General features: G+C 37.2%; 2 protein-coding genes, 1 long non-coding RNA gene and 2 pseudogenes across 9 annotated transcripts in view; 3 read left to right on the top strand and 2 right to left on the bottom strand.

The window, feature by feature from the left end:
• The first annotated feature begins 15,003 nt into the window (after positions 1-15,003).
• On the top strand, positions 15,004-66,564 carry SLC38A11 (solute carrier family 38 member 11). The gene is made up of 11 exons (XM_039242004.1): positions 15,004-15,098; positions 16,876-16,950; positions 24,838-24,972; positions 26,157-26,222; positions 30,119-30,225; positions 32,622-32,701; positions 49,355-49,425; positions 50,121-50,282; positions 53,527-53,639; positions 56,236-56,367; positions 66,271-66,564. Exons 2-11 carry the CDS (start codon positions 16,890-16,892, stop codon positions 66,562-66,564), a joined length of 1,221 nt encoding a protein of 406 aa, XP_039097935.1. The 5' UTR covers positions 15,004-15,098; positions 16,876-16,889.
• LOC120238324 lies at positions 20,846-23,595 on the top strand (annotated as a pseudogene).
• A 349-nt stretch (positions 66,565-66,913) lies between the features above and the next one.
• LOC120238323 lies at positions 66,914-72,647 on the bottom strand. Of its 2 annotated transcripts, none has more exons than XR_005530180.1 (3): positions 72,579-72,647; positions 71,493-71,602; positions 66,914-66,935 (listed from the first exon to the last, which is right to left on the bottom strand). It is a non-coding gene; the product is annotated as an uncharacterized LOC120238323 (long non-coding RNA). The 2 variants fall into 2 exon arrangements; XR_005530181.1 differs by lacking the exon at positions 66,914-66,935 and adding an exon at positions 68,132-68,212.
• Positions 72,648-124,533: 51,886 nt separating this feature from the next.
• Positions 124,534-125,244, bottom strand: LOC120238314 (annotated as a pseudogene).
• An 8,542-nt stretch (positions 125,245-133,786) lies between these two features.
• The window catches only part of COBLL1 (cordon-bleu WH2 repeat protein like 1), a 167,822-nt gene continuing 157,429 nt past the window's right edge, over positions 133,787-144,179 (top strand). For 3 of the 6 annotated variants that reach the window (XM_039241990.1, XM_039241992.1, XM_039241991.1), the window contains exons 1-3: positions 134,028-134,085; positions 134,209-134,352; positions 135,004-135,097. In XM_039241990.1, coding sequence (XP_039097921.1) covers positions 134,265-134,352; positions 135,004-135,097 — 182 coding nt within the window. In that variant the 5' untranslated portion in view covers positions 134,028-134,085; positions 134,209-134,264. Of the gene's footprint in view, positions 133,897-133,965; positions 134,086-134,208; positions 134,353-134,497; positions 134,542-135,003; positions 135,098-144,179 lie in introns of those variants that run through there. The other 3 variants (XM_039241996.1, XM_039241994.1, XM_039241993.1) reach the window with 3 other exon arrangements.

Below are 144,179 nucleotides of genomic sequence, written 5' to 3' on the forward strand. Positions count from 1 at the left end.
GGAGGGGGGAAATGGTGGGGGAAAGGGGGAGAGGCAAACCATGAGAGACTCTTGAATGCTGACAAAAACTGAGGACTGATGGATGTGGGGGGGAGGGGGGAGATGGGCATGGAGGAGGGCACTTGTGGGGATGAGCACAGGGTGTTACATGGAAACCAATTTGACAATAAACTATTTGAAGAAAGAAGGAAAGAAAGAAAGAAAGAAAGAAAGAAAGGAAGGAAGGAAGGAAGGAAGGAAGGAAGGAAGGAAGGAAGAAGAAAGAAATGGGAATCCTCTTGCACTGTTGGTGGGAATGCAAACTGCTGCAGCTCCTCTGGAAAAACAGTGTGGAGGTTCCTCAAAAAATTAAAAATAGAACTACCCTGTGACCCAGCAATAGCACTACTAGGAATTTATCCAAATGATACAGGAGTGCTGATGCATAGGGGCACATGTAACCCAATGTTTATAACAGTGCTTTTAACAATAGCCAAAAGATGGAAAGACTCTAAATGTCCATCAACTGGTGAATGGATAAAGAAGATGTAGTTTACATATACAACGGAATACTACTTGGCAATGAGAAAGAATAAACTCATGCCATTTGCAGCAATGTGGATGGAACTAGAAGGTGTTATGCTGAGTGAAATAAGTCAGTCAGAGAAGACAGATATCATATGTTTTCACTCATGTGTGGATCTCAAGAAACTTAACAGAAGACCATGGGGGAAGGGAAAGAGGTAAAAAAAATAGTTACAGAGAGGGAGCGGGGCAAACCATGGGAGACTCTTGAATACAGAGAACAATTTGAGGGTTGATGGGGGTGGGGAAGAAGGGAAAATGGGTGATGGGCATTGAGGAGGGCCCTTGTTGGAATGAGCACTGGGTGTTGTATGTAAGCGATGAACCACGGGAATCTATCCCAAAAATCAAGAGCACACTTTATACACTGTATGTTAGCCAATTTGACAATAAATTATATTTAAAAAAAAAAGAAGAAAAGCATATAAAAAAGCTGGAATAAGCCATTCCATCTTAAAAACAAGTAAAAGCCTGAACAAACTGAAAAATCAACAACTCTTCTTAAATCCTTCAGAAAAGTGAGTTCATAGGACAAACTGCCCCCCCAAAATTAGACAGACCAACAGACAAATACAGAGAATCACTAACCTCCATGGGAACAAGTGTCAAGGTAGGGAAACCTAACCTTAATTGATGAATTACTAGAGGCTTAGCATCTAGTAATTATCTCTGAGAGATAAAAAGGCAACCCAGTCATCAGGGTTCCCTATACTTTTGTGACTTTTACCTCCAGGAGCTCAACCAGGTTCTCACAGTAAAAACTGGAGAAAAATCGCCTTGTTTATTGCAGGAGTGGGGAAAAGGAATCATTCTTAAATACTTGAAAGAATTCTGTTCTTCTTAACAAGGTCTGCCCTCAGGAAAAGCTATTTATTCAGAGCCTATCCTGCTGTGGTTTTATCTGAGCCTAACTGACCTGGAGGAAATAAAATAAATATCTCTACCTCCTCTAACCATTCCATCCCACCTAAGAGGTTGGGGTGGGGGAGGGGGGGAGTACTGAGAAACTCATGTGGAGTTTACACTACAGAGGTACAGGCTCAGTAAGGACATAGACCCACTCACAGAATTATAGAATGCTTTGCCTGCCCCTCTTCACCATCACATCACTAAAGGCCTATTTATAGCAGTTCCTTTTATCCAGAAAATCATATCCAGCTATCAAGCCAAAAATGATAAGACATACCAAAAGGCAAAAAACACAGTCTCAAGAGACAGAGAAAGCATCAAAATCAGACTGATATAGGAGGGATGTTGGGGTTCTAAGATAAGGAATTTAAAACAACTGTAATTAAAATACTAATGATTCTAGTGGATCAAGTAGATAACATGCAAGAATCAATGGGCAATGTAAGCAGAGAAATGGAACCAAAATGAAATGTTAGTATCAAAAAGAAAACCCTCTGTAACAGAAAGGAATACTTTTAATAAGCTTATCAGTAGACCAGGAAATAATGTCTGACCTTGAGGATATCTAAATAGAAACCTCCAAAATTGAAAAGCAAACAGAAAAAAAGACAAAAAGAATCCAGAACACAATATCTAAGAACTATGGGACAACTATGAAAGATGTAACATACACATACCAGTAATACCAGAACGAAAAGAAGAGAGGAATGGAAGAAATACTGAAACAAGAATGACTGAGAATTACCCCAAATTAATATCTGACATCAAACCACAGATCCAGCAAGCACAGAGAACACCAAGCAGGATAAATGCAAAAGAAAAAAAAAATTACAACTAGGAATATCATTTACATATTATAGAAAATCAAAGATAAAGAAAAAGTTCTGAAAAAAGCCAAGGGGACAGAATACCTGATCTATAGAGGACAAAAGAGAAGAACCATACCAAACTTGTCCTTAGAAACTACATAAGCAAGAAGAAAGTGGAGTGAAATCTTTAAAGCATTGAGAGAAAAAAAACCTCACCAACTTCAAATTCTGTACCCTGCAAAAATATCCTTCAAAAGTGAAAGAGAAATACAAAATTGAGAGAATTTGTTATCAGTAGACCTGCTTTGCAAGAAATGTTAAAATAGGGCCGCTTGGGTGGCTCAGTTGGTTAAGTGTCTGACTTCGGCTCAGGTCATGATCTCATGGTTCGTGGGTTCGAGCCCCACGTCGGGCTCTGTGCTGATAGCCAGCTCGGAGCCTTTAGCCTATTTCGGATTCTGTGTCTCCCTCTCTCTCTGACCCTCCCCTGCTCATGCTGTCTCTCTCTCTCTCAGAAATAAATAAAACATTTAAAAAAAAGAAATGTTAAAATAGGCTATTTAGAGAGAAGAAAATGATATGTCAGAAACTTGGATCTACATAAACAAGAGAAGGATGTCAGAAAAGAAGTAATGTAAAAGTAAAATGAAAACTTATTTTTCTGGGCACCTGGGTGGTTCAGTTGGTTAAGCATCTGACTCTTGATTTCAGCTCAGGTCATGATCTCACAGGTTCAAATAAGAGCAACAATGTACCCAATCAAATATGCTGATATGTGTAATATATGTATGTATGCTAATGTATATATAAGTTAATGAAACACAGAAATAATACAAAAGATGGGACAGAAAAATTAGGATTTTAAGTTATTATAAGGTATTTGCACTACCTATAAATCAATCAATATAGTGTTTTTTAAAGTGGACTTGGATTTACATTTAAGTGTATTTTGTAAATTCTATGGTAACCACTTAAAATGTAAAAACAATAAGTATAACTGATATGCTAAGAAAGGAGACAACAGGGAATCACACAAAATGCTCAAATAAACCATAAAAGACAGAAAAAGTGTGGCAGACAAAAATAACAGCAAAGAACAGGAGCAACAAACAGAAAACAGTAAATAAATGTGGTAGATATTAAAACAACTCTATCACTGATCACTTTGAAAGTCAGTGAAAAGACAGAGATTGTCAGAGTGAATTAAAAAAAAAGACTCGATTATATTTTGTATACAAGAAACTCATTTTATATATAAATACATGTATAGATCAAAAGTAAATGAATGGCTTGGCTGCCTGGGTGGCTCAGTCTGTTAAGCGCCTAGCTTTGCCTTAGATCATGATCTCATGTTCACAAGTTGAAGCCCCAAGTTGAGCTCTGTGCTGACTCCTCAGAGCCTAGAGCCTGCTTTGGATTCTGTGTCTCCTTCTCTCTGCCCCTCTCCCACTCATGCTCTGTCTCTCTCTGTCTCAAAAGTAAAAAATAAATGTTAAAAAAACAAATTTAAAACAAGTAAATGAATGGCATTATACTATACTAACGTTAATCAAAAGATAGCAGGAGTAGCTATATTAATTTCCAACAGAGTAGACTTCAGAATAAGGAAACTTATCTGGGATAGCAGAGAATTGCATAATAATAAAGGGGGTCTCCTCTCCAAGAACTCATAACAATCTTTAACATGTATTTGCCTACAATGGAGCATTAGAATATTTGAGGCAAAGTAGATAAAACTACAAGGAAATATAGATAAATATACTATTATAGTTGAAGATTTTAACTATATCAGAAATTGATACATCCATCAGGCAAAAAAACAGTAAGTACATAGTTGAATTAAAAAAAAATACAATCAACTGAATATTGTTGACATCTATAGACTACATCCAACATCAGCAGAAGACATATTCCTCTCGAGCACACATGGAACATTCATCAAGACAGATGACCTTCTGGGCTGCAAAACACACCTGAACAACTTTAAAAGAACAGAAATCATACAAGGTCTGTTTACAGACCCAAAGAGAATTAAACTAGAAATCAATGACAGATGAATAGCTAGAACATCCCAAATATTTGGAGATTGAACAACACACATCTAAATAACACATCAAACATCTAAGTTTCTACCTTAGAAAACTAGAAAAACAAATGCAAATTAAATCCAAAGTTGGCAAAAAATAGTTAAAAAATTAAAACAGAAATGAATGGAATTGAAATAGAAAATCAGTAGAGAAAAACAAAAACCAAAAGCTGGTTCCTAACAACAGTGATAAAATCAATAAGCCTATATATAGATGGGCCAACTGAGAAAAGAGAGAGGGCACAAATTAGTAATTTCAGAAATGAAACTAGTAATTTCAGACATCACTATAAATCCCATTGACATTAAAATGATAATAAATGAGTACTATGAACAACTCAATGCCCGCAAATTTAATAACCTAAATGAGATGGACCAATTCCTTGAAAAATACAATCTGCCAAAAGTTACAGATGAAATAGACAATGTGAATAGGCCTGTATCAATTAAATAAATTGAATCAATAATTAATATGTTTCCCAAGCAGAAACCACCAAGCCCAGGTGGATTCACTGGTAAATTTTACCAAGGATTTAGGGTGGGAATTATACCTGTTCTCTACAATAGCTTTCAAAAAATAGAATCAAAGGAACTGCTTCCTAACTCATTCAAAGCCAGCACTGACCTACTATCAAACCAGACAAAGACATAACAAGACAAGAAAACTACAGACCAATAGCCCTCAGGAACATAGATTCAAAATTCCTCAACAAAAGAACCAATCATTTCAATATTGTTCGATTAAATATTATTCAATTTTAATCAAACTGAATCCAATATGTACAAAAAGAATTATATACCAAGGCCAAGTGGGATTTATCCCAGGTATGCCAGGCTAGTTCAAAATTCAAAAATCAATTAATGTAAGCCATCACATCAACAGGCTTGCTATGATGTGATGGCTTACATCCTTTCATACTTGGGATATACCCAGCTTGGTCATGATATTGTTAATTTTTCATACACTGTTGGTATCAATTTGCTAATATTTTATTGGGAATTTTTGAATCTATATTTTTTTAGTAAAATAATGCTGGAATTTTCTTCCTCTTAATGAATCGTATTAGGATTGAGATTACTAATTTTCAGTATGTCAAAATTACAAATTTTGCTTAATAAAAAAATGCCACAGACAGTTTTCAAAAAGAGGCTGGGAGAAGATATGTGCAAAATATGTAACTGACAGAAATTGGCAAGCCAAATACATAAGTAACTCAAACAAATCAATAAGAACAAAAGATTAACAATCAAAATCAAAAGAGCAGAAGAAAAAAAATGATATTCACAAAGAGGATAACCTAAATATTTAATTACATTCATCAAATATGATAAAAAGATTCTCAACTGCACTATAGACTTGGACAATACGAATTTATACAATAATTATATACCATTTTAAAACCCATCCGAACAATAAAACTTAAAAAAAGAAAACAACAAAGTCCTGGTGTTGTAGACAGTGCAGAAAAATAGGATTTCCATTTCTGTTGGTAGAAGTGTAATTGGTACAACCAATTTGTAGAGAAATTTGGGAATATTTCATGAAGTTAAAATATGCATGACTTAGTTTCTAACAATTCTACTGCTAGAAAATCTGTCATTTAATATTGCACCAGAACGGTGTAAAATTAGAATTTTAATTAATTATAACAACTTTAACATCTGTCTTTCAGTAGGAGCATAGCTAACTGAACTCTGAGAGAAAATAACAACTATACCTGTTCATATTGACATAATACATCTTGAAAACTGTGTATTGGGTGAACAAACACTAATGCTAGTGGGGAAATAACATGTACAATAAGGGACCATCTTTGGTAAATCTTGAAAAAACACATTCAATGTCATGTATTATTTATGGCTACAAATGAATGAATTAAAATACAAAGCATGCATAGGAAGATACACACCAATTTCATGAATTAGATGACATCAGTGATTAAGAGGAAAGGAATAGGGAAGAGTGAAGGGATTTCTATCGCAATACTAAATGTTTATTTTTGTAGTAGAAGAACATAGGACAAAATGTTTACATTTCATGTGATATAGAATTTATTTTATACTTCTCTTTAGTTTTTTCATGTTTTGAAAATTGTTGCACATGAATTTAGCCTCAGTCCTTCCATCTTGACCCAGAGTTTACCTTCTGGGCCTGCCCTCGGAGGGCTACGTAGTAAGTAGTAGTAAGTAGTAAGTAGTAACGTAGTAACGAGCCTCAGGTGCAAAGAAAAACACAAATAAGAAGACAAGGGTTAATGTTCCCTGATAACGGTTATTTATGACACAGTTTGCATACTTTGTTCTTGAGATAATGGCTCTTCCCTTGAAACCCCGCAAAACCCTAAACCTTGCCTTCAAAACAACAATGTTTTCCTACACACCAGGGTAAGGGCCACTCTCTTTATCACTTTGTAGCCTTTTTACAATAACTGCTCAATTCTGCTTCTGTACTGCCCACTGGCCTGCTTGCTCATTAAAAAACACCCTAAGTCCTTGGACTCAGGGTCACACATTTAGAGTTCTGTGTTAACTCTGTGCGGTCCCGGCCTGCCAGTAATAAAGACTCCCTTAATTCGGCTTCAGTGTTCTTGGTTGGTCTCTGTGTCTCTCGCAATAACATTTTGGAGGCCCAAGCGAGATTACGGAGACCCCAGACCTCCAAATTCCTGTCTGTTTTTAGGGCAAAACAGGAGATGCCTGCACCCTCCCTGGCTCCTGAAGATGTCCCAGGACCTGGGGAAACACTTCTTGTTTTCCCCACCACCCTGAAAACGGCCCCAGTTAATCTGTGGGAGTCACCTGTCTGAGCCTCTGGAGGAAGTCAGTTTATCATGTGAACTATGAATGCGCTTGTGCTTCTGTCTGGGGGATTAAGTGGAAGGCTGGACGCAGCACTACTTCCCACCCCGGGGCGCACCGAGATGTCTGATGGGCCCTTCAGTAAACCTGTAAACCTGTTTTGTGGCCATTTCTGTAACCTGTAAACCCGTTTTGTGACCACTTCTTTACCTGTTTTGTCCTGTTGTCATTGTCATTATCTGTAGGAATTCTGTGGGAGGGAATGTAATAACCTCTGGTGTGTGAGTGTTAATATGCAATTCAATCTGGCTTGCCTGCCAGGTTCAATTCTGTGGCTCCACCGGTGGGTACCCTTAAGGTCCCCAAATGCCTATGGAGTCTGAGTGGGCCCGTCTGCGATTCTGTGGTGAACGGCATACAGTCTATGGCGGCATAGGAATAGTTTCTGATCTTTAAGTCACAAAGCCAAGACTGTTATGGCTAAGCATCACCTAAGTTCCTTTGGAACACAGCCAGATGAGCATCTGACTGGTCTCCTCATTAGAGGGGGCACCCCTACCCCTTCGTCTATCTTTGTGACACCGCCTCAGGGGACATTATGGGATTAGGAAGGTGCAAAGAAGGGGTTTTTGGTAGACTACAAAATTACGTAAGTTAAAATGACCCACTTTTGGTGTAGGATGGCATTTAGAGTGAACCTGAGGTGTCCCAACCATCTGTCTCGTCTGGCATGTTGTAGCCAGATTCCCAGATTACTCTGATCAGTTCCTGTATCAAATCCTGGTTAGAGATTGCCCAAACCCTTCTCCCTTGGGTGTCATCTACCTGCAACAAAGAGGGATACTGGAAAAATGAGCGCCTGAGTTAGAAAGCTCCCCCACCCCAAACCCAGCCAATATCAGGAGGAACCTCGAGAAGGGACCTTATTGGTCTGGCTGAGATAAAATCAGACTGAAGGGGACGCTAACTCTCTGTTCCTCTGCCTAGTAGATGTGAGGGTTTCTCCCTTATTCATTTCCCAGGTTAACAGCTATAATTGGAGCCAACTGTGGTTAGTCTACTAAGGACTTTAAGGAATATTCCCAAACAGCTGCAGAAACTCCTTTTGTTTCGGGAAATTCCTTGTCTTCTCTGGACTGACATGGACTGCCTAATTGTACTGGTTAAAACAAAACAAAAGAAACCTGAAGACTGCTCCTCTGTCTGAGCTGACAAAATGTAAAACTGGGAATTCTCTTTACCCACCTTCTGTTGGCACCTCTCCTCTTTTGCCCTCCCTTTCCCCACTCCTTTTCTGCACCACCTGGGGGCAGGGGGACGAGATGGGGACGGCCTGCATAACTGACTCCTCAAGGCGTCAGGCACCATCAGCTCCTCCTCCTCCCCTAGATATTGAGGAGCAAAGACCACTAAAGTCAGATTTTCCCACCAACTTTCCAGGTCAAAATTAACTATGGGAAACAAAGTGCCTTATACAGACTCAAGTAAAACATTTTCAGTGTTTAAGTTTGTTGCTTTGAGATGAACAATATTTATCAACATTAAAAAAAACATAAACAAACTTGTATTCTTCTTAGATTTGCTGAAGGTCAAATAAACTCCTCTTACCTCTGTTCTAATTTGTTAACAAAAGGATGACTTAAAGCGATGGTTAATTGTGTCTGTCTCATAGTTTTCATGGGTAATTGTTAAGATAGCTTTCAAAGTCCTTGGTAACGTAAAATGTTAAAGTTTTTCTTGCACGAAATCGAAACTGAATTCATTGACTATCTAACGAGATAAGAAGCTAAAGCACTAATTACTAGATGTAGGTTTGTGCTTTTGACTTGTTGCAAAAAAATAAGGATATTTGGAACTGTTAAAAAAAACGTGCTTTGTGCTTACTGGATTCATCTAAAAAATTCTGATATAACAGAGTTTACAATTGATTACTACTTAGTTTTCACTGGAGACTAAGGTTTCTAGCAGTTAAAATTCTGCTAAGTGTATTTTAGACTGTTGGAAATAAGGAAAGCAACCCTGTATGTAGGAAGATAGGAGATATATAAATATATATATAAAAAATGAAAATACAGGTTTGTTGAGAGTAAAAAAAAAGTAATTTTGTCCTAAATGAGACTGGTTGTTTAGAGAGAAATGGCTTTGGGACAAAGTTTAAAACAAAGTTGTAAAAGGTTCTTTAGAAAAAAATTTTATGTATGCTCAGAATGGACTAAGGTTAAGATAAATAGAATTTTAAAATTACTGGTATAAGGTTAAAACTCTGCTTTTCTCTCTGTTCAAAAGACAAAGTTTTCTTGGATTGCTGATCGGCTCTTGATAAGACAATGTAAACAAAGGTTTTCTCTTTTGTCTGCCAAGAAAACCAAAGCTTTAGGTTTCATCTTTATCAGGTCTTTGATTGCTTAGTTAAAACTTCTCAATGTTAAAGGAGCTAGGTTTTGCTAATGACTATATAATGCTCTACATTCACCTTTAGGATCTTTTATTGCCACTTTGGTTAAATAAATAACGTTTTTAGATTTGTAATCATCTGTAATCCTATTTAGGATGTGCTTTATAACTTCCCAAGGTTTTAACAAACTTCCCAGGATTCAAATGGTAGAAAAGTCTTTTGACCAATTAGGCCCTTTCATTTGGGATGCTAAGTTATTTGGAAAAGCACTGTCGTATAATGGGTAACCTTAGGTTGTACTGCACAGTAAATGCTGTAACTGCCCAAATATATATGCAATTCCTAGAGTTTTAATGTTTTGGTATAAGGTTATCACTTAATTTTCTGATTACTTGAAATGTTATATGTTGCAGAAATAACTGAATTTGTCAATTGCATCATGAGGAACTCTCATCAGATCTTTAACAATGTCCATTTCTGAGATTTTGTAAGAAATCATTGTTCTTATTCTCTTAAAAAACATGTTTCTTCTTCAAAGGGATTTGTTCCTTTTGGAACAAATACAGGTATTTGACATCTTTAAGATTAATACTAAAATGGGTAAGAATTTCCAGAGCTAAAAAGCTGCATTCAAAGTGCACAAGAATTAGAAACATGGGACTGAATAAGCTGAGGGAAAATTATAGTTTTGTGACTCTTGTTGGAAATATTGCTGGTTCTTTAATGTTTGCATATCTGGATTAAGGAAACTTATTCTTAAGAGATCTATGATATACAGAAATGTCACAAAGTATTAATTTGTAAACTGAAGCATTTACCTTTTCTCTCTACCTAAACCTTCTAAAATTCAAAAACTCCCAATGAGTATTCTTTCTTTTATGGCAATTACAATTGTGTGCACAAGTTTGATAAGAATCTGTTCATCTTGTAACAGGACACCATTGGAAATACTGGTTATTTTACCAAGGCTTTGACTGGAATGCCATATTTGAGAGTCATGCATAGACTCAGATATGACCAGACAGCTTTAAGGAACTAAGGTTGACTTTATGAAACATGGAGCCATAAAGCCTCTTGGAAACGTTGGCCGGATACCTTGCTTACAGAGTTCCCGCCTCCCCAGCTCAGTAAAGAAGGCCACTTTCTGGCAGGTGCACAAACCTCAGGATATCTTGGGGACCTCGTAAAGAAGAATTTGCCCAATTCAACAGGTATTGCAGGCCTGTCTGATGGCAAGAACTTGGCTTGGCTTCTGGCCTGGAGAGGCTACTAAAAGTTCAACCTGGAGATTCCTTATAAAAGGTTCCAGCAAAGTAAACTTTGAAAGTTCCTCAGGTGAAAAAACAATCACTATTCTCGCTGAGCTTATGTAAATAATTAGGCCAGGGTTGTTAAGACTGGACTTGTTCTACAAATGCATTGGTCTCAATTTGGCTATCTCTGGAAATGGGGGTTTTTAGAGAAAAAAAACTATGTTTCAACAACGCACCATTATAGATGTTAAATTCTAGTTCTGATTGTCTTTAAATGTTTGTTGTTTGCCTAAATTAGACAACTTGAGGTAACCTTCAGAAAACTTGTCACAGTATTTCATGTACACACAATCTTCTGTAGAGATAATAAGACCCCATGGGCATATGATTATTTAAACAACAGCAAAACAGGGTAGATCTCTAAATATGCAAACCATATCCTCCCTAAACCTGACCTGACATTTACTAAACCCAGGTGATATGGTTTATTCAAAGGATGGGGGTCACCTCTTCCAAATACTTGGACGTGGACTTCACAGATATACAACCAAGCAAAGGACTCAGCCCTTAAAGTTTCAGGTATCACCCCATGGGTCCATCACTCCAGAGTTAAGTGGGCTAACTCAGAAGAGCCCTCAACCTCGCAAAGTGATCTAGATCCAGTCAATCTGCTTAAACTGACCCTCAAAAAGACACTGGCCCCTGAGATCTCCAGCCCTGCTCCAGCCATACCCTGGAAACTGGCTGGTCTATGCATGGCAGAAGCTTGAGGAATTGCCATTCTGATAAGATAGACTGTCTTTACTCTTTGCCATCGAATTGGCAGAGGTTACCCCAGAAAGCTGGGAAAACAGCGTGAGAGGTTCCTGTTCACACTCACTTTATGTTCTGTTGGTACTGACTGCCTCTAATCTGGGCCCCATTTGTAAGAGCAGGGGCAGCAGTAGTTGATCATCAAGGAAGAGTAGTCTGGGCCCAGCCACTAGGGCGTGGGAGCTCAGCACAAAAAGCTGAACTCATTGCCCTAACTCAGGTGCTAAGGCTGGCGAAAGGAAAACTGTCAACATCTATACGGACAGCCAGTATGCCTTTGCCACAGCACATGTGCATGGGCCCCTATGCGAAGAGCGAGGGCTCCTAACCTTGGCAGGAAAAGATATTAAAAATAAAAAAGAGATCTTAAGCTTGCTAAAATCCATCTAGCTGCCAACTAAAGTGTCAATAATCCACTGCAAAGGACATCAGAAAGGCTCCTCTCCGGAGGCAGTCGGGAATCAACAAGCTGACACGGCCGCTCGAGAGGCCGCCCAAAAGCCAGTGGAGAAGAAGGACGAGTTCATTTTGGAATGACCCCTGGCCTTAGAGCAAAACGTGTCGCCCCTATTCTAGTACCCATTTTAGGGGGCTGGCATTGCTGGCTCTATGGCTCTTGGGACAGCTTCCTTAATAGTTGGACAGGAAAATTTTAAAACCCTCGGCAGACAGGTGGACAAGGACCTCAGTCTCATAAAAGCTTCTATTACTAAGCTTGAGACACAGGTTGTCCTCCAGCACCGGCGAGGGCTAGACGTCCTATTTTTATTTATTTTTTTTTCTTTTTATTTATTTCTAGGAGAGAGAGAGAGAGAGAGACACAGCGTGAACAGGGGAGGGTCAGAGAGAGAGGGAGTCACAGACTGAAACAGGCTCCGGGCTCTGAGCTGGCAGTCAGCACAGGGCCCGACGCGGGGCTCGAACCCACGAACCGCGAGATCATGACCTAAGCGAAAGTCGGACGCTTAACCGACTGAGCCACCCAGGCGCCCCTAGATGTCCTATTTTTAAAACAAGGAGGCCTGTGTGCCACACTGGGAAGAGCCTGATGTTTTTATACAAACTATTCTGGAGTAATCAGAGAGAGCTTGGCCCTGGTCAGACATAACATAAAAGAAAGAAAAAAATGAAGATACCAGGTGAGCTGGTATCAATCTCTATTCTCATGGGCCCCCTGGTTAACAACTCTTTCAGCTGTTGCAGGTCTCTTAGTGCTCTTGCTACTGTGCCTCCAATTCGGCCCATGTCTCGTAAATTGGCTACTCAACTTTATAAGAGAAAAGATAAACTTAATAAAGATAATGGTCTTAAGATCTTCCTACAACAGGCTCAGCCAAGATGATGAGTCCATGATTTGACTCATACACCTAAAGCCAGTGGGGAATGTTACACATGAATTTAGCCTCGGTCCTTCCTGCTTGACCCAGAGTGTACCTTCTGGGCCGGCCCTCGGAGGGCTACGTAGTAACGAGCTTCAGGTGCAAGGAAAAACACAAATAAGAAGACAAGGGTTAATGTTCCCTGATAACGGTTATTTATGACACAGTTTGCATACTTTGTCCTTGAGATAATGGCTCTTCCCTTGAAACCCCCCAAAACCCTAAACCTTGCCTTCAAAACAACGTTTTCCTACACACCAGGGTAAGGGCCGCTCTCTTTATCACTTTGTAGCCTTTTTACAATAACTGCTCAATTCTGCTTCTGTACTGCCCACTGGCCTGCTTGCTCATTAAAAAACACCCTAAGTCCTTGGACTCGGGGCCACACATGTAGAGCTCTGTGTTAACTCTGTGCGGTCCCGGCCGGCCGCGATCAAGACTCCCTCCATTCGGCTTCAGTGGTCTCGGTGGGTCTCTCTCTGTGTCTCTCGGCATAACAAAAGTGTTTCATAATTTTAAGTAAAAGAACTTGTTTAATAAGCATTTGATAAGTACTTGTATTATATTACCACTCTTAGTGTCTCTCAAACCTTTCTATTTGATTCTTTTTGTGACTGATTATTCCCTGGGCCAGTTTCCTCATCTGTAATGTAACAGTGAACAAGTGATCGTGAGGATGGTCTCTACCTCATATATTCTAAGTGCTTTTTCTTTCCCATCCTCCTTGCACCTCGCACCTCCCTGTTTTAAGATTCACTACCTGAATCCATCACGAATCTATCTTTTCCACTCTTTAAGCCTCCTTTTCCTAAAAGTCGGCAGGAGACATTTGACCAAAGCATGCTCAGTAATCCAGAAACGTTTTTTTTGGTTGGTTGGTTGGTTTCCATTTAAAATAAAAGTCCTACATTTTCACATCATCTCTAACAACAGAAGATGCGTAAGGAGGAGGAGGTCGAGGTAATAGAAAAGATGCTCCAGGGGATCAGGGGTGCTCCTGCGCTCTTACCTGGGCATCAGACTCAGCGAAGAGCAGCTAACTTTGGAGCGGACTAAAATGAAGCCGTCGTAACAATCCGGGCAGGGCAGCGCGGGGCGGAACAAACTACTTTCCAACTGGAGGTGGGGCGCGGCTGGGGAGAAGAAGACCGTGAGGGGAGAGAGGGCTGCCAGATCAGAGACGTCGTGGAGCATCCCGCCTGAGAAGGGAGGTGCGCTGGCGGGGCGAGCCCCGGGCGGAAGCCGAGGGCGCTCCGGGCCGCAGCCCGCGCACCCGCTGAGCCGCGGAGGTGGGGCCAGGGGCGGCCGCGGGACCGCTCGCTCCCTCCGGCGCCGCGCGGGACCCCGGATGTGCGAGGTCGCGGGGGTGGGGGGGCTGGGGGGGCTGGGCGGGCGAGAGCGGCCTTCCCCTGCCCTCAAACCTTCCGCGGGCAGAGGACTCGGTTGCAGCCATGAGCTACCAGGCGCAGGGGCGCGTCATCCTGCCTCAGGTAAAGCTGGGGACCCGGGCAGCTTCTGAAGCCACGTCCCTTCCAGTTTCACTCACCCTGCAACAGAGGTCGGCTGCCTTGGTTTCGCACTGCAGAAAGTCCTCCAGGAGAAAAAGTTTTGCCTTCATCTGACTTTTTTTTTTTTTCTTGGCAGGCACTTTTCAATATACCCCTTTAGTCTCACGAAATCGCATCATTGGCTCCTAACTGAGCCTGTATTTTGAGATTCCATGCAGCAGTCCGTGAACTTGATGCAGATGTAATTGGGACGTTTAAAGATGGAATCTGTTTCTCTGTTTCTAGCTGTTATTGTTGCTCTTTATTATTATTATTTTATTATTTTGCTAATCATTTTCTTATCGTCAATGAAATTACTAATTATTACTACTAATGTGTTAGTATCCTACGTGGCATGTTTATCTGACACTTTTCTAATATTTTGACCTAGTAAATACTTCATTGCCATTTTATATATTAAAATAGAGCAATGTAGATGACAGAGAAACCCTCGTTTCTGAACATCAGCACAAAGGGAAAACGTGTCGTCAGTCCACAGCTGTTTTTAATGTTGTCAACTCGATTATAGGATCTGGCATAATAGGTAAGTGTTGTTTTATTTTGTTCTCAAATTTCAGTGAAAAGACAGAATTTAAGACTCTTAATCTATTGATAGTATTCATTGATTATTTTTAAGGAAAAATATTAATACAATTAGTAATTTTTTTCCCCCATAAAAATTTTTTCCCAAGAAATCCCCTACTTTTTTCCAGTGTAACAATGTGCACTTTTATGCTGAAGAAGAGGTTGTGTTCACACTCTTTCCTCATTTGAAAGCATCTTTCACATGTGGTAGATAAAGGTGGAGCTGCATATGCAGTCTGCTGAATTTATTTTTACGGCTGAATGGTCAATTGATAATGCTACGCAATAATCTCTTTCCATCTTCCTGAAGTGTTCACCATTACTTGAACCACCTTTCTGTAACCTTCTAGAATGTAAGTCTCCAGATATTTCGAGATATCAGAGGTACATAAGTTTGATGTGAAAACATAATAATTTTGTGAATAATTAAATCATACAGTATGTCATTGCCTCTCTATATAATGTTAATTTTAAAGTACAAACTTATATCTTAATTTTAAGTATCCTTTAATCAATAATAGATATTGCTTAAATGAAAATACATAGATTTTTTTAACAAAGGAGCCAAATAATCAGAATTAAAAGAAATGAGCAGCTCATATTTTCCCAATTTGAAGAAAGGGGAAAATTCCGACAAAATTAAGTGTGTTGTATTATAGTAATTAAGGCAATTATTTTTTCAGTGCTTATTATTCTATTTGTTCTTTAAAAACATCCAATTTAAGAAAAAGCAAGGACAAAACAAAATTCTACAAAATTCTTTGAGACTACTTTTTCCTGTAAAGTTTTGACCTTTAAGTTATGGTCATCATTGAACCTTTATCTGGATTGAGTTACTTTTTTCACCTGTTGCAAGCTGATGTGTCTCTTGGCTTTACTCGTTTCCATATATAGACAATTCTTTTTGATGATACATAGAGTAGAGGTACATGAGGCAAAATAATCAAGTAGGGGCAAAGATTTGTTTGAAATTCTGCTCCCATGAACCAGAGAGGTGTGGGCAGCTCGGCCCGGCAGAATTCCAGAGTTAATTCCTGATGTGAACACTTTAAGCTGATTTATGTCAGCAACGTTGAAAAGAGCCTCTTAATGATGCACAGCAGATTTTTTAAAGAAAAAAATTTTTCAGAGAAAAGAAATTCTTGATGGAAATATTTTAAATACACTTTATCTCAAATAGTTATTGCCCATAATCTAAAATTGATCATTTCCCCCCAAAATCATACTTTTATATTACCCTTCAGCTTTATAGAAAATATTTTTGCCTTCTCATTTTTCTCTCCTTTTCCTACATGGTTACCCATTTTGATTCTGCCATCAGTCTGTCCTCATATCCCATAGTCCTTCTGTACCCTTGTTACCTTCTCTGCGTTCCCAGGTAGCACGTAAGGAAAGCCTTAGGTCATTACTTTCCACGTATTCAAGGTCATATTCCCCTCACCCTGAAGTGAACATTATTTGTGTGAACAGTCATCTGTTTTTTTATTTGCTGCTTTCTTATTCTTATTCCATCACCTCATAAATTTGCTCTCTTGACGTGCCCTAAACTTGCATTTTATTCTGAAATAGTATTAAGATACTAACATTTAATTTGAGTAGCCTTATGCACTGTTTACAACCATATCCTATAAATATGTCACTTTACTGAGCTTGTTACATACAGGATTTGGGGGGAAAGTTCTAAATTTCTGTATGTTTTATTAATGTGATGTGTGGGGCATTTTATATTTTTCCAGGATTACCTTATTCAATGAAGCAAGCTGGCTTTCCTCTGGGAATATTGCTTTTATTCTGGGTTTCATACGTTACAGGTAAAATCGTTTTTCTTGCAATTTAAGTTGTGCAATGATGATTACACACACACACACACACACACACAATAATTGAATTTCCTAATTAAGAAGTGCATCAAATAATCCTAAAGAATTTAGACATTTATGTCTGAAGAGATTTACTTTGCCTACTAATCCTCTGAACAGATTAGAAAAGCATTATATATTACCAGGCCTAAATCCTTTTCATGTGCCTTTTTTCACCTTATGCAGAGAGCGGTAGATGGGGACATCATTTTAAAGGCTGGTAAGACTGGGAGAGACTGCTCTGAAAGTGTAGACATCAGGCCTTCCTCTCCCACAAACACCTTAAGCAGATGCACGTGAATGAGCAATATTTTCTAGCTATTTTTGTACAGGTAAGACTGAAAGACTTGGTGCTCAACAAGCACCTTTTGGGGTGTTCACCACCCCCTCCCCACCTTACCCCTGCCTGCCCAATCTCCCTGCCTACCACTGTCTTAGAGGGCAGCAATAGGTGCTTCTATTACCACTTCTCTGCTGCTTCCCCCTTTTCACGTAACATCTTCATTCACACTCACATTTTGCCATTCTTCTGAGTGCAGGCTTTACAACGCATACTCACCTCCTCCCGTTTTTCTCATCCCTGCCCATTTTCCACCCCGCCCCCCCAACTCACCTCATGACAACCACAGGGGCCTTCCTCTACCTTAGGATCGCTATGAAAGAGGCAGTGATCAAAAACAGATACCACCTGCAGCGGTTGTTGGCATGGTGCCTGCTGTGCGCGGTCACTTGGATGCCTTTTACGAGGGAATGCAGAACACCAGCTGTTTCTTCAGTTGGCCTGGCTCTCCATGGCGCCACCTTCCCATGAGGTGACGAGGCCCAGCCACCATCTCCCCGCAGCCTTCAGCCAATGACTGACTGGTAGGAACACAAAAGCTGACCTCCTGGCCCCCAGGAGAGACCAGTGTGTGTTGCAGGTGTAGCTCCAGAGGGCCTCCACCACAGGGCTGGGCTCCAGCTAGGCTTCACCTGCGACCACGCCCTGGCTGAGCCGTTTCCCCTTCCCTATGCTGTCCCTCCCCTTCTCTTGAGAGCAGTCCCTCAAATCCCGTGCCCAAGAATCTCTGAGGCAGCTCTGCTTCTGGAGACCCTAACCAAGATGCCATCCTCTCACAAAATCTCAGGTTTCTGAGACCAGCCTTGAAGTCTGCTGTTTTTTCACTCAGGCTGAGGAAGAGAGAGTAATGCATGCGGTAGATACCACAGTCAGAGCTGCAGGAGCACGGGGCTGCTTTCCTCCCTGCTTCCTTCTCACCACCTGCTCTCCCCAAACCCAAGCTGCTTTGAGCTTTGAGCTTTTTTTTTTTTTTTTTAACGTGTCTTCCTCGTGTTTATTTGTTTAAATAAATCTCTTTTTTTCCGCTCTGGAGCTCCCCCGCCCCCCCCCAGCCCCCCACACTCCCCCACCATCCAGGAGGGTTGGCCCGGTGGCTTGGGGAGCTGGCCTGGACCCCGGGCCGTGGCCTCAGGCTACGGCCAGGCCTGCAGCTGCCGCTGGTCGTACTTGGCAATGTGCCTCTTGATGTGCGCCAGCTTGCTGTGCAGGTACTCGCAGCGGTGCTTCTCCTGGCTGTAGTTGGTGTTGGTCTTTTTGATTTTTCGATATTCCTGCAAAATCTGCCCACGAGTAGTCTCGTACTCCTCAGAGCCCTGGGACAGCTGCCGGAGCTGGGCGTCCAGCTGCGTGAAGCGCCGCGTGATCTGCTCGATGCGCGCATGCAGGTCGCGGTACTCGCTGTACTCGGCGTTAAAGTCGTTCTTGTAGCTCTGGCCCTGCTCCGAGGACGAAATGGTGGCATATTTCAGCAAGTAGTTTTTTGTTGCTTCAGACTCATAACTTAGTAACATGGGACCCATAACGTAGTGCTTATTCAGAGTTGCTGTGTTTAAAAATTGCATTCTATTCATGAGAACATTCATCACACTAAAAAATCCCATTCAAGGATTACCCTTGTCGTTTTTAATTTCCTGTTTCCCAGTCAGTCAGCACTGACCATTAATTTCCACCCAGGCATAATAACCATGGATTATTTAAGTGCACTGTAAACATTTACACACATTGTAAGCCAGTAGATAGAAAAAATTAAAAGATATATATCACCTAAGAATTAAATACTTGAGGAGAATTAACAGTTTACCCAAGCCAAATCTCATTATACATAAATAAATCATAATGTGAATAACTTTCTCACCCAATGCCATGCTTAAACTGGTAGCAATGACTGTGAACAGCCCTTTGCGAAGCATTTATTTCAAAGTTATTAATCATTAGAAATTACTCTTGTTCATTCAGTTGCATGATCAAAATATTTAAATAACCCTGATGAATAAAGGATGACCACACAAAAGCAAAAAAAATGTATAGACTGTGATTCATTTTGTTTCTTAATTATGCCTTAAAGAGTACAATCTACAAGTAGGTATAATAATGAATTTTTCTTTAAATTGACACTGTAGGGGCCCCTGGGTGGCTCAGTCAGTTAAGCATCCGACTTCAGCTCAGGTCATAATGTCGCAGTTTGTGGGTTCGAGCCCCACATCGGTCTCTGTGCTGACAGCTGAGAGCCTGGAGCCCGCTTCAGATTCTGTGTCTCCCTCTATCTCTGCCCCTTCCCCACTTGTTCTCCCTCTCTCTCTCTCTCTCAAAAATAAATAAACTTAAAATAAATAAATTAAAAAAACAAATTAACACTAATTACACAACTGTTTTTCTCTATAATTTTTCTTTTGTCTTTTCAAGTCCTCTAATGAGATATATCCAGCTTAGCAAGTAGTTCTTCTGTTTTTATGTTTGTGAAATGTTGGGGAATAAGAACAAATTGTAAATACTTAAACATTTTATTTTAATTTGCTTTAAGATTTTTATATTTGTTGATTAGAGTGTAATAATATTTATTTTACAGACATACATGCTGACGTAAAAGAAAATTTTTATATTGGGTAACAGACTCATTCATGGGTTTATCTAAAATTTGCATGCAGTATATTTAAAGTGAGATCACAATGTTATGGTGATTGATACTTAAGATTCCCAAAGCTTTTAAGATATAATTTATAATTTGTATTTTACAGGTAGATAAACACATTTTTTATTGACTAAATTCTTAGCAAATTGTTAACTTTTAGCAATATATTTTGAACTTTGATAAAACTCAGCATTCTCATCCCAAGCATACAGTTCTTCACCGAAACTTCACAACATCTATGAAACATTACCCCCTCTCTGTTACTGAGGTCCTCATTCATTCTCTTCCTTGGTCAATCAGTTGCCGTTGAGTGTTCATGCCTTTTCCTGATCAGTCTTCCATATTGCTGCAGAATTACCTCTATAAAACCTCAGCCTGGTCTCTTCTATTTCCCCAGTCAAGACATTCCAAGGCTGCATAATGACAACAGAAAAAAAAATTACTGCATTCAGATTCCTTCATAGCTCTGCCACAATCTGAATTTTTAGTTTCATCTCCAGCTAATCTAATGTCTCTTTCACATCATCACAAACCTTGCCATTTTTGGAAGTTATGTTTTAGCCATTCTGGACTAGTCCATTCTCTGCAGAATGTGCTCTCATGCTGCCTTCCAATGGATAGTCTCCCTGCTTGACATTCTTTTTCTTCTCTACCTGGTGAAACCCTGTATATCCTCCAAGGCTTCCTCAGCTCCTCTGTGAAGCTTTTCCTGGTTTCAAACGAAGGCAATATAATTAATTGCTATGTCTTTTGTGCTTGTAGAATATTTTTAAATATAGTCTTTAGGCCAGTTACATTGGATTTCAATCGGTTACATAGACATCTAGCAATCCTGTTATATTAATTAATTCAACAAATATTTAGTGACAACTGCTGCCATGATAGCAATGAAGAACATTATTCCTGCCTGTATGAAGCTCACAGTGTTGTGTCTGGCAGACAGAAACAGAGTTATAATACTTTATGAAAAAAGCCATAATAAAAAGGAGTCTCAAAGGAGCAGGCATATTTTGGGAATGAAGAGACACCTCCACTGACTGTTTATGAGTGAGCAAAGAAAATGGAAGGGTCCTCTAAGCAGATGGAAATGTGGAAGTGCCAGAGGAAACTGTGTAAGTGATTCCATCTGGCTAAAGTATAGGGTTGATGTTCGAAGTGGAGAGAGATGAAGTGAGAGGTTTGCAGAGGCGTTTATGAGGGCACCCATGTAATGATCATCATTCCTGCTTCGTGAGGACTAGCTTGATGCTAAACATAATACAGCCACTTTTCTAATCCTTCGCAAGTAAATATTCTACTTCAGGGAATATATTCTACTCTTCTAGAGAAGGAAATTGAGCCTTTGGTAGGTTAAAAGCCTTGCCCAAGGTTAGCAGTTATAGACCTCAAATTTTAACTTTGACCATGTGCATGGATTCTGAAGCCAAACTACCAAGATCTGAGTCCTGACTCTTCCTTTCTAACCCTGTGAAGTTCAGCAGTTTGCTCAACCTTCTGTGGCTCATTTTTTTTCATCTGTTACAGTGGGGTGGGCAATAATTGCACCTACTTAGAGTTGTTGTGAGGGTTAAACAAGTTAATATGCGTAAAGCACTTAGGAAAAAGTCTGGAATGGAAAGAAGTGCTGTGAAAGAATTTGCTAGTATCTTTGTGGTTGTTATCATTGTTATCAGACTCCAAATACAGAGCTTTTTTTCCACCATCACATTCAACCTATAGAAAATAACCAAAAGTTGCACAAGTTCTCATTCATTTAGCTTGTAGAGCATGCTAGTCATTGTGGTAGATGTTTAAATATCATAATTCTCACAGACTCTTCAAGGTCTGGTGTATTGTGTCTTACTTTACAGCAGAGACTCAAGAAAATCAAATCTTTCACCCAAGATCACACAGCTAATATGTAACTTTTTCTCCCTCATGAAAAGAATTTTTTCATCCAAAAGCATTAGAGGATTCCCCTGGAGGATTTTAAGCAGAAAACATCATCAGATTTATGCTGTGGTCAGATCCATCTGGTAGAGGAGGGATGTCAAAAAAATCTTGGAAGAGAAGGCATGTCAAAACTATCTTGAAGAGGGGCCAGGTTGTTGGATGGGCAAACTATTAGAGGAGTTTTTGCAGTAATCAAGGCAAGAAATGATAAAAGCCTACGCCCTCAAATAAAGCAGATTAGAGATGAGAAATGAGGGATACTGTTGAATAATGTAGAATGCAGTAGTTAATGGACTTGAAGACCAAAAGAACGTAGCAGGTAATGGGTAATGAGAAGTCTACAGTGATTCTCAAATTTCTGTTGTTATTGTTAACAATTTGGAGAAATATGGATGGAGAAGCAAGTTCCAGAACAAATCTATAAATTAGTATTTGGACATTTAAAACAAAAAAGATGCCGGGGCGCCTGGATGGCTCAGTTGGTTAAGCGGACGACTTCGGCTCAGGTCATGATCTCACGGTTAGTGGGTTCAAGCCCCATGTCTGGCTCTGTGCTGACAGCTAGCCCAGAGCCTGGAGCCTGCTTCAGATTCTGTGTCTCCCTCTCTCTCTGGCCCTCCCCTGTTCATCTTGTGTGTGTGTCTCTCTCTCTCTCTCAGAAATAAAAAATAAATAAAATTTTTTAAAAAAGATGCCTATGAGATGTCCAAGGTAAAATATTTTTTAGACAGCTATATATAGAAAGGGGGACTGGTTTGGAGATACAATAATGGTGATTAATAACATCTGTAGGAAAACTAAGGCCACAGACATGAATAAGATCACAGTAGAACATTTTGAGGAGTGAGAAAGAAGTCTCAAGAATCCAGGTTTTAAACAGAGTATGAGAAACTGGGAAAACAATAACAAAGAAACAAAAAACAAACTACCCATATGATTGGTCAAAAGGTAGGAGGAAGTACGCTCTTTTGCAGCTAGTACTGACAGCAGTGGGCATCACTGGGGACAAGTGGCACAAGCGCCAGAAGATGGGGGGCAAGAGGAAGCCCTACAGGAAGCTCAAGTATTAGCTGGGATGTCCGCTGCAAACCCTAAGACTGGCCCTGCCACATACACACAGTCCGCGCTCACGAAGGTAATACTGTGCCTTGAGGCTGGCTGTGGGAAACTTCTTCTGAGGCTCCGAGTGTTGTACATGCAAAACAAGAATTACTGATTTGTCTATAATGCATCCAACCACCAACTGGTCTGCACCAAAGCCCTGGTGAATGCCTGTATCGTGCCCCTTGACAGCACACACTACCGACAGTGGTACGAGTCCCACTATGCGCTGCCCATGTGCTGCACCAAGGGGGCCAACCGACACCTGAGGAGGAAGATTTTAAACATAAAACAATCAAAGAACATTCAGAAGAAATATGATGTAAAGAAAAAGAATGCCCAAATCAGCAGTCTTCTGAAGGTGCGGTTCCAGCAGGGCAAGCTTCTTGCATGCGTGGCTTCAAGACGGGACCAGTGTGGTGGAGCAGGTGGCTATGTGCTAGGGGACAAGGAGCTAGAGTTTGACCTGAGGAAAATCAAAGCTCAAAAAGTCAAATACATCTCCCTCCTTCCTATCTTTGGTCATGTTTATTGTTCTGTTCAAAAAAAAAAAAATCCAAAAGAAAATGAGGTCACAAAGGCCAAGAGAGGATGATTGAGGAAGAGGAAAATGGTAAACAGAAAAAAATTGCTGGGACACCTGGGTGGCTCAGTTAAGTGTCTAACCTTAGGTCAGCTTATGATATCACAGTTCATGAGTTTGAGACCTGTGTCCCGCTCTGTCCTGACGCCTCAGAGCTTGGAGCCTGCTTCAGATTCTATGGCTCCCTTTCTCTCTGCCTCACCCAACTCGTGCTTGGTCTCTCTCTTTCTCTCAAAATAAATAAACATTAAATATTAAAAGAAAAAATTGCTACTGAAATAATAGGTTAAGATTTAGCACATGTCAGTTAGGTTTATCAACTTGGAATTCATTGGTGAACTTGTTGAAAGAAGATTCAAGGATGTTGGAGCATATTGCAGTGATTCAAGGTGGAAAGCATATTGCAGTGATTTCTGTCTTCTTTGTATTTTAAAGCATTTCCAAATTGCATAAAGAAAAAAATCACCTGTGATGGAAGCATGAGCCAGAGAAGAGAAAAAGCAAGAATCACCCTCTGTGCATAGCTGTGTCCCCAATACAACTGCAGTGTCGTTCACTTAGTGTTCAATAAACATTGATTTCAGTGGGAGAAAAAAGACAAGAGAGATTAACTTTTAATTATATAGTTTCTATACATTTGTATCTTCAATTCCAACTCTAAATTGGGAATTCAATCTTTAAACTATAAATTACAAAAAATAATTCTTGGAGTTCTGTCTTAACCATAATAACTATAAAATAAAGTTACCAGTTTAAATTATAAAATAAAGTTACCATAATAAAACAAATGATCTGATTCTCCTCAATCTATTTTTTTCCTGCATGCTTGCATCATTTTTCATTCTTGGTTTTCACACATTGAATGTCTATGAAATATTTGATTACTTACATTCTGTTGCTTGGACAGTGGGGCTGCATCCTGTTAATAGTCGTTACATTGGTTAGGTTAGAAAAGTGAAATGGAAAATGGATGCTTTGTCTCTAGTCTGCATAGTCTCATCTGTCCAATTCATTGCTCAGATATGTTAAGTGTATTTGCATCTCAATTGAAAAATATATGACTGGAAATAGTGCTGTTTCATGAAAGGTAATGTTTTATGAGAAAAAAGTGAGCCTTGCCATGCCAATCTACTGTAGCATTAAATTAAGCTCTTCAAAGACTTTCTTTGAAGTCTTGAAGACAAAATGTTAAAAAAAAAACCTTTTTGTAATAAATATAATCTGAGATTTGTTTAATTGCTATTTTTGCCACAGACTTTTCCCTTGTTTTATTGATAAAAGGAGGGGCCCTCTCTGGAACAGACACTTACCAGTCTTTGGTCAATAAAACCTTTGGCTTTCCGGGATATCTCATCCTCTCTGTTCTTCAGTTTTTGTATCCTTTTATAGGTAAGTTGTATCCTTTTATAGGTATGTCCTTATAGGTAAGGTGACAATGAATATTGGAAGTATTTCATAAACATGCAACTATTTCTGAAGAAGGTCGCTTTAATAGTAGATTAAAAGTGAATAGATGAGGGAGACCTGGCTCAATCAGTTAAGTGTCCAGCTTCAACTCAGGTCATGATCTCACGGTTCATGAATTCAAGCCCTGTGGTTCATGAGTTCGAGCCCCATGTCAGGCTCTCTGCTGTCAGCATAGAGCCTGCTTCAGATCCTTTGCCCCCCTCACTCTGTGCCTCTCCCCCTCTTTCAAAAATCAATAACCATTTAACAAAAGAATTTTTAAAAAGTGAATAGGTGAAATAAGATTTCTTCTAAAGCTGAAATGTGTTTTTTGAAAGCCTAAGGGTTTGTGAAAGCCATGTACAGACAAGACCAACATGCGGTTTAAAATTTGTGCCATAATGGTGAACATGTCACTTAGCACTTCTTAGGTGCATTGTGAACATTTACCAATGGTTGAATTGACTTCTTTTTTAAAATCAGTAATATAGAAGCTATTGTTCAGACCAGTAGTTCCTTATGTCTCCACAGAAGGCTAAGATGATTATTTCCCCCAAATCTTACTTTTTCAAATGAGCAGGAATTTGGGTGTCTTCACAATTTTCTATTATATGATTGTTCCTCTCTTTGAGCAATGTGTTCCAGAAAACATGTTTGGAAACTGAACTTCAGTAACAAATCACATTTTAAATGACTACCAAAACTCACTATTATTTAAAGGTGTTCTGTCTGGAAAAGAATCAATTCGTAAGGTGAAAATGTTTTTGTAATATCAATTTATATTCTCCCATAAATCTGTTATCTAGTTATTTTTTGAAGTTGTACATATTTGTAATCACAATATATATTTGAAAGAAGTAGGATTATGCCAATATTTAGGAATAACTGATTACTTTCAAAATCGGTGATGGGTATTAAAGAAGGCACTTGTGGTGATGGGTGCCTAGTGTCGTATATAAATGATGAATCACTAAATTCTATACCTGAAACTAATATTACACTGTACATCAACTAACTGGAATTTAAATAACTTAGGAAAAAGGTGTTTAATGCAGAAAAATTAAAATATTCAAGATGAAATATGTGACGGCTTATCAGTAACTGTATTATTTTAATTATGTTTTTAGCTATGATAAGTTACAACATAATAACTGGAGATACTTTGAGTAAAGTTTTCCAAAGAATCCCAGGAGGTGAGTCAATATATTTATTTACGTATTATTCAGTTAATATGGTTCATAATAATTTATAAGCAAAATATTTGCATGTGGAAGAGTTGGGTGACTTCAAATAGCTGGCAATATCCATGATGCATTCTGATGCTTAAGTATTAATCTACCTTTATAGATAGTTTCATTCTTATTTCACTGTTTAAAGGATATCATTACTATTCATATACTTAGAATACTTTGTATTTTTAAAATCTTACGCTGGGGCGCCTGTGTGGCTCAGTCCATTAAGTGTCCAGCTTTGGCTCGGGTCATGATCTCACAGTTCATGGGTTCAGGTCTGGCATTGGGCCCTGTGCTGACAGCTCACGGCCTAGAGCCTGCTTCAGATTCTGTGTTTCCTTTTCTCTCTCTGCCCCTCCCATGATTGTGCTCTCTCTCCCTCTCCAAAGTAAATAAATAAACATTTAAAGAAAAATCTTATGCTGCATATCACCAACTCTCTGTAGTAACATTTTTCACGTACTGTTACTTACTTACCAGCAGCTTCTGTTCTAGCCCCCAACCTACAAATCACATTTTCATAAACTGAGATCATGTGAGTAGATACAATGCTAAAGAAAAATGGAAAGAATATAATGCCACATATAAAATGTGACCTAATTATGTAAACTTTCTGTTTTCATAAAGAACTAAGGGGAAAAAAACAAGAAAAAATCTATTCACATGTAAACTGTGATTATCTTTTAATTGTGGGATTCGTGAGGATTTTTTCATTTCCTTTGTTATGTTTCATGTTTTCAAAGGAGCATGTATTAATTTAGATAAATCTTTTTATCACTTTATTTTCTTATGTGACAAATATATATTTACTAGGAAATAATAGAAAATACAGACAGACAAAATAGAGGAGATAGAACATACTCATAATTTCTTTCTTTGGGGAAAACCAGGTAGGGACAATTCTTCCAACAACTTTCTCCCTTCCTTTCTCCCTTTCTTCCTTTTAAACATATACTTCCAGAGTTTTAAGAATATGTATGACTTCAGATATTCACATGAATAAGATAATATTATACAGCTCATTGTATAATGTGCTTTTTCTCTTAGTAGTATATTAAGGATACATTTTTATATCAAATTATAGATATCCTAATTGCTTTGATGGCAGTTCAGTATTCTCTTGTATAGTATCTGCTGTACAATGAGATAGACCAAAATTAAGTTAGCTTTCCCCAAAAGGAACATTTTGATCACATTTTAATTGTTTTTTAGTTATAAATAATGTATGAATATATAGTCCTCATATAAATAAAACACCTTATACAAAGCTAAAGTTCCCTTTGAAGCCCCCTCCCTAGTTATTAAATTTTAATAATCAAAAATGACTTTTAAAAAATATGCCATATAGCAAAGAACACACTTTATTCTTTTTTTTTTTTTAAATGCTTATGTATTTTTGAGAGAGATAGAGTGCAAGCAGGGAGGAACAGAGAGAGAGAGGGAGACAAAGAAATCAACGCAGGCTCCAGGCTCTGAGCTGTCAGCACAGAGTCAAACACAGAGCTCGAACCCATGAACCGTGAGATCATGACCTGAGCTGAAGTCTGGTGCTCAGCCGACTGAGCCACCCAGGTGCCCCAGAACACACTTTATTCTTATCACAATTTACTTATCATTGTTGAACGGAATATTTTACAATGTATGCCTTGTTTGTATATCTTATAAAGTGTAACATGCCAAAATACTTTTAGAAGTAGATAAAATCATTAGCAAGGCTATAGTTATTCCCCTGAAATATATCACCAATGTCTTTGACTGGCAAGTGGGAATTGCTTCTACTTTTCTCAGATAATCAAAGCCTTGGTTCTTGATAGAAGTCAAGGTGGTAAGAAACTTTGGTATAAGAAGTTGTACGTTTAGATGATTTTGAAATTTCTTAAGAATCTTAACTATAGTTTAGGGGTGCCTGGGTGGCTCAGTCAGTTAAACATCTGACTCTTGATTTTGGCTCAGATCATGATCTCATGGTTGCCGGGATAAGCCCCATGTTGGTCTCCACGCTGACAGCGCAGAGCCTGCTAGGGATTCTCTCTCCCTCTCTCTCTGCCCCTCCCTTGCTCATGCTCTCTCTCTCTCAAAATAAATAGACTTAAAAAATCTTACTATAGCTTAAACACTTAAAATGCTTATTCAGGTGTATTGTTGTTAGAAGATCATTATAAATAATAGATCTCATCATTAGATCCTTATTAAAAAAATGTCCTGTATGGTAATGAGAGCCTTTGTTACTAGGTTTGTCACTGCTATTCATAGGATCCTATTCCAGTGTTTTTTTAGAACTTAAAATTTCCTAGTAAAAAGAACTTATACTTTCTACCACATATATTATAGAGCAAATAATTTGAAAAGGTAAACAGAAACAGATATGCAAATAATTTAATTCAAATTATGTTCCCCAGAAATATGTAAATAGTTGAGCTCAGGGTTTGAGGAACTTGAACTTCCTGTTTTAGTGTTTTGATTCACAACTTTATGATAATTATTTAGTTATGTCTGACTTAAACAAATATTCCTAATTATTTTTTATTAGGGCATGTATGTGTGTGTGTTTGTCTGTGTCACATTTATACCACTCTGAGATTGTATCTGGGAACTTCTCTATAAGTTAGTTTTTTAGCCATATGAGAATTTTAGAAAATGAGTCTCACTTTTCCCAGGAATAGCTTTTTTTTCACTCACTTATTCTATAGACTCTAGTCTTTGCAGAAATGAATGAACAAAGACTTGGTACCACTAAGGACATTTCAAAATCCTAATGATAGGATTTCTGAAGAAGTTCAATATGAACTCAAATATGCAACCAGTGGTGTCTTCCTTGGAATAGATGTATAGCTCCTGAAGTTAACACTATGTTTAGCACAGCTTTAAAATTATATAAATCCTTGCAAATATGTTTTATTTTATGTTTACAATTTTTACTTGTATTTGATGATAGACACACATGCACTTCCACCACCACCCGCCCCCCCACACACACAATTATTTATTCATTATGATAGCTAGGAGTCTGCAGTGTATACTGGTGTCTACAAGCTTCCCAAGGACTTCACACCACAAGTTGTTTCTGTCTGTTTTTCTTCAGGGATACCACTGCTTCTCAACAAAACTACAGAAATAGAAGATTTTACCAAAGCTTGAGTTTTGAAATTTTAAGTTTTACTGTTCATGTCTGCCTAGAGTACAGAAACTAAAAAAAAGAAAAACCCCCAGAACATGCCCTGTCCTCATGTAGCTTACTTCCTATTGAACGGATTTGCCATTAGGGAGTTTTGGTCCAGGAGTGACATAATATGTTTAACCTTTGGGAAGGATCTCTATACTTTCTGGGTTAAAAGTATACTCTAAGGGGACAAAGGGTAGAGCAAGAAAACTGATTAGAAGGCTACTAAAATGATTTGAGTGAAAAATATTATAAGATTATTTGAACTAGGGGTTCCTGGGTGGCTCAGTTGGTTGAGTGTCTAACTTTAGCTCAGGTCATGATCTCATGGCTCATGAGTTCAAGCCCCGCACCAGGCTTTGTGCTCACAGCTCAGAACCTTGAGTCTGCTTCAGATTCTGTCTCCCTCTTTTTCTGCCACCCTACTCCCCACCCTCTATCTCTCTCAACAATAAATAAATATTAAAAAATTTTCAACAAGATTATTTGAAATACAGATTCATCTTAAGTTATTTTGTATTTATATGAATTATTTCTATTTTTACATGATTTTATGGGATTTATTTACTTGAAATCTTTGTCATTTAGGTAACATTTAATGTGATTTATTTCTGCAGTTAAGTATTTGGCTGCTTACTTGTATCAATGGTGTGTTACTCATACCTATAAAGACTTTATAATATTTATTGTGTTTTAGTTGACCCTGCCAACTTGTTTATTGGTCGCCACTTCATTATTGTGCTTTCCACGGCTGCCTTTACTCTACCTTTGTCCTTGTATCGCGATATAGCAAAGCTTGGAAAGGTAACTTTTACATTTTTAAAAGGTGTAGACTAGTTGTTGTACGTAAGCGATGAACCCTGAGAATCTACCCCAAAACCAAGAGCACACTGTACACACTGTATGTTAGCCAGTTTGACAATAAATTATATTTAAAAAATTTTTTTAAAGTGCAGATATGTACTTTGTTACCTGCACTAATTTTGTCAAACTTTGTTCTATATGGCCGAGTTCTTAGAGTATTTATCTTAGTTTCTTTTAGTTTACTTATAATTATACTAGAAAAATCTGTGCTTGAATTTTTATATTATTTATGGGAACTAATGGTTAAATAGTTGATGAGTGTGAAATAAATATGTCCTTTCTTTTCCCCTTTTTTAAGGTAGATACTTAGCAACTTTCAATTTAGAAAATAAAAAGAATTATACTTACACAAGTCTAATATACTGAAGAAATGTTCTATCATTTTTATAGATAGTAGTTGAAACAATTTAAAAAGTTAGACTAGGGGTGCCTGGGTGGCTCAGTCAGTTAAACGTCCAACTTCGGCTCAGGTCATGATCTTACGGCTCCTGGGTTTGAGCCCCTTGTTGGGCTCTGTGCTGACTGCCAGCTCAGAGCCTGGAGCCTCTGAGCTCTCTCTCTGACTCTCCCCTGCTCATGCTGTCTCTCGCTCAGAAATAAATAAAACATTTTTAAAAATTTAAAAAGTTAGACTAAGTTTAAGAAGTAAGGATGAATCACTTCATTGGCTCAAAATTTTTTTAGTAAACTACAATGTGTTTTATTCAGTGATTTAAATGTCAGTGCGTTGATTCATGAGAATTTGGCCATTGTGTATGATTCTTATTCTGAAAGAGAAATGATGATTTATTTCTAGTGAAACCAAACAAATTATTATTCATCTCACCATATATGCTCATCTGTATGGGTTAGCCTTTACCTACTAGTATTTTTATTTCATTACTCTCAAGGTGTGTTTGTATGTTATGCAAAATATTATTGGTGTTATAGCTATAGTTTGCCAAGCATTCTGATGAATTGTTTTTAAAGAGACTTATTTATATATTTTTATGTTCTAATTTGAAACGTTCAACAGTTGAGTGAATTTTACTTTTCACTGTGATGTTTCATGTGGATCCATAGCCATGGGTCCTTCTGTAAGGATCCTGTTATAGGTCCTGTTAGCTATGGTCCTTCCAGATAGAACTGAAAGTAGAGATGATATTCCAAAGTATCCTTACCACTCTACCTTCATTCCCTAACAGACTTCCAGAAATAAACAAGAGGTTTTTTTGTAAATTATTTGAAATGGCTGAACAGTTTTCCACTTCCTATGTTGTAGACATGTTATTTTCTGAGAGCAGAAAGCCAGGCATTCATGAAAAGAAAGCTAATATTCTATCATATTATTAATACCTGGACATTTTCGCCTAAATGCCCTTTAAAAGCTTCATATTGAAATGTCTAAATAAATCTCCCAGTAAGCAAATCAGAGGAGTTCAGAGCCCTGATCTGTAGTCAAGTTGTTTGCATTTGAATTCTCCCTCACCATATTCTAGCTGTGTGACCCTGGGAATGTTACTTAGAATTCCTGTTCCTCAATAGATCAGAGGACTCATAATAGAACCTTCTTACTAATTAAAAACTAGCAACTCAGGAAACAAGATTAATGACAGTCAAATGAAATAAAATAAATTTCATATTGTGTTCCTTTTGTTAGAGAAAGAAGTCTAAAATGTGCTTATCCATTAAAAAATTAAGGGCAGAAACACAGATCTAATCATGAATGCACAGGATACATATGCACACAGAACAGTTTATATTTTAACCAGTTGAAATAGTGACAGAAGAGAGGGGAAAAAGCAAGGACTTTAGAAACAGACCAAAGGGCAAAACGAAATACAAAAGATAGTAGAAAGGAAAAGGGAGGGGAATCCCCAAAATATGTTTAGGTGAGTATGTGTGTGGGGAGGGGGGAGGTCCTATGTTGAAAGGGAGAGGGTAAGGTAAAGACAGAAGCAAAAGAAGCAATTATGGGTAGTAAAAAAGAACAAGTCAACACCAAAATAGGACCTGAAGAAAAAAAGAAAACAACTTCCCTTTCACTTTCATGAACGAAAATCACCAGTTTTGTATTCTATACAGTAAGTCACTAAAAAACTTAAAGCCATATTGCAAGATTAGAGTACTCATAAATGATAATTGTCACCCTTTTGGGGGGAAAAAATAATACTGTGATCTGATAAAAAGTTACATGCCTGAGATTATCAACACCAGTCTATAAGAATAAATTACTACAGGATTGCATAAACAAAAACTGTATATATGTTTACTCAAGTAAAAAGAGAAACACCTAATATTTTCAATATAATAATATTTCTTTCTAACTGACAATATCTTTACATTTTCTTTTGCAGATCTCTTTTCTTTCTACAGTTTTAACAACCCTGATTCTTGGAATTGTAATCGCAAGGGTAGTCTCACTGGGTCCATACGTGTAAGTTTTATTGCTATCTTGGTTAGTTTTTAATTTATAGCCTTCAATAGATATTTATATGACATATTATAAATACTGAAGTATAAAGTAATCATGGCACGGAAGCATCATTTATCTTTAGTATTTGAGAAAATGAGAGAAAATAATTACATCTAAGTAAACAGGCATTTTTCATTTGGACCCTGCATGGCTGATGAAATTAAACTGAGTTTACTTTTTATGTTAATGGACAATCCTAATAATTAGAATAAGGAAGGGATTTTGAATAGTGAGAAATAGGAATGAAGTAGAACACTCAGGAGAAAACATGTAAATGACAGGAACTTTTTATCTATCCCAGAGAGGAATTTGTTCTTAATGAAGTTTCACCAATATAGGCTGAGATGAGAAGAATAAAGAATATAGTAGATATTTTCTCCATTAGAGGAAATGTAATTACTTTGAAAACCACCTCCTATTCTCTACTAAGATTATATCCTTTAATGAATTTGTGTTAAAATCCTTTGTCACTTGGGAACTGATGTTAATTGCTGATTATGGCATTCATTTGTTTTGAATGTTATTATTTGGCCAAATAAAATGTTGATAACTTTGTATCAGTTCCCAAAATTTTAAAAGTATTACTTATCTACAAAACAAAGTATGGATACTGCCGATTCAAACTATGCCATTTTTGTGCCTTGATTATAGAATAGATTCTCCAGGTAAGGATTGGGGAGTTTATTATCCAGAGTCCCAGGAGAATGCTGGAATGAAATAAGCTTAAATTGGCCTGAAGACAAAATTAACACAAGACAGTGTCTAGCACAGTAAACAGAACGTACTGGGTCCTTAATGAATATAACCTGTGAGGGGAAAAAAAGGAATCCTGATAAATAACTATGTTTGATAACATGTCCCCATGATAACTTATTCTTTCCTATTGATTACTTATTCTGAAAGATCACATCACTTTCAACCTAGTCTACCAGGGAAATACCAAAACTTATGCCTCTAATTTTTGGGAGAAATTACAAAATATCTATTCTAATTGCATTTGATACAGTCTTTACTTTGAGATAAAAACACATACTTTTTAAAGGATTAAAATTTAGGGGCTCCTGGGTGGCTCAGTTGGTTAAGCATCCGACTTCAGCTCAGGTCATGATCTCACGGCTCGTGGGTTCGAGCCCCGCGTCGGGTTCTATGCTGGCAGCTCAGAGCCTGGAGCCTGTTTCAGATTCTGTGTATCCTTCTCTCTCTCTGCCCCTCCCCTGCTCATGCTCTGTCTGTGTCTTAAAACTAAAATTAACTATAAAAAATTTTTTTAAAACTAAAATCAATCAACATTAACTATGTTGAAATAAAAAATAAATAAAATTTAAAAGCATAAATATTGATTATGTTTATATTAATATTCTCATCAAATAACCTAATCCCAGTTCATAGTTGTTTTAGCTCTGGGTGCCAGAACAAAATTAAACAACAGAAATTTATTTTCTCATAGTTCTAGAAGCTGCCAGTATGGTCAGGTTTTGGTGAGAGATCACTGCTTTCCTGCTGCATCTTCACAGGGCAGAGAGGGAGAGAGACAGCAAGCTCTCTGGTATCTCTTTATAAGGACACTAATCCCATCAAGAAAGCCCTGCCCTCATGACTTGCTCTAAGCCTAATTATCTTCCAAAGTCCCTGTGTCCAGATACCATCACATGGGATATATAAATTTTTGAAGGAGACACAATTTAGTCCTCAGCAATAGTGGTTTTGAAATGCACCCGGTTCACTTCAATGTGGACCTTCATCCTTTTATTTAGTTAACACTTATTGAGTGCCTGTTTCTAGCTATTTTGCCACACCCGGAGAGTAAAAGAGCAGAGAGGCATAAGTCAGCACCTGTTACAAGTTGTTCACAATCAAGTAGTGAAAATGGACTTATTGAAAAACAAAAGAAGAAAAATAAAAAGAAATGGCAGTACAGTAGGAGAAGTGCAAAATACAAGCATAAACACAGTAGCAGTGCCAAAGAAAAGAGGACGTAATAGTTTGTCTGAATCAAGAAGGGCTTCCTGGAGGAAGAAGAATATGATCTGGTGTTTTGAAAGATAAGTCTGAATTTTTTCAGATAGATAAAAGTGTAAAAGGTATTCCAGGCCCGAGAAAGATAAGCATAAAAGCACAAGTGCATATATTAAATTCTATTGACATTTATTAGTATTACTGTATTGTACTGTATTCATCTCTGCTTTTCAAAAACTGAATTTTAAGCAACAAAAAGCTAATAAGTATTTTGAACACAATACAATAGATAATTGCTGGTTACCACTTTTAATTCTGTAAAACAGAACTCTTTAAATTGGAGCTTTTATTATGAAAGGTGACTCTAGAGAATAAATTTTTAGGTTATAATAAAAGACCTGATAGTGTTGCCTGGGTTGCTAAGTCAGTTGAGTGTCAGACTCTTGATTTCACCTCAGGTCATGCATGATCCCAGGGTCGCAGGACTGAGCCCTGCATGAGACTGCGCTGAACTTTGAGTCTGCTTAAGATTCTCTCTCTCCCTCTTCCCCTCTCCCCTGCTTGCTGGTGCATCTGTTATCTCTCTCTCTCTCTCTCCCTCTCTCTCTCTCTCTCTCTCTCAGAAAAAAAGGGGGTCTTATAGATTTGGCAAACATAGTACTACGAGGCAATATTGAGGAAAAAAACCAATTAGCTAAAAGTTGAAGGTAAATTAATCATTAATTGAGCCTCAAGAGGACAGTTTAAAGCAATGATTTTCAACCCAAAGCATCGCTTTAGGTTTATCTGAGTAGTTGTCAAAAATACTGATGCCAGCGCCCCAGCAGAGACTCTGAGGGAATTGGTCTAGGAAACAATTCTTTATTTAACAGTTTTGAGTCTGTGAGCAAGGATCTAGAGCCTCTTGGTTTAAAGAGACTTAAATCGTGAGTATACATTTTTACGGACTATCATTTCTAAAAATACACCATACACCATAGATTTTGTATTATTTTAGGCACTGTTGTGCCATTCTGTTTCACAATTCATTCTCCACTTATGTTTTAGTTACTTTTAAAATGCAAAACATATATGAGATACTACTGTGAATACAAAGAAAAAGTATCTCTACTCTCAAGGGGCTCGCAGTTATTAGGGAAGATAAGGCAGCACAAATGACTATCACATGGGCAAGTGTATCTTGATACAAAGGAAAGAGGAAGGAGAGGCCGTTTCCTGGTGGCACTAAATGAATTGATTTCATGGCCAAAGAGCTATTTATTTCTGTTGTAAACAAAATGTGGTCTGTATCTTTCTAACCTTCCTGTAGTGGTGATATCATGCTTCATCGGAGCCTTTGCAATTCTTCTAATAACAGGGATTATTTACTCAACTCTTTAAATATTTAAATGTTAAAAAAGTTTTTTTTTAATATTGTGGTGCCTTTTATTTCTGTTTGAATACTACTTCAAACAACTTCTGTTTGTCCAGATTTACAATCAGGCTAATCAAATCCCATGTTCGAGGGCTGGCATAATAGCTAGTCAGGCAGGCTTCCTTCTGACAATATGACAACCATGAATGCTTATAATCCATAAAACATGAGAAACTCAATACTCCATGTGTGTTTTTCCTCATTTTTGGTTCAGAAGAATGATCAGAAAAGCTGTACTTTTTCATAGGGCTTTTAAAATGGTTTGGAAAAGATCTTAAAACCCACTATCAGAAAAGAGGAAGGTCTGTAATGGCTACCGGTATTGACCTTGTTACTATGGAAACACCTTTTTAGTCGTTGTGTTTTAAAAATAAAACACACAATTCAATTTCCTTTTCCATAACTCATAAGACCATAAATTCTGCTTTTTGATATGATTTCAAATATCTTATAGTCCAATGACTTTCAGTTCCCTTTGGAAATAATGTTCATTTTTATTGTATTTTCTAACCTTTTGCTTTCTAAAAACTGAGGAGGCAAGGCAATTTAATTCCTTTCTAGAAAGTGTGCTAGTATCAAAATGCAATGACAGGTCTTCTTTTTTTTTTTTTTTCAAACTACCATTGGAGGCATTATTACTACGAAAACCTTCATTTTGTGCCTCATTAATATTCCATTCTTTACATTCAGAATGGAAATGATAGCACACAGTCCAAATTTACAACCATTTTCTCTTCATATGACATCTCTTTCATAGCAGTTTAATCATTAGAGTGGTGTTCCAAACATAATTCCAAAAAGCATGTCCATACTTTCAACAGGCTTTTATGCATATGAAATGTGTCTTCCTCAAGGATCTCAATACATATTCGTTTCTTTACCCCTGATCCATTCTAACCCTAAAATTCTATAATTTGATGCTATACGTAAAGAGGACCTAGAGGGGATTAAAGGGAGGATTAGAAAAATGGGTAAAGACAGAGGAATAGTGCATATTTGAAAATGGGAATGATTAGTTCTGTCAAATACTAGCCATTGATTTTTATGATTAAATTATTGCCCTTTTTGTTGCAAATGACAGCAACTGTAGAACCCTAACTGCTTGAAGCAAAAGCAAATTTATTGTGTCATATAACTACAGAATTCAGAAGTATTCCTGTTATTTGATTTGATTATATTTAGCAGTTTAATCAATGAAATCAGACAGTTTCTCTGTGTCTGGCTTGGCTTTGCTTCCTGTTTTGGCTCCAGTTTCCGAAAGGCTGTCTCCTCATTGTGACAAGATGGCAGTAGCAGAACCAGCCTACATCCATTCAAGTCCCAGCCCATGAAAAGAGAATGAAGTTTCTCTTTTAGGTTACCTCCAACCTTACTTCCACTGTTAGTTCTGACTGGCTCTAATGGGGACTCCTGATGATCCCAAACTCTATCAGCATAGCCTGTGTTAACTTGCTCATGTTTATGTTACATGCCTACCCTGGATGCTAAGGATGGGGTCAGTCCCACTAAAGCACATGGACTGAGAGTAGAGGAAAAGGTGGTCCCAAAGGAAGTCACGGCAATGATGCCAGGAGAAGAGGGGGAAGCCACTGTGTGATAGAAGCTACGGATGTCCACCTCAGATGACAGGAGGTTACTGGTAACCATTAGGAATATCAGTCAAATGATATGGGTCGACATCAGTTTAGAGAGAAGTAAAATGCAGGTGAATAGTAGGGAAGTGAATTGGGCAAATACGTACCCGCCTCTTTTTGTTTATTTAAGACTATCAATGAATGAAAGTAACATGACAAAACAGTAGCTTGAGACAGTAAGAACTCCTAACAAATACTTTTTTTTTTTACAATGGGATTTATTGAGCATGTTATAGGTCAAGCCACAAGATGGAACCAAGTCCCCCAGGAGATCCTAATCCACTGACCCCTATTTTCCCATCTATGTAGCCTCTGTGTTTAGGAAGTAACTAGACTTTGGTGATTCTGAGCTGAGAGTATGGCGAGGCTATGCAAATAAATGACCGTAGACAGGTTGGCAGAGACCAACAGGGAAGGAAAGCTTCATGTGTAGTGCTAAGAAATCTGAATGTGTTCTTTAGCTGATGGGGTGTTAGAGGTTCTTCAGCAGGAGAGCAAGTCTCCATATCAATGGGCTAATCTTACGGCAGAGATGACTATAGATTAGAGGTACAAAGACTCAGAAGGAGTCTATCTGTAGCAAGCATCCAGGCAAGAGACAACTGAACAGTATAAGCTAAAGTCTGGCTTTGTGTGAAGAAGAGGAGATTGATGTTAGGGTGTCCAGCTTGGACAGCCAGACTGTGAGATGGCCCAGAACTCACCACCAAAAGGAGAAAATGGGAGAGTCAGTTCAGTCAGTAAGCATTTGCTTACTGGGTCAGTCAGTTTTTCAGGATCTGGGTCTGTGAAGATCAATATAGCACAGTTCCTTTCTGCAGGTCTCATATAACTCATTTAGGAGTGAGGTGGGGGAGATAAATACATAAAAGATTACCTCAGTAGACTATGTCATAGAATTATGAATATGGTGCTACAGAAGCACAGAGGAAGGACCCTTATTTCTTTTAAGTTGTTAACTAAGAGATGAAGCAGGTCTAGGAAAATAATAGTAAATGTTTAATATTTTAATATCTTGATTTTGAGTAGCTCTTGAAGTGGAAAAGAAGATCAAGGAGCAGAAGTCATTTGGTGTTTTGGAAATGCAAATTGAGTTTAGGGAGAGTCTGGTATGGCGAAGATTGTACGGGAACAGTGTGTAACGTGATGAATGGCATAACCCAGGTGGAACCCACTAGAAAATAATTATCTGAAGCTCACATCTGAAATTACTTTTATTTTAATATAAACTCACATATTTTAATTTAATAATATTTTGCGAAAAACACAGTAGAGAACAAAAACAGCACTCATAATTCTAACAACTTTTCATTTAACTCAAAAGTTAAGTCTGTCCCCTCCGACCCACTCTCTGCCCCTTCAATCCCAACTCACAAAAACAGTTAACACCAACTTTTTAAAGGGTTCACAGAGGAATTGGAGCCAATAGTGGGAAAGAAGAAGTAAGTAGGTAACAAAATGAGAATCAAAAGTGGTTTGGTGTCCCAAATGGAAACCAAGAAGTATTTGACGTTAATGGTATCAAGTTGTGCAAACTTTTATATGATCCATATAAAAAAACCAAAATTATATTTTGGCAAAAGAAATCATCATGTTTTATGTAATTTTTTTTTTTTTTTTTTTTTTTTTTTTTACTTATTTCTTAGAGACAGAGACAGCATGAGCAGGGGAGGGTCAGAGAGAGAGGGAGACACAGAATCCGAAGCAGGCTCCAGGCTCTGAGCTAGCTGTCATCACAGAGCCCAACATGGGGCTCGAACCCACGAGCCATGAGATCATGACCTGAGCCGAAGTCAAATGCTCAACATACTGAGCCACCCAGGTGCCCCTGTTTTATGTAAATTTTAATTCAAGATTAGCTTTGTGTAAAATTTGGTTTTTAAAAAGGATCAGCTTTGATGTTTAGAGTGATTCCCAAGAACTTTCCTGAACAGCTTTATGTGTTCACATAAACCACAAGTGTCTAGAGAATCAGAAGAAATGTAGGCTGGGAGCAAGGAGGTGGCAGAGAGCTGTCAGCTGATGCCCATGCTGGGGGATTGGGCAGACCTGCCTATGTCAGCTCGTGGTGTGACAAGAAATGTGGAGCCTTTGTTTGTGTGCCTGCCGGAGCACTTAACTCTCAAATGTGTCTGGACGAGGTTAATATGTAAGGATCTCTTAACAAAAACGCAGACCCTGCCGAGATTGTATGATCTAGGATGTGCCTATGTGTTGCTGAAAGAGTTTGGGCAGGTACCAGAAAAGGTATGATGTTTGATCCTCTCGATCAGAGGTCTGATGTGCTCAGGATCAGAAGCAATCCCTTGAAGCTTGTTTTCATAAGTCTGTGAAGACTAGAGATATATTTGATAGGATCTGCTTTCTGCTGCTTTGCATCATTACTACTCAGCTGTTGTGAAGATAGGGTGGAGCTTGCCTTTCAAAATAGGATGAAATGTCTGAATCCATGAATCCAAACTGAAATAATTTTGCAAAATGAATTTATGTCCCCATCCCATCCCCTCCACACCTCCATTCCCCTCCACATCCCCATCTCCCTCCACACATACAAAAGGTTTCTTTTTTTTTTTTTTTAATGTTTTATTTATTTCTGAGAGAGACAGAGAGAGAGAGAGAGAGAGAGAGAGCGTGAGCAGGGGAGGGACAGAGAAAGAGGGAGATACAGAATTTGAAGCTGGCTCCAGGCTCTGAGCTGTCAGCACACAGCTTGACACGGGGCTCGAACCCACGAACCGTGAGATCATGACCCGAGCCAAAGTTGGACGCTTAACTGACTGAGCCACCCAGATGCCCCCAAAAGGTTTCTAAAAAGAATATAATTAAGCATCCCACTGGATTTTTTTTTTTTTTTTTTTTTGAGTACGAGAAGCAGCCATTGTTTTGGAAGTAATTTGCTGTACCAAGGTTGCAAATTGCTATAAGCCAGTCTCTATTTGTGTTAATAGTAAAATATATTAAAACACTTGAAGCATTATGCCTTAAATCATCTGAACCTTTTGGTAAGCCTCCATTATGCTGCCGTGATCCATTTGAAACTTTGTAAGACATTTTATAGTTTCCTGCTTCTTCCCAGTATTGCTTTTATTTGGGTTTATTGTTTCTCAAAATAATACATTCACATATTCTTACAAAATCAAATATTACAAATGGCTTTTAATGAAATAGAGAAACCTTTTGCTGAATCCTTTTCTATTTCTTTTTTTTTCTTGGAGAGAGAGAGAGAGAGAGAGAGATAGACAGCGTGAGCAGGGGAGGGTCAGAGAGAGAGGAAGTGACAGACTCTGAAACAAGCTCCAGGCTCTGAGCTGGCAGTCAGCACAGAGCCCGACGTGGGGCTCGAACCCACGAACCGCGAGATCATGACCTAGGCGAAAGTCTGACGCCTAACCGACTAAGCCACCCAGGCACCCCCGAATCCTTTTCTATTTCATCTGTATCTTTACCTCGGCATAATGTGCTTGTAACTGTTATTTCTGGATTCTGTTTTCTCGTACAGTAGATGAAGATTTATCTCTCTCAAATTATTTTTCCTTTTAACCATATCCAAATACATGGAGATATAATCCCACTCACCACACCCATGTGTAGCCTTTCCCTTTGTCCACATCCCCCACCAGAGTAGTACGTTGGTTATAATTGATGCATCCAGATTAGTACATCATAATCATCAAGGCCTACAGTCCCTATCAGAGGTCACTTTTGGTGTACATTCTGTGGGTTTGTACACATGTATAAGCTCATGTAACCCTCAATTATCATGCAGAGTATTTTCACTGCACCCCACATCCTCTGCACTCTGCCTATTCACCCCTTCCCCCAACCTTCCAACACCAACCAACCACTGATCTTTTTTCTGTCTCCATAGTTTGGCCTTTTCTGTAATGAAATATAGTTAGAATCATACAATATGTATATAGCCTTTTCAGAGTGGCTTCTTTCACTTAGCAATATGCATTTTAGATTTCCCCGTGTCTTTTCATGGCTTGGTCGCTCATTTCTTTTCAGCACTGAGTAATATTCTATTGTTTGGATGTTCCACAATTTATCTGCTCACCTACTGAAGGACGTCTTGGTTGCTTCCAAGTTGTGGCAGTTATGAATAAAGCTGGTACAAACAGCAGGTGCAGGTTTTTGTGTGAGCAGAAGTTTTCAAATCATTTGGGTAAATAACAAGTAGCAAAATTGCTGGATTGTGTGGTTAGAGTATATTAGTTTTATAAGAAACCATCAAGCTGTCTTCCAAAGTGGCTGTATGATTTTGCATCCCCTCCAGCAATGAATGAGTCCCTATTGCTCCACAGCCTCACCAGCATTTGGTGTTGTCAGTGTTCTAGGTTTTGGCCATTCTGATGAGTGTATAATGGTGTCTCATTATTGTTGTTTTAATGTGCATTTCCTTGATGATATGTGATGTAGTGCATCTTTTCATATACTTATTTACCATCTGTATATGAACATACACATATCTTCATATTCAAATTGGTAATTTACATTATGTAAACATATGTATATATGTATACATACATATTGGTGAGGTATCTGTTAAGCTCTATGGCCCATTTTCAATTGGATTGTTTGTGTACTTATTATTGAGTTTTAAGTGGTCTTTGTGTGTTTTGGATAACAGTATTTCATGAGATGTGTCTTTTGCAAATATTTTCTCCTAGTTTAGCTTTTGATTTTGATCATTTTTATTACTCCTTCTTCAAATGCTGAAACTTGTTAGATAATCTACTGATTTTATTTATTTATTTTTCTTGGAGACCTCCTACCCAAAGTCTTCTAGCTTCTACCCCTTGCTCCTTTCTGAATAGACTGATTTCTGTTTGCTGCCCCTCTGTCAGCCTCTTTTTTGTGCTAGATGCCTTATATCCAGGATCTCATATCTTTCATTTTTCTTCATTTTCTCCATTTTCCAGCGCATCCACGTAGCTTTCTGTTGTCTCTGAGTCTTACACACACACACACACATATGAGTTTTGCAAAAGGAATAAGCTCTTTTTCATCAGCAGCTCTTTCTCTGAGGTTGTTACTTTTTCCATTCTCAGCAGTTAACCACGTAAGCATCTGCTTTTGTGTTCCCAAAATGTCTTCTCCAATGATGTCTCTTTTCCATTATCCCCTTCCCCATGAATGTATTCCCATTTTAAATTCCTTTAATATCATTTTCAGAAGGTCTGAGAAGAGAAAGAAGGTATATTTCCTTTTTTGTGGGGCTTGCATCGGTGCCATGAAGGGAGTAGACCTTACTGTACAGGTGGATAGGCAGGGGATGGTTACAAACTTCTATCTCAAAATTTACCCAATCACTGAGTCATCTAATCCCCTTCCCTATCTGGTAGTTTACAGCCGCTATTATGCTATTACTTGATCAAGAGATTATGAAATAAAAGAAAGAACAACTACCATATGTATTGGCACTTAATTTAGGGCTTTGGGAAGAGATAGCTGTGAAAAACAATGACTAAACTAAAATTTTATCTTGTTTTGCTGGGTATTTCTTTAGCACCCAAAATTGGGAATTGATTATTGCTGCCTGTCATTTATGCAATCAATGAAAGTTACTGTGTCTTCAGTATGGTAAAACTTGTGAGTGATCTATTTCCTGTTGCTTCCAAAAACTATTAAACACACACACACATGCACACACACACGCCTCAAGAGTTTATAATATGTGTAAGGCTATTTCACCTTATTAAAACAAAATGCGGGTCCCCCAAGTAATTCTGCAAAGTGAAACTCTTGTTTCCTGTTCAGGTAGGTAGCCTCTGACTGTCTCTAAGAAGGTAGTGGTAAGTGTTCAAAAAATAAACTTAAATGTCACTGTACTTCTATTTTATCTATGCCAATACAATACAAAAGGAAGAATTTTTTGTAAAATACAAAAGGAAGAGCTTTGAGCAATACAGATAGAATAAAACCTTTCTATAATTTGAAATTATATAACAAAAGATAATAAGAATAATCCTTAGTCTGTGTATGTGTTCATGCGTGCATGTGTGTATAGATAGAAACTTTAAAATGCAAAAGGTTAATTTTAAACTGTTTTTTTTTCTTTTAAACTATTAGTCTAAGATATTATCCAGTGATTAAATAAACAGGCAGTTTGCCTCTCTATTCATCTTAGATGTCAAGTATCTTCAGATTTAATGAATGCCCTCTTTTATTCAAACGTTTAATTATCTTCCATTGGTGGTAGTCTCCACACCACTGTAGCAAAATTTATCGTATCAACACAGAGCTCCAGCTCAGCTGGGGAGACTGATGGTTGGGCTAAGATATAAACCCTGGAGTGAGGTGAGCAGCTCCACATACCCCAAGATTGTCTACAATGGCCCTAGACAGCTGGAAGTTGCACCAATTTGACAGACCCAGTTGTGCGGAAAATCAGTATATGGGATAGAATACTGAATATTTTGGTGAATATCCAAAGTGTAAATGAACCATTTCATCTTTTTCATCCTTATCAACCAAATGGCTGCCCATTTGGTAGCATATGTGTCTATTCTCAAGATTAATCATTCATTTATTTTAAATAAAATAGCTCAACTTCCTCAAGGTCCTCAAGAACTATGAATACCATGATGAAGATTGCATTTCATGTACTTTCAGGTTCTTACAGCCAGTCTAAGACATGCATTGTTACCTTAATGATAACATAAGGGAAGAGAGAACGTGAGGAGGTCTCATCCAACACTGATTGTCCACTATTTAACACACTTATTCATTTTCTTATTTAATCCTGTGCCAGATATGTAAACCGAATTATTAATATTGTTTCTGTTCAGCAGAGCAAATGGAGACCAGTGTCATTAACTAATCTGCCCCAAGGCACCCTGCTAGTATGTCATAATGCTAAGATTTAAATCCAAACCTGTCTGACCTGAAAGGCTATATTTTTTTCCATTACAGCTTTCTGTATTCCATATGGTTTTTCTCAGTTGTGAATAAGGTTGTCCTTCATAGAGGAAATTAAGTTCATTATTGTTTTAGTTGTCCTTTATTGGTATTTACCACAGTTTGGTCCGTAGCCAGAAAATAATCACAGTAAATAAAAGAAGCAGGTAGGAGCCAAGTAGAGGTAAAAAAGCTAGTCCATTCATTAGCAGGTAACAATAACACTTGCTGAAGAGATGCTATCGACCTTCGTGGACTAATTTCAGAACTATTGGCTTCCATTGCAAACTCTAGACACACACCAGTGAATGCAGTTGGTTTCAGTTCCTCAGGGAAATAAACTTCAACAGTAGCAATAGAAGAATCTAAAACAAAGAGGAATTGGAGAGTAGTTCTTATTTGGGGATTTCTTCAGAAGAAGACTGGCCTCCTTCTGTACAAAATAAATATTCCACAAGAGTTGTATGTTAATTAATATGTTTGGATTTGAATGATCATTTGAAAGCCATTCCCAGCTTATAGGTAATTAATTCATTGTGAATTATACTTTAAAATTTTAAAAAGAAAAATTTATCCTATAATTTAATCACTTTATAATAAAATAAATTTCCCTTCATTGATTCATATTTTATAGTATTTCAGCATGACTACAATGTACCATATCTTTTCTGCTATGATGGTATTCATGATAACAATTCAATTTATTTATTTATTTGTTGTGGATTTTTTTTCTTTTTGCTTTATTTTGAAGATTCTGTGGTATCCATGATTCTTCATAAATTAACAAAGTACTCTTTCTATTTATTGTTATATTCAACTCTTCCATTCTTCTACTTGCCTTTCAGAAAATTCAAGTGGTAAATAATAGCTGAAATTTACAACATAAGCTACACTATAGGAAAAAATTAAACCTCTTTAGGTAACTTCTTTAACTCTTTTAGATATTAGAAAATAATTAGGTCTCTGGGAAAAAGTTATCTATATGACTTCTTCCAGATCTGTATTGTCCAATACGGTAGCAACTAGCCACATGCGGCTATTCATTTAAATTAGATAAAATTAAATAAAATTGAAAATGAATTCCTCTGTCATACTAGCCATAATTTCAAAGGCTCAATAGCCACATGTGGTTAATGGTAACAATATTGGAAAGCACAGATCTAGTATATTTCCATCATCACAGAAACCACTATTATATACTGCTGTCCTAAATTATGATATAGAATATAGACCAAGATAGTTGACTTCTTTCTTTTATCTTTTTTTCTGCACGATCCCCAGTGATTTATAATAGTCATTGCTACATCAGTAGTGGCCAACAAATATTTGTTGAAAATTGAATGAATTGAATAAGTGATTGGAAAACAAGAAGAATGTAGTTTTAGTTGTAGAATATTTATGGAAATTTAAGGTTAAAATTAGGTTCAGATTCAGAAAGGTTTTATGCATAAAATATTATGTAATCATATAAAGTTCATGAAGCAGGTAAGTGGGCTAGATATTTTTGAAATAATTTTCTGTATTTACTTTCAATATTTGCCAACAATAGACTATCATGTTTAAAAGTCAATTCATTTCTCTCTCCCCAGAGATAGCTATTTTTCTTAAGTTGGTTTAAATCATTCCTATTTATGCTTTTATACTTGTATATGCATTTATATGTTGACAGTAATACCTGGTTTTGATTAGTATGTTTATAAAATATATATATATATATATAACCACTATGGTAAAAAAAAAATTGCTTGGCATATTTTTCAAGTAAAATACTGGATTGTTGGCTTTCCTACATATTTTGAAATGCTCATAAGCTTTTTCCTCCATTAATCTGTTGATGAGATGAATTACATTACTAGATTTTTCTGTTATTGAACAACCCTTGCATTTATTAGAAAAACTCTGCCTACTCAGGAATTTTTCTGATACATTGATTGTTGCATTTGATAATATTTCATTTTGTATTTCAGCATCTCTAGTCTAAAATCAGAACAGTTTATAATTTCATTTTCTCAGCCACGATGGGTATCAAGTTTTCAGAAATCTCAAAATATACCAAAAAACTTTCTCTCCACCTCCCTGCCTCTCACTTGTGCATACATGTGTGTATAGCTAGTTGATTCTGGAACTAATTTTGGGCTCTTTTATAAAACATTGGAAAGCTATAATTAATGTCTCTTTCTTTCTCTTTACCTAGATTTGGGCACACATGCTTTCCTATCAGTAACATCTTTTTCTGGGTATTTTCCTCTTATAAAATCAACATCATTAAGCTGAATACAAAAATTCAAAATTATCTCTTTATACTGTTTCATACTCTATCTTATCTAGGAATATATTCAGTGAAACATATGAGCCAGGAAAGATTTTAAAAACTTAAGCGGAGAAGAAGAATGAAAATCAAATTCCTACCTGTTTATTACCAATAAAAGAATTAAAAAGTAGAACACCACTATAATCTGTCCTGAGGGGAAAAATGAGTTGGATTATCCATGTACAAATACAATAACAGAGGAGGTAGATATTTTAAAACATATTAAAAAGTTTAAAATCTTCTAAGTTTCTGTGATTTTTTTTTAAATTTAGTGTTTATTTTTTTAGAGAGATAGAGAGACAGAGCATGGGCAGGGAAGGGGCAGAGGGAGGAAGACTTAGAATCTGAAGCAGGCTCCAGGCTCTGAGCTGTCAGCACAGAGCCTGATGCAGGACTCAAACTCGAGAACCGCGAGAACCGCGAGATTATGACCTGAGCTGAAGTTGGATGCATAATCAACTGAGCCACGCAGGCACCCCCAGGTTTCTGTAATTTTTAATGCTGCTTTTCTATATGCTTTTTTAAAGCCATGGACGAACTATGTACTTTTCCATGTTTACACTGGAATTTAACAGGTACACTGTTCCCAGTTAATGTTCACTGCAGTAAGAATAGTGGAGGCAGCAGGTGGCAGCAGCTCCCAGTCAAAAAACTGGGAATCTCAGAAGCCCTGTAACAGCACAAGGCCTCCCTTGTAGGCCAGCTAGTTCTTTGGTGTAACTGCTAATTTCACATATGGGGGGAAATTTGTATAATGCATAAATCCCACTAACTTTGACAAAGCAAATGAGACTTTTTTGTGTGTACCTATTTTACATAGAGAATGAATACCAAGCTTATGAACTACGTGTGTTTACACCTATTGCCTTTATGCTTTCTATGATCCTCCTTCCTCTTTTCCCCTCTTCTGTCCTAATGTATTTTTCTGGATTTCACTCCAGCCTTTCATTTTCACGGAAGCTGGACATCTTTTAACATTTTGCCTACATTTTATTAAGTGACAATGAATAACAATAATAAGCTGAGAATACTAGTGATCACTTACTGAACATTTACTCTATGTAAGGCTCTCTTCCAGAACACTTACATATTTTATCTCAGTTAATTCACACAATAATTCAGTGGATTAATTACTACTATTATTATCCTATCAAAGCTGAAACACAGAAAGGTTAATAACTTGCCTAAGGTCACACAGCTAATAGGTAGAAGGGACCAGAAGACTAACTGCAGCTATCTGACCTTGGAACGTAGGCTTTTCACCATTACTCAGGGATATGTTAGCCAGGGGGACCAACCTCTGCCAATAGACAGACTGGCAAATATTTTAATTATGCCAAGAAATAGGATTTTTAGGTAATTTAAAGTTCATGGATTTCCAAAACATCTTTAAGAAGAATTTCCACACGTTGGGGCGCCTGGGTGGCTCAGTCGGTTAAGCGTCCAACTTCGGCTCAGGTCATGATCTCACGGTTCATGGGTTTGAGCCCTGCGTCAGGCTCTGTGCTGACAGCTCAGAGCCTGGAACCTGCTTCGGATTCTGTATTTCCCTTTCTCTCTGCCCCTCCCCTGCTCATGCTGTCTCTCTTTCTCTCTCTCTCAGAAATAAATAAAAAACATTTAAATAAATAGAAGTCATAATTAAAAAAAAAAAAGAATTTCCACACATGAGAATTTGAGGCCACTCACAGTTCAGTATGAAAGAGATGGGCAGCAAATCTCAACTTCTTCACTTACTATCTGTGGAAGCTTGACAAGTTATACCACCACCCAGAGCTTCACTTTCCTAATGTATTAAATGGTGACTCTTTAATGTCACCATTAATGACTCTTTAATGTCACCATTTAATGACTCTTTAAGTAACTCTTAAGTGTTATTACGGAGATTGAGATATCATAGCATAGTTCCCAGAATACAGTTAAGTACATCCTCAATTAATATTAGTCCATGTCCACCTTCTTCAGTAAACTGTAGTGCCAACTATGAATTTCCCTTGGGTAGGATGAGCCTGGAGAATGAGTTAAAGGCTAATGAAGGGAAGTATTGGCTGAGAAGAACATTGCCTTATTAATTTCTGTATTTCCTTCAGTGAGTCTCTTAAATGATGGGTGCATCAATGTTTCTTGTTAAGTTGATGAGTAAGTAAAGTCACAAAGTTAAGTAGTCAGTGGATATTTTACATATGTAAAAATAGTCTTTCCAAGCATTTGACATGCATTTTAGAGGACCGAGGTTACCATTACATTCAGGTTCCTGAGAAATTATTTACAATTAAGGATGATTAATGGGAGCCCCTTATTAATTTCTGACTCAGTTTTTAGTGTGACACCATTTTGTGTTCTCTCACATGCTTAGGCTTATGTTTGATCATTCATTAAATACCTGATTTGTCTTCTAGACCAAGAACAGAAGATGCCTGGGTATTTGCAAAGCCCAACGCCATTCAGGCTGTTGGTGTTATGTCATTCGGTGAGTATATGGTTTCAAAGGCCCTTTCTCAATATGGAATCTTCTGTATAATGAAAAAGTTTCATATTTGTGTCTGGAGAGCAGATGTCCTAAGTTTTAGACTTCCTATTAGCAGCATATGATCTAGTTTGTGCCAACATAAAATTAGGCTCAAATTCTTCTCCCTCATCACTAAAATTTGATTTAATTTGGACAAGACTCTTCCTCATGCAGAAAACTCATTAAAGTCATCTTATTTCTTAACTTGAAAATCTAGCAAGTGTTATGTGCTTCTTCAAAACCTTGCACACAAAGTATTACAAATTGGCCAGATGTCTAAAGCTACTCTGTTATATCCCAGATTGGAAATGAAGCCATGGACTGGAAATATAGTGTTGTTTAGATTTCCCTTAAAACTGGGAGGCCAGTAGGAAATGGAAAATACGAGAGAAAAGTTGGATAGGCCTGGTTTTTATCAAGAGTGACATGAAGAGACTACATAAGCCTAAATACAGTGAAGTGAAGTGAAATTTCTTGTTCTTAAAGCTGTTAGAAAAGTTATTTTCTGACATAGCTAGTAAATTAATGTATTTGAACTTCAGTAGCATTCCAAAGTTGTATACATCTCCGACTTTTCAGAAGAAAAAGAAAACCTTAGTGTTTGCTTTAATGATGCTCTTTTTTTGTTTTGTTTTTGCTTTTGTTTTTGTTTTCAGCATTTATTTGCCACCATAACTGCTTCTTAGTTTACGGTTCTTTGGAAGACCCCACGGTAGCTAAGTGGTCTCGCATCATCCACGTGTCCACCTTGGCTTCTGTATTTATCAGTATTCTCTTTGCTACATGCGGATACTTGACATTTACTGGCTACACCCAAGGTAAAATGAGAGATTCTGTCTCATCATATTGTGTTATTCACGTGGAGTGGTTCCATCACTTCTCATTTTGGGTACAATTATACCTAACATTCTACTTCAAGTTATCACTAATCTCTTCTCCCATTCTCTCCTCTCTACCTTCCTGCCTCTGCTGTTTCTGTTTTGTGATTTTCTCCCTTTTAAACTGCTAAACTTATTTCTGTAGTTCATTCTCTCTCTTCTTCCATGCTTTCACTTAAAAGCACTTGAATTCTGGCTTCCCTCCCCACTGCTCCCTGCAACTTCACTTTCAGAAATACCAATATCTTCCCACTCTTCAAAGTGAATAATCTTCTTGGTTTTGATTCTCATGCACCTCTGTGAATTACTTAACGGTTCCGAACAGCCTGTCTTTTCTCCCACAGGAGAGGGAGCACTACCATATCATCATTCACTCTGTGCATATCTTTTTTTATTCCCAGAGTGATTGCTGTCTGCTTTCTCCTACCGCCTCTCCCCTTCTCCCCCCACCCAATCCCCGTCCATTAACTGGCTTAGGCAAGTTGCCTTCTTTTCTCTCAACAAATTCCCTGGAGATTGTCCTTGTTTTAAACTCCAGTCCAGATCTTTCTTTTCATTTCCAGTCTCTTGCCTGCAGGACATACATACTTAGTTGTCCTGTTCTTACCTTAAATACAAAACATCATCTTTCTCACAGAACCAGACTCTCCCTTCCTTCCCGCCTTCCCCCACAGCACCACTCCACACTGAATTTACTTCTCTTTTCCCTGTTCACCCAGGCACAACAGCTGAATGGCTATTTCTTCTGCTTCCTTTGACCTGGGCACTCACTCCTCCGTGTAGTGTAATATCCAGGGTAATCTGACAGCCTGCTAAATGCTGTGATTCAAACATGTCACAGCTTTTGCAGGTCTATTATCTCATTTGACCTTGAAACAACCTTATGAAGGCAAGTGGAATAACTAGTTTTACCCCCTGCTTAGAACACAAAGAGGTGAAGGAACTTGCCCAAGCTGGATGGTGACAAAGTAGAAAACAAGTTTCCTGACTCCCAGTCCAATTTTCTTTCCATTCTCTCTTGCTGACTACCCCATTTTGGTCAAGTGTGACCCATTAAAAGCTGTCTCTTATCCTCCAGTCCCTCTTCGCTTAGTTGTCAGATGACACTAGGTAGTCTTGAATGAATGGTGCATTGTTTCAAATAGAGGTTACTGGTGACTATGATTATAGGCAGAGATTTTTCAAATAAAAAAGTAAAAATGCCTTCAAAACAAAGTGGTTAGCATAATTCCAATGCCATCAAAAATGTAATATATGCATGTGCCATGAGACTGCAGTAACAAAGTGATCTTGAACATCTTGATAAAAATCGTGTTTCAGAACACTGCCATAGATCACTATTGCTACATCATTTGCCAAGGTGAATGGCCTGTAGGCTCCAGTCTGTATGAAACCTTGGTTTTTAAATGCCTTCTCTGTAAGACATAAATCCTTTTTCTTAGTCACACCTTCCTAATGTTGTTATCAGTGGTAATTGCTTAGATATAATTAAATCTTTATATAACAAAGTTGACAGGTTGGTTTGGGACTGGGTTTTTGTGCTTTTTTTTAACCTAGCTATAATTCCCAAAAATATACTCGAGCTGGAATAAGCTGACATTGTTCCTTCAGGCTGTTTCATTTTAGGCAAATTTGGTCTTATCTGTGCATACTGCATGCTTCTTTTTCTTTTCCCTTTTAGTAGATAAATTTCACCTTGTGAGGCAGTAAGGACTCCAGGTTGTTGTTGACATTGCTAGGCACTTTTGAAAAGGTGCAGGACCCATTTTTTAGCGAAGGTTAGCGAAGAGGGGCCTTCAGTCCTCTTTTCTCAGAATGGCAGATTCTTTTCAGTCAACCTTGAAACAAGTCTCTGCCACCACTCTTTTGTGGTTTCATCCCTTCTGCCCGAAAGGACACTAGAAAGTAATGTACATTTGTTCTAATAGATAGGAGGAGGGGCAGAGAGTCATTAGAGTCTTGACAGAGACAGGTTATTTAGCTTTTTAAAGAAAAAAAAAAAGGACAGAACTATAGTTTTGTTTTCTATTTAAACAGAATAGGAGTGTGTGACTTTATATCGGATTTTCTATTCAGTCTGGAAAATGTGACCAAAATTTTAAAATGTAAGCATGTTATATTTAGGAAATACACAGGCCCAAGTATTGTTTGTATTGGGAAGCTTTTTGCCCCCACGACTTCTGGGCCCCCATTAGCTCCCTCTATTTCTTCATAGATGTCTGAGAAAATATAGTCTCTAAATAAGAATTTGTTTGGGGTGCCTGAGGGGCGTAGTCAGTTAAGCGTCTGACTTTGGTTCTGGCCATGTCTCACAGTTCGTGAGTTCAAGACCCACATTGGGTTTTGTGCTAATAGATCAGAGCCTGGAGCCCACTTCAGATTCTGTGTGTTTCTCTCTCTCTTTGCCCCTCTCCCGAACTGCCCCCCTCTTTCTTGCAAAAATAAACATTAAAAGATTTTTAAAAAAGAATTGGTTCAAGGTGTACATGTCCATTGTCTAGTGTGGAACTAATTAAATATAATGCTTCTTCTCAGACATAACCATATTTTCACACTTTTAAATCAGTGCACTTATACTGGGGTTCATCAGATACCATGAAAGGTAAATTCTTGCTGTGGCTGGGGGTTTGTGATTGAACCCTATAGTGCAATCTACAGGAAATTCAGCTCCCCAGATGTACTGGTCTACTCTTCCTTTAAGGACTGCCCTTGATCTAAGAATAGCATTTCAAAAGGAAATTTGTTTATTTTAACAGACTTTTTTTTTTTTTTTTAATAACGAAGTCACTTATTTATCAGAAACAAAGACCAGAAGCAAGTTTATACAACTAGTGTACAAGAATTTAGGGAGTTGATTCAGGTGTCAGAAGACAATAGATAAAAGTATTTTTCAGAAGTTGATACAATTTTAAGGCAGATCTACTAAAAACAAACATTGAGAGTAAGAGAAAAACTATTAGTGATACATTTGTCTTCAAGTTGGCACAGGTAGTTGTTTTAATATCAGTCAATGATTTTAGAGTTACTAAATGCAAAAATGCTATATTTAGCCTTTGTAGTCTGTTCCATTGATTAAATGAAGTTTCTGTAGTTTCACTTAGATAACAAATAGCTAATATCTGATTTGTTAGGTGTTTATCTCAAACATTCAGTTGAAATAAATCTATTTTCTATTATTCTTTAGGAGACTTATTTGAAAACTATTGCAGAAATGACGACCTGGTAACGTTTGGAAGGTTTTGTTATGGAGTTACTGTCATTTTAACATACCCAATTGAATGCTTTGTGACTAGAGAGGTAAGCACAATTCCTTTCCAACACTTTATCTGGTTGATCCTTCAACTACATTTAATTCAGGAAGGTTTGTAAATAATTTAATTCTGCAAATTTGCAAGTGCATGACAAGGAATATAATTTATAAAATGTTCTTTTTCAACCAGTGTAAAGAGAAATTTATATTCAAATGTTTACAAGTTATTTTTTTCAAAAGTTGGATTTGAAGATCACATTTGGTGGTTTAGTTTATATTAGGATATGTATAAATATTTATACAACTGCATTCCAAAATGAATGCCAGCCTTTAATAGAGCCAAACTAAGTTGTTTTTTCTTAAAAAGAAATTAAATACTGAGTTTTAAAATGTGTTTTACAAAATTGTCCTTTTGCTAAGATTGTTTCAGAAGTCAACACGTATTGAGGGCACCTTGGAACAGATTTTGATCAGTTTCGTTAGTTTTAAAAAACTAAAATATCTTACTGTACATAGAAAACCAAAATCAATTTAAGCCATTAGTTTTACAGATATATTTCATTTATATATTTGTACAAATATATTTATCTTTATTTTTACACTATGTAAAACAATAGAGATGGTACATTACATGTATATGGATTTGTGATGTATTTGTGCTGTATATGTCACAAATCCATATATATATGTGGATTTGTGAAGGATGATTAAGTGAAAAAGAACTCACTCTTTTTGTGTAAAATTGGATAACATGGCTTGTTGGGAATCCCTTATACAGTCAGTGAAAAATCCGCTCTACCAGTCAGCAGAAAAACATGATCCTGCTTCACAGTGGTTCTTTCAGCAATCACACTGAAAAGGGCTTAGTTTTAGGATCTATTCCTAGAGGCTGTTGACACAGTGTGCCATGTGAATGGGTCTAATGTGTGAAGTGAAATGCCTAAACGCCACAGAGCTTTAAATGCACTAACTAATCGGCTGTGGTAGAGGAAGACCAGTGCTTACCTTATGCCTATGCTGGGGTAAGGAACCACTCAGCAAAATGGAATAAGGAAATAGTCAGCACTATGTATGTCTTTTACAATTAGTACTTGTCCTCACTGACAAATGTGTAAATCACAGGCCAGTTCTCTATCTTGAAAATAAGAAGGAAGTAGACTGAACTTTACTTTTATGAAGATTTTTTAAATCTAAGAACCTGTAAAGTATTTGCTGTTGTTGGATGCAGGAAATGGTTTTATTTTAGCTTCTGCCCAGTACTTTGGGTTCAAATCTGATCTCTAGATCAGCAGTAACAGATGGTGTATTCTCGTGTGGTTTCTGGTGAACTGCTAATGGACCATCTGAGTCACTCCACCTGCACAGCTTATGTCTTCAGTACTTGGGACTTGTATTTCCTCTCTGAGCTGCCATGACAGGAAGACAGAACTAAATCAAGATCTCTCATGGTAGCAAATACTAGGCAGAGGAACCTCAAATACACTTCACTCATTCACTTCCTTTTTCTCTCTCCCCTGTCTACACACACACACACACACACACACACACACACACACACAGTTAGCATAAACATAGTCAAAAACATTTTTATTCATAGGTAAAGTAGCCAACCGCACAAAAGGGTGCCAGAAAGCCTGCCCAGACCCCTAATGAATGTCTCTTGCTAACCTGCTCCACTCAGTGACTTTCTACTCTTACAATCTTATGTCAGAGGCATCTACAAGAATGAATTTTAAATATCTGGAAAAGCATTACCAATTGTAAAACCATAAGTAAGTAACAGTTATTAGTATCTCCATTGATTATTAGCAGAGTGATGGCAGTATCCAGTCTGCAGGGAATGTTACTTATCCAGGAATATTACTTAGTACAGCTGGGAGTGTTGGCCTCATTAAGAATTTCTAGCTTCTGACCTTCTACCATTTTCAACTCTTGTCTCAGGGGTTCTCTTGCACAGAGTCAACCCTATTCAAACTTTCTCCTCCTTGTCTTCCACAGGTATCATTCCTGTCCTTCTTACCTCTTTTGCTCTTTTTACACTGTTCCCTCAGTCTGTAATTCTGCTTTAAACCCTACCCATGTTTCAAGCCCTATCTCAAGCCAAGGTTGGACGAGCATATTTCAGAATTGCTGTAGAGCCAATTACTCTGAGAAAGGTGGATCTAGGCAACTAAAGCTCTTTCTAGTTCTAAATTCTATTTGATTTTTTTTTATCCAGTCATAAATGGATCACTATTTGCTTTTTATTAGATTGGTTGGATCTCTCCAATCTCCTTTCATTCAGATGATCTAAAATAGCAAATGTACTTTCTATGAGTGGCAGCCTTGTTGGATCATATACCTTTTAAGGTAACATGCCAAGATCATTCTTACACTTAAGAAATAGGGTTTTTCATGCATTATGTACCATATTCTGAGTCTGTAATATAACCCACTTCCTGTCTAATAATTCAACAAAGAATGTTATTGAAATGTGTATGTGTGTCAGTACTTTGGAAAATATAAGACATTCATCTGGCTTAAGATTTGTTGCCTTATTGGTAGTGTTTTATATAGTCCTAAGTGCTATAATGTGATATACTTTCTGAATAAGTCCTGCATGCCTCTGAGAACCCCTCTCTAAATAATGTGTTTATTTGGCAGGTAATTGCCAATGTGTTTTTTGGTGGGAGTCTTTCGTTGGTCTTCCACATTATTGTAACAGTGGTTATCATTACCATAGCCATGCTTGTGTCATTGCTGATTGATTGCCTTGGAAGAGTTTTAGAGCTCAACGTAAGTACAATTAAAATTTACACCTCTTATCCTAAAAATAAAAATCTCCTTAAAAATACTGTTTATATTTAACAAAGGTTGTATTTTCTTTAACAAAAGTATCACTTTCTGAAATGGAATGAAAATGTGTTAGTTACAATAACTATTACAGTGATGATATTGTATACTTTATAGAACTACATACTTTTTTAAATGCTTATTTTTTTAAATTTTATTTTGAGAGAGAGAAGGGGGAGGTGCAGAGAGAGAGGGAGAGAGAAACCTATGCTGCCAGCACAGAGCCTGATGTGGGGCTTGAACTCACAAACCATGAAATCATGACCTGAGCTGAAATCAAGTCATCAGATGCTAATCAAGCTCAGATGACTGAGCCACCCAGGTGCTCCTATAGGACTATATACTGTTAGAGCAGTAGTTCTCCAGTGGGAGAAATTTTGCCTCACCCAGCAGACATTTTTGGTTATCATAGTTGGGTGTGTGGGTGCCACTGGCAACTATTGAGCAAAGTCTAGGGATGCTGCCCGAGACTCCACGGCGCACAGGACGGCCCCCATCATAAAGATTTACCCAATCTAAAATGTAGTAGTGCTGAGGTTGAGACATCCTGGTTTGGAGCACTTTTTCATATTTTCTTTTCTTTTTTTTTTTTAATGTTTATTTATTTTGAGAGGGTGAGAGAGACAGAGAGAGAGAGAGAGAGAGAGAGAGAGAATGAGCAGAGCAGAAACACAGACAGATACAGAGAAAGAATCCCAAACCGGCTCCACATGGAGCCTGACACAGGGCTCCATCCGACGGTGGTAAGATCCTGACCTGAGTTGATATCAAGAATCAGATGCTTAACCAATTAAGCCACCCAAGCACCCTTCATATTTTATTTTCTATAATACATAAATATTACTAGGAGCACCTGGGTGGCTCAGTTGGTTGAGCATCTGACTTTGGTTCAGGTCATGATCTCATGGTTCATGAGTTCGAGCCCCACATCCGGCTCTGCACTGACAGTGCAGAGCCTACTTGGGATTCTTTCTCTCCTACACTCTCTCTCTACCTTTCACTTGCTCTCTCACATTCTCTCTCTCTCTCAAAAATAAATTAACATTTAAAAAATATTACTAAAAATAACTATATATTAAGTGGATCTGGAAGTTCCCTTGTTAAATGAAAGTAGGTCTAGAGAGATTCATTAAATATGAATGAATGAAGAGAGTTATACCCCATATTCACTTACTACAGCCTAAGTTCTTTTTCTTTAACATATTTTTTTTCCTTCTCTAGATCTTTCCCTTGTAATCTATACTGCTGTCTTCCAAATCTATGTGCTTGTCATACCACATCTGAATTAATACTGTTTTTTTTTTTTTTTTTTTTTTTTAATTGGTTTTTTTTTTATTTCTTTTTCCAGTGTATCATTATAACGCTTAAAAATCTCTACTTTCCTACCAGAGCAAGCATAAAACCTGTTGCCTCTGTAATCTGACCCCATGCCTTTTGTGGAAATTTATTTATCGTTTTCTTCCCCAAATCTACCCTTAGCTCTAGTCAGTCTTATTTTNTCCCTTGTAATCTATACTGCTGTCTTCCAAATCTATGTGCTTGTCATACCACATCTGAAATTAATACTTTTTTTTTTTTTTTTTTTTGCTTCAACTGGCATGTATTTAAGTTCTGCTTCCAGTGTATCATAATAACGCTTAAAAATCTCTACTTTCCTACCAGAGCAAGCATAAACCCTGTTGCCTCTGTAATCTGACCCCATGCCTTTTGTGGAAATTTATTTATCGTTTTCTTCCCCAAATCTACCCTTAGCTCTAGTCAGTCTTATTTTTAGCCTCTGAGTAAGCCATATTAATTTTCTTTTATCCCTTGGCTTATATTTATTCTTTCTTATAATTTTCCTCTCATTTCTGTCCAAATCTTACAAAGATTTAAGGTCTAGTGCAAATTCTAGTTCACGTATTTGTTGATCAAATATATATTATTCCTATATAATTGAAATACAATGATGGGAGGAGGTCAGAAAGGATCCATGCTTTCATGGAGCATACAATCTCAAAATTCAACATGAAAAGTTCAGCTACTATATAAGTCATGAAGAAGAGAAAGGAAAGTAGATGGGTTCCCAGAAAACATTTGTGAGAAAAGATTGACAGGATTTGGTGACAAAGAGGGATAGAGGGACACATCAAGAATGACTCGTTGGTTCTACTTTGTGGAGCTGGGACAGTGATGCCATTGATGAGAAATGAATAGAAATGGATCTACCACGTTAGAGTCATTACTCTTCCTCTTCTACAATCTTTATGGAATTTCTGCTCAGAATCCCATCACTTGTACCACAGGGAGGGCAGACTTTTACAGATAGAATCCCAGGTCATTATTTACTCACTTTGTTGAGAGTTGAGGGATAGATGAAGGCATTATTGTCTGTGTGCAAGACACTGTTCCCTCCAAATGCCATTTGGATTTGATGTTACAGACAAACAGTGGAGGATTCAGTCAATAATGTACTATTGGGAACGTTCTTGTAGCAGACTATATGAAAAGTAGGGAGTAGTCAGCTTCTCAAAACCACAGGAGCCTGGAGAATCATCTATTCCACCAGCAATGGAAAAAAGCTCATAGGAGAGATACACAATATCAAAAGTAACTTTTGGGGCACCTGGGTGGCTCACTCGGTTGAGTGTCTAACTTTAGCTCAGGTCATGATCTCTTGGTTCATGGGTTCGAGCTCCACGTTGGGCTTTGTACTGACAGATGGGAGGCTGTAGCCTCCTTCAGATTCTGTGTCTTCCTCTCTCTCTGCCCCACCCCTGTTTATGCTTTGTCTCTCTCTCAAAAATAAACATTAAAATTTTTTTAAAAAGGTAACTCTCACCTACTTCCCAATTTTGCATAGACCAAAGGCTCGTAGGTTCATTCAAAATCATTTCAGGTTCTAATCTTGATCTATGGTCTATGTAAGTGGATGACTACTACCTTAAGGAACTAACTTGATTTGTATATTGCTATCACGTATCATGTATTGTTTGAACTGTGCGTAAGCTTTCCTTCCTTACCATAGAATAAGTCTTTGAAGACAAGAATGATACTTGGCTATTTCATCCATCCTCCACAACATATGGCATAGTGCTAAGAACACAGTGCTCATATTACTGCATGGGCTACTGCCCCTTGGGACCACAGATCAGGAACCATTTCCACAAATGTTCCTGAACAGAAGAGGTATTCCTTAGCATAGCACCAGGATATAAAATGTTACCAAAATAAGGTTGGTATTGACAGTGACAGTAATATTTCATCTGTTTTGAGGACAGGATCAACAGAACGATCCCCAGCTCTGTTTTCTCTTACTTTGCTAGATGTCTCATTTGAGCTCATATTTGATTGTGCGTGGACCTTTTTAATATTGTAGGATTTGGGTATGTTTATCAACTGCCTGGTCACTCACTACATGTTGAAAGCCTAACTATTCCCTTTAAGTTAAGCAAGCATATATATATGACTTATTTTTTAGTAATGATATTTTTTGTAAATTTAACCATAACTTTATGTTAATTGCTTATCTCTCTGACCCTTGCACAATAAAATTGTAAATACTTAATTACATGAAAGTGTCCCTATTGTATTTATGTTGAAAATTTTTTGCAGTTAATACAGAATTCAGTGTGGTAGAATAATCAGATAAGAATATTGGGTGAATGTCTGTTATAAAGTCAAGGTCTGGCCTGGTTTTGGAAAACTTTTTAAAAATTTAAAGCATGATTCTAGATCTTTAGTTTTTTAAAAATCTGGTCATCTAGTTATTCATAAAAAGACAGTTAAAGAAGAGTGTGAAGTTGTCTGTTATGATTTAATAACCCAAGACAATTACACTAGTTTTAAAGAAATGAACCCACAACTATATAGTCAATTAATCTTTGACAAAACAGGAAAGAATACCCAGTGGGAAAAGGAATAATCTCTTCAACCAATGCTGTTGGGAAAACTGGACAGCAACATGCAGAAGAATGAAACTGGACCACTTTCTTATACCAAACACAAAAATAAGTCCATGTTGGATTAAAGATCTAAATGTGAGGCTTGAAACCATAAAAATCCTAGAGGGGAACACAGGCAGTAGCCTATTGGACACTGCCCATACCAACTTCTTTCTAAATATGTCTCCTGAGGGGCGCCTGGGTGGCTTAGTCGGTTAAGCGTCCGACTTTCGCTTAGGTCATGATCTCGCAGTTCGTGGGTTCGAGCCCCGCGTCGGGCTCTGTGCTGACTGCCAGCTCAGAGCCTGGAGCCTGTTTCAGTCTGTGACTCCCTCTCTCTCTGACCCTCCCCTGCTCACGCTGTCTCTCTCTCTCTCCTAGAAATAAATAAAACATTAAAAAATTAAAAATAAAATAAAATAAATATGTCTCCTGAGGCAATGGAAACAGAAGCAAAAATAAACCATTGGGACTACATCAAAATAAAATGCTTCTTCACAGCAAAGGGAACAATCAACAAAATTAAAAGGCAACCTACAGAATGGGAGAAAATATTTGCAAATGACATATCTGATAGAGGGTTCGTATCCAACACATATAAAGAACCTACAAACCTCAACACCCAAAAAATGAATAATCCTATTTAAAAAATGGGCAGAAGACATATAAATGATGGCCAACAGACACATGAAAAGATGCTCAACATCACTGATCATCAGGGAAAAACAAAACTACAATGAGATATTACCTCACAGTTGTCAGAATGGCTAAAATTAACAACACAGGAAACAACAGTTGCTGGAGAGAAGATGCAGAAAGGGGAACCCTCTTGCACTGTTGGTGGAAACTGGTACAGCCACTCTGGAAAATAGTATGGAGGTTCTTCAAAATAGGGGAGATGGACAGGGAATTGGGTTAAATAGGTGATGGAGATTAATGAGGGCACTTATTATAATGAGAACTTGTGATGTATGGAAGTGTGAATCACTATATTGTACACCTGAAATTAATATCACACTCTGCTAACTAACTGAAATTTAAATTAAAAAGTTTTTAAAAAGAAAAGCTGAGATGGACAAAAGAAATAAAGCATTTTGTTAGAATGTAATAAAGTCGAGGATCTCCATTCTTTTACAGATCACCTGAGACTATGTTTTTTCAATCGACAAAAGGCTTTTGACATGCAGAACATGTTCAGGTCTTTACTCAGTTCCCTTCTGTGTGGACATTTGACACGTTTAATAGAGCCAGATGAGGCGTTATTTCTCTCAATAACTAATGTAGGCTGGATCATGCCACACTTGAGAACTGCCTGAAGCATGCTGTGTTCCACTCCCCAATGATAGTGTGAGCTAACATGTACTGAGTATTTACTCTGTACCAAGCGTTTTGCATGCATTATCTTCCTGGATCTGTATTAGTTTTACAGATGAAGAAACTGAGGCGCAGAGTGATTAAATAGTTCAGGGGTGCCTGGGTGGCTCAGTCAGTTTGTTGTCTGACTTCAGCTTAGGTCATGATCTCGCAGGCTGTGAGTTTGAGCTCTGCATTGAGTTCTGTGCTGACAGCTCAAAGCCTGGAGCCTGCTTAGGATTCTGTGTCTCCCTCTCTCTCTGCCCCTCCCCCATTGGTGCTCTGTCTGTCTCTCTCTCTCAAAAAATAAACATTGAAAAAACTGTTTTTTTAAAATAGTTCACACTAGTTGTAAGTGGCAGAATGTAGATTTGAACACAGGCTTTCAGACCCTGTAGCCCAGGTTTCTTTTTTTAATTTCCTTTAAATTATGTAAAATCAGTAAGTTCATTTCTGTATCCATTTTTTAAGTTAAAAACCTATGCATTGAATTTACCTACAAGTGAAGTTAAGAGTAATCCATAATATATATATATGGTTAGACTTTAATAATGGGGTAAAGTAAATACCAGGAGATGAAATAAAATGGAACTGAAAGTTTTCCTCTAAATTAATTTTTAGCTAATAGCTTTTATCTTAGTTAATAATTGTACTTTAAGAATTCAAAAAAAAATTTCTACTGTGGCTTCTGAATCATCACTAAGTAGACTAATGATCTTCACTGATGAGATATGTAATAGAATCAGACCTTCGGTTTGCAAATTTAGGGAAATGCTATTACTATAAAATAATAGAGGATAAATTATTTGGGGTTATATTAGTTATTTAATAAAAAGCAAAACCCTATTTAGAGCTTAGCTTCCCTTTTATTACATTGTTTTCATGGCAGTAGACAATAATGACATATTTCCAAAGGAAATGCACCCTCAATTTTAAAGGATTCATTTTAGAAGCAAATAAAGTACATATAAGTCCCATTCTTGGTAACAAGAATCCAGCATCTTGGCTCTAATGTTGCTATTAGAGAAAAGAGGTATCTGCAGTAATTGGGCCCTATGGGCTTCTAACTTGCAGCAGTACAAAGAGAAGAGATGAAGCAGCTGAGGCCTGTGGCCAGAGTAACCAGCCCAACACGCATTGTGTACAGCTTAAAGTAGAGAGAAGAAAGCAAGGCAATTACCCAGTGAGAGCCAACACGGAGAGATTTGGTCATCAGGGTGAGCAAGGCATAGTCCAAGCTACCGAAGATCTCCTGAGCTAGAGAGAATTTCTCTTTAAGGTATAGGAATACATTTCATGAGTCCAAATTGCTTATAAAGTAGAAATTCAGAAGATGTATAAGCATTTTTTTTGTTTCATTTGCAGCTTCCTTGCATCATCTGAGAGGTTTCTATTCTGGTAGGAGAATTCAGATACTTTTCCAATTCGAATTGCCAGTGAAAATCTTCGACACCTTCTGTCATTTCCTTATAGCAAACGGCAGAATGCCCTGGCATCAACAGTGTTATTATCAAAGGATAGTGCTGCCCTGCCTTTATAAATAAGGCTTTATCTTATTGTACCTTAAAAAAAATTAATGTTTATTTATGTAGAGAGAGAGAGAGGGCAAGCACAAGCAGGGGATGGGCAGAGAAAGACCGAATCCCAACCAGACTCCATGCTATCAGCACAGAGCCCAACATGGGGCTCCAACTCACTAACCATGAGATCATGACCTGAGCTGAAATCAAAAGTCAGATGCATAACCAGTGAGCTATCCAGATGCCCGCTTGTCCCTTTAATGAACAGTTATGATATTCACATCCTGTCAAGCAGTTCCAAAGATTATTCCAAAGCCAGCAGTGTATATCTCACACAAAGCAATATTAAATAGATCAAATAAGCAGGACGAATTTACAGGGAATAGAACAGATGGAATTGCTCTATCATTCCACTGAAGATCTTGGGTCCTAACAACAATCTCTAGGAAGACTGAGCTTCCAAATATTAAGAAAGTAACTGCTATCTAGACAAGATACCCAACTGGACTTCTTCCAGCACAAACATCAGCTATATAGTTTTCCCACTAATTGCTACTTTCTCGAATCTTAAGAATTATAGCATAAACAGAACACCCATTGCTTTGGACTGCCCAGCAAGTTAGTTTTGGAAGAGTCCCAAAACGCTGACTGATGACAGCTTCTTAGCAGCAGCTGGTGATGGCTTTCATCCTGATAGTACTCTCAACACTCTGAAGTTCCAGATGAACTATCATCACGTTTGTTCATGTAAAAAGAGACCCTATACATATACACATCCCCATACCACATACCTGTATTTATATCTTAATTACTTTTTCATTGTTTTCAATTTTTTTTTCAAAGAAATCAAACGGGTAATTATCATAAACACAGACTGGGTTCTACAATATTTTTCATAACTTAAAAAACACTGTCAGTTTAAAGTGTTATGATACAGCCTAAGGGATCCATAATTCATTCAATTCTTGCCATATGAAAACCAATTCTTTAAATCTGTGTACCTCGGTAGGTACTTATTTTTATGCAGGTGCTATGAATGACAAAATTACATTGTCCTTATATTTTAAATTAGAATACAATTGGGGGGCACCTGAGGGCCCAGCTGGTTAAGGATCCAACTCTTGCTTTCAACTGAGGTCACAATCTCATGGTTTGTGAGATCGAGCCCTGCCTTGGGATCTGTGCTGAGTGTGGAGCCTGCTTGGAATTCTCTCTCTCTCTCTCTCTCTCTCTCTCTCTCTCTCTCTCTCTCTCTCAATCTTCCTTTGCCCCTCCGCAGTTCACTCTCACTTGCTCTCTCTCTCTCCCCCTCAGAATAAATATATAAACATTAAAAAAAGAATACAATTTGGCACTCCTTTCTCTTTCTTATATCTCTGACTGTAGACACATTTTCCATGAAGTGTGGTCCCTCTTATTCTCCAAATATTTAGATACTGCCTGGCTCATCTCATTTCATTTCTCTGGACTTCTGTTTCTGTAAAAGATTTAAAAAATTATAATTTTGGAATCATAGTTGTAATATTTCTGGTATGAGGATGGTACTTAGTGTAACACAGTAATTTTAGTAAATGATAATATTGAGAAAATATTTCTTCTAAAATTGTTTTAAAGTATAATCTGTTTTTACATCATCCAGCTTCAAAATCAGTTTTCTGTGATTTTTCCCTGGGGAAAATCTGCCAAAATTATGTCAAAAAGCTCTCAAACCATAGGTGATAGGTGTATAGGGTTTCATTATACTATTCTTTCTACTTTTCTGTATATTTAAAAATTTCCATTATAACTTTTTCAAATGTAGCAAAACATATTTAAGGAAACCTAGCTTTTAATTCTAAACCAATATCACATTTGCTATTAAGTGTCTGTTTTTAAAAAGTTGTGTTTTGTGACTTAAGAGAATATCATTTGTGGGGTGCCTGGGTGGCTCAGTCTGTTAAGCATCCAACTTCAGCTCAGGTCATGATCTCACAGTTTGTGGGTTCGAGCCTCACCTCTGGCTCTGTGCTGACAGCTTAGAGCCTGGAGCTTGCCTCAGATTCTGTGTCTCCCTCTCTCTCTGCCCCTCCCCCACTCATGCTCTGTCTCTCTCAAAATAAATAAATGTTAAAAAAATGTTTTTAAAGAGAATATCATTTGTTATGCGATTATATTTATTATATCTTAGGAATATGTGTTACATTTTGTTTAATATATAATTCATATTTAATATAATTTTAAAAGTCTATATTGCCTAAAATGGATTAAATTTTAACATTATTTCATTTGTAAAGGGTCTAGTGCAAATGTAGCCTCAAGGGAAAAGTATTTTTTTCTTTTAAGCCAATAACTCTTGGTATTTTTATAGTAGACAACATTACTCCCCATAATTTTCAATCTGACATGCCCCCTCAGGTTGGACTTACCCATAAGCTCATGTGGGGGAGGGTGAATGAGTCATAGTCATTTAGTTCTGCAATTTTCTAGAGTAATTAACGTGTTTAGTTTTACTTGAAAGAGAATTTAGAAATGCTCTTTCATGTTAAGTGCCCTTGGGGTAATAGTTACCTTTTTTCATATCGAGGGGCACCTACTTTCATACAAAGTCAAAAAAGAGGAAAGCTAATTCCCCAGCACACCTCCCAATAGTCTTCTTGGACACAAACGACAAATAGACCTCTCGTATTTGAAGAGCATAGTAGGTACTCAGTAATTTGAAATAAGGAGTATAAAGACGTGACTGAAAATATGAGACGTTTCAAGAGTTCGCCAGAAATTGGTTGTATCGTCTGTTTTATTTCCTAAATTATTATTTTCTGATCATTTTTTTCTTAGTCTGATATACTATTATATTATTTTATTGTTCTCATTTGTAAATACATCATCAGAAAGGGGAAAACCTATTCCTAAGTTTTTCTTGGATTATTTTTCCTTCCTTTGTTTGATTCTACTAAACCTATTAAACCTTTAATGTGTACAATAACAAATACATTTCATAAATGTGTTTTAAAAACTGTCCAAGGAATGCTTCATTCAGTAACACATTATTATTTCTTGTTTTCAATATGCAGGGTGTGCTTTGTGCAGCTCCACTAATTTTTATCATTCCATCAGCATGTTATCTGAAACTGTCTGAAGAACCGAGGACACACTCAGATAAGATTATGGCCTGTGTCATGCTTCCTGTCGGTGCTGTGGTGATGGCTGTTGGGTTCGTCATGGCCATCATAAATCCTCAAGATTGCACCCACGGGCAGGAAATGTTCTACTGCTTTCCTGACAATTTCTCTCTCATAAACATCTCAGTTTCTCATTTTAAATTAACAACACAACCTTCAGTTTTAAACATCAGTATCTTTCAATGAGTTGACTACTTTCAAAAGTATGTATGTTTTCATAGACTTCTAAACTGTGTAGCATTTACACGTTTTTAGTCTGTATATTATAAAATTATCATTTTGGCATTTATTATCAAGACTTGGTTTTCTTTACTCTTTAGGCCAATATAGAAGATAAAGAAGAAAAAAATTGTATTTTATTATTTTGTTGTTTTATTTGAAACATAAAAAAAATTTAATGACTCGGCTGCAGTAATCTTAATTGTGGGAGGAAAAGTAAAGGCCTTGCCACTTGCTGCCATCCTCTCAAAGCATCATTCTTGTATTTGACAGATGAGCCACCATATTGCATTCCAAAATAAGTAGATGAATATGGGTTGAAATTTTGCGTACGTATCCTTCATGAGAAAAAAAAATCGTTGTGTATTTTAAAGTTTACAGAATCAAAGAGAAGGGAAAGTGAAAACTGTTAAAGGGAATAGATATCCCGAGAGCAAAGTGAATGTCTCCATTATAATTTCAACAGCATCCTTTGTTTAGAGGGGAGTGAATTCCTGGAGAAGTGAGTAAAGTTCTTCCTGTGCTAAGAAGCATGAATAACATACTGTATAGAGTAAGATGTGTGAAGAATGAAAAATCCCTCTCAAGTTTTCATCCTGTGGGAATACAATGGTAGTGCCATTATACAGATTATAAAACAGGGGAGGGAAACCCACAAGTTGCTCTGAGGCACAAGCCCAAGAGATCAGTTACGTGTCAGCTTTGGACCCATTGATTTCAAGTACTGGTGGGAGTATACAACTGAAAGCTGAAATTTGCAACTAGACCCATGCAAGATGAATCGGGGCTACAGAAGAGGTATTCTCACTCTTCTGGGATCCTCAGGGAGATTCTCAAGTGTTCTTGTGGACTGGATTCTACTTAACAGTCACTAAGATGGAGTTTGGCTTGCAGGGTGTTTATTAAGGATCATCACTAATGGAAGAAGGGAGGAAAGCAGTATCAGGAGGGCGAGATAGAACTGCAGTGCAGGCCAACAAAGCCTCAGCCAAGTCCATGGGGAAACTGGAGCATATGTGGCCCTTTAAGAGTTGTCCCTGTTCAGGTGAAATAGCCAAGTTGTAATACCACTGCCTCCATCGGTCTTGAAATGTGGGCACCCGTGGAGGACGAGGCCTTGGACTAGGCAGCTCTTTGCAGCTGATCAAACCCTACAGGCACCGAGAGGTGGTTGCTGGCTTTTGGTGCCTGGGGCACCACATGCTTCCTTTTAGGGGACTGGTAGGCACAGCTGTGCCCTCCACAGCTGCCCTCAGTTTTTAAAGAGGATTTTAAAATATCTTTTCATGAGGATTTCATATCTTCAAATCTATGACAATCTTTTAAAAGTAGCCAAACAAAATTCGGGTACATCAAATCACCTCAACTTTTATTTCTCACCATTTCATTTGCGTTTCAAGTTGACAATCCATAGCACTTATTAACCTTTGCCAAACAGAAAATATCACAAGCAGAGCGAATACACGATGTGTTTATCCAAATCATGGTTAAAAAACAAAAAACAAAACAAAACAAAACAAAAAGAACCCCCAGGAAGTGTATAAAGGATAGTTTCACAGTGGTTTGAATGAAGAGGTGGGAGCTGAGTCATCACACAACTCATAGTAAGAAAGACCTGTGGACAGCAAAGAAAGCGGTACTTTAGGCAAAACCATGCTCAGGCTCAGAGTATGATTTTTGCTTCAATAAAACATTATCCATGCCCCTCAATTAGTTTAAATGCTGTTGACTATATAGCTTTTCTGTATTTGAGTTGTAGATTTGTTTTTTATAGTTGTTTAAGAATCATAAGGTTAAGTGGCATGTGCCTATTTTTAGATTGATACATGTTTTGGTAAAAAAGTAAAAATAAAAATACTTTGATTCCATAATGAGGGAATGTAAGAAATTTTTGCTGCAGTCTCTCTGCATTGCTCAAGACTAAAAAATGCTGACCTACATAGTTATTAGATAAAGTCAGAAGAGATGAGATTCCAAGAGTGTACAAAGAGAAGTGCATCAAGGATAATGTAATCTAGCACTTAACCATCTATTATCTTGTAGTTTGGGTATTGCTTCAGATACCAAAAGTTAAATTAACCTTGAGTATTCAAGTAGGTTAAAAAAAAAAAAAAAAAAAACTCCTGGTAGGAACTGAGTATTGCATTGATGCCTAGTAAATATTTTTTCTGGTTGTTTTGTTTAGTTTTTATTTTTATTCCTAATCAAATGTAGAACAAAATTGCCTTGGACCCAGTTATTAGCTACATCTTTCTTCTTTATACATATATTTAAAAATTTTATTTATTTTTTAGAGAGAAAGAGAGAGAGAGAGAGATCATGCATGAGTGGGGGAGGGGCACAGAGAGACAGACACAAAATCTGAAGCAGGCTCCAGGCTCTGAGCTGTCAATACAGAGCCCAACACCAGACTCAAACTTGTGAACGGTGAGATCATGACCTGAGCCAAGGTCAGCCACTTAACCAACTGAGCCACCCAGGTGCCCCTCTACATCTTTCAAATTATGATAGAATAAATCTTAGAAACTCATATCTATTTTGCAGGAATATTTGTCTGTTTCTTTATCTTTATTTTGCTACCATGCAAAACTTTGAGAATCTCCCCCACTTCTATTTTCTACCTCAATTCAATAGGAGATTTCTACTGAAACCCCTTCCCTCCCTGCTACTTGTTGCCCCTTACAAAGCAACCTGAGGACTTTAAACTAATTTCTAAGGTTATTACTACAATTGGAATTATAAAGTGCTTCTTCATTTAAGAAATAAAGAAAGGGAATAGTATACTTACACACTAATGTAAGCATCTAGTAATACATTTCCTTTAAGATTGGATGGCACCTGTATAATTTGTGAATTGGATCCTTGTCCGTGTCACAATTTATAATATGGCCTTTCATCTCAACCCTAACTTGAACCGTCTTCAAATATCAGAGCAGAGAGACCTCCTTGCCTCTATTTCCAATGGTGTCAAGCTGGAATGGTTGTCTCTTGTCTTTCCTAAAAGGACCCTGAAATCCAGGTTATCCAACTAAAAAAATCCCCACTAGTCCTCTGCTGAAGACATACTGCATACATCAGTTTAAATTAAAGATTAATTTATTAGACAGAAGCAGTCCTCTTTCTGGCTTATCTGCTGCCATCTTCTCAGGAAAACAGTATTAGTCTGGTTTGGGTTCAGTTTTGTTTTGTTTTGTTTTGTTTTTTAGCTGAGCTGGCCGCTGGCAGGACCTGGGCCAGCCACTGATCTTGAGGTGGGGTGCTCATAAATGCTAACTGTGCTGGGGCTAATAATTAGCTACACCAATCAGATAGGCTTCTTTAGGAATTTATAATTATTCTGAAAAGTGTATAAAGAATTTGCCCTGATAACAGAGCAAACATGCAGAATGGATGAGAGACATCATGAGTTGGGGAACCTGGGGAACCATGTAGACTGGGAGAGAGAAAAAAGAGCACATTCTCTGGAGCAGTGGTTATCAAACTTCAACATGTGTCTGAATCTCTTGGGCAACTAATTGAAACACAGATTGCTGAGACCCACCTCCAGAGTCTCTGGTTCAGTGCTCTGGGGTGAGCCTCGAGAATTTGCATTTCTGAAAAGTTCCCAGGTGGCGCTGCTGCTGTGGGCTCTAAGATCACATTTGAATATCGTTGGAGGTAGGACATAAGAGAGATACTAGATGGTGCCATCTGTTTAGAGGCTGGGCAAAATACAAACAAGATGTAGAAATGCTGTGCTGGAGCTCGGGAAGAAAACGAGGCTAGAGACAGAGGGAGGAGAGCTCTGGTACATATTAAATGTCCTTATCCTTTGTCTCTTTGAAAAACCATTTAGAGACACTTACAGAGGGAAGAGGAGAAACCAAGACTGTAAGATTAGTGAAGAGTAATGACACAGGAGGGGAGGAGAGTTAACAACAAAGAAGAAAACAGAGATTACAGTCTAAAATCAACACAGCTGCCGTGGTTAAACTGAAAGCCTGGTTTGGGGCCTACAGGCATTCAGGGAAGACTATCTGAGCTTCATAGGAAGAGAAGAAGGAAGGAAATATTCCAGTTCCTTAAAAGTACACCAAGTTTTCCTAGGACTAAACTCTCAATGGAATGTCTTATTTGGAAAATTACATATGGAACAGGAGTATAATTGGACTAGACTCATGATAACATCATGCAGATAAAGAATTCCTGTAGTTGTGTTGTATAGGACACTTTTAGTAATCATTCCACTAATGTTTGCTTACCCACAATGAAGATTATCAATAAATTTACCTTTTGAGCTCTTATTATACTATTCATTAATAACAATATTCTAAGTGCTCTATGAACACACACACACACACACACACACACACAAATTTAGTCTGTCCATGTCTAACTTCCACCTGATTCTGGATTGTGATCCTGACCTTAATGCCGCACCCTCTTACCTAAGTATTTTTTGCCTATGGTCTCCTCTCCATTAATGGTGATTTGGGTATCACTGTGAGATTCATCTTATTAAACTAACATTATTAAATTGATGTTTGATAACATCATTTGCTTGCTCAAAATCTTTCCATGAAACTTGTGCTTATTGAATAAAATACAAACTACAAACTCTAGCCTGGATTTAAAACTTTCATAATATGGCCTAAACATGGCATTCTGGTCTTATCTTCCTGGAACTACAGGAAGGGACTCTTGAGTCTAACATAACACATTCCTTTACACTAAAACTGCTCTTTGCCACTTTTGCCTTTGCCCCTCAATTCTTGGCATTCTCTCACTTGAATATCCAACCCGTCCCTCTCATCAAAATTCTGTCAATCCTTCGATATTCTCCCAGTGCTATACATACTGAAAACTTTAGCTGCAAGTCAGTTCCTTCTTTGGAATTCTGTGATTCTTATACTTACATTGTCTGAAGAAAACCTCTCTTTCTGTCTAACCAGACTGCAAGCTCCTTGAGGACCAACACTGTGCTCTAAAGCTTCTTTTTCTTGTTCATATCTCATGGCAAGGAGACCTGAATATAGTAAACACAAGTATTTGACATGAGATTGATGGTGTCAAAGGGAAAACGGTTAATTGTACCAGTAGCCGTATGTATTATTTTATTGGGGTTTTTTTTCTGCTATAATGATTGTCATTATAAAGTAGCATTTTAATGCAATGTAGTCATTCATCTAACAAGGTGGTTTAAATAATTGAGTTGGGTTTCTTCTTTTGCTTTATTATGCACAGAACCTTCAGAGAAATTATTTGGGATAGTCATAAAAGGACTCTTCAAGTAAATACCAATAAGCACATATCTTTTCACTTGTTTTGACTAATAACTAAACATTTACTTATATCTTTTCTTTATTATAAGCTCCTTAAGACCTAAGACCATGTCATATTTAGTCTTCTTTTTTTACCAGTGTATGCTCATTCATTTACTCATTTACTCATTTAGCTGATATTTAATGATTTGAATTTATCTAATTTATATGTATTTAACTCCAATTTATCACCCACCAAGAAAACTTACATTAACCCCTTTATTAAATATTATTCTTTAAAAAAACAAAAAGAAAACAAGTAAGTGTGAAAACTTTAAACCAAATATGTTTATGACTTAGGTACAGTTATCGCCTTGCCTAATCTCAGCAGACAGCTCAGTCATTGTAGAGAGCGCTGAAAACAAGAGGTGGCTGAGGAGCACACATGCAAAATTTAAGAACAACACTTTGGGCAACATATCAGTTTGCAGTTTTTAAGTTTGAAAGGCTTTGGAAATGTTTATTTCCAAGACACAGTGGCAGCTGTGTATTTATCATTTTTAAATTTTGTTTTGCCAGAGGACAAAGCCAATTCCAGAAAAACAAACCCAGCCCAGGCTTCTTACAGTCAGGCCCCATTGCAAAACAACATTCTTCTTTAATCTTTACATTCTGAGGGAGAAAATAGTAAAGCATTCACAAAGAGAGAGAGAGAAAGAGAGAGAGAAAAAAAAAAATTACCTTATCCCAGAATGGCAGTCTTTGGGTGACTTCTGACTTTTCTTACACAAGTTTGCATTCTTGTAAAGTCTTAAAAAGAATGTTCCAAGTTACAACTTTTAACTATTGTTCCTCCGTGTATAAAATGTAGATAAGCTGGAATTTGTGTAATATGACCTTGGGTTTTATGTGCTCTGTCTCAGTGCATTATAAAATGAATTTAGATTTATTTAAAAATCTGTGAGAATAAACAAGGGAAGGAATTTACCTTTAAACATTTAGAAAAATTGGGGTGTCTGGATGGCTCAGTCGGCTGAGTGTCCGACTTAGGTTCAGGTCATGATCTCACCTCTCATGGGTTCAAGCCCCACATCGGGTTCTGTGCTGACAGCTTGGAGCCTGGAGCCTGCTTTGGATTCTGTGTCTCCCTCTCTCTCTGCTCCTTTTTGTTTGTGCTATGTCTTTCTTCCTTTCTTTAAGAAATAAACATTAAAAAAATTTTTTTTAATAAACATTTAGAAAAATAAGGCTTAGAAAACCCTGGTTTTTAAGAAGGGGCTGCTTGATTGGATAAGCAGAGCGGGAGAGGCTCTTTATTTCAGAAGACAATCTGATCTTTTAAAGTAGACATTTCCTTACATACACGTACCCTGTGATTTATATTCTGAATTACATTTCTGGTGACTTTGCTCTCCATAAAAAGAGAAGCCCAGAAGACTTCTGCCTTGCATAAAATTCAAATGTGGGCTCATGGCTTTAAATAGGAGCTGTTCTATCCAAATGGGTAACAGAAGGTTGACCACTATGGTTTCCCAACAAAGCTAACCCACGTGACTTAAATTGTTTCCCCACTCCCCCCGCCCCCCCCCCCGCCCCCAAGGCCTCAAGGCCTTCGGGTCTTCAGCCATTGTAATTTTTCACCTCAACACCAGTACTATTCTCCAAACAACAGCTGTGTGTCTGCCCACTTCCTTTGCACTCTGGATAAATCTGGCCTTTCAGAATTACATTAGAGCAGGCCTGGCAGTAGTGGGTGGATAATCATCTGCTTTTTGTGAGGAAAATCTGAAAAATTTCTCTACTGACTTTCTCAAATATCTTCTATGAAATGATACCACGGCATGTGACATATTGTTGATGGCTTTTCAGTATTTAGAACAGTCATTCCTTAACATTGAGGCATAAATTGAAGAATCCAGAATAATAATTAGGAAGAGTAGCTCTAAACTTTAAGGGTAGCCTTAAATGAGAATGCCACCCTCCGCACTTCTCTCCACCTCCCTATATTCCAGCCCAACTTCAGATTTTGCCCAAATGCCTCCTCTTCTGAAAAGTCTTCCCAGCCTTCTCCGGCAGACCATAGCTTTTCTTCTACTCCAAGAAAAAGGTATATATCTGATGGCTAATAGAAGGAACAATCCAGTGTAAATAAGAACTTTCTAGTAATTAGAGTTCACTAATGTTGGCATGGGCTACTCTGGGACTTAGTGAGCCTTCTGTGCCTGCGGCAACTCGGAGGTTGGAAAAACAATTGCCCACAATGTCATAGGGGCAGTTCATTGCTGAATAAAAACTGAACTTGACGATCTTCTCTGCAAGGTCTCCTCTAATGTTGACCTTCTAGGTACTGCCTTATGTCCTCTGATGGAAAAAAAATACAGAGCTGTTCTGGAACTGCTTCCTTCTTTATTTTTGGATCTCTTTTAATTTTTTTCTAAATAAATATTAAACAGATTAACACCAGCACTCTTTTTATTCCTTTGCAGTGCTTAGACCATCTTGTACAAAATAATTGTTCAAAAATGTTATGAATTGAACTAAGAGAGCTGGTGTTGATGGGAGGTTAAGCAAGGGAAGGGAGGACAACGTAGAGACCATAAAACAGATATGGAGCAGCACCAAAGCACCACAATTCTAAGGAGCTGATCCCACTGAAGGACGGGAGCTCACAGGGAGTTAGAGCAATCCTTCAGCAACTTCACTTATTTTACCATTAGGTCAATGTAGAAATTATGGCTGCCATTGCTGACCAGCGTGCAGAAGCGGTTCTCATTCTCTTCTGTCTTGTCACCATTCCTGCTTTTCCACTTATGAGAAAGATATTTGCAGGAAATACTACACAAAATATTTAATAATTGTGGAAAATAGATCCGTAAGTTCTTTAGTTGCCCCCCTTTCATTGGAAAAAGTTCCATAAAAGAAGAATAGAGCCCAAACACAGACAAGGTAAGACAAATGCATTAAGCCCATAGTGGGGTTCAGATGTGCAGCATCTACTGGTGATCAAGAGCTAGGAGGTGGTTACACTGCTTTGCCCTGAGAAGTATGGCTTATGGATCAGCAGCATTGGCATTATCTGAGAGCTCTTTAGAAATACAGAATTTCAGGGAAAGCTGGGTGGCTCAGTCAGTTAAGCATCTGACTTCGGCTCAGGTCATGATCTCACGGTTCATGGGTTCGAGCCCCGCGTCAGGCTCTGTGCTGACAGCTAGCTCGGAGCCTGGAGCCTATTTCAGATTCTGTGTCTCCCTCTGTCTCTGACCCTCCCCTGCTCACACCGTCTCTCTCTCTCTCTCAGAAATAAATAAGAACATTGAAAAAAATAAAAAAAAAAAAAAACAGAATTTCAGGCTCCACTTCAAATTTAGTAAACTAGAATCTGCATTGTAACAGTCCAACACTGTTCATGTACGAGTTTGAGAAGCACTAATGTACACAGCCTTGTCTTTTGGGAGGGGGCCTTATTGGAATCAACTAGGAAAGTTAGTTAAAGAGAAAACCAACTCCTGGAGAACCTATTATGCCCACAGAAGGGCTTCTGTTACTTCTAAGAATTGTGATAACACATTTCTTGGGATTTGGGGAGGAAAAATGACCGTAAATCATGATCTGCGGCTATAACACTCAAGCCTATTTCTGTTATTGTGTTTTTTACACAAGAATCATGCAATCAAAAATTCGTTGTTTTCCCCAACATTGTCTAGAATTGAAACAAACTAGTCATACCTTTTCTTTAGATCAAAATGGCAATTTCTTTTTAACTATGGTAGAAACAATGCTACAAATGACAAATTTTAAGGCATCCTGTTGATTTCTAGTTTGTATGTAAAAAGCCCTAATGAATAAGTCAGAAAGTTTTTTACCATGGGAATGTGCTTTGAATTTATGGCCATATCTGGAGGGGGGGGGGGGGGGAAGAGAGCGGAGAAGATTATCGCCACATTAAATATTTTTAAAGCCTGAACATAATAGCATTTATATTTAAACGCATGGAGAGGATAACTTAATAGATAAATGTATGAAAGTCACCAAAAATACTCCTTATGTCACTTCTAGATTAAATCATCAATTAAACAAAATATGCACTATCATAAGACATATTCTCCAATGAAGAACAACTTAAAATATATTTTCTTTAATAAAGATGAATATATTTTTACTTTGTTAACATTTAAAGCTTAATGAGGGGCACCTGGGTGGCTGAGTTGGTTAGGTGGCTGACTCTTGATTTCAGCTCAGGTCATGATCTCACGGTGTGTGAGCCCACATCAGGCTCTGTGCTGACAGTGCAGAGCCTGCTTGTGATTTCTGTCTCTCTCTGCCACTCCCTTGCTAGTGCATGAGTGCTCTCTCTCTCTCAAAATAAATTAAATAAATAGATAAATAAGTGAATAAATACTTAATGAAAAAAAGTATGCTCTATTTTGAAGCAAACAATGAGTAATATCATTTAATTTAAATTTAGTGAGGTCTGGTATTCAGAGAATGGAGGATATTCCTCATTCCAACCACAAGAACTCTTGACTATAGTGTGAGCCACAAAAAGTCCTTATCTAAGTGGCAGACACCTGGGTTTCCTCAGTCATCAGTGTGAGGAGGCAGAAAGGCTGAGTCCAAAGTTAGAAGGATGAATCTCAACTTTGTCCTTAGTCATGTAAGCAAGTGATTTAACCCCTCCCCCTTTTCTTTAAATAGGCTTCACGCCCAGCACAGAACCCAATGCTGGGCTTGAACTCACATCCCTGATATCAAGACCGGGGCTAAAATCAAGAGTCAGATGCTTAACCAACTGAGTTACCCAAGTGCCCCAATTTAACCTTTTTCCCTCCTTTCTAATCTGTAAAATGAAGAAATCATTATATACTAGGTTGCTATGAGAATTTTTCTTATGCTTATTGATAATGTGAATTACTGTATGCACTATATTACACTTATTTTCTCTCATTGTGGTTTTGGCTTTTATTGGAGAAAATGATATCATGCCTTTATAAATAATGTATGAAGTAACTTTAAAAATTTGGTATTTAACTTTTAATTTTGGTAATCATTATTTTACCTAACAAGTTTTTCATTCTATATTGCTAAATACATTGCTTTTAAGCTTTTTCAATAGTTTTCATAAAAGTCATTCTTCACTTCAAGATAGTTAATACTTTACAAAAATAATCTTCCAGATTTGAATTAATTATAATATACTCACCTTTTAAAGTATTTTTATTATAAAATTATAAAGCACACATTGTAAATATTTTGATTTTGCTAATATTTTGTTATATTATTGTTAATATTTTGGTTTATTACCTTACAGTCATTTTCTATGTAGACTGTGTCCAAAATTGGAATAATGCTATTGTGATATAATAAGAAATATATATTTGGTCTCTGCCTCCAGTTCCTGACACAGAGCTCCTAAAACACTCATATTTTTTTTGAAGTAATAGAGATGCTATGAGCATCTTTTGTTCTAATATTTGGTCTTTAGCACAGATTCCTGGTACAAGGGCTTTTAGACCCTGGAATCTCTGGGGTGATAAGAGACTCTTTTTGTATACTGGTGAAACGACTGGTGGCTAGTAGTTCCTAGATAACTTTGGGGGACTATTCCCCCAAATAGTTGTTCATTCAACTACAACTACGGTTGTAGGGGGGTTGTTCACCAGAAAGACCAAGGCATGAGTAGAAGGTTGAACTTTTATCCCCATCTCCAACCTCTGGGGATGGGGAGATAGGCTGAACTTAATCACTAACGGCCAATGATTTCATCAATTATTTCCTAAGTAATGGAACTTCTATAAAAACTCTAAACAACATGATTCAAAGTGCTTCCTGGTTGGTTAACATGTGCCTGGAGAGGGTGTAGAAGCTCTGTGCTGTCCACCAGCCTCAATACCATGCTCTATGCATCGCTTCCATTTGGCTCTTCCTGAGTTCTACCTTTCAGAATAACCCATTATTAGTGAGTAAGCTGTTCCTGACATCTGTTAGCTATTCTAGCAGTCATCTAATCTGAGGAGGGGATTTTGGGAACCCTTGATATATAGCTGGTGAGTCAGCAATATAAGTCTAGACGTATCACTGGCATCTGAAGTAGGGGCAGTCTTGTGAGGACTGAGCTCTTAATCTGTGACATCTGATGCTATCTCCAGGTAAATAGTGTCAGGATTGAATTGAATTGTAGCACATCCAGTAGATATCAGAGAATTGTCAGGGGGGCAGGGGGAACATCACACATTTGGTGATAAGGAAGTTTTGATGTCAGAGAAATAGGCCTTCCTTTATAAAGTTTGGTATTCAATTTTTTGTACGTAATATTATGAGCATTTTCACTTGAGATTAAAAGTTTTCATGGTCAATGATTTTTAACTGCTGTATAATATGCCACTTTTTATATGTTCCATAATAATTCTCCTGTTGTTCTGATTTTAGGATATTTCTCATTTTTATCATAATAACATCAATGAACATTTTTAATGTGAATATTTATGCCATATTTCATTATATTCTCATGATAAATTCTTAGGAATAGAATTAAAAGAAAGAAAGAGCATAAACATTTAAGGCACCATGTGATCCTCTCAATAGATGCATAAAAAGCATATGACAAAATTTGATAAACATCCTCAACAAAGTAGAGATAGAGGGAACATACCTCAGCATAATAAAGGCCATATACGAAAGACCCACAGCTAACATCCTCAATGGGAAAAAACTGAGAGCTTTTCCTTTACAGTCTGGAATAAGACAGGGATGTTCATTCTCACCATTGTTATTTAACACAGTACTAAAAGTCCTAGCCTCAGCAATCAGATGGAAAAGCAAAAAGAAAAGAAAAGAAAAGAAAAGAAAAGAAAAGAAAAGAAAAGAAAAGAAAAGAAAAGAAAAGGAAAAGAAAAGAAAAGAAAAGAAAAGAAAAGAAAAGAAAAGAAAAGAAAAGAAAAGAAAAGAAAGAAGGAAAGACATCCAAATCAGCAAGGAAGAAACCAAACTTTCACTATTCTCAAATTACATATTCTATGTGGAAAACCTGAAAGACTCCACCAAAATATCACTAAAGCTGTTACATGAATTCAACAAAGTCATAGGATACAAAATCAATGTACAGAATTCTGTTGCCTTTTTTTGCAGTAATAATGAAGCAGCAGAAAGAGAAATCAAGGAATTGATCCCTTTCACAACTGCATCAAATACCATAAGATACCTAGGAATAAACCTAACTAAAGAGGTAAAAGAACTGTATTCTAAAAACTAGAGAACACTTATAAAAAAAAAATTTAAGAGGACACAAGAAATGGAAAAACATTTCATGCTCATAGTCTGACAGGACAAATATTGCTAAAATGTCGATACTACCCAAAGCAATCTACACATTTAAATGCAGTCTCTATCAAAACACCAACAGCATTTTTCACACATCTAGAACAAACAATTCTAAAATTTGTATGGAACCACAAAAGACTCCAAATAGCCAAAGGCATCTTGAAAAAGAAAAGGAAAGCTGGAAGCCTGACAATTTCAGATTTTAAGCTATCTTACAAAGCTGTAGCCATCAAGACACTATGGTACTGGCACAAAATCAGAAATATAGATTAATGAAACAGAATTGAAAACCCAGAAATGAAACCTCAACTATGTCAATAACTAATCTTTGATGAAGCAGGAAAAAATACCCAAAGGAAAAATGTTTCTTCAACAAATGGTATTGGGAAAACTGGACAGTAACATGCAAAAGAATGAAACTGGACCACTTTCTTATACCATACACAAAAATAAATTCAAAATGGATGAATGGCCTATACGGTGACAGAAAATCAACAAAATCCTGGAGGAGAAAACCTCTCTGGAGGGCTGTAGCAACTTCATACTAGATACATTGCCTTAGTCAGGGGAAGCAAAAATGAACTATTAGGACTTCATAAAGATAAAAATATTTTTCACAGCAAAGGAAACAATCAACAAGACTAAAAGGCAGACTACAGAATGGGAGAAGATATTTGCAAATGATGTATCTGATAAATGGTTAGTATACAAAATCTATAAAGAACTTATCAAATACAACATCCAAAACCCCCAAATAATCCAGTTAAAAAATGGGCAAAAGACATTAATAGACATTTTTTCCAACGAAGACATCCAGAAGACTAATAGACACATGAAAAGATACTCAACATCACTCATCATAAGGGAAATACAAATCAAAACTACAATGTGATACCACCTCACACCTGTCTGAATGGCTAAAATTAACAACACAGAAAACAACAGATGTTGGCAAGGATGTGGAGAAAGGGGAATTCTCTTGCACTGTTGATGGAAACTTGTGCAGCCACTATGGAAAACAGTATGGAGGTTCCTCAAAAAATTAAAAATAGAACTACACGATTCAGCAATTGTACCACTAGATATTTACCCAAAGGATACAAAAGTATTTATTCAAGGGGACACACCCCTCCCAATGTTTATAGCAGCATTATTCACAATAGCTGAATTAGGGAAAGAGCCAAAATGTCCACTGACTGATGAATAGATAAAGAAGATGTGGTATGTAAGGGTGTGTGTATATTATATATATATAATGGAATATTACTCAGCCATGAAAAAGAATGAAATCCTGCTATTTGCAATGAAAGGATGGAGCTAGAGTGTATTATGCTAAGCAAAGTAAGTCAAAGACAAATACCACATAATTTCACTCATGTGAAATTTGAGAAACAAAACAGATGAACATAGAAGAGAGAGAAAGAAAAAGAAAGAAGGCAAACCATAGCATCCTCTTAACTATATAGAAAAACTAAGTGTTGCTGGTGGGGAGTAGGCAGGGCAATGGTTTAAATGGGTGATGGGGATTAAGGACGGCACTTGTGATGAGCACTGGGTGTTATATGTAAGCGATGAATCACTATATTCTACTTCTGAAACCAATATTACACTATATGTTAAATAACTAGAATTTAAATAAAAACTTGAAACAAACAAAAATATTAAAAAAAATAAATACATAAGTAAATAAATTTTGTGTTAAAAAACAACAAACAAAAACTCATTTATCATCTTTGGAGGACTGGAAAGAATGAATGTATTATTTGAAAACTAATAAGCAAGGAGGAAATCAAGCACTTTTGTAGTCTTTCCTTTACAACCTGTATTACTGGGTAACCAAAGAATAAACTTTCTCTTTATTAAAGTATTCCAAATAATAAATGAAAAGGGAATGATAGAATTAAAATATCACCATTTTATGACCTCTAATGAATGAATAAATGTAAAAAGTGATCATCAATAGTGCTAACTTACAAAAAGAGATAGCCTGATATTGTCAATCACCAATGGAAAACCACAATACCATCTACCTACGTAGTCATAAATAAATAAATTATTTAATTAATTAAAAAAATATAAGTGAACATGAATTATCAGGCCTCTAAATCTAACTTCTAATTTTAGAAAAGAAAAAGAGAAACCTAATAAATGATATCATTGGAATGCAATTGGCAAGATTCAGACTATGGAAAATTCTACAGAGCAAAGGACTTAGTTTCTTCAACAAACTGTAAAAATAAAAACCACAGGGAGAGAAGGAGGGAATGAAAGGGAACAGGAAGGAAGAGAGAGAAAAAAACTGATGATACTTCAGTTTGTAATGTACTTCTTTTTTTTTAATAGATATACACTGAACTATTTATGGGTGAAATAATATCTGAGATTTGCTTTCAAAATAATCTGTCAGGTAAAAATGGAGGTAGATGAAGGTATAAATGAAACAAGATGGTCCAAATGTGTTAAGTTTTGTATAAATGGGTGACAGTGACATGGGCATTTATTATCCCAATCTGTCCTTTTGTATGTGTTTGACATTTTCCACAATAAAAGTATCTTTAAAATGAGGCACCTGTGTGGCTCAATTGGTTGAACATCCAACTTCAACTAAGGTCATGATCTCGTGTTTGTGGGTTCAAGCCCCACATCAGGCTCTGTGCTGACAGCCTACAGCCTAGAGCCTGGTTTGGATTCTGTCTCCCTCTCTCTCTGCCCCTCCCCTGCTCACACTCTGTCCCCCTCTGTCTCTCAAAAAATAAAATGAAATGTTAAAAATTTTTTTGAAAATCTTAAAAAAGAAAAAAAATACTCTTGGTGTATCCCCCATGAGGGGAGAAGAGGAAGTAAATCTAATCACGAATACCCTTCCAGGCCCACAGAGAAGAAACTGTATAGCTTGAACCTTTCTGAACTATTTTTTGAGCATTAAAAAAAAATGCGAAGCTTATAATCTTCTGGTCCTTGTGGGAGAAATGTTATCCTTAAGGCAACATGTGTATCCAACTTAAGTATAGTATAAAACAATGGAGATAGCTCTTAGGAGTCCAAATGATACTTATTAATGATACTTCTTTTCCTGGGTGCAGAAATGAAGTAGAAGTGAAAATACCATCATCACATATTCTCCTTTCTTAGCTCTCTGGTATTTCTTTTACATGTTAAAAAATAGTTCACTACAATATAGACTATATAAGCTTATCTTCTATGTTGAAGACTTACAATTATTATCTGCTGTGAATTTTTTAAATAAAAAGCTAGCCAATATTCAAATCAACTAAAAGACATGGAGCTTCCAAATGGGGTGCTCAAAATAGGGCACAAATAGAAATCTCTCCTCAGTGAGTTCCCTCCAACACTCGCTTTGGATATGTTTCTGGATATTCACAAAGCAGGATAGCTGGCCTCAAGATCCCACAAAGAGCATGGTCTTTTTTTTTTCCCCACTTTTCTTCCCAGCTATACCCAACCCTGTGCTGTCCCCAGAAACACAACATCCTCAGGATGCATTACATCACATTCACGTACACATCATACATTCACATACACAGAACCATAGACTGAAACATTTGAAAAGGATCTGAATTTCTGTTATAGTATGAGAAAATTTCAGAATACAAATTATATAGGTCTGAGGTAATTTGCAAGTACACAATCACACAGTCCTCAGTTAACTTGGCCTAGGGTTAAAGCCTTAAACAGTCTGTTCTTGGATGGCTTAACCTGTATTCCCCTCTAAGGCAGCTGGCCCCGCCTTTGGCCTTGACTCAGGGTCACTCTCCTTTTTTGGTGAGGCAAAGCATCACCTCAGGTCTCCCTTGAGTTTTACTTCTACAGATTTCCTAAGCCTCCAGAGAGCCAGGCTCCTTTCCAGCCCGGGCCCAAGTCAAGTTCTCTGCACTCGCATGGAAAATGTTCTGGCAGCTCCAGATGTGAGCTGAGAATTTTCTGACCAACATTCCTCTGGAGTCTGGGCAATGGCAGTTTACCTGATCTAAACATCCTCCCTTAATGAATATGCTCCACATATCTTACAATTATTGTATATCTTTCCTCTCTTTCCTATGCTTTAGACTTTCAAAGACCTTCTATCAGTCTCTTTTTTTCTACTCCTCATCACATACACCTAAGGGCTTCCTACCACCACTCTCCACTCTAACTTCTAATCACAGTTTCCATGAAAATGCCCAAGCTCTAAGTGTATCCTTGGACTTGTAAATTCTGCCTCACAGTTGAACCCTTATCACAGACACTTTGGTCCAGCAAAACATGAAGAATCACTTCTCCCAACTCAGATGAAGATCTGCGATGCTCATGGGTAGCAAACATACCTGAGAACTACCCAGCCCCTTGGACCCTCTCTTCAGAGAACTGGCTTTAACTGTCAGAGCCCCTTCTACTCCTGTTCTTTGTACAGAGAACCATAAGGGCTTGAGAGGAACTATATTCCTCAGAAAAACCCATAGCCAAGTACTGACTTGGGTGGGAGTTTGACAGCCCAGACTACCTCAAAGTGGGACATGTCTGATATGTAGTTTATGTTCCTGAGTGTGCAGTGGAATCAGTCTGAGGCTGAGAAATCACTTGAAATTTCTCTCTTGCTCATTTCCTTCCCCCTTTTCAATACTGCTTCCTCCACTCCCTTACCTGCTTCTCCTGAGAGCACTTCCTTTAATAAATCCTGGATATATTTATATAGGAATCTTTATCTCAAGGTCAGCTTCTGGAGAGGTCAAGCATTTAGTTACAGTCAATCCCCTGAATTAGACAAAACTGAACATTCCAGATTTACCAAAATTTGTACCTCAGTACTAGCCAAAAAGCTTTAGAAATAAAATTATTCCCCACTAATTTTTTACAGTGTATATTTTCTTAGGTGATAGATTTTTTTAAACTTGTGTCTAATTTTCATATCATTAAGAATAAAAATTAGGAGTGTGTATGTTTAGTATAAAATGCAAGGACAAAGGAAGGGTTTAATTTATCTAAAAAGAAGCCTGAATACAATCCTTTGACCTGTATCTTTGCTCCCAAATATATGGATTATTTTCCTTTATATCACATTTCAGAAATATGATCAGTTCTAAAAACCACTGCAGACAATTGGCTTTTGGTGTTCCAAGTTTATGCTGTAACATTTAAATATAAATATGTATATAAAATTTTATATTTTGAAATTTTCACTTAATATTATATCCTTAAAGTTTTTTTCATGTTATGGACATATTTTCAAATACATCAAAATCATATTAATGACACATTTTTATGGTGAATAAATTTACCTTAATTTTACTTTTTCAAATTTTTGTCAATTATGAATATAATACATCATAAACATTTTTTAAGGTATATAAAATCTGGAAGGAAATAAACCAAAAATTATATTTGTATTAAAGTTTTATATTAAAGTTTATATTTAAATATAACATTATATTATATTAAAATATATTAAAATTATATCAAATATAATATAATATAAATTATATTAAATATATATTAAGATATATATTTAAATTAAAGTTTTTTCTTCTTGTCTATATTAAGGTTATTGTCAAAAGAATATTCTATTTTTATAATGCTACATTTTAAATATAATATAGCCAATTTAATCAAAGAAAATAGCAAAATTTCTTAAAATATGTAAGCTCACATAATTTTTATTGCTTTCCCAGTACATCCACTCTTAGCCCATAAAGGAAATTTTACAGTATGCATGTTTATATTGAAACTCACAAACCACACTTCCCCCACCTAGTAGATGGTCTGATATGGGAACACAACTCACATTTATTAAATAAATGATAGTTTATGGTTGAAAATAGCTTTTATTTCACTTTGTGTTCCTTAACTGATTAGGCAAGATATTTTACAACGAGTAATGCCAGCAGAGGCAGGCTTTTTGGTGCTTATATTACATATCGAAATTCAAAATTCATATTCCCATGCAAATACCCCTAATTAAAAAAAGGTACATCTACTCACATGAACATACTCAACATTAAACAAAAACACATACAAGAACTTCATATTTGTCTCCCGTAAATGCAAGCATTAAAATGGTAATAACTTGTGTTGGGATTTACATTTATTGTTGTAATCTCACTATCCTTTCAAATATTTAGTTGCTGCTTTTAATGTCACAGTTCTATGGAAAACCTGTATTTTAGAAAGTGCTTCATTGACTGTTGAGCACATTTGACTTCAATTTCAGGATCCTCATACTTCAAATGTGAACTTGCCTTAATCCACCGGAAAGAATGTAGACACTTATGGAGCTAATTTAAAAAATTGAGTACTTTTACTTGAAAAAAGTTGTGTTCTCATATCAACACCAGATAAAATATGGCTTAGTGTTGATGTAAGAATTGCAGTCATTTTCAGGAGAAGTTTCCACAATTATTCTTCCTTAAAGTTTTGTCAAATAGATTAAATATATGATATCTTTATATCAACATTCAAAAAGCACTAAAACATCTGAAAGAGCATTATATCACCAAAGTACAGCTCCCACTCAATTTTCACCCGGTAATCACTATCATGGTTGTTTTATTTATTTATTTATTGTCTAGCTGCACTGTCTTCCAAGAGTAAAACCATAGCAAGAATGGGTTTAATTCTTAGCAACAAAAATTAAGGATCACAGCAAAAGTGGTTCTAAGAGAGAAGTTTATAGCAATACAGGTGTATTTCAAGAAGCAAGAAAATCTCAAATACACAAGCTAATGTTGCACATACAAAGGTAGAAAACAATACAAAATGGAAATGAGCAGAAGGAAGGAAACAATAAAGATTAGAGCAAAAATAAATTATATAGAAACTTAAAAAAAAAAACAATAGAAGAAATCAATGAAACCACAACAAAGTGGGATTTATTCCTGGGTTGCAAATGTGGCTCAATGTCTGCAAATCAATCATTGTGATACATTATTAAGGATAAGAACCGTGTGATCCTTTTAACAGATGAAGAAAAAAGCATTTGACACAGTGCAACATCCATTCATGATAAAAACCCTCAACAAAATAGGTTTACAGGGAACAGGCCATTCTTTTACAAGGAATAAAGGCCATCTATGAAAACTGCATCTAACATCATCCTTAATGGGAAAAAAAAAAAAAGAGAGTTTTTCCCCTAAGGTCTGGAACAAGACAAGGGTGTCCACTCCCACCACTTTTATTTAATATAGTACTGGAAGTCTGAACCCTAAAGACTCCACCAAAAAAACTGCTAGAACTGAATGAATTCAGTAAAGTCACAGAATACAAAATTAATATACAGTAATCAGCAACATTTCTATACACCAATAATGAAGCAACAGAAAAATAAATTAAGAAAACATTCTCATTTACAATTGCACCCAAAATAAAAAGATACCTAAGAATAAACCTAACCAAAGAACTAAAAGACCTGTGCTCTGAAAACTATAAAACACAAATGAAAGAAATTCAAGATGACACCAAAAAAATGGAGAGACATTTTATACTCATGGATTGGAAGAACAAATATTGTTATAATATCTATACTATCTGAAGCAATCTATACATTTAATGCAAACCAATTGAAAAATGGACAGAAGACATGAATGGACATTTCTCCAAAGAAAACATGCAGATGGCCAACAAACACATGAGAAGATTCTCATCATCACCAATCATCACGGAGATGCAAATCAAAACTACAGTGCGATATCACCTCATACCTGTCAGAATGGCTAAAATCAATAACACAAGAAACAATAGGTGTTAGTGAGAATATGAAGAAAAGGGACCTCTCTTGCACTATTAGTGGGAATGTAAACTGGTATAGCCACTGTGGACAACAGTATAGAGTTTTCTAAAAAAGTTAAAAATATAACTACCTTATGATCCAACAATTGGACTCACTGGGTATTTACACAAAGAATACAAAAACACCAATGCAAAGGGTACATGCACTCTGATGTTTATAGCAGAATTATTTACAATAGCTAAGATATAGAAGCCAGCCCAAATGTCCATTGACTCATGAGTGGGTACAGAAGATGCAGTGTGTGTGTGTGTGTGTATGTGTGTGTGTGTGTACATACATACAATGGAATACTATTTAGCCATACCAAAGAATGAAATCTTGTCATTTGCAATGGCACAGATACATCTAGAGGGTATAATGCTAAGCAAAAAAGTGAGTCAAAGTAAGACAAATATCGTAGGATTTCACTCATATGTGAAATTTAAGAAAGAAAACAAACAAAGGCAAAGAAAAAAAGGAGAGTAAGAGAGAGAGAGAAAAACCAAGAAACAGACTTTTAATTATAGAGAACAATCTGATGGTTACCAGAGGGAGGTGCATGGTGGGATGGGTGAAATAGGTGATGGGAATTAAGGAGTGCACTTGTCATGAGAAGTACAAGGTGATATATGGAAGTGTTGAATTACTATATTGTATACCTGAAATTAATATAACACTGTATGTTAACTAACTGGAATATAAAAAAAGAAATTTAAGGCATCAAATAAATGTTCATAGAACAAACAACAATAAAAAAGGATGATTTCATATGAAACAGGCTACCATAGCAAGAAGGTCGGGATAGTCTGTCTCAGGGCATCTGAATAATAGAGTAACTGTCAGTATGCAGTGGGCACATCTAGTTTCAGGCTGAACTGTGTCATTTCTTGAAGACCCTTCTAATAACATAAGCTTGTGATTATTCATGGAGGAAACTCTTTGGTATCATTTACAAAATTTGACCTCTACAGCTTTAGCTTTATGGAAAGAGTGAGACAATCTTATTTTCCAGGCAATGATTTAAGAGGGAAAACTATTTTACAAGGTACTAGATCTTGATGTCCTACAATGCAAGGTCCAATAAAACAAATGAGTTTTTTCTTCACTTAAGAGTTAGTTTCAATTGATTCAGATTTAAAAACATATAGTAAAATACACATGTACATTAATGAGTTATTTAAGGGAAGAGTTAACATTTTAATTGCACATTTGATTAACGATGACTTGCATGAAGTCAAAGAAGAAAAATCAGTGTGAATGACCTCTGAATCGAAAAAACTGCAGGCTGAAATGTCTTTAGTTATTATTTTGGCTGCAAAAAGTCTGAAGCAACAAAAGAGGTTTCAAAGTTATTTTATAGAACCCATAGGACTTAATATATCATAAGCAGTAAGGTCTTGGAAAGAATTATGGCCACTTATTTAGATTAAAACATGGCAACTAGTAATAACATTATTCTAGTTGTAGTCATCATGCACAACCCATCTTTGCCAACTTCATGAAACAATGAAAATCAAAAACAAAAACTTATTATTGAGTTATTCTAGTAATTCTGAACAGCTGCAACTAGTCTACAAGAGCAAAATTTTTGCCAAAGATATTTTGTCAGTCCTTTATTTATCATCCGGTTCAATATTCTTTATATGTAAATACCAAGTAGGGGCGCCTGGGTGGTTCTGTCGGTTAAGTGTCCAACTTTGGATTGTGGTTCTTGGGTTCAAGTCCTGTGTTGAGGTCTGTGCTGACAGCTCAGAGCCTGGAGTCTGCTTCGGAGTCTGTATCTCTCTTTCTCTGCCCCCCCCCCCCCCCCCCCTGTCAACTCATGCCCCACCCCCCCATCACTCAAAAGTAAAAAAATGTAAAATTTTTAAAAATTTAAATACCATGTAATCTTCTTTCTTATTTCTCAGAAATATGAATGCAACTAGACAGGCCAAAGATGATGTCAGGCTTTTCATACTGTCTCTTATTCATTAATCACACAATATGAAACACCTAAGGTACTTTACTAGTCAAGAGCAGCACTGAGGCTGAAATCCTGGCATGGTTTGTTGCCACAAGGTATAAAATGTAAAGCACCCCAGAGACCAAGGATTTCTCCCAACATGTGAAGACTGCTGTAACATTCTTTTAGCTTTTGCTGTTTGTTCAAATATAAGCAAGTACATTGTGAATTTTAGCTCACCTATTCTTTAGCCAGTTTCTTTTGCCCTACATCCCTCTCTGCTACTTAGAGATTCACCCTAGCTGCCTATTCCAACTCTAGTCTGAGGAGTGCCCTTTGTTGCCCTGGCTGCTCACCAAATTTACCCAGGAAAGGCCAAAACAAATAGCACCATTGAGAGACATTACAAAATGGTTGTCACTTTGCCAGAAGCTCCAGCTGACTCACAAGCCCTCAGGGGGTCTCTAGGGATAAATTGAGTCTAACATTCAAGTCTCAAGACTTTCTGGAACTCTGCTGCCCAAGGATCAATGCTCTTCTCATAGGCAGAAGGTAAGGATAATTTCAGGATGAATTTTCTGACTGACTTACAGAGCTTGCCCATGGCCTCTGAGTATAAGAGAGGTAAAGACAATGTCCTTTCAAATGCAGATGGGTAGGTAAATGACTGCCCAGTCACACCTGGAACCTACAGCACTTCAAACATCCTGGGTTATATATAAAACTCATGTTACAGTATTTTTAAGCAACGTTGGGCTTAACTAACAATGGACAACCATTGGAAGGCTTTGAGAAAAAGAGCTGTGTTTTTTAAAGGTTATTCTGGCTGCCCTGCAGAATACAAGCTGAAGAGGATAAGAATGAGAATGACGAGATGAGTCCAGAGTCCTCTGTAGTGGTGTAGGTAAGAGAAGACGGTGGGTTGCTTTAAGTTGTTGGCATGTGTGCAACGTCTACAAGAAGAGTGCTCCACTTTAGAAGAGTTTATCTGAGGACCATTTTTGTGGCAATAATCACATAGCATAACTGATTACAAAGGCCACGTCTAATACCCTAACATACAACTGTGTCATCTGTATATAATAATGTGCCTATTAGCTAACCTCTCTGTCCTTCAATTTCCTCTTCCATAAAATGGCTTAATCATACTACTTACCTCATGAGGTTGTTTTGAAAATTAAAAACATTAATACATGTAATTCTCTCAGAACAGAGTTTTGCACATAGAAAGTATAAATAAATACATCTATTATTAACTTTCTCATCTCTATATTACAGAGTGACAAAAGAGAGGACATAAATAAAAGTTTTTCAGAATTTGCATAAAATCATTACATTTTACATGATAATGTAAAAAAAAGGATAAAAAGACTATCTTGTTTACCCCATCAATAAATATTATGAACCAGTCTTTCTATTTATTAACTCTGACCTTGCAGATTGTTGCTATTGAACAACATTCAGTTTAGCTCATGGCTGATTCCTGTCCTCATTTTTCAAAACACATAAGTCTTTGAAAGACACAAGCAATATTTTGTTATCCTAACAATTTTCCTTACAGGAATAAAGTGAGGGCATTTCTTCTCTTCTTGTGTCTTAAGGAAACTTTGACATTGCCCCTGGCTCCTCCAGGGCTGCAACTCTTGGTAGCACCCCTTAGGCCTTGCCCCTAGAAATCAATGGCCCCCTCATCATGGTACTAGCTCCATCCTGAGTCCAGCTTCTGGTTTTGGGAAACCACATATTCATATGTTGTCCTTTCCAAGTGAGAGTATTAGAACTTCTCTGGGTTGCCTTAACAAACCCTTGTTTATCCTCTGTTTTCCATCACCTGGATGATCAGTTCCCTGTATTTGAAAGATTGAGGGTGGTTTCTGTTTTCCTGGCTAGTTGCTGAATGATAGAATATTCATGGAGGCAATAGAGTAGAACACAATGGCAAAGATCAGAGCCCACTATTCACAAAATTAACATAAAGAGGCAGCGAATTTGGGAAAGATACTTTACCTACCGTGAACTTTCAAAATAAGTTTAAATAATGTTTAAACTTTTGTTATAAAGAAAGGCTGCTGTGGCACCTGGCTGGCTCAGTCCGTAGAGCTTATGACCCTTGATCTCAGGGTTGTGAGTTTGAGCCCCATGTTAGGTGTAGAGATTACTTAAAAAATAATATCTTAAAAAAAGATATGGCTGCTATTTTAGAGAATGTGTCAAAAGTAAAAACATTTCTATTAATATATCTGTCCTATTTTATTGTGTATTTTATGGTAGTATTTAGGATGTTTGACGGGGGAAACATATTTGCATTTAACCAACTAAATTTCACCTCATTAGATCTGAGCTATTAAAGATAGCATAGATACCAGTTTAACATTAATGTTATGACAGCGGAGCTTTAAAGAGGTGGGAAGGAGAGGAATGAGGATCTATTAATCAAAATGAGTTTTGATTTGACCCCCCTCTTCCATTTCAGTAGTCTTCAGAAAGACTAGTAGGAAGCAGTGGCAGTTACTATGGGAGGAACAAGCAGCCTTTGTAATCCAGAGGCTTTCTGCTAGCATTAAATAAGAAAACAGAGGAAGAGAGAAGATAGTTCCTTTAAAGAGCAAAATGGAAATATTCCTTTGAAATATACTGAGGCTACCAACTTCATATTCCATCTTAATTCCTAAATAATTTCTCTTCAAAGACATATCTCTTGAGCTTTCTCTTTTTTATCCATGAACACTGTTTGTATACTGCATACAAGAATACCAGGATGTTGTTCACATGACTTCAATTTAATCTTACAAATCAATTATATTCTGCATGGTAATTGATCTATTCCAAAGACCTCAGAAAATGTGAATTAAATGTTCAAGAATCATCCAAGTTGAAATCATTTATGTCTAAAAATATAAAATATTCTAGAATTTTAAAGAATATGAGGAGTTTATCACATCAATTATTTAGTCAACGAAGAAAGTGTATATGCCAACCAACAATCATTAGGAATTCATCTATAAAAATCATTATTAAAATGCATTCTTTAATTTCTCTTCATTACTTGCTATCTTCTTAGTGGCTATTCTATTACCTTAGGATTCCAGGAAAAGATCAAATTGCAATGGGGTCTTGCCCCCAAAGGGAAGAAATACCTTCAGTTTCACAAAGGCTATAGGCAGCCTGCCTTCTGTGCTGGAGGTCAGAGAAGAGTGAAGCAAACTCACGCTTGTTGGTAATGCAGAGTCGAGTTGGCAGCTCTCTCCTAATGACTGAATTCCAAGGCCAAATAGCTCTGCAACTTCTTGTTGCATTAGCTTCTGTTCCATGGAGCACAATTTGGAGTGTTCCATTTTTAAAAAGATTTAAAATAATAATGTTTTACAACTTTCTACTACAGTAGTTTAAAATCAGAATATATTTTAAAAAATCAGAATATATTATATCAAAGGCTATCTCAGTTTGAAGTTGTTATAAAGCATCAAAAACATTACAGTGTAATTAATATTTTCTATTGGAAAAGTCTTTCTATCTCTTGCCTCTTCTTCCTTTCACTTTCTCCTCTTCTCCTTTCTCCCTTTCATTTTATTTCTCCTCCTTTATTCCCTCCTCTTCTTTCTTCATATTTCTTTATTTAGCATAAACCTGGTCCCTAACACTCCCTCAAGTGCCAACCCCAGCCCTGATACCTACTTATTTCCTTCTCCACTAAACATCTTAAAATTTTATATATACTCACTTCCTAGCTCTTCAAACCATTTGAAATTGAGACTTCACCACCACATTTTAAAATTTAAATTGTTGGGGTGCCTGGGTGGCTTGGTCGTTTAAGCATCTGACTCTTGGTTTCAGCTCAGGTCATGATCTCACAGTTCATGAGTTCAAGCCCTGTGTCAGGTGGTGTGCTGATAGTGTGGAGCCTTCTTGGGATTCTCTCCCTCTCTTTCTGCCCCTTCCCCACTTATACTCTCTCTCTCTCTCTCTCCCTCTCTCAAAATAAATAAACCTAAAAAAAATTTAAGTTGCATTGTTAACTGTGAAAGTTCGTGACACTATCCTAGTTGCCAGCAACTGACAAAATTAATAATGACAATGTTCAAATATTATTTAAAAAATTCATCAGCTATTGGAAACTAATTATGATGTACCATATCCCAAATGTAATTTATACACTATACGTGGACTAAAATCAGCTTTTGTATTCACATAACAAAATTTCTATAGATACCAGAAAAACTCACTTTGAGTGATAGACTAGTCGGGGCCATAGGTTTACTGTGGGTGAAGCCTGGGTGTCCCTTAAAAGAAATTAATATTGTCATTATCAATCACAGGAAATGAAGCCTAAGGGAAGGAGACCTTATGATGGGCTGAGGAAATAAATATTTAGTCTATCTCTAGGACTGGTGGTCTATGTGGACTCTATATGGAAATTCTGGTGTTGCGGGTGAACTGCCCCGGTCATGTGACAGCCAAGAAGATAAAGCTGGAATCCACCAGCCCTCAATCTAGAACAATTGTAAAGATTCTATGTGTTTTCCCTCCATTGTATCATTTTGTACTCTTTTGCTGCTTTTTTTTTTTTAAAGGCATGCCCTTGTCTCAGTTGTGCAATGAGTAATTAGAAAAAGATCTGTGTCTCAGTCTGGACCAAAAAGGTAACGAATGCAGCACTGCCTTCCCCAAGTCTGGAAAAGGCAGGGTGGCAGTATCAGCAGCATCAGAGGCAGCATCTCAGAGGGAAAATGAGGAGACCTAGCAAAAGGCAGAGGTGGCCTTGTCTCTATGTACCACTGAGGAAATAAGCAGAAACTCAGGAGAAGATGAGGGATTTGATTCCTGACAGAATCAACGGGAAGTCAAATGAGTGTGACTTGGATAGCATTTATGTCCATATTAAATTTAAAGAAGATTAAAACTAAATCATAGAACTCCCGTAACAGAAAACTATACAGAGGATTTTATGGATTTTAATCCAACACAGTAAACATTCATTTAGTGTTTTTTTATGTATACAGAAGGAAGTTATAGACTGTGTTCTTGAGAAATTTACAATCTATGATGCAAAATTCCAAATAAAAAGAAGAATTAACAAAGGCCTTAAAAGCAGCTCAGAATTTACTGGGTATACACAAGGAGAAAAATCGTATTTCTGAGATGGGAATTCAGGTAAGGTTTAATTTGCATCATGAAGAGAGGAGTGATGATGGAATCCAAAGAAGAATCCAGAAGACACAATATAGGTGTGAAAACCACTTATCTCATGCACCAGTTGGGAATTGGGGTTAGGTATAAGCAACAGATAAGCAATGTCAGTTAACCAAGTTAAAGTTTAGTCTTTGTGCCCAACAGGAATTTCTGGCCAGTTGACAGTGCAGCAGCTCTCGGGACTGTCTACACCCCAGGCTCTGTCCTCTATTTGCTCTACCTTCCTTAGTGTTCCAACTCTCACCCTGATACTTCCAGGATCATTCTGGCTTCACTAGGCATCTCAGCTCTTGCTTCCTAGAGGATAAGGAGGAAGAGAGAGACATGGAAGAGACAAGAACACGTTGCCAAAACCACCACTTAGGTCTCCTTGGCTAAAAGTATGTCAAAGGCTCATAGTTTTCAGTGAGGTTAAGATACGGAGTTTTTGTGTTCTTTTTCTTTTAGCTGGTCACACTGTTAGACCACTCCCCCAAAATAAAAATTACGGTTCTGCTAAAGATAAAAAGGAGGAAAGAGTATTAGGTTAGCAACTATTAAGATGTGCCAACATCCCACTTATTAATTATGCAGCCTAGGATTAAAAAAAAAACAAAAAACTAACATTTCTGTATGACAGTTTCCTTACCCGTGAAATGGTTATAATAATATCTGCCTAGTAAATGTTTGGGTGAGGATCAGGGACCATGTATTCAAAATGTTCAATATAGTCCTGACAAGTGATAATAAAGTATATCTGCTGTTATTGTTTAGTTAATTGGTTTTTTTTTTTAGTTGGTTGATTAGGAATTGAAAGAGGAGTCAGGCTTCGATACATATATACTGGAAGAATAAAATTTTAGATGAAGGAAACAAGATCACAAAAACATGGAATTAGAAAAAAAATATGTAAGGGGCTCCTGGGTGGCCCAGTTGGTTACGCATCTGACTTCGGCTCAGGTTATGATCTGCAGTTCATGAGTTCAGGTCAGGCTCTGTGCTGATGGCTCAGAGTCTGGAGCCTGCTTCAGATTCTGTGTCTCCCTCTCTCTCTCTAGCCCTCCCCTGCTTGTGTTCTCTCTCTAAAATAAATTTAAAAAATAAACATTAAAAAAAGAAAAATATGTAAGAAAATTTAGAATGTGCTCAGGGAATTTTATATAGTTTGGAAGACTCTCACCCATGCGAAAGGGAAAAAGTGAATGGTAATACTAGGAAGTTAGTATTCTGGGTCATAAGATGAGTGTTGGCAGTGGGGGCAGGGCTGGAAGAGGGGAATAAGAATGAGGCCAAAGGTTTGATGCCTTGGCAGATAGTGCAGAAGGAGTGAAGGTTTCAACACAAGATTAAGTCCAAGCTATGCTTCATGCTGACCACTGTGACAGCAGTGTATACGATATATTTGGCAGCTGGAGAGAAACCAAAGCAAGAAGACCAGGAGAATTAATTTATACCCAAAGAAAACATAATAAAAGCCTGAAGTGAGATAGCAGCAACAGAATAGAAAAGAGGGACTGATTCAGGAGTCCTTTTTAAAGCACTAATTACAGAACTTGGCATCCAACAGGATAGAAAAGGTCAGGGAAAAGATGGTGCCAAAGTAGTGAGCTCAATGTCAAGCTTCGTGGTGTCATTACCCAGGGTGGAGGGTAGAGAGAGCAGGCCAGGGAGAGAGAGGACCACATTAAAAAGGTGGAAGGAAAGAATGGAGAGGAAGGCTGCCGGGAGAAATGGAAAAATACTGAGAGTAGAAACATTTAGTCATGAAAAATAAGATGTATAAAAGCAGTTATTCCTAGGGGTTGTTTAATCCATAAAAGGAATTTTCTCAGGCGAAGTAATGAATCTGTCACAGCGAGATGCCTAATCCGAGTCATGTGCTAATCTGACTGTGTGGGGAGGCACCACCTATGTGCACTTTAGAACCTTTACTTGCTGTTGTAATGGCATTATCATTATCATAGAAACAATCCAAAAGTAGGCAAACGTGTTTCTGAAGGAAATTCCCACTTCTTAGTCTATTCCTCTGGAAATATTTGGGCATAGTTTGCCCTTCTTAGAGACAGAGGAATGAGTTAATTTACCTCTTTAGGATCCCTCACAATGTTCAGATCTTGTGATCTTGGGCTCTGGGCTCAGTTTCAGTAGTTAATGGTCACAATGGAAACCCAAGGCGAAGGCAGACTGGGGAATTGCTGCTGAAATCAAGGCACTTTGTCACTTTGAGAACAGAGTAAGGAATATAAGTGGTCTATTGACAGAATTGTTTGCTTATCGTTTTTGGCACCTGGCATTTAAAACCAGGCAGGAAACACCTTTGAAAAATGATAATCCCAAACAGTTTAGACTTAATACAGTACTTTCGTCTCCATTTCTGGGATTTGGGGTCATTTAGATTTTAATATTGTAGCCTTAAATCATCTAAACACATTCTTAAGTTTGCAGTAAGGGATAATTAGATTCTAGGATCATATTTTTGAAGAATTATTCTGAAAATGCTTTTAGTGAAAGCATTTATATAGACACAAATCTTTTCAGTAATTATTCAGTATTATTTCAAGTCAAATCCTTGTTAGTTTCAAACTTCAGAAACCCCTGTGTAAAACGTTATGTGTTTTCTTCCAGTATTTTGGTTTACTTTAGAGATACTCATTTCCCCCTAAATGAAGTCACTGGAATTTATTACAGTATTTAATTTGGCACTGGCTCTGCCCTAGACACTTAATCAGCCCTGATGTAAAAAGGTATAATCTGATTATTCTAAATTTTCTCACCTGTGATTAGGACTAACTCGTTTCAGGAGTCAAAGTGATTGTAAATAAATTCATATTAGAGGGCTGAATAATTGCAAATCTTGTTTTTCTCATCTTTTTAAAATTTTATTACATTTGAGGTTATAGGTCCCGTGAGTTTATGGTACTTAACCTAAAAGCAGTAAAAGTGCTAAGCTGGGTATATAATGATATGATAAGTCACCTTATACTAGGAAAAGACTGTTGGTAGCCGGCTGCAATGCAACTAAACCATCCTCTCTCCTCCTTCATATTTGTGCAAGTACTCTGTTAGTGGGAACCTCACTTGAGGCTCTCAACTGCAAAAGTAATAATATCTTGGTATACAAGACCTACCTTGTAGAGTTCTTTTGCCAAAAAAATTGGAGATTTTTGTTACAAACGAAAAATGATTTTTTTGTTACAAACCAAAAAGATTTTTGTTATATGTTACAAACCACATATTTTATAAACTTAAAAACTAAAGATTAAGTCAAGGTCACAGTTAGAGATTAATTTTTTAACGCAAAGGCTAGTGTTCCATTCATTACCTTATCCTACTACCTTAAAAATCACACTCAGCATGTATTTTAAGTTTAAACTTTGTAAATCATAGGTTAGCATCTGACTCAAGGTATCATGGATCATGAGCAGCTTTCTTAATAAACCCATTTGCTCAGCATATAATGCCAAGTTAAAAGAATTTAAAAAACTCGGATTAGGTTGCTTTTAGTACTTCTCATTGTGACTTACTAAATTAAATGACAAATTGAAATGCAGCTGAAATAACTCTGGAACTGGTTCTGTTATGGTTAATGAAAAGGTTTCAATCTCTAACATTCATCTCTGGAACATTTATTTTCGTGAAAGTGAGCTCTGTTCAACAAGTACTAATGAGACATTTGTAGGGCTAAAATTTTGCGTTTGGATTTTTTTTTTTAAAGAAAATCACAGCAACAAGTTCAGACAAGTATGGGGTATGGATGGGATTCCAATTAGTGTCATTCAAATTGGCATTCATTCCAATTAGTGCTATTGATCTTCAACTACACGCCAGAGTCTGTACCAGGTCCCTTCATGAACATTGTGACATTTAATTCTCCCTCAAATATGATGGGGTAGGCATGGAAAACTCTATTTCACAAATGACAACATTTTGGGATTCTGAGATTTAATTTGAAATTTTGTCTACAAGCTTCATGGTGGCAAAATAAATTGTCTGAACCTTGCATGGGGGCCCAAGGATAGACTAGCATATAGTATTTATTCTAATGATAATATCTATCATGAATTGGTTAATTCATTTCTAAGTTGGGCTGATATTATTAACAAACAAAGTTATACTTGAATAAAATGAAACTCGAATAAAAAGGAACATACTGTGGAATTTTATATATTTTATATGGCTTAGATTTTTATTAGAGTAAATAATAATTGTAACTAAAAACAAACAAAATATAAGAAAATGATAGGAAAACTTTGGTTGGATCTACTTGAAGTCTGGGAATGTCCACTTATTTTAATTTGATACTAAGTCTCCATACTATGTGTGGTGGAAATCAGTAACGGCAAGAATAACAACAGTAATAATAATTGCAAACATGTAAGTTGTATATATTCAAACATGTTGCTGCATGGCATGTATATTCTATATGTATTAACTCATTTATCCTCACAACCCTTTGAACTAGAGATAATTATTATCCCATTTTAGAAATGAGGAAATCACAACACAGAGAGGTTAAAGAATTTTCCAAATTTACACATATAGCAGGTACACATATCCTAAGCAGTATGCCTCATAAACACAGGCCCTTTAACACCTACTCTCTATTGTCATACCTGTTTGAACTCCCCTATGGTCTAGTTCAATGACTATTAGGTAATGTATCATTTTGATAGTTGTACTTTGGCACTGAAATCACAACTTCCTAATCCTTACCTGATTGAGAGAGAGCCAAATTACTTTCAATTCAATTCAGTACATATTTGTTGAGAGCCTGTCAGGTGCCAGACAACCTTCTGGATGGATGCTTATGATTTATCGACTACCTTTGTGCAGTTGAAGTGGCAGAAAAAGAAAAAAATCTTATTTGCCTGAATTCTCCATAAAGTAGAGCCTGTGGCTAAGACTTTTTGTAAGTGTAAGTGGATAATTTAGGAGTATGATCTCAGTGAACAAAGTTAGGGACAAGAGGAATAAAATAAGTATGGTGGAGGAATCAATTAATGGATAAAGTAAATTGGCCACCACTCTCTTATTCTATACCTATGGGAAACTGTAAAATTCATACAGGAACATCTGCCTTAGGGAACTAAATGCCCAACTGCTTGACCAAGGATAGACCTGCAGGATCACCCACCTTCAGGTTACACTAATTTTGTATCCAGCAAGTTACCAAAGGAAGTCTGTACTGGCAGAGAATCCCTGAGACAGGAATTTAGGCTGTGAGTCTGAGGTAAGGCACAGCATGCCTGAGTCAGGCTGCAACTACATGAAATTGATTAAAGTCTGTAGGCGGCTGATGAGATTGAGCCCCATGCTGGGCTCTGTGCTGTCGGTGCAGAGCCTACTTGGGATTCTCTCTCTCTCTCTCTCTCTCTCTCTCTGCCCCTCCCCTGCACTCTCTCTCTCAAAAATAAATAAATAAAAACTTAAAAGCAAAAGCCCACAGGGAACCAGTGACCACTGCCAAAGCCAGAATCATAGGTGAGACCAGCAAGACTGAAAGCTGTGTACCAGCTAAGCAATGTAACAAAGAATAAACATAAGAAAATAACAGTATTTGAGAAAGTGACCAAAAAAAAAAAAAAAAAAAAAGGCAGTTAAGGAGATTTGGAATGAGAATCGTGAAAGAATTAGGCTGAAACCTAAATACAGTGGTCAGCATTGCCTCATTAAGAGGAAAATAATTGAGCAATGACCTGAAGAAGGTGAAGGACATGTCACGAAGATAACTGAAACTTAAAAATAATCTGAATACTGTTAATTATTAAGAACTGTTGAGGCAGGGAGTTAAGATGGCAGAGCAGCATGGAGACCTTGATCTTGTCTCATCCCTGAGGTGGCAGCTCCATCAGCATGAAACCATTTTGAACACCTAGGAAATGGATCTGAAGATTAACACAACAATATACATAACTTGGGCCACAGGACTCAGCAGGTACACGATGTGGAGAGGTGAACTTTGGGAGAGAAAAGCCGCAGAGGCTAGGGAGCTATATTTGCAGAGAGGATAGAGAATTGGGGGGAGTGCAGAACATCAGGATTGTGCAAAAAAAAGCACTACCCCAAAAGTAGCTGGAGAGAAACAGAATGGGTGAAGTCCCTCACAGGGGACTGAACCAAAAATCCGTTCCCCAAACCACTTATGGGGAAAAAGTACAGGATTTTGATACCACCAGGACTCTATAAACAGTGGCGCACAGAGTTTGAAGTTCCAGAGCTCAGTGCCTGGCACTGCTCTGGTGAGGAAATAGGGTGAATCCCCTGGAGCAGGCAGCAGGGTCTGACGGGTCTATGCCACATGGGGAGAAGTGGTTCCTTGCTTGGAGTGAATCTGGTAGAGGCCATATGACCTCGCTAGGCAAACAAAGGTCCTAGTGGACCCTGGAGAGCAGCCACATTTGCTGGTATTGGGACAAAGATGTCAGAGTGCAGTGGAACCTGGCACTGGCTGTGTGTTGTGATTTGCCATTATCTTTGAACCTCTGGCCACTATGTGATAGCATGAACGTTTTCTGGGGCAAGCTGGCACTGGGTCATTGCTCAGCAAGACCCTCCCCCAGAAAGTCTGGGCAAGTCCAAGCCACGGGGGATCTCTGAAGCTTGGGGTTTTGAAATACAACCCCATCTGAGACTATCTCTGGAGGGAGGTGCTGCCTGGTAGACAGACAAATTTGATATGGACAGGGTAGAGGTAGGGAGCGGACAGAGGCCTGAGACAAAGGAGGGGTGCTTGATCTGTGTTGGTGAGAGTGGAAGTTCCTGTGTCAGAGACTAGGGAACTGGATGAAGCCATTTCCCCCTCTCCCGTGCACCACACTAATCCACACCAGTAAGCTAAGCAGCGCCACCTAGTAGACAACAGAGCTGTTATACCAAGCCATGTCCAACTGTGCCCTCCAAGCACATCCCCTAGAAGACCAGCCCAAGTCACCCTACCTGCTTAGTGTACAGACTATAAAAGACTTCACAGTTTCAGTTATAGGGGAAAATGGGTGTCACTTCATTCGGGTTTCATTCTGTTAACTGGTTCATTTATTTGTTCATTTTCTTTGCTTCTGTTTTTCCTTGAATTGTTTTCATTTTTCTTCTTTTTCTTTTTCTTTTTTCCTTTCCTTCTTTCTTCCTTATTCTTGGTTACAAAAAGAAACAATTTTATTTTTATTTTTTACATTATTTTACATTTTTTATTCTATTTCTTTTTTTTTTTTTTAATTTTTTTTTTAATGTTTTATTTATTTCCAGGAGAGAGAGACAGCGTGAGCAGGGAGGGTCAGAGAGAGAGGGAGTCACAGACTGAAACAGGCTCCGGCTCTGAGCTGGCAGTCAGCACAGAGCCCGACGCGGGGCTCGAACCCACGAACCGTGAGATCATGACCTAAGCGAAAGTCGGACGCTCAACCGACTAAGCCACCCAGGCGCCCCATTTTTTATTCTATTTCATTTCTTTCCATTTTATTACATAATTTTTTTAAATTTTTAAAGTTGTTCTTACTTTTTGTTACTTTTCCCCCTTTTTGCCTATCAAGCTTATTTCAACAAGGAGAATAAAACACACTTGAGATCTACCTTCTTTTATTTTTTTTGTTTTTGTTTTTAATTTTTATTTTTATCTTATTAATTTTTTTTTTCTTTTTCCAAACGGACAAAATAAACGAATCTACCCCAAGAGAAAATAGAAAGAAATGACAGCCAGGGGCTTAATCAACACAGATATTAGCAAGATGTCTAAAACAGAATTTAGAACCATAATAATAAGTAAAAACACTAGCTGAGGTTGAAATAAACATAGAATCCCTTTCTGTGAAGATAAAAGAAATAAATTCTAGTCAGGACAAACTGAACTAGTTAAAAATGCTATAACTGAGACACAATCTTGAATGGTGCCACGATGGCAAGGATGGGTGAAGCAGAGCAGAAAATCAGTGATTTAGAAGATAAAATTGTGGAGAATAATAAAGCAGAAAAAAAGAGGGAAACAGGGGCACCTGGGTGGCTCAGTCAGTTAAGCGCCTGACTTCGGCTCAGGTCATGATCTCATGGTTCGTGGGTTCGAGCCCCACATCGGGCTCTGTGCTGACAGCTACCTCAGAGCCTGGAGCCTGTTTCAGATTCTGTGTTTCCCTCTCTCTCTGACTCTCCCCTGCTCACACCGTCTCTCTCTCTCTCAGAAATAAATAAAACATTAAAAAATTAAAAACAAAGAGGGAAACAAAGGCAAAAGATCATGATAGAAGACTTAGAGAACTCAGTGATTTACTTAAAAGGAATAATATCCAATTCATGGGAGTCCTAGAAGATGAAGAGAGAGAAAAAGGGTCAGAAGGTTATATAAGAAAATTACAGTGGAAAACTTTTCTTAATCTTGGGAAGGACACAGACATAAAAATCCAATAAGCACAGAGAACTCTCATTAGATTCAATAAAAAATCACCATCACCAAGGCATATCATAGTCAAATTCACAAAATACACAGACAAGGAAAGAATTATGTAAGTGGCAAGGGAAAAAAAAGTCCTTAACCTATAAGGGAAGACACAGCAGACATATCCACAAAAATATAGCAGGCCAGAAAGGAATGCCAGGATATATTCAATGTGCTGAATGAGAAAAATATGCACCAAGAATTTTTTATCCAGCAAGGCTGTCATTCAAAACAGAATGAGAGATAAAGAGTTTCCCAAACAAAAATTAAAGGAGTTTGTGACCACTTAACCAGCCCTGCAAGAAATTTCAAGGGGGACTCTCTGAGAGGAGAAAAGATGAAAAACAAAACAAAACAAAAAGACCAAAAGCAACAAAGACTTGAAAGGACCAGAAAACACCACTAGAAACTCCAACTCTACATGCAACATAATGGCCTATGGATATGAAAATTCATATCTTTCAGTACTCACTCTAAATGTCAATGGACTAAATGCTCCAATGACAATGGAGCAATGAAAATACATAGGGTATCAAATAGATAAGAAAACAAGACCCATTTGGCTTATAAGAGACTCATTTTAGACCTAAAGACACCTGCAGATTGAATGTAAGGGGATGAAAAAGCATCTGTCATGTTAATGGTTGTCAAAAGAAAGCTGGAGTAGACATACTTACATCAGACAAACTAGATTTTAAAATAAAGACTGTAACAAGAAATGAAGAAGGATATTATGTTGTAATTAAGGGGTCTAGTCACCAAGAAGATCTAACAATTGTAAACATTTATGTCCCCAACATGAAACTCCCAAATATATAATTCAATTAATCACACAAACATAAAGGAGCTCATAGATAATAATATGATAGTAGGGGACTTCAAAGCCCCACTTACACTGATGGATAGATTATCTAAGCAGAAAATTAACAAGGAAACAATGGCTTTGAATGACATACTGGACCGGATGGGTTTAACAGGTATATTCAGAACATTTCATCCTTAAGCAGAATACACATTCTTTCCAAGTGCACATGGAGGATTCTCCAGAATAGATCACATATTGGATCATAAATCAGCCCTCAACAAGTACAAAGAGATTGAGATCATACCTTGTGATCAGACCATGATGCTATGAAACTTGAAATCAACCACAAGAAAAAATTTGGAAAGACCATGGATACTTGGAGATTAAAAGCCATCCTAATAAAGAATGAGTGGATTAACCAAGAAATTAAAGAGGAAATTAAAAAGTACATGGAAGCCAATAAAAATGAAAATATGACAACCCCAAACCTTTGGGATGCAGCAAAGGTGGTCAAAAGAGGGATGTATATAGCCATCTAGGCCTTCCTAAAGAAGGAAGAAAGATCTCAAATACACAGCCTAACCTTACACCCAAAAGAGCTGGGAAAAGGATAGCAAACAAAGCCCAAAACCAGCAGAAGGGAAATAATAAAGATTAGAACAGAAATTAATGCTATCAAAAAATTAAATAATAAATAAATAAAACAAAACAAAACAGTAGAACAGATCAATGAAACAAGGAGTTGGTTCTTTCTTTGAAATAATTAACAAAATTGATAAAGCCCTAGCCAGATTGATCAAAAAGGAAAAGAAAAGGACCCAAATAAATAAAATCAAGAATGAAAGAGGAAAAATCACATCCAACACCTCAGAAACACAGACAATAATAAGAGAATATTAGGAGCAATTATATGCCAATTGGGCAATCTGGAATAAATGGACAAATTCCTAGAAACATGTAAATTGCCAAAACTGAAACAGGTAGAAATAGAAAATTTGAACAGACCCATAGCCAGTAAAAAAAATTAAATCAGTAATCAAAAATCTCCCAACAAACAAGAATCCAGTGCTATATGGCTTTCCAGGGGGAATTCTAACAAACATCTAAATAAGAGTTAACACCTAATCTTTAGAAGCTGTTCCAAAAAATAGAAATGGAAGGAAAACTTCCAAATGCATTCTGTGAGGCCATCATTACCTTGATTCTAAAACCAGAAAAAGACCCCAGTAAAAAGGAGAACCATAGACCAAATTCCCTGATTAACATGGATGTAAAAATTTTCAACAAAATCCTAGCAAACCGGATCCAACAATACACTGAAAGAATTATTCACCACAATAAAGTAGAATTTATTCCTGAGATGCAGGGCTGTTTCAATATCTGCAACTCAATGTGACACATTACATTAATTAAAAAAAGGATAAGAACCATATGATCCTCTCAATACATGCAGGAAAAGCATTTGACAAAATAGAGCATCCTTTATTGATAAAAACCCTCAAGATCATAAATGCCAAATACAAAAGACTTACTGCTAACATCATCCTCAATGGGGAAAAACTGAGAGCTTCCCCCCAAGGTCAGGAACACAACAAGGATGTCCACTCTCATCACTGTATTGAAAGTCTAGCCTCAGCAATTAGACAACACAAAGAAATAAAAAGCATCCGAATTGGCAAGGAGGAAGTCAAACTTTCATTCTTCACAGACGACATGATATTCTGCATTGAAAACCCAAAAGACTCCATCAAAAAACTGCTAGAACTGACACATGAATTCAACAAAGTCACAGGATATAAAATCAATGTACAAAAATCAGTTGCATTTCTATAAACCAATAATGAAACAGCAGAAAGACAGATCAAGGAATTGATTCCATTCACAACTACACACAAAAAAACATAAAATATCTAGGAATAAACCTAACCCAAGAGGCGAAAAATCTATACACTAAAACTATACAAAGCTTATGAAAGAAATTGAAGAAGGCACAAAAAAAAAAAAAATGGAAAAACATTCCATGCTCGTAGATTGGAAGAATTTTATTAAAATGTCAATACTACCCAAAGCAATCTACATATTCAATGTAATCTCTAGCAAAATAACACCAGAATTCTTTACAGAGGTGAACATAGAAACCTAAAATTTCTATGGAACCAGAAAAGATCCCAAATAACCAAAGCAATCCTGAAAAAGAAAACCAAAGCTGGAGGCATCACAATTCCCAACTTTAAGCTGTATTACAAATTTGTAATCATCAAGTCAGTATGGTATTGGCACAAAAACAGGCATATAGATCAATGGTACAGAATAGAGAACCCAAAAATGGACCCACAAATGTGCAGCCAACTAATTTTTGGCAAAGTAGGAAAGAATATCCAGTGAAAAAACCAGTCTTTTTACCAAATGATGTTGGGAAAACTGAACAGTGACATACAAAAGAACGAAACTGGACTGCCATCTTACACCACACACAAAAATAAACTCAAAATGAATGAAATACCCAAATGTAAGCATGAAGCCATCAAAATCCTAGAGGAGAAAACAAGCAACAACCCCTTTGACCTCGGCTGCCACAACTTCTTACTTGACATGTGTTTGGAGGCAAGGGAAACAAGCAAAAAAACTATTGGGACCGCATTAAGATAAGAAGCTTCTACACAGTGAAGGAAACAACCAACAACTGATAGAATGGGAGAAGATATTTGTAAATGACATATCAGATAAAAGGTTAGTATCCAAAATCTATAAAGAATGTACCAAATTCAACACCCAAAAAACAAATAATACAGCAAATAAATGGGCAAAAGACATGAATAGACAATTTTTCAAAGAAGACTTATCCAGATGGCTAATAGACACATGAAAAAATGCTCAACATCACTCATCATCAGGGAAATACAAATAAAAACCATAATGAAATACCACTTCACATGTCAGAATGGCTAAAATTAACAACTCAGGCAACAACAGATGTTGGTGAGGATGCGGAGAAAGAGGAATGCTGTTGCATTGCTGGTGGGACTGCAAACTGGTGCAGCTATTCTGGAAAACAGTATGGAGGTTCCTCAAAAAATTAAAAATAGAACTACTCTATGACCCAGCAATTGTACTACTAGGTATCTATCCAAAGGATACAGGAGTGCAGATTTGAAGAGGCACATGCACCCCAAAATTTATAGCACTGTTAATAATAGCCAAATTAAGGAAAGAGCCCAAATGTACATTAACCAACAAATGGATAGAGAAGATGGAATAATTACCCAGCAATCAAAAAGAATGAACTCTTTGCCATTTGCAACAACATGGATAGAACTAGAATGTATTATGCTAAGCAAAAAATGTCAGTCTGAGAAAAACAAGTATCATTTGATTTACTCATATGTGGAATGTAAGATACAAAACTGATGACCATAAGGGAAGGGAAGCAAAAATAATATAAACACAGAGAGGGAGACAAACAATAAGAGACTCTTAAATACGGACAACAAAGTGAGGGTTGTTGGCAGGGTGTTGGGTGGGTGGGACAGCTAAAGGGGTAAGGGGCAGTAAGGAGGACACTTGTTGGGATAAGCACTTAGTGTTATATGTAAGTGATGAATCACTAAGTTCTATTCCTAAAATTATTATTACACTATATGTTTTGGATTTAAAATTTTTAAAAATAACAAAAAATAACAAAGAAAGAAAGAAAGAAAGAAAGAAAGAAAGAAAGAAAGAAAGAAAGAAAGAAAGAAAGAAAGAAAAGAATTGTTGAATCAGTTTCTCCTCTAATCTTTTTACTTCAACTTCTCTAGTTGGAGAGGGGTTTTAAGTGTTCATTAAAATCTATGATTAGTTAGAACTTTTCGCTTGGTTTTCAGGCATTCCATTAGTTTCTTTCAATTTATGGTTTTTGCTTCTTTCCTGTCAAGTTAGGCAAACATTTTTACTCTTAGGTAAGAAATTAAGATTGTATGGTAATGATGTAAAGAATGTGCATCTCCAACCCAACTTCTCCCTTGGATGCCTGACCTACAGATCTAACTGCTGACAATTTAACATCTTCACATGGATGTGTCATAGACATTTCAAACATATCATCTCCAAAATTAAGCTCCTGATATCTTCCCTCATCCTTATTTCAAATGTGATCATTTTACTTTTTAGTTGAGTACAATTCCATTTTTCAAGTTTCAGTGCCAAAATCTTTGTGCCATCATTGATTCATTTCTTTTTCTTACTTCCTACATCTTGTTACCAAATTCTGATATCTCTCATTTTAAAATATAGCCAAAATTTAGCTACTTCTTCACAGCTAGGGGCTTGGTTTAAACCACCATCATCCCTCATACGTATTACTGTAATGACTTCCAATGGTTTCCTCATTTCTTGCTTACTCTCCTATAGGCGGTAAAACTTGCTTCAGATCATGATCATTCCTCACTTAAAAGCCTCCAGTGGCTTCCTGACCTACCCCAAGTAAAACTCATTTTTTCACTTGTTATTTCACACCGACCATTATAGGGACAGGATAGAATTTCAACTCTGTCCAGGGTCTCTAGTCTACCCTTCTATGAAAACTTATGCAGACAAGAAAAATAAGCTTTTATAACAATGGGAATATTGTTTCTCAATATAATCATGAGTGCATTATATACAAAAATATATGTGTAGATAAAGGTATCCACATAAGTTAGTCTACTTTCTTCTCTCATGGTTCCAAAGGAATTCAGGATATACTTTCCTCCATATTTATCATGCAGTCAACCAATATTCAAAGTAGGAAATGATACCCCAAAGTATTTCCAAGTTGAACACCAATAAAATAGTCAGGCAAAAAGTATATATCAGTATATCCATTAATAAATGGAATACTCCTGAATAAAAATATTTTGTTTTAGAACAATGTAAGATACCTTGTTTTCATTTAATGGCAATTTCTTACCTTAACTCTATGTTTATCCAGGAAGTACTAGTTCAATGTCACCTGTAACAGAGTCTCAGCTTTTGCATTGATCATGTAATAAAAAGAATTTAACCTGCTATTTGCTGAATTTAATTGTTATTTTTGAAATAAAAATAAGGAGCTACATCCTGTTGTTGTTTTTGTTTGTCAGTAACTGACTAGGAAGAGTTTCTCACTAAGCAATTAAGTTAATGCCATAGTAATTATTTAAATTATAGACTGGTGTCTAAGACTTACTGGAAAAAACTGATGGTCATGGAGACTTGTTGACTAATTAAGACCAACTATTCTATCCATCTTATAAAAATCTCTCCCCAGAATAAAACAGGCAAGAACAATTGACATAATATTTGACAAAATACAATATAATATAGGTATTCAAGTCATTTAATATACTTTTACTGGTTTTATTTGTACATCAAAATGAAAGACATTCTATAAGAAAGTCAAAGGTAAAGCAAGATATATTCATACTTATTGTTTTCACCCATGTGCAATTTACTAAAAATTGTGTGAAAAGTTTATTTTTAAATGAATTTCTTTTGAGAGACAGAGAGAGAGAATGCACATATGAGTGGAGAGGGGCTGAGAGAAAGGGAGAGAAAGAATCCCAAGCAGGCTTTGTGCTGTTAGAATCCTAGGCAGGCTCAATCTCACAAACTGTGAGATCATGACCTGAGTCCAAATTAAGAGTATGATGCTTAACTGACTGAGCCACCCAGGTGACCACGTGAAAAATTAAAAAAAACTTTTTTACTGCTAATATCACTGTCTACCTATTGCTCCTAATGATCATAGTCTTTACTCAACCATCGATATTTACTTCTCTTCTTGTATCAGCTCTCACTTACCCAATTACAGTTCCTCCTAAATAGTAGCACCTCATACTTAGAAAGCATGCTCTCTCAGGTTTCTTTAATGTAAAAATGTCTGTGAATGCAAATATCAAAGTTAGCAATGAATTTACTGATTGGAAAATACTGTTGCAAACTTAAAGACAAGTAAGGAAAAATAAATTGCCAAGAAATAGATATGGTGATTTTTAAATTCAAAAGCAGTGATAATCTAAATTAAGCAGCTGATTTAGTAAAATACAACCTTTTCCTCCCATTTAACATCACAGAAATTTCCAGGACCAAGAGCAAGGCAATTATTAAATTATAACAGTATTTTCCTTTAGGGTTGTAGAAGTTAATGGCTTAAAAAATAAAGTTAAACAATCTTTAGGTCAGAGTAAAATTCCAAAGTTAAAAATTATCAATCACAATAAAAGTATAAAAAGTTAGATGTGAAACTTAAAATGGATTTAATTATATTTTTGATAATGTGTCATTTTGAAAAAGTTGAAAACACTAACACAAATGTAGAATCAACATGTGTCAAAAAATTTAGCTTCTTAATTAGGGAAACAGGATGTTAAATCTGGTTCCAGTGGCAGAAATACCAAAAATTACTAGCACAGATCAAAAAACTTATCCTCTCCAGTATGCGTAAAATATTTTCCAATTCACTTGGACTCACAAATATACAAACAAACACCAAACAAATAATCCCCAAAGATTATTCTTGAAAACAAGAGAAGGCTGGTCTCATTTTTTCTTGACATTTGAGTATAGCATGAAGTGTTTATTAACCACAAAAACCTCCTTGCTGAGGTCAGCTCATCTGGAGGAAAATCTGGGAAAACTGCATAAAGCATCTCAGATTGCATTTTTAATAATGCATTTTTGAATTGCACTTATTGGCTGTTTTATTCTGAGACCAAGAAACTAAATCTAAGAAATTCATTTCAACAAAGCTTACCAGTAGAATCTCTAAATCTGGATAGATTCTTCTTTCCTCAAAGTCCTTAAAATACAATGAGACTTCTGGGCTGCCATGGAGTGATGTTATTTACAAGCCTGTAAACTCTAGAACACATATCAGACCAATTTTCTGGGACTGTTTTATAGTCCTTGGTTTCACCTGTGAAGTAGAACCTTTATTCCTTCATAGTGGGCTTGTCAGAACTGATGAAATGAGATTTATTCTCATACAGTATGACACTTACAGGTATGGTCCTGGTTGCATCATCAATTTATCTAATTGTCTTTTTGTAAAAAGGAAGACAGATTCTTATTGAACTGGTAAATTATCATTGCTATAAAAAAAGGTAAATGACTTGGGAGAGTATTTGTTCCTGAATTCTGAAGCCTTGTGGAAGATGAATTACCATTTAGAAAATGTTTTTTTATAAATATATTTCAGTTTGTAAAAGCATAGTCTACTAAATTGAGGGCTAGGGAGAGACCAAAAAAAAAAAAAAAAAAAAAAAAAGCAATAAAGATAAAGAAAAAAGAAAAAGAGGGAAAGAAAAAAAGTTTTTTCATATACCAAACCAGAAAAAAGAACCCTAAAAAATATTATCAAAATTAAATTTTCCTTCTATTTGAATATTGGAAACTAGGTCAACAGTCTGCTTTTGTGAGATATCCTCTCCAGGACTAAAAAGAGTATTGATAATCCTGGCTCAGTCTTTTAGAATTTGACAGTTGTCTAAGTGGTGACATTTTAATATATGTGCTGCCGAAGCAAGCACTAAGTGGTGACATTTTAAGATCCGTTATCTTATACCCCTAAGGCTGTATCTTGAAACATCAATAGTTAATAGTACATGGTATAGTCTGTTTGTTTTCTACTACTATACAATGAATTATCCCAAGGAGAGCAGCTAAAGCAACTTCTACTTATTATTTTATAGTTCTGTAGATCAAAAGTCCTGGTGGGCTCAACTGGGTTCAATGGTCAGGTTCTCAAAATTCTGTGGTCAAGATTCGGCTGGGATGGGCTCTTAACCAGATGCTCTAGGAAAGAATCCCACTTCCAATCTCATGTAGGCTGTTGTCAGGATGTAGTTCCATGCAGGGGTGGGTCCAAGGTCTTCTTGTTAGTTGTCAGTCAGGGACTACTGTCTGCTCCTAGAGGCTGCCGACATTCCTTCTCACCTAGCCTCCTCCATCTTGAAACAGCAACCATGAGTTGAATTCTCCTCACATTTTAACTAACCTTGGCTTTCCCTTCCATTACTAGCTAGAAATTTTTTTTTTTTTTTTTTTTTTTTTTTGCTTTTAGAGAGGACCTGGGGGAGGGCTGGGGTGGCTCAGTCAGTTAAGCATCCTATTTGGGCTCAGGTCATGATCTCAGGTTCGTGTGTTCAAGCCCCACATTGGGCTCTGCAATGACAGTACAGAGCCTGCTTTGGATTCTCTCACCCTCTCTCTCTGCCCCTCCCCAACTTGTGGACATATCCTCAATCTCTCTCTCACTCACACACACACACACACACACACACACACACACTAAATAAATAAACGTTAAAAAAAAAAGAGCACTGTGATTCCATTAGGGCCAAATAGATATATTCTCCTTATTTTAGGTCAATTGATTAGCAACCTTAACTACCTCTGCAAAATCCCATTTATGGTGTAACATAATATAATCACATAGTTCATAGGTTGGAGGGGGGGTAGCATTTTAGGATTCTGCCTGCCATGGAGTCCTCTTCACAAGCTTCTGAGACATTCTTTCCTTATAGCCTGTAGTTTAGAGCAGAGTCTTCAGAGAAGAAAGCAGGGAAAGGGAGAAGCTGTATATTGACAAAATGACTGAATTTTGAGTTTAATTTAATATAATAACAATATCAGAATTGAAAAGAGTAAAATCTTCTATTGGGTTGTCACTTACAACTATTTCATGTGGATTTGATCAATGTTTCTCTTAAGAAAAAGATATATATGGGCAATGTGGGAATTGACAATTCTACATAGAAATGTTCTGAGTGTTACAAATAAATGACTACCTCATAATTTCAGACTCAGTATTTCTTATCTACAAATGACATTTTCAGAGTAGTTGGAGTCATTAGTATGGGACTAATATTAGTATGGGAGATATTACATGTTCCACATTGTGCTTAAACTTCTCTCAAACACACAAAAGATACTGGGTTTGAACTCCAGTCTCTCTCTGCACTCTCTTCAAAAAAATATTATAAGTGAAAAAAGAAGTTAAAGGTTTAGCTATACTCCATTTTATTTTCCTTTGAGTTCTAACTATTCTGTCACACCAAAACATTATTTCTTTTCAAAAAATCAACAAGGTAATAACAGGATCTGTTGTAGAATAGCTTCTTTGTTAAAAGGAAAAATGTTGCCCCTCAAAACTCCTATTTTATAGTCCTTTGTTCTCCTCTTGTTTGTTTCTCTCATTTTTAATTCACAATTGTATTATCCCTCCACATCATCCACAGAGCACAACATGCCCTACATAAGAATAGGACAAATACTGTTGTATTATTTTTTTAAGTAGGCCTTTCAAAATGTTTGAAATGCTCGTATTTATTGAGAGCCCACAGGTAAGAGGTTCTACCAAAAGATGTCATCTTTGTTTTCAAACATGATGCTATTTATTATTCTTAGTAGGATAGTCAGTCGTAAATTATTACTCACACCGTGCTGATGAAATTACACAAATCCACCTACAGCTTTATACCCTATACTTTTATGACTGCTGTCAAGAACTCACTGTGAAATGAGAGATCAAGAACAAAGTGATCCATGTAAGGTAAAATCTGTAGCCTAGTGAAAGAATATCTGGTATTGGATTTGATCACTGTCTTTCTCAGAAAAGTGTATTCTAACCATTTGCCTATGAGATTTTCTTTTCAGATTTACACAATATACATATTAAAAGAGAAAATTTGATATTCTATATTGACATGAATATTCACCATACCAGGGATTGGCAAACTTTTCTATAGAGACAGATACATTTTTTTAGGCTTTACGAGTCAGTTTCTGCCACAGCTGCTACCTGATTCTGTTGTCCCATTAACAGCCATAGAAAATATGCAAACAAAGGAGCATAGCAGTGTTCTAAAAAAATCTTTATGAACACTGAAATTTTAATTTCATATAATTTTCACGCCTCACATTACTTTTCTTTTGCTCCTTTTCAAACATTACAAAATATACAACTATTCTTAGCTTGTAGTCTGTTAAGCTGTATATTGTATCATACATTAGTTAAATTCTAGTGTTTCTCAAGCTAGTATCTAGGAGCCCTGGGGATAGCTGCTTTCATGGGGCACTACAGCCGCAAAACTTAACCTCTCCTTAAGGTCAATAAGAATAGGAAAACGTTAGTATATTTCAGTAATTGCTATTATTATATTTGTCACTAATTCCCAAATGTGGTTAACATCTACTATTTACAAATTACTCTGCTAGGTATTTTGAGTGCCTGACATCAAGAATTTGTACATATCAAAAAGGAATCAGGGAAGTACAAATAAAGACAAACCAGGAATAATAATCTAAGAGATCATCCAGCTAACAGAAAGGCAAGAGATCATCTGCTTGGGGATGGGGAGGATTTTTTTAAGGAAGGCTATCTGATGGAGGTATAATTTTGATCTGGGTTTATAGGCGGAGTACAATATCAATATTAAATATTGCAAAAGGACATTCTAATTATGTTTAGCTAATGAAGTTACATAAAAAGTCCTGTGCATAAGTCCAAATCACCTCTTTTCTTACCAGATGATACTTATCCACTAGTAATCTATGAACTGAAAAGGAAGCACAAAGAGAAATCCTTTAGGCACCTTGAAGGCCCTGAAAGCTTTGTATATTTACAAAAATTACCGGTATTTACTACTTATTAAACTCAGAAAAATCCATCTACCTCTCCTTCAATTCAATCTGGTATCTAAACCAATGAATTTCCATTTTGTCTGTCTGTTTAATACTGCATAATACTGTGTTTTGGTTTGTGCTATGAATTTATTAAGTAAATAGTATTAGCTATGTGGAGATGTTTTTACCAAACAATAAAAATAAACTAGGTGCTGTGTAAATAGATAAGACTTACTCTTTTGCATGTTGTATATTTAATGTTCCTGTATGCATTAGAAGTATTTCATTAAATTCTCAGAAAAAACAAACAGCAGGGTATGATACCACCTTTTTTTCACTGACTTACAGAAGCAGCTCAGAGATACTTAAACATTGAAGAGAACTTATCCCAAATTATTGTTACAACACATTTAATCCTAGCACTTACTTTAAAAATCCCTCTTTACACATATATTCTCAAGATTTGCTTACATATTACCTACATTTTCCTCTAAATTAGAGAAGCCAGTTAGCTTTTGAAAAAAATCTGATCAAAACCAGTCACCCTCAGTTATGCAGTGGTTGGTAACAATTGGTTGGTAAAAATATTATTATTAATTTCTTATGAACACAGTGTTAGCTGCAAGTTCTCATCTGATGTATTTTCATTAACATAAAGTTGGAAATATTTTCTAATTGCCCTTGTGATTTCTCCTTTCACCCATGAACTATTTAGAAATTTGCTAAATTCAAAATATTTATGATTTTCTCTAAACATCTTATTATTTCTAATTTCTAGTTTTATTGCATTACAGTTAGAGAATAAACTCAACAATTATAGTTCTCTTAAGTATACTGAGGTTTATTTCATAGCTCTGTGTATGGTCTATACTGGTAAACATATCATGCAGTTTTGGGTTGTACTGGGCTATAAATGTCAATTAAATCTTAATGATATGTGCTGTGTTGGACAGATCATCTATTTCTTTACTTATTTTTTGCCTTGTTAATTAGAATTAAAAGGAATGCATCTCCCTTTTTTTTGCCCCAGTCAGGTTCTTATAGGCATCATGTCAAAAAAAAAAAAAAAAAAAAAAGGAAGAAAACTAGTACAAGAGAGCAATAACTAGCTTTAGAAGGAGTTTAGAATAAAGATGAAAAAAAGAATGATTCATACACTTGATGAAAAACCAAGTGGCATTTTGGTTTTGTGGTTTGGTTTTTTGGTAAAAAGCAAAACAGCTGCTAGAGTGTTTCTTAACTAAAACAACTTCTATGATCAAAGACATCAAAGATAGCTATCTTTGTGTTCTCAGCCACACCACTCCCCATCTACAGCCAGCCAAACTCTCATGCAGAAAGAAGGTAGTTTTAAAAAGAAGGTGAAGATGGAAACATTCACACAGAATCAGAATTGGGTACCAACTTACTGACTCTTTTTTTTCTCTTTCAAGACTGAGCGAGCAGTGGCTGATCATTCCTCTCTCTGCCCTGTAAGAACAAGGCTTAATGGAAGGATGGCCGAATTATCCCTGTCCTCATGGGCTACCCCTGTGAATGACACGGCAGGAGGCTGTGGAAGTAATCTTGCTGCCCCATGTATCACTTTTAAATGATTCAGTCCTTTCAGGTAAATGTTCAGTTTTTCAGATTCCTATCTCTGTGATGTGGTGTCTGGGCACACATAGGGCTTCCTGTGAACTCACGGAGGAAAGGAATACTGGTACTAGAGTTCCACGCATGATATCTTCTGGATCACGCTGGACCTGGCGGATCCCTGTACTTGTTACCACTATGATGCAACTGATGCTTACTACATTTGAGTCATCCTCATACACCAACACTCTTTGTCTTGACCCTGGGCCAGCTTATATTAGCCCCCTAGTTCCCTTAACATCTTCTAAGAGCTTCTGGCTAAGGAACATGCATGAGAGCAGGGTTACTGTGTTGAGCTCATTTATCTTACCAACCCACTTCACCATTGCACCACATCGGTATGTCACCAAGCTAGCTCTTACTAGAGGCCTTGGGATGTAGCCACATGCTTTAGTGTTCTCAGGCTATCTTGCACTTATCTGAGTGTTTCTAATGCTTTCTTCTTTTTGGACTTTTCATCTTTGATGAGGGGAGATGAGAACACACAGATCTGACCTTCTGCCTCTGCCACTATCACTTTTCCTTACTTACTCTTCTAGGCTGAAAAGATGTTTTCTACTTCCCTTTCTTCTCTGCTAGCACTTCAACGTAGTCACAGCCTTTTTCCTCAAGGATCACCTAGCTTGTTGGCTTAGCCTTAATGGCAGGTGCTGTGTTTCTTTACTCAGTGGAAGAAAGTGTAAGATCTGGACATAACAGGCACGTGTTCAAAATGCAAGCTGCGGCATCACCAGGATCTGAGGACAACTAAGTGTAAAAAATACATTGGTATGTTATGTCAAAAACAGTATTTCTATTACAGATGTCTAAAAGTTTCAAGCATCTAGGAACTTACTTACTTTTTTTCTTAACATTTATTTGAGAGAGAGAACACTTAAACACACACACGTGTGCGCACACACACACACACACATACACACACACACACACACATAGGGAAGGGGCAGAGAGAGGGAGACAGAGGATCTGAAGCAGGCTCCACACTGTGAGTGCAGAGCCCGATGGAGGGCTTGAACTCATGAACTGTGAGATCATGACCTGAGCCTAATCAGGAGTCCTCCAGTTCACCAACTGAGTCACACAGGTGCCCCAGAAACTTACTTGCTTTTTAAATCAGAGTGAAAATATTTGTGGGCAGACCATATAGTCAATTCTTTCTTTTCTTAAGTCATGAATGAGGTTATGGATTGTATGAGAATGGGAACTATTTGAGTAAATATATATATCAATACTCCTCACAGAGTCAAATTATACAGCAATACTTATATTGAACAAAATAGACTTTAAAGCAAAGATTGACAAAAGATAAAGAAGGACTCTACATCATCATAAACAGAATAATCCAACACAAGGATACTGCAATTGTAAATATTTATGCACCTAATATGAAGGTACCTAAATACATAAAGCAATTATTAACACAGACATAAAGGAAGAAACTGACAGTAATACAATAATAGTAGGGGATTTTTATGCCTCACTTATATAAATGCAAAGTTTGTCCAGACAGAAAATCAACAAGAAAACAGTGGCTTTGAATGACACATTGAACTATGCGGGCCTAACAAACATATTTAGAACATGCCATCTAAAAATACACATTCTTTTCAAGGGCACATGAAATATTCTCCAGAATAGATCATATGTTACACCACAAAACAAATCTCGGTAAGTTCAAAAAGACTGAAATCATATCATGAATCTTTCTGATCATAATAGTATAAAACTAGAAATCAATCATAAAAAAAGGAGCACCTGGGTGGCTTAGGCAGTAAAGTATCTTGACTCTTGATTTTGGCTCAGATCATGATATCACGATTCATGAGATCAAGCTCCATGCTGTCAGGGCAGAGCCTGTTTGAGATTCTCTCTCTCCTTCTCTCTCTGCCCCTCCCCCAGTTGTGCCCTCTCTGGCTCTGAAAATCAGTAAATAAACTTAAAATAATTATAAGAAAAAATATGGAAAGAACACAAATACATGGAGATTAAATAACATGCTACTAAAACAATGAATTGGTCAAACAAGAAATCAAAAAGGAAAATAAAAAATACATGGAAACAAATGAAAGTGAAAACACAATGGTACAAAATCTTTAGAACACAGTAAAAGCTGTTCTGAGAGAGAAAATTATAACAATACAGTGCTACCACAGGAAACAACAAAAAAACTCAAATCATCTAAGTTTATACCTAAAGGAGCTAGAAAAAGAAAAAAAAAAAAGCCAGTAGATGAAAGAAATAAAGATCAGAGCAGAAATAAATTAAATAGAAACTTAAAAAAACAAAAAACAAGAGACAAGATCAATAAATAGGAGCTGGTTCACTGAAAACATCAACAAAATTGATAAACCTGTAGCCAGACTTATAAAGAAAAAAAGAGGGAGAACTCAAATAAATAAATCACAAATAAGAGAGGAGAAACACCAGAGAAATACAATCATAAGAGATTAAGAAAAACTATATGCCAACAAATTGTACAACCTAGAAGAAATGAATAAATTCCTAGAAACATATAACTTCTCAAAACTGAATCAGGAAGAAGTGAAAAATTTAAACAGACTGATTACTTGCAATTAAGTTGAATCAGTAATCAAAAAATTCACAACAGAGAGAGAGGGCAAACTATAAGAGACTCTTAAATACAGAGAACAAACTGAGGGTTGATGGGGGTGGAAGAGTGGGGGCCGGGAGTGGGGAAAATGGGTGATGGGCATTTAGGAGGGCACTTGTTGGGATGAGCAGTGAGTGTTGTATGTAAGTGATGTATCATGGGAATCTATTCCCGAAGCCAAGAGCATACTGTATATACTGTATGTTAGCTAAGTTGACAATAAATTATATAATAATGAAAAAGCAAAAAGAAAAAAATGAACAACAAAGTCCAGGACCAGATAGCTTCACAGGTAAATTCTATCAAACATTTAAAGAACTGTTAATACATATTCTCAAGCTATTCCAAAAAAATAGAAGAAGAAGGAAATCTTCTAAATTCATTCTATGAGACCAGCATTATCTTGATACTAAAAACCAGATAAAGACACTACAAAAAAGAGAAAATTATAGGCCAATATTTCTGATGAAGATAGATGCAGAAATCTTCAACAAAATATTAGCAAACTGAATCCAACAATACATTAAACAAAATCATTCATAACAATCAAATGGGATTTATTCCAAGGATTCAAAGGTGGTTCAATAATCACAAATCAATCAACATGATATATTACATTAATAAGAGAAAGGGTAAAAAGCATATGATCATCTCAATAGATGCAGAAAAAGCATTTGACAAAGTACAACATCCATTCATAATAAAAACTCTCAACAAAGTAGGTTAAGAGGGAACATACCTCAACATAAAGGCCACATGAAAACCCATAGCTAATACCATATTTAAAAGTAAAAAACTTGAGAGTTTTTCCTCTAAGGCCAGGAACAAGATAAGGATGTCCACTTGCACTACTTTTACTCAACATAGTACTGGAAATACTAACCACAGCAATCAGACAAGAAAAGGAAATAAAAGGCATCCAAATTAGTAAGGTGGAAGTAAATTTTTCACTATTTGCAGGTGACACGATACTATATAGAGAAAACCCCCCAAAATTCTACACAATAGAGAATCACATTCATTCCCATTTATGCATTCACTTATCAAACACTCAAAATTAAGATTTGCAAGCAAATTGACCTTTCTTTAATTTTTACTGGAATGAAACCCATCACTAGCGAATTAGTGAGTTACCCCTGTGTCATCTCCTATTAGAGCAAAACACATGAACTTAAGCAACTCAAGACAATCAGAGGAGGGCCTGTCCTTGGTTTGCTTTAGGTAATGACGTTCTGATAGTTTCTTTCTGCTTAGGCTCCTTCTGCTGTAGAGTAGAATGGTTCCCCATTGTGAGCCAGGCGACAGGCCCACAGGTTCTCACCAGGCACTGTTCAAAGTGTTGCAAAGACAGCAGTATAAAAAGGAATTAATGCCTTCACCCTTATGGAGCTTTCCTGTGAGCCAAGGAAGTGTACACTAAAAAGCATATAGGTATAAAATATGATATCCTCAGAACTTCAATACCATGGGAAACATGTAGAGATGATTTCCAAGCCATCATTATTACATTGCCTTATAGGTGACACTGTGATCCTTATAGTGGGGTGTAATTGCTATTAAAAAATATTTGTTGATCTTTTATCTTAGTGGGAATGAAGATGCTATAATGTCTTTCCTGACCACTGTAATGACTGTAAAATCATTTCCTGCCACCAGGTGAAGAGGCTTGCAACATGTTTTCCTAAATCTTTTAAAATTAGTTTTGATGAAGTACACCTTACTAGCATGATAATGAATGCTTGTTAAATATTCATTTTGATTGTTTGGGCAATGACATCACATGCAAGGTGATATGAACCAAACTGTAACTTAAGGATTGAAAGCTTAAAGTATTACTGAGAATTAGGAAGTCAGTAAAATTTGTTGAGATTGGAAGGGAAAATAATGACCTAGATTTCAAAAGTTAGAGGTCTATGTTATTCAAAAGATAATGACTTATTAGTAATAAGAAAAGTAGAAAAACAGTGATGAACTCAGATTTCAACTTGTAAAGTTTTACAACTTAAATATCCAATATAGTAAATAATTTAAATCAATTACAGACAGGCTGTAAAATTGGGGTAACTATTGGTGTGGATTTGGGAGTTATAAAAGCAGAGGCTAGGTGAAGCCATAAAGTGGATGAGTTTCCTCAAAAAGTTTTTATTAAACTCAAAAATATGGGTCCAGTATTAGGGTTGGACTCATGGATGGGAAAAATAAAGTCAGCAAAATATTTTCATTCATTTAGAAGTAATTATTTGTCTGCTAAACAAAATTGAAGTGCTAAAAAGAACCCCTCAACCAAGAAATATATAGCAATGAAAATTTATCAGAAATGACATATGCCTGAACTTTGTCTAACCACTTCTATACATTAGTATAAGCAGGTAAAAAGGACAGCATTATTTTACTCTCTCCAAAAAAAATTTGCTTCGGAAAGCTGGCAATTTCCCTTTACTCTCTATTGAGTATATATGAAACTCTCAAGGCTGTGCCCTGAATATTCACTCAGTTATACATTTTAAAAATTCTCATTCAGAAAACAAGCTTGGCCTTTTATATGATATACACATCTCATGCTTAAATTCAAATTTCTCTTAAATTCAAATGTCAAATTAAGTTTGGACATTTCATTCTTCAGTTTTCTAACCACAAATGCTCCTGTTAGACTGGGTACATGTTGTGTTTCAGATTGAGAACTCATTTCAACATTAAGTCAAGCCGCTTCCACAGATAGGAATGTTTTAACATCTGCATTTTATCTATCCCAATTTACAACTATTGAGGCCTCTTTCTTTAACAATGCCTTCCACAGATTTCAGAACTTCCGGAGCACCTCTTGTGCTGCTGTCCTTTTCCATGTACCTGTCTCCTCAAACCCAGGAAGGGGAACAAGCTGCTAGAAGGCAGGAAACTTGTTTATTCTTTGTTTTTGTTTTTTGTGTTTTTTTTTTTTTTTTACTTTGTCAATTCAATAAATGTATGATGGACCTTATGCACACGAATGCTAAGCACTAGGGACATTGACGCCTTTAAGCCATTCTTTCTACAGCCAGGAATCTCATAAATACTTGACATATCCACCAGTTTCTATCTCAGGGGAGACAAATGAGGGACAGTGACAATTTTTTTTTTTGACTATGGTTTAACACAGAGGTTCTCATATTTGAGGTGAGAGTACTTTTAACACTTGGGCTGTGCACATGGAAAGGCAGGGAGGGAGAAGATGGGAACACTGGGAATCAATACTTTTAATATGTACAAGTGATTATACTGCTCACCCAGGTATGAAATCCTCCATCACTGATAAAGACCAAATCCCAGAAATGTCACAGAATTAATAAATTATATAATTATGGCCTTCCCTATATGATAGATGTTTATCTTTTAACCTCTGCTTTAAGCAAGATTTTGTTAACATAATTAGTGACCAATGATAAATAAAATATCTTGAACTTACATTCAAATATTGGCTCTGCCCCTTAATCTGGGAGTTTGGGCAGGACTTCCTATCTCTCTCAGAGTCAAAATGGGGATTAGGATAGGAATGCTTCAGGATTTTTATCAAGATTATATTTGAATCTTGACGTTTCTTATTGGTGTAGATCATTTCAGTACGCATTCATCAAATAACAAATAGTGTACTTTGTTTAGGTCTGGATATTAATTTTCATTACTATGTTTTGATTAAATATCTAAATAGTAAATGTAAACGAATAAGTAAATAAAAGTAAATAGTAAATGTATAATACTATTATAATGCTAAAATGTATAAATAAAACTAAATGAATAAAACTAAACAGATAATACTAAATAGTAAATGTATACTACTGATAATGTAAAAATAGTTACCAGACCCTGCAAATACTCCCACTTATCACCCAACTGTTGTTTTAATGGCTCCTCAATCTGTCTCATTTAGTAACTAAAACTCAGAAGTGCTAAGTACTTAATATCATCTCCTGTGAGCTTTTACACAATAAAGACAGCGTTAGTAAAAATAATATGACAAAAATGAACAGCATTTTGATATATTTTTTCTCATTATTTTAAACACACACACACAGAGAGAGAGAGAGAGAAAGAGAGAGAGAGAGAGAGAGATAATCCTAAACTCTGGGATCATGACCCTGAGATGTGACCTGAGCCAAAATTAAGAGTCTCATACTCAACTGACTGGGCCACCCAGGCACCTCTGAAATATTCTTTTTTTAAAGTGATTTATTGAGGTGCCTGGGTGGCTCAGTTGGTTGAGCATCCGACTTTGGCTCAAGCCATGATCTCACGGTTTATGGGTTCAAGCCCCACCTCCGGCTCTGTGCTGACAGCTAGCTCAGAGTCTGGAGGCTGTTTCAGATTCTGTGTCTCCCTCTCTCTCTCACCCTCCCCTGCTCACACTGTCTGTCTCTCTCTCAGAAATAAATAAAAGATTTAAAAAATTAAAAAAATAAATAAAGTGATTTATTTATCCTTTCTTAAAGGATTTCAGTATATACAATCACTGATTTTGAGATCTAGTCTAAAATTTAAAAGGCTTTTACATGTCTACTGTACTTTTCTTATAAATTAGTACTTTTGGGTAATGCCATCTGGCATGATTGATTATTTTTATAGAGAAATTTGAAGAACATTTCAATCTAACATTCCAATTTTTACTTTATTATGTTTATAGTGATTCTAGTATTATTGATAAATTACCAGTAATTAGAATACCTTTAATCTAATATTAAAATAACTGGAGGGACACCTGAGTGGCTCAATTGGTTGAGTGTGGGACTCTTGATTTCAGCTCATGTCATGATCCCACAGTCAAGGATTGATCCCTATGTTGGGCTCTGTGCTCAGTGTGGGGCCTGCTTAAGCCTCTCTCTCTCTATCTCTGCCTCTGCCCCACACTTGCTCATACTCTCCCTCACTCTCCCTAAAATAACAGATGATAGAATAAAATAACTGGAAAAAAGTTATATTCCTTAAATAATTTAAAAATAGTTTCTGGGACTAAGGTAAGCTAATGTACCGTGTTCTTTACTAAAAACCTAGGGACTTTAAGCACTACTCATCCATTATTTGTGTCCTTAGGACATCCTGTAATAAATTTGAGCAACATTTTATTCATCTTTAAAATAAGAATAATTATGCCTTCTCTTTGCCTTGTAAGTATGTCACAAGAATTAATTATATCTTTAAAATACATAGAGCTCTTTACCACTTAAAAGTGAATATAAAAAATGTCAAACATATTATTACAACATTAGTTAAGAAATGTTTTTCTTTAGGGTTTGCTGGGAGGTGCCCTGTGTTGTAGTCTGCGTTCTTAATAAAATTTCTTTTATAGGGTTTTAAGACCTTTTATTTTTGATAATGTTTTCTTACTTCATATTTGTAAAGGATGCTTTTATGAAAGAAAGTTTTAATTTGGAGCTAGCTATGTCTACTACTCTGCTAAATAACACAGCTCTCAAAAACAAAGATTCTTAGATTTAGAGGGTGTCTAAAACATTGGTCCGACTTCCCACTCAGGACGCTATCATCTCTATAACCTGCCTGATAAGTTGACTTCCAACCCCAATTGGACCTTTACCCAGGGACCATTTCACAAAGCAATGGATTTCATTTTAAAGATTTGGAAATAAACATGTAGTGGAGATCAACAAAGCCAAAAGTTGGTTATTAAAGTCTTATAAAATCGATGTGCTTCTGGTAAGATTAACATGAATAAAAGATGGATGACATAAGTAAACTCCATTGGAATGAAAAAAATGTGACATAATTACAGCTTTTTTAGGACTGAACAAGCAGGATATTACCAACTTTCTATCAATAATTTTGAAAATGTATATAGCATGATTAAATTAAGAATTTATATTAAAAGGAGAAATTTACTTAAGGCTAAATGAAGAAGCCTATGATCTTCTGGCCACAATGACCTCACAAGGTAACGCCAATTGAAGAGCCCCTGACACAGTTCAAGGAAGCCCTAGATAACATCCCTGTCTGTCTCTCTGCAACGAAACAGCTTAGTGCTAAAGTCTTAGATTGAAGTCACTGACAAAAATTAATAAAGGTAGTTAGTCAGATAGACAAGAAGTCATTATTCAGTATAATTAAATATTGCATGGGACATACTTCTGCCAAAAAACTATTCACTGTTTATGTGAAATCCAAATTTAACTGGGCATTTTTTTTGGAGTAGATAAATAAATTTTATTGTCCATTATGTTATACAAATATCTAGGAATAACATTTTTGTAGAGAAGAAATAAATGAATAGTAACTAAGAGGGCAATGGAAATGATTTAAGTTGGATGATTTTCAATGATAATGAATGAGATGAAAACCACCTCAGAGTACATGTGTGTCTGGCTTCAAAGGTTTGTTCCCTGGCCAAAGCCTACCGTAAATCTAAAATGTTCAACGTCTTGTCTGCTCTACTGGCTCTTGACAAAACTTCTGAGATCATCGAGAAAAGCAATGTATTCCTGATGCTCCAAGGCAGTGCTGAGCCCCACCTGCAAAAATGTTATCTGCCCCTCTGTCTGCCAGGCAATCCATCAGGTGGTCAATATAAGGCGTAGTCCCGAGAATCCGTGTTGAGTGTGTAATTTGCGTACTTTCACGCAGATTCACCAATGGACTGAAAGCTCACCTCCCTGAGGGAGAAAATGTCATTATCTTCCTCCTCTTCTTGCCCAACCTCATCTTCTGGATAGTGACAGTCCAGCAATAGGACCTTCTTACCAGCATTCTTCATAGCTTCAACCAGGAAATTAGGAGTGGACGTCAAGTCAGGTTCCTGTTCTTCAACTTTCTGCCCTAGGGAGGACTCCTTCTCCCCATCAGATGTTGGTGGGATGCTACTGTGAATGTTGAAAGTGGCTGATCTTTTTTTCCAGTAACTTTCCACACTAATTTGGCTTCTGTCCCATTCACTTCCAGCTCCCAACCTCCAGACATCTTGGGGAGGGACTTAATGCTTCGTTCTGTATCTTCTTTTTTTCGTTAATGTCATTATTTAGGAACACGACCAAAGCTTTGCCTCCCTGGGTGTGTTGCCGCACCTCAGAGGCTGGACGGTGGGGTGGATGCAGTGTGAAGCCTGACGACAGCTGACGCCGCGTGAGGGGCAGTGAGGGGCACATGGTGCAGCAGGGCAGAATCCTGTTGGCAGATGTGCGGGCATGAAGGACGACCCAGGCTGAAGATCCCAGCCTGCACCACCACAAGTCCAGCCCCTGGGCAGCCTGGATTTTTATTTATTAAATCTGACAATCCTATTTTTTAAGTGTTGAGTTTTCCAATAAATGTAATGGATAGTTCTTTCTCAGATTTAACATTGAATAATTCTTACCTATTAGTTAGACTTTTTTTGTAGAGTACAATAATTTCTTATTTATTCATAATTCAAACCTTAGAACAAAGACTATCATACTAATTGGGGGTGCCTAGCTGACTCAGCCGTACCGGAGAGAGTCTGTAACTCTTCATCTCTGGGTTTTAGGTTCCCAGCCCCAGGTTGGAGGTGGAGGTTACTTAAAACTGAAATCTTTAAAAATAAATAAATAAAATAATAACCTCATATTATTTAAAAATATCATAATAATTTATCACCATCTTATTGATGAAGCAACTAAAAATTATAAAATTATTTTCCAAAGTTTCCTACAGATATGGGATTACAAATTGCCACTAATAAAACTGTAATTGTAAAATGACTAGCTTCACTGAATTCCTGGGCTTTGAAATCTAAAGGCATGCTAATGCTGTAATAACTAAGTAATTTATTGTTGTTTTTTTGCTAGACTTCTACAGCCAATGTCAGTTGAAGTATAGAACTCATGAATGGAAGGATTGTATTCCAAAACTCCTACTAGCATGTTCTACCAACTCACTTTTTAAATTCCTCAACTTCCGCTAACATTATTTTTTTTTAAAGTGAGATATTTCAGAAAGAATTGGAAGGGAGCTCTTGGGTGTTGAAACAGTGTTAGCAATAACTCAGCTTGTTCTATAGCATTGACAGATTGCAAAGTTTATAACATGCATAAGAATCATGCCTGGAGCTATGAGGCAATACTTAATCCAAATCAAAATATATAGAAAGTAGCCTCACATTTGCTAGATGTAACACTATGTTTTAGTAACATTCCAAATTAAAGGGCACTGTCATAAATAGTTCTCATGCAGTCAGGGAATTCAGAGGTTAAAAATGATAATGGTTGTAAATCGTTACATTTGCACCCTTAGAAATAACATCTTAATTCCATGTTTATGTTTTTATTCCAAAGATAACTATATCTTTACTTAGTCCATTCCCAGTTCTCTGTATGAGAACATTTGTTCTTGCTGACCAAAATTATCCACCTTATTTATTACAACAGAAAAGTGTGAAGTTCTAGAAAATGTATACTACCGCTGAAATTTTTCTTTTTTTAATGTTTATTTTTTTATGACTTTAAAGTTTTTATTTATTTTGAGAGAGACAGTGCATACACACATGTGTGCAGAAGTAGGTGAGGGGCAGAGAGAAAGAGGGTGAGAGTGAATCCCAAGCAGGCTCTGCATCGTCAGCACAGAGCCCCATGTCAGGCTCAAAGTCAGAAACCGTGAGATCATGACCTGAGCTGAAATCAAGACTCCGATGCTTAACTACCTGAGCCACCAAGGTGCCCCTAAAATGTTTATTATTTTTGAGAGAGAGAGAGAGAGAGAGGGAGAGAGTGCTTACACCCACACAAGCAGGGAGAGGCAGAGAGAGAGAGGGAGACAGGATCCAAAGCAGGCTCCACACTGACAACACAGAGCCTAATGTGGGCTCGAACTCATGAACCATGAAGTGGTGATCTGAAAGGAAACTAAGAGTCAGATGCTTAGCTGACTGAGCCACCCAAGGGCCCCTGAAATTTATACAGTAGCTCCTGTAAATATATAATCATATAAAACCACACCAAAGAAAATCATCTTACACAAGCAATTTTGTCTTCTACCTAGGTATCTCGTCTAATAAAATACTATACCCAGAAGAAAATATTTCAGTCAACAGTGATCTGCACATCTCCTTTTAGTACCTTTTATTCGAGTACCTTTTGAATTCGGACTTGTATGATCAAGGCTGTCTGACTACCCTCAAGGTGCTAGGCATTCTGCTCAGTCTGTTAATGAAATAGGTATTATTTTTCCCATTTACATATAAAGAAGACTCAAAGTTGACACATTCACATATGTATAGTCAGTTTATAATTCCATCCCTTTCTTCTTTCCTTTCACATTTTTCCATTTCTACTACAGTCAACAGAGCAAAATAGTTAAAATGGCCAATAATTAATGTTCAAAAATAAAAAAAAAAAACTATTGCTGATATGTGCTAGATATAGTGACTTCTACATGCAGCTGGAATTTTGGTAGTGTACTCTTTCCATCATATTATTTGTATGTCAAATATACAGTTTTGAGTTATTTTCCTTGACTGGCTGCCTTTGAGATCCAGGTAATTTTTTTTTATAGTGTAATTAATTTAGCTGCAAATCCCTCATAGAAAGGGCCTTGATAGGAATAAGAGAAATCCTATTCAAGTTAACCTGTTCTGTATAGTTTTCAGAATATCTTGTGGGTTCTGTGATCCCCTATTAGACAGGTTATTAATAAAAACCTATCACATTTTAAAGCACCTTTGTTCTTGGTTTGGTCAAGGGTGGCTCACTCCAGAACGCCTCTGGATTTCTGATTATCTTTAAATGTCTTTTTGCCTCTCTTACCTTCATATTTCTTGGATGAAACTAGAAACATCCACAATCTCAAAGTCTCTCCAAACTCAAGTAGGTCTTTTAGGATAAAATAGGTTTAGGTAGCCAGTACCTTAGACCTAGAATTCAGAGATAGGAAACGATATTTAGCATGATGTTTATATAATAATATTAATGTTCTGTGGACTACCCCAGGTTTTGTTTTTTTTCTCAATGTGTTATCCTTACAGCAAAGTAACGGCAACGTTACTAAAAATAATAAAATAGAAAAAATAACTTTTGCTCCTACTTTTGCCACTTCCCTGGTATTGCGTCCTCAGACAAGCCATCTGCTTCACTTTCCAGAACTGTAAAATAGAGATAAGATTGTCTATCTCTGCAAACTCAAATGACTCAAGCTAGACTCGGTGACTGAAAGCACTTTGCAAGGTGTTACAATGTGAAGTTTTGTTATTAATAGTCCATATACATACATTCAATAGTGTTTATTGCAATGAACTTGATTACTCAACATGGGTGGAGAGAAAAAGAACTCAGACTCTTTACAGAGATAAGGAAATTGAAGATTCAAGTTGAATAACTTGACCAAGGTCATCACAGGCAGAAAAAGTCAGGAGCTCCCAGCTTGGAGCAGGGAGACTTCTGCCTTACAGACTAGGCCTTAACCAACACACAGGTGGCTCCCATTGTTTAAGAAAAGGGTTTCCATACCCTTTACTGGATGCTTATTTTGCCTCCACTGGATGCTAATTCTTTGCCAGAAACAGCAACTGTCCTTATGTTACCTAGATAGCGAGGGGCCAAGACAGGGATGTGAACTCAAATCTGTCTGGCTCCAGAGCCTGAGCTCTTAACTGCCGTGCTACTTAGTTAATCACACACATCTCAGCTTCCCAAGAGAAAAGGCAGAGGAGTTGGATGGGAAGCCCTGGCGGAATGAAATATGCCGAGACTTGTTCGGTTTTATGTCTGGAAAGTAGAGTCAGTGACTGCCTTGGTCAGAGTTGTACATTCTGAGATATGTGGAAACCAACAAGCAGTTAAGAGTTGACTGTGCTCTTTAGGGAGGAAAGTAGCTCCCAGCTATCATTACAATCCAGTAGTCAATAGTAAAATTCTAGATACAAGGATTTAGTTAATTGTATTATATCAAATAGATAGAATTTAAATTTACTTTTTGTTCCTTAGACTGTTTTTGTTTTTATAAGAAAAGAGAGAAAACATCCATGTAAGAATGGTGTTTAAATTGTAAATCACAAGGTTACTCTTAAACAGAGCTGATACCTTAAAGACATAAAAAGGCTCACTGTTTTCCAATGAATATGACCATAACTGCCAACCAATAACAGAATTCTAGAACCCCTAGAATCAGGAATTCATTTTGACAAAAGGACATCTTAAAGAGGCAATAAGAAAATGGATTTTAGGCAACTTTGTTGATATATCAGACTCTGCAGCTTGGAGTTTGGAGGGCACTGAAAACTGCCCTCCAGTGTGTCTGGAGTACCAAATGTTTTACATGCCTGCATGCCCATGCATGTTTCCAGAGGCCTCACCTCTATCCTGGAATGTGTGCATGTTAAAAAAGAGCCTTCACTTAGAAATGTATATGATAATAAAAAGTATAGTGCCATGTATAAGACATACAGCATACTAAACTCAGGCATTTCTTCTCTCGATAATTAGGACTGAAAAAATGTTTATCTGTTGGAAGAGAGGTAAGGGATCCTGCAATGATTATTGACCAATTTTATTTAGAGTTTCACTTGACTGAGTGCCATAAAAATATTACTGATGAACTCAGTGGTCTGTGAGCCCCTCCAGGGCAGAGGCAAGGTCTTTGCCATCTTTGTTTCTCTAAACCAAAGCTAGGAATTACAGATATTCAATAAATACACATTTTATTCAAAATTTAATTCATAAACATATAATTTACTTGGAAATTCTATGCTAAGAAAATGCAGTGATTTTCTATGTTTCAAAATATAAAATATAAGTTAAAATATCATTAATATTGACAAAAATATATTTATTTCAGTACATTTAGTTTTTAGAGTGCTTGGTTATAAATGACCCCCCAAAAGATAAATGGTATAACATGATAATAAATTCCAAACATATGGCCATGAAATGCACAATTTACATTTTTTTAAAATAAATAGTACCATTCTTATTTTCTTCAAACTCTGATACAAGTAAATGTTAAACTTCATAGAGGAAAAACAGGAATTTACTGACATTTTAGAAATGTTATAGCCAAATATGACTTCTTTCTTCTGTTTAACAGTATATAAATAACTGCATAAACAATATAAAATTTTGAAGCCCACATACCCTCCAAAAACATACCTGTGATCTACATTAAGAGGAAACATGCATTCAACACTTAATGTAATTATCATATCACCATTTCATTTGAGTATTTATTTCACAGATTAAAAATTTTATGAACATTCTTTACACATAAAAATGTCTATGAATACCATGGTTATTAAAAACTATATAAATAATACAAACTTTAGTTATTGTTTTTGCTTCTAATTTCTTTTTTTAAAGGAAGCCCTGCGCCCAATGTAGGGCTTGAAATCACAACCCTGAGATCAAGAGTTCCATGCTCCACCAACTGAGCCAGCCACACGCCCCTGTATTTGCTTTTAAATAAATGTAGTTAACAATCATTCAGGAATAATTTCAATGGACAAAACTAATCTGTTCTATTATAATCACATTCATTAGACATCATACAAACATGCAATCATTTTTAAACATAATCATTTTATACATATTCCTGCAAATGCTTCTGTCTTCAATGCAAAAAAAGGTTTTCAATAAAAACAAAAGAATTTTTTATAAGACAGTGATGTCTGAATTAAAGAAACCATGATATTTGAAAAATATGTATCTACTGAATTTATTTTCATCTATGAATCAATTGCTGGGCATTTTGAATGTGAAAGACATTAAAATAAGATGATAAATAAGAGATGAAGGAAAAGCAAATATGCTAATGATAAAGATAGAGACAATAATGACTAAGTAGAAAACCTGCCTAGGATTCCTGGCTGCCAGAGAAAAAGAAGGATTTGGGTACTCTAAAATAAAATTCTCTCATGGAGTATTTATATCGAAGACATGGACTTCTGACAACACTTTCTATGTTTTAAGTCAGGTTGGGGTACTCTGTTAACGATAAAAAAAAAAAACCCTATATGAAGATAAAATGATAATAAACTATTTTGTATCTATTACAGACTTGAGAATAAAGTCCTGACTTTTGGCTCCCTGTTGTCACCAATAAACTCTCATAAAGACCTAAAAAAAACAAAAACAAAAACAAACAAACAAAAAAGAGATGCTTGCCTGAGGTTAAAGAGCTTCTATGAAATACACAGTCTGAAGAGATTCATTAAAACTGAACATTACCTCACAACATCTCTGATCTTGCTATGGTAAAACCTCACACACACACACATATATACACAATCTAGGATGACATAAAATAAGCACTTCCTTTAGGAGTAACATGCAAAAGTGAGGTGCATAGGAAGATATTTACTGCCTCTGAAGTATGGCTTAAATAAATCTTTTCAGTGGCACTTACATTTGAATAAAAACATATTTAAATATTAAGAAGTTTTACATTGTCCCAATTAGTTTACAAAATATTTAGACAAACTCCAATTTTAAGTCTCCAACAATTTTTGCATTGCTCACTTTAAACAGTGTCTGTTTTTTATATAGGCATATATGTGCTTATTAAGTATGTAAAACTTTTTCTTTTTTAATACTCTCCAGCAGAAATCTGAAACCCAAATTATCATTCAAAGAGATATACAGTGAAATGGACCTTCTTTCTACCTGGTGATTTTGAAACCAACCCCATCAGGTAGGAAACCAGGTGGAGAAGAAGTCTTCTCTCCCTCAAGGGACAAACTCACTATCTGTTCCATTCAAAACGGTATGCCAAATCTTTTGAATTGAAAAGGCCTTTCCTGGTTTAAGGTCCCATTTACCTCTTACAATTGCCTCGAGGAATGGAGTCTAAGGATTTCTTTACTCCTTCATTCATTCCACAGATATTTGTGAAGAGCCTCTTCTGTTCTCAGGCAACCCTTTCAGGACACAAAGGATAAGACATAGCTTCTTAAGGTCACTCCTCTCCCCCTTCCCCCAACCTTGTTATAGTGTAACTGAAAAACTGAAAATATCATATGGGACCCTGGCCCCACCTAACAGTATTTACTGGGGGCTAAGGGATTAATTCTACCTGTGCAGTTAGGAGGGTCTTTCAGAGGAGAAAATACCTAAGCACATGTATGTTGAATGGGGGTTGAATGGAATGGAGGTGGGGAGACTTCCAAAGAGAGAGAAGTTGACTAAAATTTTGGAAACTTGGGTAATGCTGTAATAATTCAGCATAACCAGAGGGAAGGATTGAGAGGGGGTAGTTTATAGCAACAATGATTACTGTTTTGTTAGTGAACTATGCATATAATTAACAGACTCTAGGGGTCTAGGTTAGCACCATGTGAGAAGAACACCAGGTCTAGACTATTAGTGATTTGGAAAGTTGTCAAACACGATTAGACTTAAGGAAGGCTAAGTAATGCTCGGCAATCCGGGATGCTTCAGTCTTGTGCGCCTCCATCTTAATACTCACTTCGATGATTGCAGCATCCAGGAAAGAGCACAGAGTCAAGCACTGGCCCTTAAGTGATTCCACTAGGAAATGAAACATTTCAGGTCTGCTCACGTTTACTTACTCAAACAAGTTACATCACCATACCTAACCTCAGTGGGGCAGAGAGTGTAATCCTCCCCTACAACTAAAAGTTGGACAGGATAAATTGGTGAGCACTGAAAATGCCTTCAGCAGTTATGAAATGTTAGGAAAATGTTTTATGTTTCAGGTTAGACTAATGGAGTCACTATTACTAGCATGTCATAAATTAAGGTTGAAACTGATGTTTAATCTTGACTTTGTGTTTGAAAGTTATAGACTTTAGTTTCACTGTTACTCAATGCTTGCATTACTGTCTGTGCGAGCAACTGTAAAAGTCATTTAGAGGCATGACTGATTCATGAAATTGTTTAACTTCAGTTGTTTAGAGACTAAAATGCAACTTTTTCTTATATGGTTTCAAGATCTAAATAGGCAACTTTTTTTCCCCTTTCCATATGTAAAGATACATTGGAAGGAATGTATGATGCACAGAAAGGAATACCTATAATGGCAGACAAATGGCATATTGCTAGGTATTTAGCATGTTAGTTTCAGCAATCTTTTTGATTGCTGCAAAGCTTAATTAATAAGGGGCATTTAGTTAAGCATTGGTTTTACCTATCTGTTTAATTTTTACCACCTGTCGTATGTTATCCTGTCACTAGGGTGAAGTGGTAACACAGATTTGTTACTTGATGCTAATACCACATCCTTTAGGATGTTCTTTCACCTACGCTCTATATTAGTTTATTGAAATATTTTTAGTCTTAAACTGTAGTTTAAGGAAAACTTCTTAATTTCGGATTATTATTCTGAAAGCAAACTTTTGGACCCGTCAAAATTGTCTTACATCTTACAACAACTGACGTTCATAATAAACAAGATAAGCAAATATACCTGTTTGTCAGGTGTAAAGAATCATCCACAGAGCTTGCACGTGGGAACTAAAATGTACAAGCACGCAGCTGTATCTGATTCTTTTACTCCTGTAAAATTTCAAGAGGGGAGGAAAATATATCACTTGTTCTTAGTTGATGGATTATCATCACACACTATTTTCCAGTCCTCATGTCACAGCTGTTAATACGCTGAAAAAGAAGGAAAGAAATATGCCTCTGAAGACGGGGCAAGCTGAAACCTGCCGCTGATTAGAAAAATCAGTGTCACAGGTGCGCTTTTAATCAAACAGCAACCTCAGAGGTCAAGTTGGGACTGAAAAAAACCAAAGCGCGCCGGACGTGGAAGGTCGAGCCGGCCCGGAGGGCACGCGGCGGGCCCCGCGCACTTCCGCGGCAGCCCGGATCCACCCCTCCGCTCTTCACCCGCAGGTACGGTCCCTTCCTCCCCACCTGTCCCGCTCCCGCGCCCGCCCTCGCGAAGCAACGCCCTGGCGGTGGGACTGCGAACTCTCGGCCTGGGAGCTTCCTTTCCGTTCGGCTTCGCGAGACAGATCCCAAAGACCCGAAACCCGGCCGGGGGTGCGTGGGCGGAGGGACATTCCTACTCGGCCCTCGGCACCCCCCCCCCCCCCCCCCCCATCTTTTTTAAAAATAGTTTATTGTCAACTTGGTTTCCATATAACACCCAGTGCTCATCCCCACAAGTGCCCTCTATTTCTGCCATCACGCCCCTTCCCCCCCCCCCCCCCCCCCCCCCCCCCAGTTTTTGTCTCCGGCTCGCTGCCTCTCTCGCTCCGATGCAGCCGAGCCTCCCCGCCACTTCTGGGTGGCCGTCCGGCGGAGGTGGCGGCGAGCTCCGGGGCTCCGGCAGGGAAATGGGGCAGGGTGAGTGGGCCGGCTCGGGGAAGGCCCCGCGGCGCCCCGCGAGCGCCCGACGCCCTGCCTCGGCCCGGGAGAGGCTGCCACTGTCTCCTCCTTCAAGTCCTGGCTGGAGAGACCGAGTGCGGGCGCGCGGTCCGGGGGAGGGAAGAGCGGGGGAGAACGGGCGCGCCGCTGTCTCCTTCTGAACAGAAAGTAGGAGCCCTGGGTGGGAAAGAGGAATTCGCTCTCCCTACTTTTCTTCGCCACAAGTTTCCCCAGGGCGCTTTGTTTGTGCAAACTCGGCCGGGGGAGCCCGGAGCCGCCCCGCCGGCGTGGCGGCCGCCCCCGGGAGCTTCGCTTCTCGCCCCCCTCCTCCTCCCTGCAGCCGCGGCCGCTCCGCTCCCGCCCCGAGAGGCGCCGAATGGCTACCCAGTGAGCCCCACGGGGCGGGGGCTGCGGCGCCGCCTCCCCCCGCCGCGGCTGCGGGCGGCCGCCGGGACCCGAGGCGGGGGCGCCCGCGGGCTGGGAGCCGCGGCCCGCAGGTGGACGCGCACCCGGGAGGCGGGCCGGCCCGGGGCTGGGGGGCTCGGGCGGGCCCCTGACGCGCGGCCCGCCCCGCTCGGGCCCCGGCTGGGCGCGCGTCCCGCCCTGACCGGCCGGCCTCTCCCGCTCTAGTGGTGACTCGCCGCCTGGGAGCTGGAGCCCGCGCAGCGCCCCGCAGGGCGATGGACGGCGGAGCCCCCCGCGCGCAGGACGCCGCCCCAGCAGGGTAAGCCTCGAGCGCCGCGCCGCCGGGGCCCCGGGGAGGGCGAAGGCTGCGGGGCCGCAGCGCGGTTACCTGGCTGGCGGCTCGCCGCCCCGCCAGCTGCCGGGCTCCATGGCCGCGGGACAGGCAGCCGTGGAGGCTGCTTCCTCCCGGCCGCCTCGGAAGCCGTCTGGGCTGGAGGGAGGGAGGGGGGAGGCGGGTCTGGTAGTTTTGATTCCTTTCCTACTGGGGTTGCGCTGAGTTGCTGAAGGGCAGCTGAATGCCAGGAAATTGGGTGAGGAGTCCTGCGGCAAAAATTGTAACAAAGAGCCCCTTGTTTGGGGCTCTGGAAGAGCGGCGGACGATACCTGTAACTGAGCGCTTGGGAAGGGGGAAGAAAGTTTCCTGGGCTGAGGGCTGAGGCCCAGGCAGGTGAGCAGCGTCTAAGTGACTGTAAGGAAGGGGCTTTCTGCGAGCAGTGGTGTGCCAGCTGCCAGCCCGCATGACAGTTCCGGGACCCGGCTGGGTGAGCGCCTCCGACTGGGGGGGGGTGTGCGCGCCTGTGGCCAATTGCTGGTGCCAAAGCCTAGCGCTAAGTCAGACTGCAAACAACGATACTTTTCTTTGTGTCCTCACGTGTTTGAAGAGATTGGAGGGGAACGGGCTGTCACATGGTGAGTTAATATTAAACGAAGCGTATCTTCCGGCCAGATATGCTAATAATCACCTTGCTAAGCGTTTGGGTAAACAGGAATGAGAACTGGTAGTCCTGCGAGAGACGGGGAGAACCTGCAAATAACCTTCGCCTTGGTAAACAGTGAAGGCTTAACTTGGGTGCTCGGTGACCTTCTGAAGTGGGAACCCCTTTGATGGAGTATAACTTCTCCTACATATATTCCCCCAACTCAGATTTGTTTTCTGATAGTTGATCTGAAGGCAGCAGTGTCCTAAAGAGAAGACAAAGATTCCAGAAAAGAAACGTTAAGGAAAAATAGACTTTGCAACTTTGTGATGAATGGGAGTCGTGCAGTCTTCCCGATTTAAGAGAAGTCATTTTTCCCTGGAACATGACAGGCGTTTCCTTAGAAGCAAGTCACAGCATGTTTATTCATCAGAGACCATGCGAACGTTGGCAGTTGTCTAGAGGAAACATGGAGAAGTCTCAAAGCAACATGACTAATATAGAAGATATTTAATATAATGCTTACGTAGAGGAAAGATGTAGTGTATGAATTAATTCTTTCATTTTGTTAGAGTTATCTTCTCCCCTCTGCAAATAGCCCTATTACTGTTGACTTCTGTTCGTATTTTCCCAGTGTTTTCACATATTCTTTCATATATTCCGTATATATGTGAGCAGGGAAATATACTGGTAGAAAGATATCAATCATAAGAGCATGGGAACTGCAGAGATCTGTAAATTGAAGATGAGACAACTTTCAGGAATACAGAAATATATTTAGGTGACACAGAATAAGATAGTATTAAACCCGTGGATTTGAAAATGCATCAGGTTAAGGTACAATAAAAAATATGCATGTACTCAACCTTGTGGCTAGAACAATACTTTTGAGTAAAATAGGTGAGATCACATGGCTTTGGGATGCGGGAGTGAAAAGAGCTGTCCTAGTGATAAACATGACTGTAGTTAAGATGCTTCAGATTTTACTTATGAGAATTTAAATGTTCAACTGACACATTCTTGAAAATAATGTATAAAACTGCCTTTTCTAATTCTTCAACTATGAAGAAAATACTTTTAAGGAATTTTACCCTTGTCTCCAAATTTAATGAGGGCTATCTGCAAAAATGTTTCAACATCTTAACTAGAGTAACATCCCCCCACCCATGTTACTGTATCATTTTACTTTGCATTCTATTTAGAGAAGTTATCTGCAAAGTATAAACATAAAAAAATTATCTTCTTTCACTTTTCTGTCTTGTCCCTTGGCATATTCCAAGTGCCTATTATGTAATATTTGTTGCATATTCAGTATTGCTCTTTTTTCCCCGCAAAAACCCCAGAACATTAAAAATGATTTAATTGTGAGGAAAAAATATCCTGTTTATGGGAGGTGGCAGGGAGCAGTCTCACTATGTTATAATTATTAGATTTGGGAAGTATATTCCTTACTATAAAACTGGTTAAACCATGACTCATGACTCTAATAACCTGTGAGGCCTGCTTTAGTCTTCCTTGGATATCCTTGCTCTAAAGAATCCCTCTGTAATTTTCCAAGTTTTACATTGTTAACAGATCATTTTAAAGAAATCTATTGCAACTCTATATTTTACAAATGAGAATCTGAAGCCCAGAGACACTGAGTGGCTTTGCTGAAGTCCCAGAACAAATAGGTGGTTAAACCTGAAGAAAAATCTGGGACTTTGTTGCCTAGTTCAGTGCATTGTTATTATTATTTGTTGTTTGTTTTTTATCTTTCCTGACCACTTTAAGATACATTCATTAAAGTTCAGAGTCAGCTTGGGTAGGTTATCTTTAAAACTACTAGTGGTTGTGTTTTATGTAGGAAAAGTTATTCTTGCCCTGACAGATAACTTTTTTTTTTTAAACTCCTTGAAATTTAAATGTCAAAAGTGTAGTTGACCTTGCTTTGAGGGACTTTAATGCTTTGATTCTGAAACAAATTCTCAGGAATGAACAGAGGTAAAAAACCTACTTTATAATTTTGCAGCTTTGGAGCTATAGAGTTCATTGGAGATGTGTAAAATGATTTAGCAGCTGCTTGCTTAAGCTTTTATTTGAATGCATGCGGTATTGGTTCTAAAGTTTTACTGATTGTACATACTGAATTCTTGTTAGCTAACATTTATTGACTGCTTAGAAGTTGAATACCTTAGCTGAGGTTTCAACATGAGAATCACCTGGGGATCTTTAAAAACTAATAACTCTGCTCTCACACCTACTACCTCTTCTGATTTTACTTGGCCTGGGCTGAGACAGGTGTGGAGAGGTTTAAACGCTGTTCCAGTGATTGTAATGTGCTGCCAGATCTGAGAACTATTGATTAAGTAGGTTTCGACATCTGAGATGGATGTGAAGCCATGGGCAGAATGGAGGCTGCTGTTAATCATTTTTAGGCAACTCACTTTCAGCTTTAGTTTTTTTTTAAATTATATTTAGATGCTTTATACTAAATAATAGTATATTAAATAAGTAAATATTTTCTACTCCTTTTTGAGGAGTATATTAGCTCTGTTTTGCAGTTGTGGGAACTGAGGCTCAAAGAGCCAAACTAGCATCCTCAAAGATACACCGCTGTAAGGGATGAGTGAGTAACAGAAACAAGATCTGATCCCAAACCTGTGTTCTTCTTCAATAGGTATGTTGGCACCCAGTGTTTGCCACTGTGGATTACATTGAATCAATTGAATCTTTAGCCAAAGAGTATTTTATTTAGAGTGGCTTTATTAAGTGTCCTGTCTTCATTCTTTTAAAAATTACATTTATATTTTTAAAAACTCCCACAAATTCTAATGCATATGAAAAACCCCAATGCCTAGAATTTAAACTGAACATCAGGGTGCCTGGGTGGCTCAGTTGGTCACGCATCTGATTCCTGGTTTCAGCTCCGGTCATGATCTCACAGTGGTTTGTAAGTTCAAGACCCACGTTGGGCCCTGCACTGATAGCAGAGCCTGCTTGATATTCTCTCTCTGTCTCTCTGTCTCTCTCACACTCTTTCTCTAAATAATAAATAGTTTTTAAAAAATGAACATAAATATTTGGTTTATGTCTTCAAAATAATTAAATTTTCATGTGTTTGGATGATTTAATTTAACTCGGGAAACTTTTGTCATGTGACAACTACTTTTGTTATTAGGTAGTTATTAAAAATTTAGTGTAAATTGAAAGGGAGGTGTTTTTGATTACCAAGTAAGGAAAATAAAATTAAGTCAATACTAGACTTCTTATCCAAAGTCTAATTTCCTCTAAATGCGTTAGAAGACATTGAATAATGTTATGACCTTAGTACAATATTAAAATGCCGGGTGTATTTATATAATATAAATGCCAAGTTTCATGTGATTGAGACCACTGCTTTTATTTAACTAATTAGTCAAAACTTGTGAACCCTTACTTTACATAAAACACATTTTTCTAGGCACTAGGAGATTAGCCCCTGATAGTAAGAGCTTTAACAAAGAAATTCTCTGTAACTATGCACGGGAAAAAAAGGAATATGATGTTAGTATAGAAATGGTACTTTGATATTTGCTTTAGAACATTATATTTATGCTCAAAACTTAATATACAATAGCCTAAATCACTGATCAGCAAACTATGGCCAACCAAACTAAATCCAGAAGGCTGAAAAGCTGAAATGAGCCCTTCAGCTATTTGTTTCTTTAAAAAAACAGACTGCAAGTTCTTTTTGTGGTAAAATACACATGACAAGATTTATCGTAAACATTTTCAAGTGTATGGTTCAGTGGTAGATTCATACTGTTGTAAAGTCGGCATCACCATCCATTTCCAGAACTCTCTTCTTCGAGAACTGTAACTCCATACCTGTTAAACATAGTTCCCATACTCCTATACCTGCAAAGCCCTGGCGGCCACCGTTTCACTTTGTCTCTGATTTTGACCACGCTAGGTACCTCATATAAGTGGAATCAAGTAGTCTCTATCTTTTTTTGTGATTGGTTTATTTCACTTAGCATAATGTTCTCAGAGTTCATCCGTATTGTATCCTATATTAGAATTTCCTTCCTTTTTAAGACTTTGCTCATCCATTTATCTTTGGATGGACACTGGGTTGCTTTATGTTAGCTTTATTGTGAATAATGCTGCTAGGAACATGGGCATACAAATATATTTTTTTAAGTTTCTAATTTTTTTTTCTTAGAATGAGTGTGAGAGGGGCAGAGAGACAGAGACAGAGAGAGAGAGAATCTCAAGCAGGTTCCATGCTCAGTTCAGAGCCTGATGTGGGGCTTGATCCCATGACCCTGGATTCATGACCTAAGCCAAAATAAAGAGTCACATGCTCAACTGACTGAGCCATTGATGTTCCTCTACAAATATCTTTTTAAAACCCTGCTTTCAGGTCTTTTGTAGTAGAACTGTTGGATCAAATGGTAATTCTGTTTCTAATATTTTAAGGACTATACTGTTTTTTATTGTAGTTGTACTATTAAACATTCCTAACAACAGTTCACAAAGATTGCCAACCCTTGTTTTCTGGGGTTTTTTGTTTTTGTTTTTTTGATAGTCACCATCCTAATGAGTGTGAGGTGGTATCTCATTGTAGTTTTGATTTGCATTTCCCTCGTGACTACCGATGTCGAGAATCTTTCCATATCTTTATTGGCCATTTGTGTATCTTTGAGAAATGTTTACTTAAATTCTTCTATTTTTTAGTTAGGTTTTAGATTTTTAGAATTTTTGTATATATTCTGGATATTTCTTATCCTCTGTTTCTTTAGAGTTTATGGGCACACAGCAATACCCACTCATTTGCATATTGTCTATGGGGACTTTTACATCATAGTTGAGTATCCAGATAGAGATCTTATGCCCTACAAGAGTAAAAAATTTTAATCCTGTGGCCATATATAGAAAAAGTTTGCTGACCCTCGTGGACTAACTTATGAAATTGATAAATGAAGTAGTAATTATTTAATCCAAATTTATTTACTGGCAGGAAGACTTCTAACTATTGAACTTTAGTATAAATTGGAACAAGATGATTAATATTCTGTTTGCGTAAAAGACGATATATCCAAGAGTAAGATGTATAACATTTTGCAGAATGGTGATTAGTGATTGTTTCTTTTAAAAAAAAATGTTTATTTTGAGAGAGAGAGAGTGCACTTGAGCACAGGTGGGAGTTGGAGAGGGGCAGAGATAGAGGGAGAGAGAGGATCCCAAGCAGTCCCCATGCTCAGTGTGGAGCCCAATGCAGGGTTCGATCCCAGTACTGTGAGATCATGACCTGGGCCAAAAGTAAGAACTGAACTCTCAATGAATGCTCAAGTGACTGAGCCACCCAAGCACCCTGATTTAAAAAAAAAAAAAAGTTTATTTTTGAAAGAGACAGCACGAGCAAGGGAAGGGCAGAGAGAGAGGGAGACACAGAACTCTAAGCAAGCTCCAGGCTCTGAGCGGTCATCACAGAGCCTGACTCAGGGCTTGAACCCATGGACCATGGGATCATGACCTGAGCCAAAGTCTGACGCTTAACCAACCGAGCCATCCAGGCACCCCTGATTTTTTTTGTTGTTGTTTTCTGCGTTTTTTTTGTTGTTGTTGTTTAACTGAAGGCTCGGGCTTGGCCTCTTGGCCAGCATTGTAGAATTTTAACATATGATATTGCAATATATTTTAAAGAGAAGTTCTAAACTTCTATGAAGACACTTTTATGAAAAATGAATAATACATAGTTAAGATGTTTAGGAACAAATGTGTCTCAGAGGAGCTGGACCAAAAGTTGAGAGAGTTCCTATCTAGGCCCATGCATCTATACCTATTTATTTTTATGAGTTAAGTCAAACTGTCTTTATAATTCCAACAAGTGTTTTTGTTGTTGTTAAAGATATTTCATATCTGTAAGCTTTTAGTGTTCCAACATTAATATGATAGTTGTTGTAAGACTTTTTTTTTTTATGACTGCTTTGCTAAATTTTTTCCCATCTGTTACAGTAAAAATAAACTAAAAGTATGGGAGAAAGAAGTTTCCCAGGACTATTTATAAAGGGCCAAATGTCTCCAGTTTTTCATACAAACTTCATCTGAGGAATGAATCCCTTGGAAAAGATTCTCAAAGACTGACTAGTCTTTGGAAAACTGCTAGAGTGAGCTTGGGTCATTTATTATTAGTTTCATATAGTTTAAGTTCATAATGCTGTTTGTAAATGTAAATAAGTTAAAACTATTTAATAGCTTTAGACATCTAAAAAAGCTGTAGAGTTCAATTGTGAGGTAATTTCACAAAGAAAGTTCTTTAAGATGGTCATCTCAGTATTAAGACAGCAAAGAGTGAGTGTGAGAAAAAGTTTAAACTCAGCTCATAGAAAGCTGAAAACTTCGTGCTGTTTGTAGCTTTTAATACATTTTAAATCATTGAAATATTTACAAAGGTCAGAATTTCCAGTTTTCATTGGCAATAAATTAAGGCATTTGGGTTTTGAATATATGTGGTGCCCTGTGTTGGGCAATATCCTGATTATATCTGTGCTTTTCATGCTAGACAGCTCAGGGATATTGCTTAGAGATAGGCCTTCAGAAATTGGTGGGAGGAGAGCATATACTACAGAACTGGGTTGGTTTCTTGGCTGCCTACTCTTTAGAGAAAAACATGGAGCCACATTAAGGCTTTCAGGCTTGTGGTTATGAGTAGTGAGAATAGAGGTGCTAGGGGAAGAGAATTGCCTCAGAGTCCCTCATTTTAATTCTTTCTAGTCACTCTTGTTCTTTCCCTGTTAGAAACATTCTGCCCGTTGAAATTAGAGCTTCAGGGATAATGTAAACAACTCTCTCTCTCTCTATATACATATGTGTATATATATACGTATATATGTATATATGTATGTATATATACATATATATGTATATATATATATAAACTATTATATGTAAAGTACTGTGGTCCCTGCCCCTTATCTGTGGAGATATGTTCTAAGACACTTGGTGGATGTCTGAAATGGGATAGTACTGATCACATTATGTGTATCATTTTTCCCCTATGCATACACACCTGTGATAAAATTTAATTTATAAGGTAGGCACCATAAGAGATTAACAAACTAATCATGAAATAGAATAGTACCAATAGAAGCTATATGTAGAGGCCACTTTTAGGCAGCAGGCCTGAGCAATGGAGCTTAGAGAGGGCCCATGGCCACCAGCGTGGATCTGAATACAGACAGGCCCATCAGGGCACCTGCCTCAAAACATGAGTAGGCCCTAACTGACCAGTGGGCTTTCCACCAGGTACCACAGTTACCAAAATGGGAAACAGACTTACCACCGGATACCACAGTTCACAAAAAGGAAAAATTCCTTAAGGCCCCATAGGTCCGTCCTCACCTTCCCTCTAAAAAGAGATGCCACCCACTGCTGCGTTAGACAGTGTCTCATTTGCTGTCCTGCCTGCAACTCCCTTGCAGTGTATTTGATAAACTTCTATCTCCTTTGTTCTGCCTCAGGTGAAATCTTGCATCACCAGTGCCACTGGCTTCCACCCCATCGTTGCCCCGCACCTGGAGTCCCCCATCTGATAGAGGGAGACACCACATTATAGAATATGTAATAGAAGTTATGTGAATGTGGCCTGTCTCTCTCGCTCCCCTGTGCACTCACGTGTGCGCCTTCTCTCCTCACCCCCTCAAAAATAGTGGCCTGAACACCCCCCTCCTGTGATGATGTGAGATGATAGAATGCCTTTGTGAGGAGATGACACGAAGTGAACGATACAGTGCGAGGCTACAATTGACCTAGTGACGATTCCCCGGGAAGGGGCTCATCTGCTTTCGGGCTGCGGTGGGCCACAGGCAACTGAAAGAGCAGAAAGTGAAACCGCAAATAATGGGGACTACTGTCTGGGTTAATAGGACAGAGGTTTTCATTCATATTTGCCTCAGACTTGTAGAAAATTATTTTGGACAGAATTAAGAGTGAAATGTCATAGTTTGAAGGATTTGATTTTGGAAAATAACCGAAGTGCTTCAGAGGCAACCCTCTGAAATGGGGTTGAAGAAGAACCTGAAGTAAACTACTGTGGGTCCATGATATGAATACGCCTACAAAATAGTGATTCTGATTTTCAGTATAGTGTACAGGCTGATTGCCAACAATATCAGAATATGTCTTTAAAACGGTAATGTCACTGGAAAAAGTGCATTGTTTTTCAGTGTGATTAATTTGGAAGATTAACACTCATGTGTATGTATTTGAGTGTACTTGTTAAAATTATACAATTTCAGTTTATAGCCTAATAGTACAGCTCTGCACTTAATACCAAAATATATTTATAAGGAAGTAGACTTAAGATGCTAAACCTAGATGGGACATTTGTCACCAGTCCTTGAGGATTTTCATCTCCCTAACCTGCATACACATGCACACATGCTATTATTTCTAGAG

This window comes from Hyaena hyaena, unplaced genomic scaffold, assembly GCF_003009895.1.
Source record: "Hyaena hyaena isolate Hyena2069 unplaced genomic scaffold, ASM300989v1 scaffold_207, whole genome shotgun sequence".
Lineage (NCBI taxonomy): Eukaryota > Metazoa > Chordata > Mammalia > Carnivora > Hyaenidae > Hyaena > Hyaena hyaena.

Coding starts and splice junctions, on each gene's coding strand:
- SLC38A11 (XM_039242004.1), top strand. CDS start 16,890: ATGAAGCAAGCTGGCTTTCCTCTGGGAATATTGCTTTTATTCTGGGTT. Junction 24,973..26,156: donor GTTTTTGTATCCTTTTATAG/GTAAGTTGTATC, acceptor TTATGTTTTTAG/CTATGATAAGTTACAACATA. Junction 50,283..53,526: donor ATTTACTGGCTACACCCAAG/GTAAAATGAGAG, acceptor ATTATTCTTTAG/GAGACTTATTTGAAAACTAT.